The sequence below is a fragment of the Myxocyprinus asiaticus genome, chromosome 38 (assembly GCF_019703515.2).
Source record: "Myxocyprinus asiaticus isolate MX2 ecotype Aquarium Trade chromosome 38, UBuf_Myxa_2, whole genome shotgun sequence".
NCBI classification, from domain to species: Eukaryota; Metazoa; Chordata; class Actinopteri; order Cypriniformes; family Catostomidae; genus Myxocyprinus; species Myxocyprinus asiaticus.
The window spans coordinates 2,531,528-2,659,027 of NC_059381.1; the positions used below are offsets into that span (position 1 = coordinate 2,531,528).

At 37.4% G+C, this 127,500-nt stretch overlaps 4 protein-coding genes across 8 annotated transcripts in view; 1 reads left to right on the top strand and 3 right to left on the bottom strand.

Moving 5' to 3' along the window:
- The window catches only part of LOC127429270 (programmed cell death 1 ligand 2-like), a 16,580-nt gene extending 12,930 nt beyond the window's left edge, over positions 1–3,650 (bottom strand). The window contains exon 1 of the mRNA XM_051678217.1: positions 3,592–3,650. Coding sequence (XP_051534177.1) covers positions 3,592–3,612 — 21 coding nt within the window. The 5' untranslated portion in view covers positions 3,613–3,650. The remainder of the gene's footprint in view (positions 1–3,591) is intronic.
- A 13,785-nt stretch (positions 3,651–17,435) lies between these two features.
- LOC127429258 (GTPase IMAP family member 4-like) lies at positions 17,436–31,226 on the bottom strand. 3 transcript variants are annotated; one of them, XM_051678193.1, is made up of 6 exons: positions 30,035–31,226; positions 27,305–28,387; positions 27,071–27,189; positions 24,239–24,286; positions 21,444–21,474; positions 17,436–18,060 (listed from the first exon to the last, which is right to left on the bottom strand). In XM_051678193.1, exons 1-5 carry the CDS (start codon positions 30,057–30,059, stop codon positions 21,448–21,450), a joined length of 1,302 nt encoding a protein of 433 aa, XP_051534153.1. In that variant the 5' UTR covers positions 30,060–31,226; the 3' UTR covers positions 17,436–18,060; positions 21,444–21,447. The 3 variants fall into 3 exon arrangements, with proteins under 3 accessions (XP_051534153.1, XP_051534152.1, XP_051534154.1); XM_051678192.1 differs by lacking the exon at positions 17,436–18,060 and having other exon boundaries at positions 21,148–21,474; XM_051678194.1 differs by lacking the exon at positions 17,436–18,060 and having other exon boundaries at positions 21,148–21,474; positions 27,067–27,189.
- Positions 31,227–32,470: 1,244 nt separating this feature from the next.
- Positions 32,471–49,046, top strand: LOC127429240 (3-hydroxy-3-methylglutaryl-coenzyme A reductase-like). Its single transcript, XM_051678152.1, has 20 exons — positions 32,471–33,114; positions 34,124–34,311; positions 34,820–34,931; positions 36,707–36,794; positions 37,323–37,407; positions 37,600–37,705; positions 38,031–38,137; positions 38,244–38,363; positions 39,569–39,693; positions 39,780–40,027; positions 40,165–40,313; positions 40,515–40,709; positions 41,063–41,221; positions 42,451–42,608; positions 42,755–42,860; positions 43,073–43,243; positions 43,401–43,541; positions 43,661–43,819; positions 43,898–44,052; positions 48,009–49,046. Exons 2-20 carry the CDS (start codon positions 34,144–34,146, stop codon positions 48,058–48,060), a joined length of 2,604 nt encoding a protein of 867 aa, XP_051534112.1. The 5' UTR covers positions 32,471–33,114; positions 34,124–34,143; the 3' UTR covers positions 48,061–49,046.
- A 2,021-nt stretch (positions 49,047–51,067) lies between these two features.
- LOC127429247 (ceramide transfer protein-like) lies at positions 51,068–101,689 on the bottom strand. 3 transcript variants are annotated; one of them, XM_051678171.1, is made up of 18 exons: positions 101,081–101,689; positions 99,479–99,613; positions 81,746–81,862; positions 76,048–76,155; positions 75,811–75,949; positions 74,755–74,838; positions 72,061–72,218; positions 71,252–71,344; positions 71,065–71,151; positions 68,254–68,340; positions 68,000–68,080; positions 61,962–62,057; positions 61,344–61,476; positions 60,780–60,850; positions 57,251–57,379; positions 56,816–56,945; positions 55,567–55,701; positions 51,068–53,028 (listed from the first exon to the last, which is right to left on the bottom strand). In XM_051678171.1, the coding sequence occupies exons 1-17, from the start codon at positions 101,222–101,224 to the stop codon at positions 55,574–55,576; spliced, it is 1,920 nt and encodes a 639-aa protein (XP_051534131.1). In that variant the 5' UTR covers positions 101,225–101,689; the 3' UTR covers positions 51,068–53,028; positions 55,567–55,573. The 3 variants fall into 3 exon arrangements, with proteins under 3 accessions (XP_051534131.1, XP_051534133.1, XP_051534132.1); XM_051678173.1 differs by lacking the exon at positions 101,081–101,689 and adding an exon at positions 92,901–93,003 and having other exon boundaries at positions 99,479–99,591; XM_051678172.1 differs by lacking the exon at positions 68,000–68,080.
- Between the last annotated feature and the right edge of the window lie 25,811 nt (positions 101,690–127,500).

Below are 127,500 nucleotides of genomic sequence, written 5' to 3' on the forward strand. Positions count from 1 at the left end.
ATTTTTTAAATAAAAAATAAAAACTATCGGCAGGGGGCCTGGGTAGCTCAGCGAGTATTGACGCTGACTAACACCCCTGGATTCACGAGTTCCATCCAAGTTGGCCCAGTTGCTAGGGTGGGTAGAGTCACGTTGGGCATCCTCCTCGTGGTCTCTATAATGTGGTTCGCTTTTGGTGGGGCACGTGGTGAGTTGTGCGTGGATGCCGCAGAGAATAGCGTGAAGCCTCCACATGCGCTATGTCTCCGCGGAAACGCGCTCAACAAGCCACGTGATAAGATGCGCGGATTGACGGTCTCAGACGCGGAGGCAACTGAGATTCGTCCTCCACCACCCGGATTGAGGCGAGTCACTACGCTACCATGAGGACTTAGAGCGCATTGGGAATTGGGCATTCCAAATTGGGGAGAAAATAATTAAAAAAAATTTGTATAGACTTTTGATGATAACCAAGGGTGTAGATTTGGCTTGAACATTGGGTGGGTTGCAATGTGAAGCATTTACATGTTTCCATTGATCATGGTATAGATATTGGGGGTTGTACTTGCTTGTTTTGATTATTGGGGGGGTTACCTCCATTACATTTCCATATATAAGCATTATATCTGCAATCACCCATTCTGCTCTCTAGGTATTCAGATCATCTGCCATTGTGAAGTCAACCACAAACTGAGACAACTGCAGTCTTTATTTATGTTGGCTTAACAAAGTCAATATACTGGTATTCTGCAGATATGATTTAGGGTTTTTCCAAAATCTCTTAAACCATGACAAAAATGTCTGAATGTAGCTCCCACTAGAGCTGTCAAGTTACATTCACCAGACTTGGCACAGACCTTCGGGCTGTTTTGACTCAGGTTGCTATGAGTTTTTGCAGAGCGGACGTTCAAAAATCCCCAAAATCCCATAGACTTGCATTAAAGGTGCTGTAAGCGATTTTTTCATGGAAAAAAATGTTCCTACTCCCTGAAAGATATGAATGAAATAAGTGTTGTGAGATCTCACAGGTCTCTGTGATAGCACTGGACTCTGTAAACAGCAAATAAAAATTTGTCCGCGGTCTGTGGACAATGACGCTTTCGACCTGTCAATCATATTGCGCGTTCTCATAGTATTGTAGTTGCAGCAGATTATTGAGGCTTAATGCCAATTTTATGCCATGTTGTTCATAAAAGTTGTCTGTTGAGGGTGCTATTTTGCTGCTGTTGTTTTAAATGCATGATGTCAGCCTCAATAAAGCTCATTTGTTATCTTTGTACTGCGGGGATTTGGAAAGAGGGGGCGTGGCTAATCCAACGGCTCAGTCTCGTGGAAGTAGAATGGCTAAAATCGCTTACAGCACCTTTAATGGAATTTTCAATTGCGCCAAGACTATTCAAACTCCAAATATCAAAAACAAATTCAAAAATGTAAAAGTAAACAAGGCCTTTAATCTGCTTGAAATGTATCTTTCTCTCTCTATCCGTCTATCTATGTGTAACCTTCAAACGTATTATTTATAATTAGCGTTTAATGGCTTTGTTTAGACAACATCAAAGTTGTCAATCTAGTTTTGAGCTGTGTGCAAATACGTGCCTTCCCGACAGCACATGCAAACCATAACCCTATGACATATCACATCGTATAAACAGTCAAACTGAAAGGAATGATATCACAATCGCTTTGAAAGATTTTCTGGGCAAGTGTTAATCCTGCACGAGCAGGAAACTAGTGACTTTGAACTTGATTTTCCCCAATTTCTATAGTTCATATCACAAGGGAAAAATGAAAGATTGAGTGAGATTAAATAAAAAAAAATACCCTTGTGGTTTGAAGTGAGGTAACACCCACATGATTTCATAAACATACACACCCCACCCCACCACCCCCACCACCACACACACACACAGTCTAGTCTAGTATATCTACTTTACCGTTTTCTAACAACAGAGTTACATACAGTCAAACACACTTAATTAGAGGTATATCAGGATTTACCAGGATAAAATAATCCCAGTAACCCTTGGGCAAGGCAGGGTTTAGTGACTTGCACAAGGGCTGATTGAAAGTTGGCTTTCAACCAATAGCCTTTGGGATATCCACACAGATATTTTATCCACTATGCTACCACCGCCACTTTCTATGCAATTGCATTGTTCCAAACCCATATGATTTTCTTTCTTCTGTTGAACACAAAAGAAGAGGCAGAATCACTGCCTCAGTCACCATTCACTTTCATTGTATAAGGTTTTTGGGTGACTTATCCCTTTAAGAATACACATGTGGGATTATCAGTTCACAAGTTTAAATCTTAAAGAAATATTCTGGGTTTAATACAAGTTAAGCTCAAGCGATAGCCTTTGTGTCATAATGAGTACCCCAGAAATTAGTTTCAACTCTTTCCTCCTTTTCTTTAAAAAAAAAAAAAAAAAAAAAAAAAACACAAACCTGGGTTACAGTGAGGCGCTTACAATGGAAGTGAATGGGGCCAATCCGTAAATGTTTCAAAAAGTATAGCTACAAGACGTAAACCATATGCATGTTAATATGATTCTAGTGTGATAAAATCACTTACTAACCACATCTGTGTAAAGTTATAGCCAATTTTAGAACACTGTTGCCATGCTGACATAATGCCGTAGTGCCTAAAACCCTAAAATGATGATTTAAACAACTATACAGCTCAAATAATACACACATTTTAACAGAAGAATTAATGTTAGTGCTTTTATAAAATTATAAGCTTCACATTTCGGTCTTTAAACCCTCTGAAACTTGGCCCCATTCACTTCCATTAAATTTTGTGGTAATCAACATTATGCCAGATATACTGTCGATTGAGCTTAACTTGTATTCAACCTGGAATATACCTTTAACAATATTAATTACCTAACTAAGCCTGGTCTTAAATACTGTGAAATACTGTGCATGTTGAGTATTTTAAGTGTGTGCTGTGCTACATGGCCCAATTACATTAATGTGCTATATAATAAATTGTAGATTTAAAGAAATTGCAAATTAAAGTCAAAGTACAGTACCATGGTACAGTGATGATATCAGCTGGTAGTACCATGGTAACATTTTATGGCTTTTAGCTACTTGCCTATAAGATATGACAAGTTGAGTCCTGTGTCAACTGTAAAAATAGGGATACAAGATATTCTTCAAATAGTGCAAAATGAAGTCAGTCTGCTTTACAGTAAACAACCTTGTGTTGAATGTAGAACAAAAGGAAGGAACACTGTGCCCTCTATAACAGTGACATTTAAGTTGTAAATGTCAAAACCCATGTGATTTCATTATTAAAATAATCAACATGCATTTGAACATGTTACTTTAATGCCACTGTTCTGTACTACACTATCAATAATATATATATATATATATATATAAACTGCCTCTATTGAAGTGCAAAACCACCTTCACATAGGAAGTGTTTAAATATCTCATTATCACACAGTCTATGCACTAGGGTTGTGAATTATAATGAAAATGAAACAAAATAAACAAGTAAATAAATAATTCACAAATCATGATCATCATTAGAAGTGCAGCTAAATCATTAGTAAAGATCAGTTTAGTTTGTTTAGTAGTTGTAAAATGTTTACTTACAACATGTATTATGAACATCATGTATGAACAGCTGCTTATAGCCTCTGAGCTCTTCCACTTATTACTGCGGGACTTCTTGAGAGGAACAGCCATAAAAGCTTTTCAAGAACTCCTGTTCTTTCTGCTGATTGGTTGAGCCATGCTGACCTACAGCCAATCACGTCATGCCTACAATGAACTAAGGAATCAGGTATCTGGTATCACTATCACTTTCCCTGCTCCAGAATTCAGTTGTGCAAGGATCCTCCTTGGACTATAACAACTGAAAAGTGTTTCGATTTACTGTAGTTATGAGTTTAACCCTTCACAGACCAGATCTATGTAGTACTTTTGAAACATATTTGTTCCTGTCCTCCAATCTGATTGGTAATGCAGACTGCTTGACCACATTAAAATAGTTTTACTCCTAGAGGAATAGTGATAATTTTGAAACACATGTATAAAATCACATGACATAAGGTTCATCAGTCATATCAGAAATTTTATAAAAGCTGTTTTATTCTACATGGAGAGGGTCCTCTTATGGGGGCTGCCTTGTTCGGATCACATGACCAGCCGATTACTACTCACTTAGGCCCTGTCCCAATACCCCCACTTGTGGTTTTGGATTTGCCTACTTACCCACTTGTCTTACGTATTTCCGGTATTTGGCCACACGGTGTGCAAATAGACGTGAAGACTGTGAGTTTGTGTATGACTTTTGATTGCATGTTGGGTGTAGTGCATTACTAAGTAATTAATTATTGTCATTAAATTACTTTTTCATAGAGAAAAGTAAAGTAAGGGATTACTTCCAATTGCTGTTTTACTAAAGGCTGAAACAAATTCAATGCAAGTACCTGAACCTAGATGCTTCTAGTTATGCAAGCACGATTTTGCAAAAATGCATTGATTTGCAATGTTTATACCTCTTATTACTACTACAACACCGTATTCCTCCAACGAAAACTGAGCATTTTGAAAACGCTCTGCAATAGGCTACCGCTAGTCTCGCATAGCCAGACCTACGATAATAGCAAATGTCTGGGCTATAAACCAGCTTCAGTTGGCCAAGATCTTCCCATTTAGACAGGAAAAACCATCTAACTGACATATAAAGCGACCAATCACAGTTGCTTTTGTCATTACGGGGTGTTTAGGGGCGTGGTTATCAGAGATGTATCATACCATAATAAAACACCGTCATGGGGAAAGAAATTATTTATATAATGGCACGGAGTCTCCGTGGGCGATTGCACAGAAAACACATGGGAGAAAAGCAATAAATGTGTAGTTAGTCTAAGTGCAGCACAGAAAACAACATGATCACACGGGAAGTCGGCATGCTGTTTCCGAAAGTTCTGGTACCCTAGGATCGGCAACAGTATACCGACTCACTGACATGCCTTATGTCCCATCGGACATATTTGGAACGGCTCAACAACAATTACTTTCCCTTGTGGTGCAACGTGCTACCAGTTGTGCCACAAGGGAATGTAATGTTGCATGGGAGACCACAGTTCAATTTCCATTCAAACAAGGAAGTAATCATGTTTGTATAAACAAATGCATTTTAATTCCTAACATTGCATTTTGTCTCTACTAATGGTTATGGTTAGATTTGGGTTTAAATAGCATTTCTCTTCACTGTTTTACACCCTGTACAGCTGAAAACAATTCTTTTTACAAATGGCTTCTGGCGAACTCTCCTGGATATAAATGGATGTCACACTTGTTTATATGCTCTGAAACACTTACCGCTTTAGCCTCTGGGGGCAGTGTTTACAAATTCGATCGATGTATACCGATTTCGGCTAAAGAAAAATCGGCACACACTTGCCGATTTGTATGTGAGATCAGGCCGCGGAAAACCTCATTATATAGTAAAGTAAACAAAACAGAAAATGCAACTCTGCTCGTGGAAATCCGCTTCACTTTCTACTTTGTTCCCCCCCAAAAAAAATCTGAATATCTTTAAAAGATTTTATATCACTAAACTGGCAAACTTGGGCAAATTCTGCGATTATTTCATCCTCAAAAGAGCTCATTCTATCAACACAGAACCTTGTAAACACAACTCGGATTCCAGACTGACTGATAAAACATCCTGTGTGCGTCTACTCGCGGAAGTTCCATCGAACCAGCCAATCAGATTTGCGCTGAGTTGATCGAGAAAACGTTTTCAAGTTTTGTTTGCTATATGCATCAGACGTACAGCATGGACTGTGGGAGTGCCGTCTGAGGCTGAGACTAGGCTGCCACATACTTTGGAAAATTAAGACGTTAGGAAGCGAAAAGGGATTAGTGTGGATGTGGCCTTATAGTACTGTCATAAAAGCATCGTTCTCTTGTATTGATACTCAGTTCTACAGCATTCTTGCTTGATGTGATATTTCTTATATATTCAGTGACTTACTATAATGTTACTTATACTGTATTTGTAGCTTGAATTTATTCTTGTGACTGTAAACAACACCAGGGGATTTTGTTTATAATGCTTAAGGCAAGAACATAATAGGCTACACCACCTAATTTGAATAGTTCTGAAATGTTCTCATGTAATCAGCCTATAGGGCATTCCAGATCTTGTGTAGATGGAATATTTTGGGATGTGATCGTCTTCCTGCCCATCGTTGATTAATGGAATTCCATCACTTTTCTGGGTTTCCCGAGTTAATCCGTGATAGACCTGTAAACGTTATATTGATATGTTGGTGGAAATTTCCACAGGCCACATCAATTTGAATAGTGTTATTTTTTATGATTGTATCTGTTTTGTTGTGATGCGTTTCGTTGTGTTTTGTAGTTTTTTTCCTCTTTTTCTTGATAGGAAGACACCTGATGCAGTATGTGAACATTCTTGTGTTGTGTTTTTTCAGACATGTTTGGTGTGCTCATTTTACTTACCTGTGGATTACCGTTTGACATTGGAAAATACAGGGACTTCAACACACATGGTTACAGGAAAACAAAAAAACACATTATTTGTCAGGGTATGTTTATTTTTGAACGTCTCTTTCTGTATAGGCACAAACCTTAAAGTCTTGGCTTCCAAAAAGCCATTGGCCCAGTAACAGGGTATGCAGGCACACTTATTGGGGTAAGTTGTCACAACAGTAACCTGCCATTAAGCAGCCAATTAAAGCCAAGTATAACCTAAATTTAAACAGTAAAACAATTCATGAAACAGCAAAAATGTAAGTGGTAACAAATACAAATATCAAACCATTAGCCAAAAGAATAAATTGGGTAAAATTGCAACATATAAAACCTATGTGATAACTTGCCCTGACCGGACATTATTAAAAATACCCTGAAAATGTCCTGAGAACACAGTTTAACTTTTTGTTTACAGTCTACCTTCATTACTTAGTTGACCTTTGAATTAATGCAGTTAAGTGTGTTTTATTGTGTTCACTTGTTTACCCAAGAGCTATTACCAAAATATGATATTGGAAACCACTGCTAGAGAAAATGAGGCTTTGTGTACTTCTTGGACTTCTTAGACTTCTGACTCAAAACCTTATAGTCACTAAAATAATACTCTTGTGACAACTTCCCAATGTGGCAACTAGCCCTATATATTTCTGACCTGATTCCATGGAAGGAAATCATTTCAAAGGAAAACGCATGTTGCATTCTTTAGTTTCACCAACATCAAGCAAAGCCAAGCGGTTTGTGAAAACCATTATGTGAACGCAACATTGTGCAAACTAAGAACTGAACTTCTATTTATATTTTCATTCCCACTATAACTAATGCTTTCCTGTCACGAATGAAGAGCATTTCCCTCTTTAAAAATGACAGAATGTAAAACAATGTATCAAAGAACTTGAGGTTTTGTGGTCCTGCATTAGTTTAGTCATGGTAAAAGATGCTTGGTGTGAAGTTTGTGATGTTGTGTGTTTAGCTTGACTCTGTCATTTTATCCTGTTGATAAAGCAGTTTAGTTTACATGGTTACTGATACTCATCTCTGTATTTTCAGTTGACTCTGTGTTTATTTTAACCATTCAGTTATTAGTCAACGAAACAGATCACTTTAATTTGTCTAAATATTCATAAATGAAAAAATATGCATAATTTTGACCACTAGATTGAGAGTTATAAATGTATATTTCAAGGTGTCTGGTTTATGTGTGCATAAAGCGTCTATTTATTGATGTCAATAAAAAAAAAATGTTTTTAGCAACATATAATGCACAAATATTTTATTATATTATAGTAGGTGTTGTGGGGGTTCTCAAAGGCATGTAATGGACTTATTTTCCATGTCACGGCTCAGGATAAGATATTCAACATTGAGATAAATGGGAATGCTGACGGAATGTTCTCTTAGGATATTATAGACCTTCTTGGACTCATTTCAGGTTGCTCCAGTAGGCCTGAAATCGAACTGTGCAGAAACTAATTTTACTGGACCATGTTATTTTCATCTCTAATGTGCAGAACATTGGCTGGGTTAGCATGTTTTTTAGACAAATTTTGGGATATCGCATACAAATTCTGGATGGAAACAACAAAATGCAAATAAAATCTCCAAAATGTGCATAACAAACTCACACGATCGCTGGAGGTGGATGATTTTTTTCTATATTTTGATAAGAAGACGTGCAAGAACTAAGATGAAAACACATTTACAGAATATATTCCTATAGAACTTATATAGGAATATAGATGCAGATCAAAAAATCTGTCAATATCATATATCATGGCTTCTGAAATGTTGCTCTGGCTATTCTGAAATGCCAGGCACAAAGCCTGCCATCTACTACTGTTCCCTCCCAGAACTGTCTGACATGCATCTGCCGCTGAACGCTAGGAAACATGAAGTTTGTCAATGTGTTTTGTCTGCACGCTGTCTGAACCGCAAGTAATTCATTACAATCAATTCATAAAAGAGCCTCAGTTGCTTCAGCTTCCATTTTTATTTCTATTTTGAGCCAATTTACCCAGAAGTCATTTTGCTCTCTTAAACACATGGGTGGAAAACACTGCTTTATCCACATTTAATTGCTCATAAATTAAATTTGTGACTTGGATGGAAACATGACAGAACCACTAACCAAACAGTGCTTCTACATGGTACTCGTAATCAGGTTGATTTTTACATCTGAATCTGCTGCTGTCACTCAAGATGTGAGTGAGACTGAAGGCTTGAACAGGAAGTGATCTGATAAAGAGAGCAGGTGACTTTCTGCAGCAGTATCAGAGATGTAATGAGAGTGTTATGTGTGTGATCTTGAGTCAGTGATATTTCCTCAAAATTGCAATTACCTTAAAACATCACAGAATTATTTCGTCCATCATCGTAAATCTATTTTATATCAAATACATCTTTTTATGGGAGGTTTTATGGGATCTGATTCTAATGGGATTCATGGCATTATGGTAATTGTGATAGCTGTGTTGAGCAGGTGAGTTTCAGATGTGTTTTGGTGTCCCTGCTGTCATTTATAATGATGTGTTGTGATGGTCTCTAAATATTAGTGTTTCTGTGTAATACTGGATGCTTTTCACTAGATGGTGCTATAAGGCCTTGCAGGTGAACATTTGATTATATTATTTATATCAGTTGAAAATGCTGCATTTACAGTTTAATTACACAAATACACATGCAATAAACTATATACAATATCCTAAAATGAAAACAAAACTGAAATCATTACATCTAATTATTCATGTCGGTTAACTGATGCATTAACCCAAAGCAACACACTACTGAAGTTTAGGTTTAAGGACACAGTGGTTACTGGTTATAGTTCACATATTACCTTAAAAGGGTTTGAAGTTTGTACCTACAACCTTTCAGTTGCAATAAGATCTTTTACCAAAATTCTACACCCAGGGCCGGTCAACCCATTAGGTGACATAGGCGAGCGCCTAGGGCGGCATCACTTCGGGGGCGACCATCTACCGAGCCAATTTTAGCATGTGTCCAATCTCTGTTGAACAAAATGCACCCTGTTGCACCCTCCACGGAACATATAGACCGTGTACTGAATGCCTTACTACCTTACTACTCTTACTGTTTCTGTTACATCTGTGCATGGCACAAGTGAGAGAAGGAAAGTATGCCATTGTGAACACGGACATAGACTCACAAGCGTGGGACTCGTGAATTGGAGCGATGCCCGATGCATGAATTAATCACTCTTTTGAGTCGGTTCTTCTCAGTTAATTGAATGTGCTACTGGAGGGCCTAGGGTGCCAAATGGGGTAGGACTGGCACTGTCTACACCACCCCTACAAACACTGATAATGATATATCATATAAATGTTACAGTGTACAAAAATAAATAAAATACAAATTTAAATTAAAATGTAAAATTTACAGTAAAACTGGAAGCTGTGAGGTAGATTAAAAGGATAGGTAACCCAAAAAAGAAAATTCTGTCAATATTTACAACCATCATGATTCTCTTTTTTCTGTGGAGCACAAAAGATGATGTTACGCAGAATGTTAGCCTCAGTGATAGGGTTGGGTATTGATACAGATTTCCCGTTTCGATTCCGATTCACAAGCTCTCGATTCGATTTCGATTCAATTCAATATCGATTCAGATGGCTATATTTCAGTTATAATGTCCCTTTTGCTTACATATGAAAAAAATTATCTCCTAGGGGACCTATACTGGGGACCTTCTAACGATGTACATTACGAAAATGATAATGTTACCAATTATATTTTAATAGTTTTTCAGTCACATTTTAGCTTTTAAAAATGAACAAATCCAATAAATCAATAAATATGACAATATATTGCATATATTATTTTTTGTTGCATGTTTATTGTTTTATAACATAATTTGTACTATTTATAGGTATATACATTGATTTGTTGAACACGTGCTAAAACCGGTACTGTCTCTTTAAGAAAGACTGCAGCATATGTAGATGAGCGCATGTTAACGAGAGACTCAAATGGCTTTATCTCATCCGTGCTATGCCTGATTAGAATTAAATGTTTCTTTTTTTGTTGTTTTTAATCAACAACTGACTATAGTGAACAGAAAGGATATTAAAAGAGACATTATTCATTGACAAATGGGTTGCGTGGATCTCGTCTTTGGACACGTGGAACATCTTTTACTCTCAACACGCAGTGAAAGGATCTCGCTGCTGAACACTCCACCACTATACTTCACAATTACTAGTAAGGGAAATATAAACATTTTCCAGCCAGTTGCCAAATATATACATTTTAGTCGCATAGCGTGAAATTTGGTTGCTAATGCGAGTGATTTCCTCTCATTATAGTGGAGTGTTGCGCACAGAGTAAAAGATCGATCTTGGGATTTATGAATCGATATTGAGATCGTTCAAATGAAGATCGTGATGCATCAGAAAATTTATATTTTTCCCACCCCACTCAGTGACCATTCACTTTCATTGCATCTTTTTCCATCCAGTGAAAGTGAATGGTGACTGAGGCTGTAAGTCCATAACATTCTGTCTAACATCTCCTTAATATAGGTTTGGCATTCTTGTCAATTGTTTCGTTTTCTAGTCATGAAAAAAAAATCATTGATCAAATGGGATGGGAACCCTGTTCCTTTCAGCCAGTCAGATTTTAAGAATAGGGAAAAGGGTCAATTTTGGGTTGGGGTTTTGAGTGTGTCCTCTAGTCCATTTATCATTTCCTTCTGATTTTAGGCTTAGTTCATGGTTAGGGTTGGGGTTTGGAATGGGGTTAGGACTATTTCTCATACAGGAATGTTGTTCCCGGGACAAAAAAGTTGATCCTGGTCTTACTTGGCCAAATTACAGTGACCTCTACAATATATCCAGAATGGTGAGAAAAATTTCAGATTTCTAAGTTTGCATTAAATTATTCAATTAACCCTTGTGCGTCAATAAAAAAGAAAAGTTACTCAGCGGTCCTTCAAGGACAAAAAATGTCCGCATCAAAAAACTGCCATAAAAATATTATAAATTAATATTATTTTCCACTTTCACTGACTTAGATTATTTAAACAACATCAGTCCTATCATAACTACCAAATATTCATTAATTTTCAGGATTTTCACCCTTTAAATGCCAGTTTGTTTACATAATGCCACTGTTGTTTTTTACACACACAAATTTCTCAATACACACCCACACAATTTTATCTGCATCATTTATTCAACTGGCCTGCAGTGCTCTATAATACAGCAAACAGAGAATAGGAAAAAAGCATGTATTTGCTCCATAGGCTAAATATGAGAAAAATGGCGCCATCTGGTGGAAAATATAAAAAATGTAAATTTTGAAGCCAGGACTCTGGAATGAAAGCATAATATCATAGAATTCATGATTTTATACTTTAATGGCACTGGGATCAAATATTGCAGTTTTAATGGGTTTCAATGGGGATATTTTTATCCTGAAGGTCCTGAGTGTGAACTATTTTGTGTACACAGTGTATTATAGATGTATTATAGGAACTGAGGTTGAAATATCAAAATCCCCCCAAAATACACACCATTGGCAAAATGTATGCCATTGGCATTAACACGGCCAAAATGATCGAAAAAACAAAAATGAAAAAGACAAAAATGTCCCGAAGGTCGCACAAGAGTTACGTTTGAATTCTCACTCTAAGGTGGGTCAAAGTCTTAGAGATTTTCAGTCCCCAGTCTCACTTGATCCACTAGATTGTGAATGTTCATCTTTGCTCTTCATCTCTCCTTCTTCATCTAGAGGTCTGTCTTTCTCTTCAGACACTGCAAGAAAAACAAAGCATAGCATAACTTGTTCTTTAGCATTTGAGTTAATTCCTTAAATTATGAATACTTACTATTAGGCATCAGTAAATCAAGGCTGTTCCGTCACTCAGGTTTTGAATGTCCAGACTCGCTCAATCCACTGACCTGTGAATCTCCTCTTTCATCTGGAGATCTGGCTTCTTCAGACACTATGGATAAAGAAAAACAAAGCATAACTTAAATCTCCTAATTACTCTGTTGGCCATAGTGTATTTAGAAATATAAGATTAAGAATGGTGGAAATATACAAGTTAACTCCGAGCTGCTCATGTTTTGATCCACTCGGTACGTGCTGCTCTCTCTTGACAATCTCTTGTGTATCCAAATCTTGTTGTCTCTTTTCTAGTTAGATTTGTCTCTTTCAGTTTCTGCTTCAGCTCTTTCTCTTTAGCTTTGAGTTGCTCGACCACTTTTTTTAGCTTCTCAATTTCAGTATCACGACGAATACGTCCTGGAAAGACGTGATGCACAATCTAACATCTGATCCTTGATAGATTTGACTCTTGAGGAGAAGAAAAAAATGATGCCAAGTGATTCATCCAGCCGGAAGGTGTTTTCACCAAAGAGGTTTTTCTTCCAGAGACTTGACCCTTTCTGAGTATTTCAGAATCAGTTCTTCCCCCCTGTGCCTAAAAATGATGTCACATGCTCGATCCATAAGATCTTCATTGCCTCCAAGTATAAAAAAATCGAAGATCCTCATTGTTTTCTTTGAATGTGAACATTTCATATTTTAAAATGAGATGAAACAATGTCAGATTAGTAAAGATGACATGGAATGTGCATTAAATGTCAGTATTGTAATGAAAAATAAATATCATTAAAGAATTGTTAACCTACATTTTTTTGGCTAAAAGTGTTACACGACTTACATTCTGTATTTTGCTCTCCCTCTGTGAAGTTTAGATACAGAAAACATTAACAAAACACTATGTGGTGGAAAGATAGTTGTAATGTAAAATTAGTTCATGAGTTTGCATATTCATATACTGTAACCCTTGAATGTGATGAAGATAAACAGATTTTGTTGCAGTCCAAGATGGAGGACTCTAGCTGGTGATTTGAGCACTCTACAGCCCCCCTAATCCCCACCCTCACAAATATACTTAAAGGGATCATGACATGAGGAATACAATTTTTTGTAATCTTTTGACATATGAGAGGTCATTGTACCATAACAACATTCTGTAAGTTTCAGGACTGAAAACATCCTCTTTAATAGAAAAAGTGCATTTATTTAAACCAAGCTGCAAAAACATCTCGTTTGGAATTCGTGGAACTTGTGACATCACAAGGACCAAATACATCTGCACATGCAACACCTATTTTTCCGTCATTGCACCCTTGGCCCCGCCCACTGGTTGTCAGTCAATCAGTGGAGAGAGATGGGGCCTGTCATGGGAGATTCATCCTAAATGGACTTACACAGGACACCTTCATGTGCCTGTCTGGATTTAAATGTTTTCCTACATAAACATGCACAGACAGACGTCTTTGACCGCTTGATTCATATCTCGGGCCGCTTTTAAAAAACGCGGTGTCAAGTTACAACTCTGAAGAGGAGAAGCTCTCTGTCATGGATGCGTTCTTTCACCCATCAGCGCTATTTTTAGTTGTTGGTGTATGAAAACATGAAGGAATGATACTGGAAACTGGATGTGTCTTCAGTGTATTTCAGAGTGGATTGTATGTTTGGCTCATACCAATACGATTCAATCTTCGCAAAGGAACTGTTATTGAAGGTTGGGGCTAAAACTGTGAGTAAACAGTTTAATTCATGAATATTTCATGTGTCATGTGTGATAGTTTATAGTGCTTACATCCTGTTTACACCAGGCGTGTCTGTTGATGCGATGCAACGGCTTGAGGCTGTCTACACCGGGCGCTCAACACAAACTTTCTAAACTGTTTATTTGTGTTGTTGGCAATAGTAGCATCAGCACGTGCAGCGCAAAATGGAGCGGAACATCTGTTTACTGTCGGCTCAACGCAACGCGCCGCAACGGATGCTTCCATGGTAGACAGCATCATTGATTATAATAAGTTTGACATGACTCTCATGTCCAGTGTAGAAAGTGTGTGAGTGTTAACAGTTGAGCTTAAGATGAACAGTTGAATATTTTTGGATGCAATGTGTTGGATGTGCGTTGTGTGTAAACCCTGACATTTAGTTTTATAATGTTGTGGAGCTGGTTCATTCTCTTCAGACTGAGTTTCAAAAATGGCTGTATTTGAAGGGAGGCACGATGTTAACCAATCATAACAGTGGGCGTTTATGTTGAAGTTTTAAGGAGGTGCTTAGGCCAAAACTCAGCGTTCCAGACAGAGGGCCAAAAACAGGGTGGAAAATGATTATTCACAGCGAGCAGACTATTTATTTAGTTAAATCGCAGCTCTTTGCAGTTTAATAATCACACAAGGTCATATACTGTAGCAATTTGTTTTTTAATAATTGTGCAGCCCCAATGATGTACGCAGCTTCTGATATACTTTTGCGTACTGACTGACAGGATTAAATGAACATGCTCCACCCTCCCTTCACTTTGGTGTTTTACAAAATGTTTGGGGACTCATGTGGTAGAGCAGGTTGTCCACTAATCACAGGGTTAGAGGTTCAATTCCCAGCCCACATGACTCCACATGCTGAAGTGTCCTTGGGCAAGACACTGAACACCAAGTTGCTGCCAATAGCAGGCTAGCACCTTGCATGGCAGCTCTGCTGTCATTAGTGTGTGAGTGTGTGTGAATGGGTGAATGAGACACAGTGTAAAGCACTTTGTAGAACTGCTAAGGTTAAATAAGATGTTATATAAGTGCAGACCATTTACCATTACCATTTTCATAGAACTTGAACAATTTGATTGTGGCTGATATTTTGATCATTTGATTGGCTTTTTACATCTATATGAGAATTTTTGCCCTTAAACAGATCAATTAGAGTGTGTTTGAAGGATCTGGAAAGGCCTGTGTAGTAGATATATAACTGCTCACCATGACTGAGGAGTGGAACTGTATAGAAGGAAATAACACAAGGGAGAGAATGTTAGATTATGTCATTAATGTAATCACAGCACATCAACACAAAGATCCATGTTTTAATATGTATCTAACACATGTATTTCACCTTCATAGAGAACCATAGTACACTCACAAATACAGTATGAATGCTTGAAAATATCATACTTATGTCGTAAATCGTCTTCATCATTCTCTGTAAAATATGCATGAAATTAATGTGTATTAACAAAAATGCTATCTGTACATAATCATGCTCAGACATAAAACCAATAACCTTTCAAAACTGTGTGAAAAGATCCAATTTAAACTGTATCTGGACTGTAAAACCAAGCTCCTTTCTGAAATTAAGCTAAAATTGTAGTGTGCATACCATGTGCAGTTCCAAGTTTCATTTTATTTGAATATACTATAGTAACTATAGTGACAAGACTTTCTGTTTTGGGAAAAAAAAAAAAAATTATTCCATCTGGCAGTTTTGTTGCAGATCAAGCCTATGCTATCTGTAATGCCTGTAAAACTAACGATAAATTTAAGAAATTCTAAAAAGAGCATATGCTCCCATTCAAACTATAGACCTATCCCACACTATATACCCACAATATTTAAAGCAGTGGATTTTTACATGCCTAAACCTGCTCTGATCGACTAGATATCACAAACCCAGTCCTTTCAAGTCTCTTGTGTGGTGAAACACAAATTTGTTTGTACATCTTGCTTCTATACAGTAAATGTACAGTATACAAAATAAATGACATGAGCAGGGCACTACATTCTTGGTTCTTGGGGCAAATCTGGAAATGTAAGGGAGACCTTACATATATATATATTTTTTTTGTAATTGCATTAAGAAGATGTCATCATTAACTTTAGGGCATGGGCTGAATGTTTGGTCAATGTTAAGGTCATACTTTGCTTTATCACCATTTCAACAGATGGTTTATGGTAATGTTTTTTAAGGAATTATTTCTTAACATTAAGTAGATAAAGTTGAAAATAAAACTCCTACACCTCCATAGAAACCGAGACAAAACGCACTAATACTCACTAATGGGTTTTGAAAAATCCAGGCTGTTCACATGTTTTGGTCCCTTAAAATCATGTGATCAGCTGGTTTGTGAATCTTTCTCACTGCTCTCCAGCTCGTCCTTACTTTCTAATACAGGTGTGAATTTGTCTTCAGATACATTAAACACACACACAAACAATTAAACATATCACAAGTGTCTAGTGTTGTCTTGTAGGAAAATATAGAGTAATTGATCATACAGTGACTCCGAAGAAATATTTGGATACTAAAGCCACACTTGAAAATGCCGGGTGTCATTGCATTACAGTATATAGAAAAATGTCAAGCACTCTTTTCAAGAAAAACATTTCACAAAATAAATTTGCTCTCTGATTTGAAAGGATAATGCAACTTTCGATTAATTTCATAACAAAACTGATTGAATAAATGGAGTAATCTTAAAATATTTTAAGTTTCATGAATAATTGTTTTTAATTAGTTCAATTATTTGTATTTATTTATTTATTTATTTTTGAATTATCAGTTATATAGTTAACTATCATCTCTACTGTACTAAATATAAATGCAATGTAAATATTCTGTATTAGTGATGATTGAGAGTTTGTTTTGATGATGCTATAAAAAAATATATATTTTAAGTTTCATGAATTACATTTTTTTTTTTTAATTACTCAATTCAATTTGATAGGATTTTGTTATAATGCTGAAATGTCTAAATCTTAAAATAGGCTAAAATATTTTATTTTTTTGAGTGAATAGATATAGTGTTGAAATCAATCCGGTCTCATGATAAATTGTAATAGAATCGTTCAAAAATGTCCAACTTTTACTCCCATTTAAAAAAATTAAGAACGATGCAATTGCAATTTTTCCTAAGTTTAACCCTAAACATAACCTAACATATTATAATAGGAAAACAACTTTTGTGTACACACAAAAGAAAAGATTTGGAATATTTGGAATGAGACGAGTGAAGCATATTACAGGTTATTAACATACTGTACATCAATCAATTGTATTGCATTAATAAACCAAATTTATGCACAGCATCAAATTCCATCTGAAAATGATTTTTAGCTTTTCTGAAACATTCCAAATGTTTTGTGAAAAAGGTGCTTTCTTTGCTTCTTTCTTCTGTCATTGTCACAATTTTTTTAAACAATGTTTCAACACTGTTGTCGCTGTCCTGTAAAATGTGGTACCTCTTTCCACACATATTGACACAGTCATTCATTATTTGATCATTATGCTCGACTTCATGCACAAATAAGACCATGCAATACTGTAAGACCGCCTTCCCAAACACTTCACTGAGGGCTAGTAAAAGATACAGCTCTTCACCTGTGCCATTTACACCTCCAAGCACCAGCAGAAAGGCATGAGGCCCAGGAAAGACCAGAGATTCATAGGCCTCCAGGTCATTTTTAATAGATTTGACTGCACTGTTGAAAAACATATATGATTTCATGTGTTGCAGCCAATAGGACGGAGTTTTTAACACTGAGACCTGTCGGCCATACACATGAGTCTTCATAGGTTCCCATGTGCCAGGTTTAGAGGTGTCTTCTCTCTGTCTGATCCTGAGAATGGTGTCACATGCTTGATTCATAAGAACCTCATCACCTCCGAGGATCATTAATCTCAGCTTTAAATCAGGGTCTCTGGATCGTCTATCTTCATTTGTGAATGTACCATCTGTTGAAATGGTGATAAAGCAAAGTATGACCTTAACATTGACCAAACATTCAGCCCATGCCCTAAAGTTAATGATGACATCTTCTTAATGCAATTACAAAAAAATATATATATATGTTTTTCCCTGTTGGGAAAGTATGGAAGCCCTGAACCACAAGGCAAAAAAAAAAAATTCAGAAAGAGAAAAAAAACATTTTGGTGAGAGAAAGAAATTAATTTAGAGATTAAAAAAGAATTCAGAGAGACAACGCAAAATTCAGTTTTGTAGGACATAGGCTCAGGATGGCACTAAGACACCTTGTGGTTCAGGGCTTCCGTAGGAATGTTGGCCAATATTAGGCAAGTTAATAGACATCTAAGCGTTATGTAGAGACAACAATGAGAAAACAAAAATAACTAGATCGGTAAAGTTTTGCCAAGCAAACGCTGATGTTCGCTCGACAAAGCCTGCATAGCCTAAAAGTTTAAAAAAAAATTAAAAGCTTGGGGTTTGAAGGTACAGTCCTTACAATAAGACAGACAGACAAAGAGAGAGAGCAACTTAAAGCAGATCAAAGGCCTGGAGTTGGTTTGTTTACATTTGAATTTTTGACAATTGGAGTTTGAATTAACGAGCATTCCGTTGGTCTGTTTGAACATTCCGTTAAAGTAAGTCTTTGAAATGTTTCTGATTTTGATTGTCCATTGTGCAAAAACTAGTGCTGTCAGTCGATTAAAAGTTTAATCACAATTAATCGCATGATTTTTCATACTTAATCATGATTAATAGCAGATTTTGAAAGTGCTGTAATTTGACTCTAAATATACTGTAATTTTTACCTGTCAAAATGCATTTATTTCCATCTTAGGAAAGAAAACAAAAAAAATATGTAGCAATATAATGCTTGATTAACATTTTCCAAACAAAGCGTTCCACAGTATAAAGATAGAAATGCACTAAAATAGCATTTTTTGGGGGGGAGGGATTTTTCCCCTTTTTCTCCCAATTTGGAATGCCCAAATTGGGAGAACAAATCCCAGTTGCCTCCACATCTGAGACAGTCAACCCGCACATCTTATCACATGGCTTGTTGAGTGCGTTGCCATGGAGACATAGCGCGTGTGGAGGCTTCACACAATCCACCGCAGCAACCACGCTCAATTCGCCATGTGCCCCACCGAGAACAAACCACATTATAGCGACCACGAGGAGGTTACCCCATGTGACTCTACCCTCCCTAGCAACTGGGCCAATTTGGTTGCTTAGGAGACCTGGCTGGAGTCACTCAGCATGCCCTGGGATTCGAACTAGCGAACTAGCGAACTCCAGGGGTGGTAGCCAGCGTATTTTACCACTGAGCTACCCAGGCCCCCGCACTAAAATAGTGGGAGTTTGAGTAATTGAAAGAACTAGTCTCCACATAGGTTGCATATTCATTGCAATAGGTGTTAAATCCCTTAAACTCTCATCCTCCACAATATTAATCTGCAGGTAGACTGTGGCTATCCGCTTTCCTACAGCAATCGTGAAGCTGCGTTCATGATCCGCGTCAGGGCACCAGCACCACTTTGAACTCCACATGAAAAGCGCTTGCAGACAAAAACATCTCATTTTGCGTTTTGGTGATAGTTAAGATTTGGTGTGCTTCTCTGGTAATTAAAATGTGCCTTACATAAGCTGAAAAATATTTGATTCCTGTCACAAGTCCCATCTGGGCTTGTTTTGTACAACAAATAGTGTCAAGAGCTCTTTTCTCCATCAATTGATCGCTGACACAGGTGTTGTGTGTGTTTGTAGTGTGTGCACATTTTAACAGCTCTAGTAAAAACTGTATGTCTGATCAGTTAGAAAAGACAAAGCACACAATTCCAGAACGGTCTGAAGATCTGAGCCAAGTTTGGTGGATGTTGCTTTAAAGCCCTAGGAGGAGTTAGTGTTAGAAATTTTGGTCTTGGATTAGAGATTTTGAAAAAAAACCTAAACACAAATTGTAGAATAACTGTGTTTGTTTTGTCAAGCCAACATTATAATAATAAGAGGTTGAAATAGAATATCAGTATATTGGCTTTGTCAAGTCAACATAAAGAGAAAAATAAGATTCAAGTACCGTAAATGTGCCACAACTAGCATTTCTTCATATTTCAAGCACACGCAGTTACACCATCTATGAATGTGCAAACACATGAAAATCTCCAAAGCACATGGTGCTTAAAATCTTCTGGGCTTTAAATAGATCAACATCAAGCTAGATATGAGAGAACATTGTATATCCTATTTTAAATACCCTACTTATTTTATCCAGCTTAGCAGCAAACCATCTATCTTGTGCTGCTGGTATATTTTTTGCATGGTCAGCAACACAGAACAGGAACCAAAAAAAGTTCATTTCAAGTTCACTTGCATTGCTTATCTTTGTGACAGGAAAATTAGATAGGCTATCTATATATGTAACATTAGGGATTTCTACGTGCCAGAAGATTCCCTGATCAATTACACATTGACTTATCACAGACCTCTATAGCACAGAATACCATAGAATCACCATAGAATTAATGCAAAGAACTAGATCTTGTAGTCTGAACGAAAAGAAGAATATAAATGAGATATCAAGGAAAGCAGCTGCATTTGAAGATGGTATGAGTGTAATGCATGAAAATCAAACTACAGTTTGCTACCATTAAATAAAAGGCATGTCTTATCTGTAATTCTGTGTAAAGTCTTCTGTTATTGACCAACAAAAGCACACTAACAGTTCTTGGGCTTTAAGCTCAACACAAGAAAAAAGTTAAAAGTTGAGTTACTGACCCATGCTTCTCCGTGCCATGCTGTGAACAAAATCTAAACAAAATTCAACTTAAAAAAAAAGATAAAAGATTCCTTAAAAAAACTCAAGCATTTTGCGCCTGGAACTTCCCCAAACGCCTTCTTAAGAGAAAGAGAAAGAATGCTGTTCCTGTGTGATGTCAAACTGGTCTGGCCTCTATTCATTTAATATTTTCTTTGCTTTGCATCTTTAGTCATTTACTTTGGACCCCATTTATACGTCCAAAAAATAAAAAAAGCAGCAAGTAATATTAATACTACATACTTTATTGATGTGCATTAGATAAACTTTGATTTGACTTAAAAATGTCTTTTATACATTTGAATAAACATTTGATATCTTTATTTTTGGGTACAGTTTAGGAAACATTCAATGGTTGTAGCTCCAACATGATGTAATTATGCTAAACAGTTTTGCAGTTAGGCTATATAAAAAATGTAACACCAAAAAAAGTGGAATATGTTCAGTTTAGCTTATGGCTCAATACTGAATTATTTTAAATATGCAAGTGATATATTGATGACCCCTGTGTTCACCAGCAGTCAGATGTATAAACTCCTGAGACACAGAAGTGTTCACCTGTTCAGTAGTTCAGTTCTGAAGAGGTAACCTAAATGAGAAAGAAATTGTTACTTCAGTTTTTTAGTTTACATTTATAGTATTACAGGGATGCAAAATACTCACCTTCAGCTAAAGTTGCCTTAATTAAAGCTAATTTGGCCAAATTGTTTGGTAAAAATGTCTACATTTCCCTTATTAAAATCACTTTAACCTTAAACACTTTAAAAGCTTTAAATATAACAAACAAACAAATGAACTAAAAATATATATCTAGAACATCTGTTATGACTTTCTTGTCTTTTTTTTTTACCCCTCATGATTTTGCATCACTGGTATTAAGTTTAAGACACTTCATAGAATGAAATAGAAGACATTACGTTTTATATATTCAAATTCGAGTTTCTATAACCAGAAAGGAACAGAGCTGCAATTTTATCAAACTAAAATCATGTTAACACTCATATTGTTTACATCTTGTGACTATACTTTTAAAACAGTGAGTATTTTAACGTTTAAGGATTGGCCCCATTGAGTTCAATTGTAAGAGTCTCACTGGAACACAGATTTGTGCTTTTTTTAAAGAAAAGGAAGAACGAGTCTAAATTAATTTTGTGGTAATCAACATTATGCCACAAATGATATCGATTGAGCTTAACTTGTATTGAAGTTCAAGTTTATCCTCGATTACTTAAACTCAAAAGTTAAAAATACTGTTGATGGCATTGCTCCTGTAAACATCAGGAATATTTCTGGCAGGCGTAGAGCACAACAGCAGTACAAAACATGAAAAGAAAATGCAGGAAAGCAGAACAAATATGGCGGAAAACAAAACTTGAGGTCCATTATAACATCTATAAAGACAGCCTTCATGCTTTGAATATCAAACTAGGTACAGCTAGGCAGACTATCTTCTCAAATATTATAAACAGCATATCAACAACACCCGCACACTTTTTGCTACTGTAGAGAGACTAACTAACCACCCAACACAGGTTCTCTGTGAAATGCTCTCTGAAAGCAAATGCAACAAGTTTGCATCTTTTTTCATTAAGAAGATCAGTGATGCAATTGATGGCAAATCCCTGGAAGAAATAGTATAGCATCTTAAAATGTCGACCTGCTGTCTTTCCAAAAATGTGCTTAACTGTTTAGAAAAAGATCTGTTAGAAATATTAAATGTCTCACTCCTTTCAGACAAGTTTCTGAAGTCCCTGAAAACTGCAGTTGTCAAGCCCCTTCTTAAAAAAAAAAAAAAATAGCAATCTGGATAACTCTGTATTAAACAATTACAGACCAATCTCAAATCTTCCTTTCATTGGCAAGATCACTGAAAAGGTTGTTACAATTAGCTGAACAAATTCTTAAACTCGAATGGCTACTTAGACAATTTCCAGTCTGTTTTCCAACCGCATCACAGCACAGAGACGGCGCTCATAAAGACACTTAATGATATTTGGCTAAATACTGATTCAGGCAAAATATCAGTGCTGGTTTCATTAGATCACAGTGCTGCTTTTGACATTGTTGACCACAACATTCTCCTAGACAGATTGGAAAACTGTGTAGGGCTCTCTGGGACGGTCCTCAGCTGGTTCAGGTCATATCTAGAAGGGAGGGGTTACTATGTGAACATAGGCAACTATGAATCTGAGTGGACATCCATGACGTGTGAAGTCCCACAAGGCTCAATTCTTGAACCACTTCTGTTCAACCTGTATATGCTCCGACTAGGCCAAATTATGAAAAAGAACCAAATTGCATACCATAGCTATGCAGACGACACCCAGATCTATCTAGCCCTATCGCCAAATGACTACAGCCCTATAGACTCTCTGTGCCAGTGCATTGAGGAAATTAACAGTTGGATATGCCAAAACTTCCTTCAGTTAAACAACGACAACACAGAGGTCATTGTATTTGGCAACAAAGGCGAAATTCACAAGGTGAACACATACCTTGACTCCAGGGGTCTTAAGACAAAAAAGTTAGGAATCTTGGTGTCATTTTGGAGTCAGACCTTAGTTTCAGTAGTCACATCAAAGCAATAACAAAATCAGCCTATTACCATCTAAAAAATATAGTGAGAATTAGATGCCAGTCAACTTGTTCATGAACTTGTTCATGCAATCATCACCAGTAGGGTGGACTACTGCAATGGACTCCTAACTGGCCTTCTCAAAAAGACCATTAGACACCTGCAGCTCATTCAGAATGCTGCCAGGATTCTCACCTGAACCAAAAGATCTCAGCATTTTACTCCAGTCCTCAGGTCTTTACACTGGCTTCCAGTTACATTTAGAATTGATTTTAAAGTACTATTACTTGTTTATAAATCGCTCAGTAGCCTAGGACCTAAATACATTCAGATACTGTATGCTTGTTGAATATAAAGCTAACAGACCTCTCAGAGCATTAGGATCAAGTCAGTTAGAAATACCAAGGGTTCACTCAAAATAAGGTGAGACAGCGTTTAGCTATTATGCCACAAGCAGCTGGAACCAGCTTCCAGAAGAGGTCAGATGTGCTCCAAAATCAGCCACATTCAAATCCAGACTGAAAACACATATGTTCAGTACTGTGCTGCACTCACTGATTGCACTGCATCATTATTTCTGTATTCTTTTTCTTTTTTATTCATTTTAATAATTTTTTTATTTATCTTATTACTTTTTATTCTTATTTCTTGTTGTTAAATTAGTTTAAATATTTTTTTGTATCTTATATATATATATATATATATATATATATAGTTACCTGTTGAAGCCAAATCTACGCCCTTGCAATAGACCAAGATTGGAAATCCTCAAACTCACCTCTGTGCGTTCAGAGAGCATGTAGAGGTCTGTGCTCATTTCCAGACACTAATGGAGATGAACAGACAGATTATTTTATGTGCTGTATCACATTCAAATTAAAGCATTTAAATGTTATATTGATTAATATAAAACATAGCTTAATGACTACACAAAACCAATATATACAGTATGCTCAAAAATAATTTTAAGATTTTAAGCATTTCATTTTCATGACAAAAATTCCATAAAATGTAATTTTATTTAATATATATATATATATATATACATTTTATATTGTTGAAAATTACACAATTCAATTTTGTTATGAAATTAAAATGAGTAAATCTTAAAAATAGGCTCAAATATTTTTTAGTGTACCCAATTGGGAAATATCACAGTATAGTGGAAACAGGGTCTGTGTAACACTTTACAATTAATTTTTCAGACCATACTAATCCAATTGCAAAAATAGAAAATTGGTTTGAAATGTTAATTTTTCATTTTTTTACAGTTACTTCAAAAATGGATAACTGATCTTTTCGGTCCGTGTACGTTTTGACCATTTAAATTCCAATTTGGAAAGGAATAACGAGAAAGGAAAAGACGGCTTGTTTTCTCGTTTAGTTTAACAAATGGAAACTGAGAATTCGGCTCGATTTCTCCTTTTTTGTATACTGTTCAAAAATTGGTTATAAATAATAAATATATATAAAAATAATACGGCAAACTCCGTGTCAGCATATAGTCTGGGCTGGCGATCTCTCATACGTCGTACATTAGAGGCAACGCTTCGTAAATTGCAACAGCGCTTATTATGTGCCCAGCAACACATTTCTGCTTCAAATGACATGTGTAGCTAACAGTGAGTGGTGGTTCATGACATTCATTTATTAAAGTGTAAACACATTGGCAGAGCCGTACTGACTCTTATTCTGCCTGACAGAATTAAAGCCATATACAAGACGGGGCAGTTTGACCAATCAGATGAAAGAGGTGTTTCAGTGCCGCCCACATGTGCAAATAAAATATGCAAGCCATAAACCAATTTTAAGCAATATACAAAATAGGAGAAATCGAGCTGAATTCTCGTTTTCAGTTTGTTAATCTAAACTAAAAAAAAACGAGTCTTTTCCTTTCTCGTTATTCCTTTCCAAATGGTCAAAATGTACATGGATGCTTTTCTCTGTTTTTCTTCAACTTAACTTTTTCTAAATTGTAACTTAAGAAATAAGTTTTGGAATAATTGATTCATCACCAATTTTCAATTTTCCCATTTTTTGTGTCTTACGATTTGCACTGTGGGCTGTACCATTAGCACGGGGGTGTGGGTTCGGGAACAGACTGCTTATTACAGCATATACGTTGTAGAGTTTAAAAGTTTATTAATAATAATAATAATAATAATAATTTATTATGTATTAAGGTCTTTATACGGAGCATATACTTGCAATTTATCAGGTCCATTTCATCTTGTATGAGATTCACTGGAAGAAAACTGCCTCAAGGTAATTTCTGAAAATTATTCAAAAGTAAATTCCTTGTAAAGGCATTAATACCTTAGAATAGATCCATGCCAATACATTTATGTAGCCTAATTTTTTGGAATGATAGCGCAAAATACGGGGCTCTTTGCGGTAACACAATAGCAGTTAGCTGGACTGACCAACAGTTACGTGGCAGTTTTCTGCCAATTCGGTCATTTGACTGCTCTAATGGCAAGTAAATTCCATTAAAAGGCATTCATGTAGCCTATAGATCTATAAGAATAGAATAATGTAATTCCTTGGAATGAGAGTAAACAAGGAGGGCAACATTCGGAGCTGTTCAACAATAGTAGCTGGCACTCAGCCAGACACCAATGAGCATAAGTTTCCTTCCAGTTAGAAATGAATATCATGCAAGGATAAATGGACCTGATAAATTGCATGTAAACTCTGTACAGCCTTAAAGCATAAGAAAAGATGAATAACCCTAAATTTAAAAGGAAATGAAAAGTAATTAAAAAATATGTCACCATTGTTTATTGCTAGTATCCTCTGTAAATTACCTTTGAGAAAAAAGTGATACAATCAGTGCCAGCTTCTGCCTGCCAGTGAGAGATCAACTCCCATCATCCACTGCGTGGTGCGAACAATGCAAAGCAGAACACTTTATGCTTGCGTGACCCACTTAAAGTGTAGAGAGGTGCTTGGTGCCAAGTTAGCACTCAATGGGTTGCGCGAATGTTTTGTCCACTCGCTTGCTATTGCCTGCGTGCCAACCCCTCCACGTGGCAAGGGTGGCACGTGTGCCTTCAGTTGTCAACCCATGGGCAAGCCTTTTAAACTACTACTTAACATACATACTGTACAGTACGTTCCCTAACCCACAACCCCGTGCTAATGGTACAGCCCACAGCGCAAATTGCAAGACAAAAAAAAAAATTTGAAAAATCGAAAATTGATGATAAGTCAATTATTCAAAAAATCATTTCTGATGTCACATTTTAGAAAAAGTGAAAATGAAGAAAAGGAGAGAAAAGGTCAATTATCCATTCTTGAAATAAAAAAACATTTCAAACCGTTTTCTATTTTTGCATTTGGATTGATATGGTCTGAAAAATGAATTGTAAAGCAATACACGGACCAAACAGACACTTTTTAGTTTTTTGCTTGTTTTGAGAAATGAGAGAATTTTCTGCTTAAATTGTTGCGCTTGATTAGTTTTGGGGAACTATCCGTGACCAGTTCATTCACTTTTGAAGCACCTTGACGTTAGAACTATACAGTAATATCCAAAAATCTTAATGACTAACTTCATGGTTATCTGTAAATGAGAGAAAATTTAGTTAACGATAGAATTCTTACTAACGGGTTTATCTAATTGCATGCTGTCCCGTCTCACAGGTTTAGAGTCGTCGAACTGTTGTGATCCACTAGCTTGTAAGTCTTCCTCAGTTTCTCCCTCTCTTTCATCTTTGTGTTCAGATGCTATAAATAAAAATATGAAGCAAAGGAAATATAAAGCAATGAAAACATATCACATTTGTTTCTTTGGGGGTTTGATTACAGTGTAAGTACAAAACTAGATGGTAAAAATCCTTACATCCAGGGAGAACAAGATACATGCTGCTGTGATGCTCATGTTGTGATTGGGCATCTCTCTGGGTCAGCGCTCTCTCTCTGGCCTCCAATTCCATCTCTCTTTCTCTCTCATGCAATTGCTCCTCTTTGGCTTGTAGTTGCTCTTCTTTCTGTGCTAGCTTACTTTCTGACTGTATTTTTGCATGAGGAACAGTTTCTTGCACGTCCCTCAGATCCGTCTCAACCTTCTCCATCCTGGCTTTGAGTTGGTCCACTTCTCTTTGAAGCTTGTCATTGTTCAATTGAGTCTCCTTTAATTGACTCTCTCTCTCTAGGAAAAGATTCTGCTCGTTTGTAAGCTGGAGAGCATTCAACTCCTCCCGTAGGTGATTCTCCTTGAGATTTAATTCCTCCAATTCTTTGTGATGAGCTTCTTTCAGTTCTCTCATTTTCTCTGAATACTCAGTACGGAAATAATTTTCAACTTTTACAAAGTAGTCAGGATGATTTGTGAAAAAAGGTATTTTCCCATCTGTCCTCTTCATGGCTTTTTGGAATAATTCATCATTTGTATAATTTGAAGACTGGTCAGTTTTCTTTAAAATGTAGTACCCATTTGTACACTTTCTGACACAACGGTTCCTTGCTATATCACTCTCCTTATATTCATGTATAAATAACACCATACAATAGTCTAAAGCTTTCTTACCAAACACCTCACTGAGAGCTCGTAAAATATAATGCTCTTTACCAGAGTTACGGACATCTCCAAGCACCAGCAGAAAGACATGTGGCCCTGGAAAGACCAGTGAGTAACAGAACTTCATATCAGTTTTCATATCTTTGACTCTCTTGCTGAAAGGGAGGTATGATTGCAAGTGTTCTAACCAAAAGGATGGAGTTTTTAAAACAGACACATGCCATCCACAAACATTACCCTCCCTAACCTCACACGTCCCAGTTTTCCTGGTATCTCCTCTCTGTGTGACCCCAAGGATAGTGTCAATGGCTTCCTTCATCAAAACCTCATTACTTCCAAGCATCATAAATCGAATCTGTTTAATGGAGTCTTCTGATTGTCTTGCCTCATCTGTAAATATTCCACCTGTTCAAAAAAAGAGCATAAACCAAGTCAGATAACAGATGCACAAAAGCAAACGATTACTACATTTAACCTCATGCGACCCCGCGTCTACATGCGTGGACATTGTATTTTGGCTTCGCTATATGCAGTACATAATTTAAACTAATTTAAACTGACTGATCTCAGTTCAGGAGACTCTGTGCTGTCAGTAAAAGTTTACCTTTCGACGGACAGAGTCATGTAACCAAACAACATGGTTTCGATCACAGAGGAGTTTATCTTTGGGAGAAACGCCAACAAAAGTACATCTGGTAAGAAACCTCATTACGTTTTTATAACGAAACATGTTTGAGTCAAAAGATTAGAGTGTCTATTTTCATCCGATATGCCATTTTTAAAATTTGAGCGATTTATCGCGAAACGGCACGCTGATAAACACAATGACCACGTGCGTGGACTACAGGCATATTTTCCTTAAAATATTCACTGTGCATTATCATGTTGAGAATCAGCTGGAAGATTTTGCTTTCAGAAGGTTTATATGGAGTTAGGATGAAAATAAGGTCTATTTTGAACTGTTCTGAGACCAGTACAGACAGACAGCACACTGGTGGTTAAGTCATTCACTAAATAGGGAGCAAGGGAGCATCCTTTAGCTCTCTAAGCAGCTAAGTGCATTCACTCCTAAAATCTGATCAAAAGTTCAGTTTCAGGCTGCAGATGAGGTTTGGATCACTCAACATGTTTGACAGACATGAGACAATGATAATCAGTACATAGATTCAGAATTTATAATGTATCATTTTATTTTAACATGATTGACAATGATTGGATGATGCTGGACATTACTTTGAATCTGAATTAATTATGCTCATTTCTGATATAATGTCTGTAACATCTCAAAAACATGAATAACCAACACTCCTGGAAACATCATAAACAATTTGATTAAAAAAAAAAAATCTGGCTTTCTATTGGTATTATTTTAAATTTCATAACTTAGTCCCACTGTCCACATGTGTGGATATACATTTTCATGAAAACTATTTGGTCTATATATATATGTATATATATTGCATGTTTCTTAGGGGCATTAACTTTTGTTTAACGGTCAGTTTTTTAATGCATGTACTGTATATGGGACTGTGATTGGTCATCATTTTTTATAGTTTTCCTGCAGTCTGAAAAATGACTTTTAAAACATGCAAATAGTCCATGAAGTCTTTCAAATAATTTAAGCTTACAAAAGATGCATGCATAATAATTATAAATGAATGAGTAAAATGCTGTTTAAAACAGTTTTAGGAGGAGTATAGCATCTCACGCTACAGGACATGTCAACTTTCCAAAAGTATTTCAAAATAGTATGCCAATTTACACCTTTTTACTTTAAAAAATATCAGGTGTGAATTGATACTTGATGGCTTATTTAATTGCTTCACTTACTTTGGACCTCCATAGATATATTCAGAGTTAAAAGACTAAACAATCCAAACAAAACATAATGCTCTTTAAAAAGACACATTGTACATAGTCCTTAGACATAAATTACACAAACCTTTCAAAATTGCAAAGAAAGATATAAACTAATTAGCAAAAGAAAAAAGCCCTAAAAAATCATTTGTCAAATTTAAAAATATACATATTAAGTTAATAAGAGATTGTTACCTTCTCTCCGGGGTCTCAGCGCCATGTTGTACGATGTGAAAGATTAACAAGCTTGATTAAGATATCACAAAGGTAAATTTAAGCAACTTAAACTGAAAAAGTTTCAAACTTAATATACTCCTTTAAAAGAGTTCCCTCCAGCATTACTTCAGAAAGACAAGTAAATTAAATCAAACCATGCTCACATGGCAGGCAAAAGTAGCATAAGAAACTGTGCTGTTATAGGCAGGATGTGGGGAGAATGAGGTACAGACACCAAAAACAAAAGATGCAGGAAACGTCATACTGTACATCATTTTGTTAATGTGACATGCACAATATATTATAAACATATTACTGAGGCCCACTTGTGACCCTCCAGCCTTAAGAAGGTTCAGACAAATATCTCATCAGGACATGAATTTATTCTGTATGTTTTCTCAGTATTATCACAATATTGTCTTTAGGAATGTTGTTGTCTGGGGAGAGGCTGCCATCTTTGCTCATGGGTACTCAGCTCTGGGACAGTTATCATGTGGCTGATCACTCGTCCATTTCACATTTTTAGGAACCATTTAAAATATGTCACTGGAAAAAGATGTACTATAATGGACTTGAATAATTATGAGTTTTGTCACTAGAGAAACATGCTTTTTGCCATAATTTTTTTCAGTTCCAGCATCTACCAGCAGGGGCTCACAGGGACCTCCAGTGTTGCAATGTCCGCTTATTATAAGCAACTTTGGACTTGTTTTTTGATTAAGTCGCTTATAAATGCTGACGGTTGCGGGTTGTGTTCTCTTCCGGATCTGGCAACACTGCTGCTAACCAGCCAATTCCAGACCCACTGTTTTGGACCAAGGATGGATCACTCGTGGATGCATCTCATTCCTTACTGTTGCACAGGTTTCCAGCCTCTTTTTTGATCCATTGATCCTCCTCTCTGCTCCCTACATGACACTGCATGTAGAAAAAACCCAACACTCTTCTCATTCAGTTTTCCTGACTGAAATGAAAATCCCAAGTATTTAAAAAACTAAGATCAGATGTGACGGCAACACAAGGGTTAAAATGCATCTCCAGCCACAGAAATAGGCTTCTATACAAGATGGCAATGTGTTTTACAAACTGTAAGACTTGGCACTGACTTGTGCTTAACTAAACCACACCACAAAGTATTCATCTGTAAGCTAAGGCTGATGTTTGTGTCTGAATGAATTAGATTTATTCTGTGCTAATATGTTGTCATTTTATTGTGTGTATGTTCTTATTTTCTTTATTTTTCATTTATACAAAGAAGTTACAGTATATTTCTGTGAAATATATTGGAAAACATTTGTGCATTACATTCAAGTTTTTATTTATTTTTTTTAGAAATGTTCCTTTCTTATATGAAATAATTTGTGTTTTACACTATAACTGAGATTCAGTGCATGTTTTAGAATGGGACCATGGTGACTTACATTGCAGAATAATAAAACTTGTAAGCATGAACACATGTCTGCCTGTGTTTGTAACAGTGCTAGTAGACTCCATTATATAAAATATACAATTATATATAATTGTATATTTAGATACTATATGTAATGGAGTCTACTGCATAGTAGGAATGACCCATTTCCACATGGACTATTTCAACCTAACTATGTGATATACTTTACGTTTTATTTAATTATGTGTTTACACAACAAAATAAATAATATTTTTTTTTTTTAAAGATTTATGCATTTCAATTTCATTAAGTTTTAATAATTAATTTGATTTTGTTAAACATTACAGTTAAATTGTATTGAATTTTGTAATGAAATTGAAATGTGTACATCTTAAAAATGGACTAAAATATTTTTCTGACTGCATGTATTTATTTATTTGTATATTTATTGTCTTGGTCATAGTGTTGGAACACAAACCTAAACCTCTAGAGAAAGAAGATACACAAGCCAGTGAATCATTTGAGTATGAAGGGTTGATATCTGTGCACCAGGACAGCAAATATTTAATCCCTCATGATTGTGAGAATTCTATCTTCACTCCTATTTTTGTCTCAAATACAAAGAAATGTGTAACTTCATATAAATTTTTTTTAAATTAAAAAACATTATTTAAGAACTGGTAAGATCAGCTATATGCATTGTAAAGTCCAGATTCTAAGCTTTAAAATGACAAGAAAGTGGTTATTATTTTATTACATAAATATTATTATTTTTATTTTTTTCTGCAGGGAGTGCCCCCACTAGCAACGTTATAAGCTCAGTTCAATGAATCCTTCTATAAATATATTTTTTAAAGATAAAAAAACGGTCATAATTACTAAAAATAAGTTAACAAAAATATATAATGCAATATCTAGGGAAAATAAATGCAATATGAGAGATTTATTAACTAACTTAGTGGGCCGGTCATTTTTGACCGGGAAGACAAAAGGTGTTAGCACAAAATGAACACAACACAAGGGTTAAAAGTTGAATTTTCTAAGATGGTGTTAATAGCATCACAAAACATACATCACTGATCAGACTAAAATCAATAAATCATTCTATTAAATAAACGTCTTGCAATAAAAATCTTTCACATGAACAGTTACAATGTAAATAAACTACTTTTTCAAACATTATGGGGAAATCACAATATTTGTACATTTGAGCAGCCTCTTTTTCCTGTAAACGTTCAACTTGGAAGTACTTTTTGCACAATTTGTAAACTTTTTGTATTTTTTTGTAACTTGTACAAAGAGCAAGTTTTTAACATGGCATAAAATAAAGTGACACATTCTTTTTCAATTTTTTAAATGTTTGTGTGTGTAGTGTGTATGTACGTTTGTGTGTGTGTGTGTGTGTGTTGTTATTTTTTTTATAATACTGTGCGTGTGCTCCGTTTTTTAAGAATTGTGTTAATATGTACTGCCTTATTGTGACTGTTCTTGAATTGCAATAAAAAAATAAATAAAAAAACCCAGACAATTCCGCGAACCACTTGACCCCTCTGATGACGTCACAGCTCTGGGCGGTACGTGCTCGCGCCTGTTGAATCATGCGCGAGCCCGTTGAGGGCGGGTTACATCAGTCGCCTTGAAACACGGACACCGAGGTGAACAGATGAGGGTATGTGGAGAAAATTAACGACAATAATAGATAAATCTGTTATTTCAGTGAGAATAATGAGAGTTATTGTGTCATTTTATTTGCATTGTCTTGACTTTAGCGGAACATGAAGTTAAATTATGACAGCTGTGACTCCTGTAGCTCATGCTAAATTAGCTTAGCACTCTCTCGTCTCATTTTTATTTACACACATGTATTAATGACACACGATGTTAATACTGTTTCTCTTTATATTTTGATGTGTTTTAAAATTGCAATAATGACTTAACTGTCTCCTGTGGTAACTGTTATGACTCATGTAATTATAAATGTGATCATGCTAATGTCACCTTTAACAGACATGTTTATTATTAATAATTTACTGCTTAAATTTTGTAACAATTTTTTCATTAATATGCTTTATTTTGCGTGAATCAAAAAAAGCTTATCTTTTATAATGCTAGAGATAGATAATGCCTCTTTATTCATTTTAATTGGAGTAAAACCTTAATAGAGGTTCCTATTAAGAATAATAGGCCGATAATTTTTAAAATTGATTTATAAAATGTCAAAAACAAAATATTAACTATAGCGGGCAAAAAAAGGTGTCCAAAATAAGTAAAAAATAAAATCCAGATGCAGTTTGTTCAACTAAAATCCCAATAATACCCAGAAAAAAAATATCCCGTGGTGCATAACACGGGACTTTAAAGTATAAACAAGCCCGAAACACACCGGGGACTCTTATTTTGAAATGACGACATGATGAAAAACTATCCGCTTAGATTTTCGTCGATAACCGATAGTTCCAAAAAGCAACTATCTGCACTGATTAATCGGTAAAACCGATATATCGGTCTACCTCTATTGTTTACAAATATGTAGTGACAATTAGGTATTATTTAATTGCTGTAAATAAATAAATAATTTTTCTATTAGAATATTTATTATTCAACATCAGCAATATTGACATATTTGATGTTTTCAGCAACTAAAGAGAATGTTATCTGTTTGTGTGTTGTGTTGGCAGGTGACCCGCTGAAGCCCGTGATGATGCTGTCTTGTCTCTTCAGGCTGCATGGCCTGTTCGTCGCCTCCCATCCCTGGGAGGTGATCGTGGGAACAGTTGCTGTGACGATGTGTCTGATGTCTATGAACGCTTTTGCTACCAATGATCAGATGTGTGGCTGGAACCATCAGTGTCCTAAAGTACAGGAGGTACAGAGGTCTTCAGTTGCGTTTCACTGGACCAGAACCATTTAAACTGGCATTATGCAGAGTTGGTCCAGTATTCCTGTGGAATATCCATTTAGAAAGGATCTGAAGCTTTCTCTGTGTATTTACACTTGGGGTTTATAGCTTATTTCTTATTTGAACTGTTTTATTACCTATTGCAGTCCAGCTCAGTTTATACATTCCATTTTGCTGTAAGGAGTGGTGGCGGCATAGTGGGCGAAAGCACATAACTGGTAATCAGAAGGTTGCTGGTTCAATCCCCACAGCCACCACCATTGTGTCTTTGAGCAAGGCACTTAACTCCAGGTTGCTCCAGGGGGATTGTCCCTGTAATAAGTGCACTGAAAATCGCTTTGGATAAAAGCGTCTGCCAAATGCATAAATGTAAATGTGGTTGGGAATTATGATGTTTACAGGAGCATAATATATGCAAGTTATTATGTTAGAATCAGTTTTAATATGCTGATGCTTTTTGTTTCTCAATTTACAGAAAATTCTAAGTGGTGACATGATCCTTTTAACCATCACAAGATGTATAGCCATCATTTACATCTACATCCAGTTCAAAAACCTTAGACAGCTCGGTTCCAAGTACATACTAGGTAAGTTACTCCCTCATAAACATTACGGTTGAAGTCGACATGAAATCAAAACTGACACTGTATACTTTCTTAATACTAGGCTTGTAGTGATTATTAAATGATCATCTGATTATTGTGCACTTCAAAATCCAATCACATTTTAATAACCAAATAAGGGAATTTTAAGCAAATATATAAACGCCATCAATGGCGCGTTTGTATGTCATTCAGTTGAACTGGGAGCGTCACTGAGCCGCACCACAGATGTCAACCAGATCGGCTCCTGTCCGGAAGAGTGTGTGAAGTGTTTCTCAATCACTCTGTTGCGCGCACCGTCAGCAGAGGTTTGCGTCAAACTCCCACGAAAATATAAATGAACAAATATAAACTTTGATAGTGAACGCAAAGCTCTCTGGCTTCACTTCAAACGATCGTGTAATGGCAAATATTCCTGGTCACACAGTGTTAATGTCACTCAATGACACAGAGGTGGAGACGCACGCTTTATTTCTGTGATTGATAAAATTATGAAATAAAATCGGTTTTGCTTAATGAGAAATAAGGATTTGTGGGTTTAATCAAAGAGCATTAAAATAACGTATGACAGTGAAGAAATAAGGACAGAAATATTTTACCATTGCATAATATGATATAAAATAATATTATATTATATAAATATAAAATATATAGAAAATTATATATATATGTTTTTAATATATATATATATATATATACAATATAAAAATTAGTTCCAAAAACAACAGTGTAAATGTTATATTGACCATAACTAAAATTAACCAAAAAGACAGACATACTGTATTTTAAGTATTTAGAAATATTTTGATATTTAAAACATTAATACCTTTTTAGAGCTTTAAAAGGAACTCATATACCCCTATTTTATCATTTGGTTTATATATTTGAAGTTAAATATGTAAAAACGACTAAGAAATATGACAATTAATTGTAAAAGCCCTAAAAGACACAATTAATCATAATAATCGCTATTATTTGTTTGATAGTTAATCGTCAAATTTCATAATCGTGACAGCCCTACCTAATATGCGTTCCTGGTGTGGTGAATGGTTCATCAGTGCACGCTATTCTAAAGAAAAAATTACATATGGAAAAAAATCAAGTCCTGTCCTACATTTGATCTCATTTAATATCCTGTTTCACTATGTCACATTATGGAAGTAAAATGGGTTGCGAACACTGTTTTATGTTGACTTCGATATTAGCGGTAGACTGATATATTGGTTTTACCGATTAATTGGAGCTGGTAGTTGCTTTTTGGAGCTATCAGTTATCGGCAAAAATCTATGCCGATAGTTGCCGTTAGTTTTTTTGTCATTTCAAAATAAGAGTCCCCGGTGTGTTTTGTGCTTGTTTATACTTAAATGTCCCGCGTTATGCACCAAATCTTAACATTTTCTGGTTATTATTGGGATTTTGGTTGAACAAACTGCATCTGGAATTGTATTAATTTTGAACTCTTTCTCTTTGTAGAGAATTTTTTTTGACATTTTATAAATTGATTTAAAAAACTATCGCCCGATTACTCTGTTATCGGCCTTTCCCAACACCTTAGTTATTGGTATTGGCAAAATCCACTATCGACCTCTTTTATATATATATATATATATATATATATATATATATATACACATATATATAAATACACAACTTCTCTTCACATATGTTTTACTTTACATATTAAAAGCATGTATTCAATCACTTATATTATCTAAAAATCTTTGTATATTTTTCCATTTTGATTTGTATTTCTATTCCAGGTATCGCTGGACTGTTCACCATCTTCTCCAGTTTTGTGTTCAGCACTGTGGTCGTTCACTTCCTGGGCAAAGAGCTCACAGGACTGAAGTATGAATCGTCTCAGCTGTCCTGTCTTTTAAAAAAAAAAAAATTATCCTCTTTTCTCCCAATTTGGAATGCCCAAATTCCACTACATAGTAGGTCCTCGTGGTGGCGCGGTTACTCACCTCAATCCGGGTGGTGGAGGACGAGTCTCAGTTGCCTCCGCTTCTGAGACCGTCAATCCGCGCATCTTATCACGTGACTCGTTGTGCATGACACCGTGGAGGCTCATGCTACTCTCCGCGATCCACACACAAATTACCACACGCCCCATTGAGAGTGAGAACCACTAATCACGACCACGAGGAGGTTACCCCATGTGACTCTACCCTCCCTAGCATCCGGGCCAATTTGGTTGCTTAGGAGACCTGGCTTAAGTCACTCAGCACACCCTGGATTCGAACTCGCGACTTCCAGGGGTGTTAGTCAGCGCCAATACTTGCTGAGCTACCCAGGTCCCCCTCAGCTGTCCTGTCTTAAATTCTCCTGCATGCAGTAGCTCCTCTATTCTCAGTTTTGTTTTTCTTTCTCCAGTGAGGCTCTGCCTTTCTTCCTGTTGTTGATTGACCTGTCTAAAGCATGCACACTGGCCAAGTTCGCTCTCAGCTCAAACTCGCAGGTACAGTAACTCACTTCTCACATGCACTGATGGGTACACAAACCAAATTTTGACCTGACAAATGCATGATTTTTTTTTAATTACACATTCCTAATCAAAAGCCAACCTTTGAAGGGTTGTTATTAGGCACAGCATGAATTGTAACAATAATTTGACTGACGGAGTTGTGCTGATCAGTGCGTTGTCCCACAGGAAGAGGTCAGAGAGAACATCGCTCAGGGAATGGCTATCCTGGGGCCCACATTCACTCTGGACGCGCTCGTGGAGTGTCTGGTCATTGGAGTGGGCACCATGTCTGGTAATATACATCAGTGTCTCACTGTTCTTGCTCTCTCTCTCTCTCTTTATTTTTCTCTCCAAAGCAGCTGACAGGTAAAAATCAAGGTTAAGACAATCTTGGAAGAAAATAATTTTAAAATTGTTGTTTCCAGGTCTGGAAAAGTCATGGAAATTAATATAAATTCATTATAATACTGTATATTGAGAATATAGTATAAAATAAATAACCAATAATCATGACAAAACTATACAAGGTATTGCATATGTAGAAACCTCTTGTTAGACAGCTCTTCCTGTAAAAGTATTTCCTGTCCTAAGTGTGCATATCTTCCTGTGTGTTTCAGGTGTATGTCAGCTGGAGGTCATGTGTTGTTTTGGCTGTATGTCAGTTCTGGCCAATTACTTCGTCTTCATGACCTTCTTTCCTGCCTGTTTGTCACTGGTGTTAGAGGTGAGAGGTCACTTCTGTTAATAATTTATCATTTTCCTCATAGCAAATTAAAATACGCAGATACGAGTAGATATTGACCCCTGACCCTCTGCCCTCTTATCTCCAGTTGTCCCGGGAGAGTCGTGAGGGTCGACCCATCTGGCAGCTCAGTCATTTTGCTCGTGTTCTGGAGGAAGAGGAGGGTAACAAACCAAATCCCGTGACACAGAGAGTCAAAATGATCATGGTGAGCTCTGGACATATTGGTTTTACCCACGTAATAAACAGGATAATATACAGTCAGTCTGTCATTATCACAAAATATATGCTACTGATTATTTTGTGTTAATGATCGCCCGACTACATTTTCACACTTAACCCTTTAAGCACACAACGTATGACCTAGCGAGTAATAGCTAAGTTGTGTTACATGTGAACAGGTGTTGCTCATATGCCGCGTTTTCGCTTATAACTTCATGAAAGATATACAGAACATAAAATTTCACATATCATTACTTAGAGGAGGTGATGATTTTTAAAACGAGCCCTCACACAAGGTATTCGAATGCATAGATCATTAGATAATCCACACGAAGCACAATGTGCACACTGCATCTTGCAATCTGGCTACAAACATGTTAGCTTTCCTGGATCAGATGACGGCATCGGAAATCCTGTAGCGTCATGGAACGCTAAACCAATCGGATTGGGTTCAGATTGCTCCAACCAATGGTGAAAGTTCTCCATATTTGGGCATAGAGTCATGTGATCAACCACTCTAATTACATATGGCCACCAGGAGATGGCGCCAAGTACATGACACAGAATCAATGATGACTCAAATGGCACAGAATGAAACTCATTCTGTGAAATCTCATTACTAAGATCATGTCTGCATGTTATGCAAATCTTTAGTCATTGTTGTGTTTGTATGTGTAATTAGTTCAAATGTACAATTATTATGTTTAATTTGTTTGGTTATGTTTTTGGACACTAGTATAAATTATATTTGTAATGCTATAACTTTTGTTTGCTTTGTCGTATCAACACAAATTTTACTCTGTTACAGTTGATATGATTGGTAATAAAACAAAAGCAGTTTTTAAAAGCCACTTTTTCAGCAGTTTCTTAGGCTGAGAGTCTCAGAATCAATCATAATCTATAATCTTAAATTTAAAGTTTTCTTTAAAATTATGCCAAACACTTGACCCTTTTTTTTTGTCGAGTTATAATTCTTTACTTTTGGGTATGCCACTGAAGCAGGAAATCTTTTAAAACACCCTCAGAGCTTAAAGGGTTAATACACGGCTATTTCCAACATAAAGGAAAAATTAAACATTGTGTAATAGTATAATGTATTGTGTAAAGTATCAGGAACACAAAGTTTAAAAACAGATGTACTGTTTCATTTGAAAAGTGTTATGAAAGTGCTGGTTTGTGTGTTTGGTTCAGTCTTTGGGTTTGGCGCTAGTTCACGCTCACAGTCGACTGGTGGCTGAATCTCCGACTCACAACATGAGCAGCTCAGATGTGGATCTGCCTCCAGCCAGCATGGAGTCTGACAGAATCATGTCCAGGTACCAGCTTAGAAACACAGAGATTCATTCATTCATTCATTCTTAATTCATTGTTTAGTAATTTCGCTCCTTTTTTTTTTTCTCAGTGTGGATATGGAGCAGGTCATCACTCTCTCTCTCGCTCTGATATTGGCTGCTAAGTACGTATTTTTCGAGCAGGCCGAGACAGAATCTTCCCTGTCCATCAGAGCCCCTGTGGCCACACCCCCTGCCTCCCTGACCAATAGGAGAGGAGGAGAGGACTGCTGTCAGAGGGAGTCAGCCCCGCCCAAATCCCTGAAGGGAGTCCAGACAAATCCAAACACTTCAAACACCCCTCACAGAGAGCAGACAGGTTAATGAGTGCATGCATCTAATCTCCACATTTGTTCACAAACGTGAAACTAATTCTTTGGATTCAGTGAAGTGTATATAATGCAAACATTGTGTTTTAAGCTCCAAAAAAATTTTTTTTTTTGACATTTTCTACAGGTGATGTGACTAAGTTGACAGCAGGGCAGTTGTGTTCCCTGACCCCAAGAGATGGTGATGTTCACTATGAGGAGAGAGAGTGCCATGAACCTCAGACTCACCAGCGCCGCCCTGTAGACGAGTGTCTCACCATTCTCAAAGACCCCAAAGTAATTCATCACAACACTGTCACACCCACATATTGACTGACCAAAACCACATGCTCCATTAAAGGGGTAGTTCACTTAAAAATGAAAATTGTCATCATTTACTCACATTCATGTTGTTCTAAACCTGAAAGGCTTTCTTTCTTACAATGAACATAAAAGGAGATGCTTTACGTAATATCGCTTTCTCTTTCTCTTGTCCAGAGGGGAGCTCATTACCTGAGTAACGCTGAGGTCATAGCTCTGGTGGAGTGCAGAGGTATTCTGGGATATCGCTTGGAGGCGGTAATGGGGAGTCCAGAGAGGGGTGTGGCCATACGCAGAGAAATGCTCTCAGCTAAACTCCCGGACCCGTCCGCACTGGAGAACCTCCCTTACAGAAACTACGACTACTCTAAGGTACTGATCCACGGTCAGCTGGTGACTTGCAGTAGTATCAGGAACAAACTTTCATGTGTGGATTGTAGTAAAGTTGTTTTATAGTCTTTGGTTGATTGGATGGATGTTTAAAGTCGGCATAAAATGAAAATTCACCGTATCTATTTTCCAAATGCATGTTATTGATCTTATTGTGAACGATTCATCCATGCATGTTTTATTTTATTTAATAACCTTGTAATCTTTAATTAACCCTACATTTCTTTCTTGTTCGATAAGCTGTTTTACTTAGAAATACATCACAATACAGAAATAAAGCCGGTCGCAACTTCCATTTCATGCCGACATTAAACATTGTGTTTATTTGTTCTTAGGTGATTGGCACTAACTGTGAGAATGTGATTGGCTACGTGCCCGTGCCAGTGGGTGTGGCCGGACCATTGCTATTGGATGGGAAAGAATATCACGTCCCAATGGCAACTACAGAAGGCTGTTTAGTGGCCAGCACTAACCGAGGATGCCGAGCGGTCACAGTGAGTCGTTCGTTTTTATGTTTGCTTATTCTTTCATTTATTTGTTCTTTCGTTCATTGTTTTGTTCTTAGTTTCTCTTTCTGTCATTCTTTTCTTTTTGTTCTATTTATTCTGTTTCTTTTTCCTTTTTCTTCTTTTGTTTCATTCTTTGTTTTGTTGCTTCACGTTTGTTTGTTTCGTTTATTTGTTCTTTTGTTCATTATTTTTCTTTTGTTCTTTGCTTTCCTTATTTTTTCTTTTTTTGTTTGTTCTTTTGTTTCATTATTGTTGTCTTTTTGTCTTGTTTGTTCTGTTTCGTTTTTTTCTTTTTTCTTCACGTGTTCTTGTTTTATTCTTTGTTTCTCTTTCTGTCATTCATTCTTTCTTTTTTGCTCTTCTGTTTATTCTTTTCTTTATCCTTTTTCTGTCATTGTTGTTTGTTGTTTCATTCATTTGTTCTTTTGTTCATTGTTTATTTTTATTTTTTTGTTTTGTTCCTTCATGAACGTTCTTTTTTTTATTTCTGCTCTTTTCTTTTTTGTTTGTTCTATTCACTCTTATTTTTGTCTTGTTTATTGTTTTATTCTTTGTTTCTCTGTTTAGTTTCATTTGTTTGTCCTTTGTTTAATTCTTTTTCTTCAGTTTTTCTTTCATTTATTTTTTCTTTCACTCTTTTGTTTGTTTCATTCTGTTGCTTTTTTATTTCATTTTTTGTTCTGTTTACTTTTCTTTCATGTATTTTGTTTGTTTTGGTCCTGGGTTATATTACATTCTTTAAGAATATTTATTCTGTTTATTTTTTCAGTTCTTTGTCATTTTTTTTTGTTCTGTTTTTTTTTTCTTTTTTTAGTTCTTTTTTGTTTCATTTATTGTTTGTCCATTTCATTTTCTTTAATTTTTTTTTCACTCTATTTTGTTTTTCATTCTGTTGCTTTTTTCTCAGTTGTTTTTTCCTTTTCTTTCATAATTTTATTTGTCATGTTTTCTTGTTTGTTTGTCTTTATTTTGGCCCTTTTTCATTCTTTATGAATATTTGTTTATTTTTAATCCTTTTTTATTTTCAGTTCTTCGTCTCATTTGTTTTTGCTTGTTCTTTTTTTCTTTTATTTGCATGTTGTTTTTCGTGCATTATTTTGTTTGTATGTTTTTTCTTTCTATCTGTTTTTCTTTCTTTTTCAATTGTCTTTTAGTATCTTAAGTGAACTGTCTGTATATCCTCACTGATTAATCATATGATGTTCTCTCTGTAGTTATCAGGTGGTGTGCGCAGTCGTGTTCTGGCAGATGGTATGACTCGAGGTCCGGTGGTGCAGCTGCCATCAGCGTGCAGGGCTGCAGAGGTCAAAGGCTGGCTGGAGATTTCAGAGGGGTTCAGTGCTGTCAAACAGGCCTTTGATCACACCAGCAGGTCAGAAGACAAAGGTCACACTCAGAATAAAGTGCACAGTTATATAGCAACACTACGGGATAGCTTCCATTGCTCAGGTTAACTTTAGTCCTGCACTGATCAGGTGCTAAATGACACTACTGTAACTAATGTTGTGTGTGTTGTAGGTTTGCTCGTCTGGACAGACTGCAGGTCAGTCTCGCAGGGAGGAATCTGTACATACGCTTCCAATCTCAAACTGGAGATGCCATGGGAATGAACATGATGTCGAAGGTGTGTGTGAGAGAAAAACAGCTTTGTCTCTCAGTATTTCAGTCTTCAGTCATGCAGCTCTCTAATATTTCAGCAGATCTATGGTCATGTTTAAACCTTTCACTCCACTGCACATATTCAGTGTGATCATGCACAAACTTAAGGCTTTCTTTTTTGCTGATTTTATGTAAGCTAACTAAAACCACTCTATTTTTGTGTCTATCTCTCAATAGGGTACAGAACAGGCTCTATGTCGACTTCAGGAACAGTATCCTGACATGCGTGTTTTAGCTGTCAGTGGAAATTACTGCACAGATAAAAAACCATCTGCGGTCAACTGGATCAACGGCAGAGGAAAATCCACAGTGTGTGAAGCGTTTATACCGGCACGAGTGGTCAAAGAGGTGAGAGAGAGATGCAAAGACTGGTTTAGACTGGATCTGTGTCTTGCTTTGTAGTCTAAATAATTCAAGTTCCACTCCAGTCCTGTGGGAAGCAGAGTGACCTGCATTGTATAGCCGCTAATGTCATTCCTTTTACTTCCTGTGTGTGTGTTTGTAGGTTTTAAAGACGAGCACAGGCGCTCTGGTGGAGTTGAACATCAGTAAGAATCTGGTGGGTTCAGCGATGGCCGGGAGTGTCGGGGGTTTCAACGCTCATGCGGCAAACATCGTAGCAGCCATCTACATCGCCTGTGGACAGGTGCGTCATTCACAACCATAAAAAAACAGCACATCAAAACTGACTATTCACTCTTATTTTGTATGATTCATCAGTGCACGTTATTCTAAAAGAAACACATGTTTGTTTCCTGTCTGTAGGATCCAGCGCAGACGGTGGGCAGCAGTAACTGTATAACACTGATGGAGTGTGTTGGCACAGATGGAGAGGATCTGTACATCTCCTGTACTATGCCATCACTAGAGCTGGGCACAGTGGGCGGAGGAACCAGTCTGCCTGCACAACACGCCTGTTTACAGGTAACATGCACACACACCTGGTCATAAAAGAGTCCTCTATGTAAAAGCACAAATGATGATTTCATCTCTGTTAAACAGATGTTGGATGTTCACGGCGCGAGAGAACAGTGTCCAGGCGAGAACTCACGAACGCTGGCGCGGGTTGTGTGCGCAACGGTGTTGGCAGGAGAACTCTCGCTAATGGCTGCGCTCGCTGCTGGACACCTTGTCAAGAGTCACATGACGCACAACAGGTAAAGGTTTGCAGAATAATGGAGCAATATAGACATTGCACATAATCATAGAACGGGTAAAAACAATGCAAAACAACCCCATTAAAGAGAAGAAAAAAAAGCAGAGGGTTAAATGCATGGTATCAATTTTTAGAAAACCTTTCAAAATTTGAAGAAAATATATTTTGATCATGTGTAGAGACTCTCATGATACAACACTGCTGACAAACACACAAAGCATGAGCACTAAAAAAACCTTCAAGTTATTATTCATGTTTGACATTATACCTTTTAGTCAGTAAGTATGGACAGTCATTAAATTAACCCAAAAAAAAAAAAACAATCCAAATATGTAGCATTTGAAGCCATGGTTCCCAAAGTGGACTTTTACTTATGAAAGTGTCCCAAAACATCTCCAAGCAAGTTTTATTGAACACTAAAACAGAACAACTGAAAACTATGAATGCAAAAATCTAAAAAAAATACTTAAATATGTCAACTAAATCCATAATCATACATTTCAGATCACTTTGGCACCTTATTCAATCACTTCATAAAATGTGTGTTAAGCGCCCTCTTGTGTGCGATCTGGATCTATTTACCCCACGTGGGGCACCTGGATATTTCCAAGTATGGAATCGAACACTCTCTAGACAGCCAGTGAGAATGACCTGACACATCTATGACGTAAAGGAACGTGTTTCAGTGAATCAATCCCAGAGAAACCGTCACCATAGAGACGCCTTTAGCGATAGCAACCATAGCTTGTTATGACACTCTTTGACTATTATTTCAGGATCTACACATCCTATTACGTCGAGTGTGGGCTTATTTTATTTTGAGCCATCTGCTGTTAGTTGTGATATGCTGCTTTTGATGATTCTGTTTTCTCTGTTTATCATACATACACTATATTGCCAAAAGTATTCGCTCACCCATCCAAATAATTGAATTCAGGTGTTCCAATCACTTCCATGGTCACAGGTGTATAAAATGAAGCACCTAGGCATGCAGACTGCTTCTACAAACATTTGTGAAAGAATGGGCCGCTCTCAGGAGCTCAGTGAATTCCAGCGTGGTACTGTGATAGGATGCCACCTGTGCAACAAGTCCAGTCGTGAAATTTCCTCGCTACTAAATATTCCACAGTCAACTGTCAGTGGTATTATAACAAAGTGGAAGCGATTGGGAATGACAGCAACTCAGCCACGAAGTGGTAGGCCACGTAAAATGACAGAGCGGGGTCAGCGGATGCTGAGGCGCATAGTGCGCAGAGGTCGCCAACTTTCTGCAGAGTCAATCGCTACAGACCTCCAAAGTTCATGTGGCCTTCAGATTAGCTCAAGAACAGTGCGTAGAGAGCTTCATGGAATGGGTTTCCATGGCCGAGCAGCTGCAACCAAGCCATACATCACCAAGTGCAATGCAAAGCGTCGGATGCAGTGGTGTAAAGCACGCCGCCACTGGACTCTAGAGTAGTGGAGACGCGTTCTCTGGAGTGACGAATCACGCTTCTCCATCTGGCAATCTGATGGACGAGTCTGGGTTTGGCGGTTGCCAGGAGAACGGTACTTGTCTGACTGTATTGTGCCAACTGTGAAATTTGGTGGAGGGGGGATTATGGTGTGGGGTTGTTTTTCAGGAACTGGGCTTGGCCCCTTAGTTCCAGTGAAAGGAACTCTGAATGCTTCAGCATACCAAGAGATTTTGGACAATTCCATGCTTCCAACTTTGTGGGAACAGTTTGGGGATGGCCCCTTCCTGTTCCAACATGACTGCGCACCAGTGCACAAAGCAAGGTCCATAAAGACATGGATGAGCGAGTTTGGTGTGGAAGAACTTGACTGGCCTGCACAGAGTCCTGACCTCAACCCAATAGAGCACCTTTGGGATGAATTGGAGCGAAGACTGCGAGCCAGGCCTTCTCGTCCAACATCAGTGTCTGACCTCACAAATGCGCATCTGGAAGAATGGTCAAAAATTCCCATAAACACACTCCTAAACCTTGTGGAAAGCCTTCCCAGAAGAGTTGAAGCTGTTATAGTTGCAAAGGGTGGGCCGACGTCATATTAAACCCTATGGATTAAGAATGGGATGTCACTTAAGTTCATATGCGTCTAAAGGCAGATGAGCGAATACTTTTGGCAATATAGTGTATGCATTTCACACACAAATACTCACTGTAGTTTGATCTCTGAGTGAAATCAATTTGCTCAAATTCTACTAATCAAGACCTTTCAAAAGATATATGTCACATGGCTGTGTGATCTTTTGATCTTTTTACTGATTCTAAAAATGATTGTTGCAATAGCAAATGGAACAGTTCTACTTTAGCAGTATTTGAAAAGCTTAGGCATCTAAACTTTAAAACGACACCTATTTTGTGCAGATCAAGCACGTGTGTTATTGTGTAATACCATAATATTCTGTATATATAGTTTCGTGATCAGCACCCCCCTCTCAGCCGGTACTGGGCTGCTCCGAGTGTAAGAGGTTAATATGTAAGGTTAATCTCTATAGCTCTGCAGACCCACCAGCGGGTCCAATGGGGGGCGCTATGTCATGAAAAAATTGTACATTTAAAATTTTCAAGTCTCCGAATATGTAAGTCAGGCATATGGGGTATCGTTTGAAAGCTTAGAACCTAAATGTTTCATAGATAATGATCACTTATACATTTATGTTACATAAAGTAACAAAATAAGGCCTGAAAGCATCCACGTCACAAATCAGCGCCACCTAGAGGTCATGTGGTAGAATATTAAAATTATTATAAAAGTCTTAAATAGACAAGTCATATATCAAATGAAAGCTCTTACTTGCAGGAATAATTTTGTTGCACCAATACCACAGTTTAAAAGATTTTCAAAAGAATCACAAAGTGAAATATGATTTCTGTAAGACATCAGATACAAACTTCTCTTTTATGCTCTGATCACTGCTGCTGTAAGCCCCAAATAGTTAAAAACTTATAACTGCTTTTACCTTAGGCAGTTTTATAAAAATTAGCCATTATTTAATTGTCTGTGAGCTTGCTTGTGTGAATAATCCAATGTTATATCTTAGATGTCCAGAACAAAATTTGCAGTCCAGCAGGAAAAGCATGCTAAACACATCAACGGAAATATATTATCCACGATTGATGATGTTATATATAGGGGAGGATCTCAGCTTTCTAATGACACTTAGATTGAGATTCTAGTCCACTCGGTGGCCGAAATATTCGATGAAATGAGGGTGGTGCATGAACTGAAAATTAGACTGAATGTCTATAGACGAGCACATCTGTGAGGACTAAAATGTGTTAGAGCACCACCTACATTTCAGTTCGTCATTTTTTGACGGAAGATGATAGAGGAAAACTAATTCTCCCTAGTACTTGCTGCCATCTAGTGGAATAAAATAAGACTATTTGGAGGGAGATAGAGCAAACAGAACCAGAATGACATGCTTACAAAGTTAGGACAAAAAAAAATCCATTTATCATAAGATTGTAAACATATACAATATTATTTATGAATAATTGGAGTCTTTTTAATTGGGGAGGGTTCTGAAATAATGTGACCAATTTTTGGCAATTAGTCCACAGTATGTGTGAATAGTGAGTTTGAAGAGGTTAAACAATTTGAGAAAACTGTCCTGAAAACCTGAGCTCCTAAAATAATTGCATATAATGAAAATACTGAAGTATTAGCTACATTTTAGAAGTTACTCACGTTTAGCGTTTTCGTTTCGGTAATTTCGTTGACGATATTTAACACTGTAACATTGCATTGTTTCACATACTATTTTTAAGGAATAGCAATTTGTACAGTGTGAACTGCACAGCATCCAGCAAGTAGAAAGCTAGTATCCCATTCTGAACTTCCTTTCGATAAATATTCTACACGCAATTTAAGTTGTTTTGATTTCATTTTATTGCTTCTGAAAACCTGTTTCAAATGCAGTCTTACAGGTCTTTTATTCTCTCTAAACAGGTCAAAAGTTAATATCGCAGAGACTGAACTACAGACGAAGGAAAATTCATGAGAACTACAACTCCCAGAGAGAGAGAGAGAGAGAGAGAGAGAAGGGGCCCCACTGCACTCTGGGAACTGGAGTCTTGAGCTGTCACATCTGTGTGGTTGCTCATGTTTATTATCAGGGCGTCTGAAGATATCTAGAAAGAAATATTTAGAGACTTGATACAGACAGCAAATAAACTAACTAGAATTTTTTTTTCTGTGAAGACACTAATGCTTTACATTTGCTTTGTGCCGAATTTTTCTGAGGCCGTTACACAAGGGAGTAAAATGCAGTGATCGGCTGCAGCATTTATGAAAGACCACTCATTTTACTGGAACTACATACCTGTATAGCTGTAGTACTAAAGACCACAGTGAACTTTACATAAACTGTTACTTGTTCAAGATTTGACAACATCTTGGCATCTATGGCAAAGAGGTACAGTTTGAGCTAATTTGATATAAAAACCCATTATGAGGTTTGTTGCAATCAGACAAAATTAGAATGTGCTTGGGATCTTAAAAGTATTTTGCACTTTGGCAAATAGTTTTAGATTAATCAGATTGTTTGATTTTGCAGTTTGGACCTGAAAACTGAATGTATTTAATTCATGTGCCAAACTCACTGTGATGAACTGATGGAAGATATTGTAAACAAGGTGCTGCTTTAATTTACTAAAGTGTGAATGTGGATGTCTGAACTGTGGATTTTGTTTTTGTGAATTATGATGTCTGATTGCTGTGACGTTTGCGTCTCTACACAGCGCTTTAATGATGGTAAAGTGCTTTTTGTTACAAAAATATTTACTTTCTTATCTTAGAAAGTACTGATAAAGCCATACCTGTGACAAAATGTCTTTTACGTTTGTTTAACTTGTTTGTGCTTCCTGCTAAACAGGCCATAAATTAATGTACAACTGAGATTTTTAAATTGTCCACAGTATTTTTCTTAAAGAATTGTTTAAAAACAACAAAAAAGCTGCAAATCTGAAAATAAACTATTACAAAGTGTCTGTATTCTGTGTGCAATAATATGAACAGTGCTTTCTGGAGAATCCAAATCGTTAAAAAGATTTAATTGAAAATGAATGGAAGTTTTTTTTTATTGCATGCCATTTAAAAGAAATAGTATGCGAAACAATATGCCATGTTATGCCAACATTCGAAAGAGTTCATGCTACATTGTCACATCACAACATTGCATGTTAAATTCCACGAGTGGCATCTGGTTATCTCGGATATGATTATTTTGCATCGTTATTTGATTTGGTCTAAAAATGTCAACTTTTGGTCCATTTAGAAGAGTCATGGATTTTGAATCTGGTTCAAATGTAGTAGATCATCTGGGTATTAGGAGATCTACGTTATTGGATTAGAAGGTGTTAGAAGAAAACTAATGGCCGATAGTTTCCATATTGCGGGACTTTTATGCAGGGACTAAAAACGGTTCAAGGAACACATTGTTTTGCAGAACGTAACCGAAAATGGGAACGAAGTCCCTTTCAATTGTTCCAAAGTGAAAATGTTATTTTTAAATGCTGGTAACCAGTTAAATTTTGTTCAGACTATTTTTTTTATGAAAACCAAAGGGCACAATACATTTTCGGTAGTACACCACTTTCCACAGTGTGTGCATGCATGCAGGAGAGAGATGTTTAGGCTATTAATTGATTTTAGATGGCCAGATGTATATTTGAAATATTTTTGGGGATATATTTAATGTTTACAATACATTTAATGAGTTATTTGATATAGGCTACTGTATACTATGCTTGCTACTATTTTTATGCTGATAATTCCCCCACATGGGGGAAAAAAATAAAAATTGCTTATAATTTTCATTTATTTCTAGTGTGAGATCTGGCAACACTACAACTGGTATATCACCCACCCATAGCACAGAGTGCTGTCATATTAAAAAGAACGTTATTAACCGTTGATTTAACATGTTAATTCAGTGCGATTATTTCTATAAAAAAAATAACGTGTTAAAAAAATTAACACAATCAGCCCTGGACCGTAATTCAAGCTTGAAGTACCACCTGTTTTCTCCAGGGGGCAGTAATCGAAACTCCAGTTGTATCGGCAATGTGCAGCTTATACAGAGAACAAACCAGACCAACAGCAGGGCTGTCCAGAAGGTAACCCCCCAGCAGCCTAAGTCTCACGAGAGTCTCATTCTCTGTTAGCAAGGTTTGTTTTAGTGTTAGATTTAGTGGTATGGTTAAGGTTAGGTTTAGGGGTAGGTGTAGGATTTCTGAAGGACTTTAAATAAACACAGTGTGAGAACATTCAATGCAGCTCTCACAAGATTTTAGGTAACTGGGGGGTTACCTTCTAGACACGACCCGACAGCACAACATAAAGACGGACACGTTCTTGTGTTCAAAAAAACAGTCTGATGTAGCGCAATTCTGTTTATAAAAATAACAGTATGTTAATGACGCAACAGAAACGCTCCAAAAGAATCCGTCTGATGCAGATGTACATTGACACTTCCTTAAAAAAATCCATTATAATAAATCTATTTCAGACCGATCAATGTTGATTTGACAATGTATTTGTTGTGCAATTTGGTTGTAATGTTGCAGAATATACAACATGATCCCGTGTTTCTTTCAAGCTAATAAAATTAGCAAGTAATCTAAGTATCATCTTATTTTAAGTACTGCAAATCCTTACAGTAAAGCTAAGGATTTACTGTATATCTACTGTAAACATGTAGTACCACAACTGACATACAGGTGGCGCATTCCAGTTAAAATGCTACTATATAAGCCCATGTTCAGTGTAAAAACATGTAGGTAACCTATGCCAATTTCAATATTCATTATTAATAGATGAGTGTGCTGTAAATCTACTGCAACTCTATTGTAGTCTACACAGGTCATTTTTGACCTGAACATCACAGTTGTCATTATTATTAAACATAACAGAAGGGTTAAATCGAATATGAATGGAAACAAACAATAACTGTATAAACAAATGAACTAAATTAAGGTTTAAAAAAAAAAAAGCACGACAACCAGAAATGCAGAAAGATGTCAATCATTTTATTTCTCTCAAAACAGGACTGTGGATGTGCCCTCTATTCACAGTAAATTTTCATCCTGACACCTTTATAGTGTGACACTTAATGTACACAAAACATTTGAACCCCAATGACATTACATTCAGTGCAAACGCAACTAATAACACACACTAGACGGTATGAGAGCGACACACACAAGCTCACTCACTCCAGCAGTTCAGAGGTGCAAAACTCCTTTCCTGATTGGCCGTTTCCGTCAAAAAACTACCCCGGTGGGGGAAATCAGGGGGCGTGTACATTCGGATTAGTTTTACGGTTTCACTTCGGTGAATTCGTACATTCTGTTGTAGTGAGAGTGTTTGGAATGTTTACAGTTGTACGAGCACGCTGCTTTGACGGACAATCGCAACTGATCGAAATGCCACCGTATATTATCAGATCTTGCAGTTGTGCACCTCAGCTACGCTTGGCTACCATGAAGCTGTCGCCTGCTATATAGTCTTTAACAGTCTTTCAAGGGGCGAAATCTCTCAGGCCTTTTTTAAATTCGAACAGTGAAAAAGTTTAGCAAAAAAAAAAGAAGTTAAAAGCTCTTGTCATTTTTGTTGTACAACGATACAATCGTTTGAAGTTTAGTTTATGTCTTGTAAGAGTGTTTGTGAACATCAATGATTCTTTAAATTTGGACGAATAAATTCGATCAAGAAAATAAATAAACGCAACTACTTTTGCCCCATCTACAACTACCTATGCTCTATGCCCCTGACTTTAAACATTGTCTCTCTATTGGATAAAAATTAGATTGGCATCAGGCTTCTCCAATGAGATGATGCTTCTCTGATGACACAATCTGCCCTTTGCTGATTGCAAACCCACGTTATTATTATTAATAATAATAATAATACTAATAATAAGAGATAAGAAATCAAAATGAAATGATCTTTGTATAAACATTAAATGACTGCAGATGTGTTTCAGTCTGTAGATTAGAAATGGACGTGGATCAAGTTTTTAGATGTACCCGATCAATGAGGCACTTCTCTAGACATTTTTACAATTAGAATAAACACCTCTTTTAGTTTGTCCGACACAAACACACACTCAATCTCGCACGAATACACACACCAATCTTACCCTTTCTAAGGCATATGTAGTTAGAATTAGTTAGATAAAAGCGTCGACTGACGATCTGACATACATGAAGCAATAGCAATGAAACTATTTACAAATAATCTGCACGTGACATTCGCCTGACGCATTTTAAAATTCGATCAATCTTGAATTGTGCTGCAGTATGTCAGTTGATGAGACACGGATACAACTAAAAACCAAAATGTAGAGATAAAGTGTGAAATTATAAGCAAAAATCTGACTTCTCTTCATCAGCGCCAGACGCTGGGCTTCATTAAAGAGACAAATTGAGACAAAAAAGGCAAATTTATACTTCACAGGCCAATGAAAGCCCTTAAATTAATTTATAAACCATGCCTTTGGTTTTCTAAAACTAAAAAAACATGACTGAAAGGATCTGAAATTATTAGCAGAGGGTGACACTGAATGTAAACGGATAATCATAAGAAAAACAAAAAGCAAAGCTGAAAAGTTTGTTCGAAAAGACAATTAAATGCTAACCAGGACTAATAGAGCCTTGTTTTATCAGCTTAATAACTCTGTTATATAAACTTCCTCTCTCACTTACATACATACTTACATATAGATCTCTGACAGAAAATATGGAACACACATTGATGTTTGGTATCTCTAATCCTCTGCCGGTGTGAGCTAGTGTTGTGCTACAGAACTGCATCAAGCATCTTAAGATGTGAGCCGCTACGAGCTGCATTCAGAACAGCCTGGAAAAGGGGACACAATGAGTCTTCCTTGTCACTAGAGGACGCTGTAGCTAGAGGAGTGTGCAGGAACTGTAGGGCGCTCGGGCACACTGATGGCAGAACTTGGGAACTGGAAAGAATAAAAAAACGAAAATAAATAAATAACAGTTCATTTAACTTCTTCAACTCTAGCGCATTTTTGGGCTGCCGCCTACAATTTTTTACACTCAAATTTAAACGCTCACCATTCACACATACTGTGGGCTAATTGCAAACATTTGGTCTCATTTGTTCAGAAATCACTATGTAACAAAGTTTTTTTGAAGAAGTAAAAAAAAAAAAAAAACTTTTTGTTGTCCTAACTTTCTAAGCATGTAATTCTTGTTCTGTTTATGCCATCTCCCTCCAAAAGTCTTTGTGACTATGCATGCCCAGCCCCCAATCGGGCTAATTAGCCGAGGAGAGGGATAAGTGCAGCGAATGCGGCAGTTCGGGAGAGAGAGAGAGCCACTTGCAGCTGCCATGTGTGTGTTTGTGTTGGGTCTTTTTTGTTTAAGTATATATTATTTTGACTGTTCAGCCAGTTCCTGCCTCCTCCTTTCCCAACCTTAACCATGTTACGGTCTTATTTTATTCCACTAGATGGCAGGAAATACTAGTAAAAATAATTTTTCTTCTATCACAGATCTGAAAGGTAAATGACGCATTTTAGCCTTCACATTTGTGCTCGTCCATAGACATTCACTCTAATGTTCAGTTCATGCACCAGCCCCATTGTTTCATCGAATATCTTGGCCTCCGAGTGGACTAGAAGCTCAATCTATATATCATATATAACATGATATATAACATTATCAATTATCAATAGTCAAAAACATATTTTTCCGATGATTTGTTTAGCATGTTTTTCCTGCTGTATGGCAAATTTTGTTCTGGATATCTAAGATCTAACATTAGATTATTCAGCCAAACAAGCTCACAGACAAGTAAAAAATGGCAAATTGTTTAGTAAACTGACTAAGGTAAAAGCAGATATAAAGTTTTTAGCTATACGGGGCTTACAGCAGCAGTGATCGGCGCATAAATGAAACTCTTGTATTTGATGACTTACAGAAATCATATTTCACTTTGCGATTCTTTTGAAAATATTTTGAACTGTGGTATTAGTGCAACAAAACTAACTGTACAGTCACATTTCTGAGAAGGAAAGCTTTCATTTGATATATGACTTGTCCATTTAGGTGCTATGTGAAGGACTTTTATTTTCATATAAATATTTCTACCCCATTACCTCTAGGGGGCGCTAATTTTCAACACGAATGTTTTGAGGCCTTATTTTGTTATTTTAAGTAACATAAATGCAGAAGTGATGTTATCTCTTAAAAGTTCAGATTCTAAGCTTTCAACTGATACCTCATATGCCTGAGTTATGTATACGGAGACTTTAATGTTTTAAGCGTACATTTTTTTTCGTGATATAGCGCCCCCCTTTGGTGCAGGTGGGTCCAATAGAGTTTAAGGGGTGTAATGACAATAATATGAACTAGATATTTGAAGTTTGTCAAGACAAACTCTGATGTTGGCTTGACAAAGACTTGTCTGATAGTTTAAAATAGTTGTAAAAGTTTTACGTTTGGTGGTTATATAGACATAACAATAAGACAAAAAGCTAGCTAGCTTGCTAGATAGACAGAAGCTGTGTCCGAAATCATTCACTCATTCACTATTTCTTATATAGTGAATGGCAGTGAGTGCACTATATCTCAGCAGTGAGTGAACGAAATGAGTGAGTGAATTCGGACGCTGACGTATACACCAAGCATTGGAGCTCTGGGGCTGTCGCAGAAACAACCTATGAACTTTTAAAATACTTGGGCCTTACTTGTTATTCTTATTAAAAATATATTAATACAATAAATCTTCATTCTGTTTGTCATTTTTAATATATATGTTAATATAAAGAGTAAACACATTTTATCAAATGTACATTACTGTATTTATTTGTTATACTTTAATATCTTTAAACTCCAATACAAGTGTTTCTGGGCGCATAGCGCCCTCATCCGACCATAAACAGCACCAAAGTTATCATAACCTATATGTTATAACCGAATATTTAAATCATTCACAGAATTATCATTTCCACTGTGTGCAGTCTCCCGAGTTAAAATAAACTCACCTCAGTGAATTATTTAGTAAATAAAGAATTCTTCGATTTATTTTTTTTAGAACAACAAACAGTATGTTGGCTTTGTCAAAAATTTGTTTTCATAATTTTTCATCATAATGTAACAAAAAACCGCAACTCTAAAATGACTTTACGATGCACAGGCAGGGAAAGAATTGCACAACAGACAGTTCTGACTCTACAATCTGATCTGGATGACCCACACTCAAAGCTGTAATAAAATGTGTAAAAAAATGTCCACATATTCTATATTATTTGTATGGCAACTGCAAACAGCTGAAAGTTAAGCTAATGAGCTATATTACTTGGAAGAATTGTTTATTCCGAAATAATATTTGTTAGACATTGGTTGTTGCTGCCATTTTATAAGAGCAAAGTCCTTTAGTAACCAATGATACCATAATTTCACATGTAATTTGTCTTGTTAATTTCTTTATTCACTTTGTTCAACAGTGCTGAAGATCATCAGATTTAGTGTACCTGCTGCTCAGAAGAGGATGGGCTTTCCGGCAGTTTTCTCCTGGACGTAGCAAGTGAAGCGCTTGAGGAATTTGGGATATTCTCTCTTAGCGACAGCTCTCAGGACAGATGCAGGAGCCCAGCCACCAGGATTCACTGCAACCCACAACAAACATCCAGTCAACGTACATTCAACATCCACAAAAGTGACCTAAGCTACGGCCCTACTCAAGCTGCAGGGTTGCTTAATTTAAAACTAGTGCTGTCAGTCATAAATCACATTTGTAATCATAATTTATCACATCATTTTTTGTAATTGCGATTAATCGCAGATTTTAAAAGTGCTGAAACTTGACACTTTATATACTTCTTTGTCAAAATTAATTTATTTCCATTTTAGGATGAAATAAAAAAAATATGTAGCAATATAATGCTTTATTAACGTTTTCCAAACAAAGCATTCCACAATATAGATAGAAATGCACTAAAATATCACCAATTCAAGTAACATTAAATGTTTCCCAAAGTCTAAATGGGAGTCTGTCTAACTGAAAGAACTAGTCTCCCCATAGGTTGCATATTCACTGCAATGGGCATTAAATCTCTAAAACTCTTATCATCCACAATATGAATCTGCCAGTAGACTGTGGCTATCCTCTTTGTTACAGCAATCGTGAAGCTGCATTCATGATTCGAGTCAGGGCGGCAACGCCAGCATCAACCAGCACTTTGAACTCACCATGAAAAGCGCTTGCAAACAAACACACTTACCAAGGCTGAAAAATACATGATTTCTATCACTAGTCCTACATCAAATAGCGCTAAGAGCTCCTTTCTTCATCATTTTATCACTGACAGGGAAGCGCTGTCAGAGATAATTTTATTTATCGAGATAATAACCTCTATGGCTCTATCATAGTAGAGAGCGTAACGGTCAACTAACATGCTATGACAGTACCGCCCATAGAATGTCTATGGGGCCGCCGCGTTATGCTATTTTATGCTAAGCTTGTAGGCTCACCTTGGTAGAAGGGCTCTGGCACTGTGGCAAGTGTGTCAGTGTAATGACTCGAGGTGGACACATTACAAAGGTTTCGCCCTTCACACCAGTGTTTATGCTGTATTAACGGTCTAATGCATTAATCGCGATTAAGAAAAATTAATGCATTAATTCTGACAGCTCTATTTAAAACAAAAATTTTTAAAACAAATATTATTCTATTATTCTATTTATCTTTTAACATATTTTTATATAATGAGTGGTTCTAACCGTTGGCAACGTATGTGATTTTGCACAAGATGTTGTCTCTGCTGATGTCTTTGTCTCCCTCTGGTGGACTGACCAGTGTCTGACAGATCATCGCAATGTTGATTTTAGCACGAACACACCTGTTGTTTGGCTACATAAAGACAAAAATAATCAACAATCAATAATAAACAATGGAACTGTAATGACTCAAACATTTTTCATATTTATAGGGGGAAAAATATAAAGTCCTATGACCTTTAAAAATACTAAAATGATATGAAAATTAAGTTGAGATTTTATAATTTATTTATTAATATTTTTTTCATTACTCATGGAATGAAGCCATTGAATATAAAAAAAATATATAAATAAAAAGAATATCACCACCAAGATCTTTAACAGACCCTTAAATAACATTAAACTTGACTCTGTGGTTTCTATGGAGATCAGACTCACCTGGGCATTTTCATGGTCGACAGAAAAGTTGCAGACAATCCATGTGTCAGGATCATTTTCGTTATAGGCTATAATCTTACGAATGGCAGACAAATATAAGACATCTCTCTGAGACGCTGGCCACACCCTCTGCAAGACAGAAAAAACAGAACAAAATCTTTCACATAAAGGTGTTCAAGAGGAGTTCAGTAAACAAAAATCAACACCACATAGATACATACAAAACTGCATCTGCTAAGGGTGCAGTCTATGGGATGCAAATCAGAGGATGTTTCAACCTTTTCAAATGTTACCACAAAGTAATCGGAACACAATAAAAGTTACATTACATTAATCCTTTAAACTCTGAAGGTGCTTTTAAAGATGTCCAGTTTCAGTGGCATACCCAAAATTAAAGGCTTATGACTCAACAAAAAACCCCCAAAAAACAAGGAGGGTCAAGTGTTTGGTGTCACTGTAAATAAAACTTAAAAAATATATATATTTTATTACATAGATTATGATAAATTCTGAGACTCTCAGCCTAAGAAACTGCTGAAAAATAAAAAAGAAAAAAGAAAAAAAAACTTGAGCCACAAATGTACTTTTTTTATTTGACATTATGTATCTCAGGTTGTAAATAAGGTGGCTCTGAAAAACTGCTTGTGTTCTGTTCCCAATCATGTCAATTATAACAAAGGGCGTAGATTTGGCTTGAACATGGGGTGGGGTGCAGCTTGAAGCATTTACATGTTTCCATTGATCATGGTATAAATAATGGGGGGGGTGGGTTGTACTTGCTTGTTTTGATTATTACACCCCTGACTATAACTGAGAAAAAATTTGTGTTTATACAGCAACTCAATCAAATATTATAGCATTTCAAAAATAATTTATCATAGTGTCCAAAAATGTCTCCAAACAAATAAAACATTATAATTGTACATAAGAACTAATTACACATGCAAACACAATAATGACTTAAGGTTTGCATAGCATGCAGACATGATTTTAGTAATGAGATTTCACAGAATGAGTTTCATTCTGTGCCATTTGGGTCATCATTGAGTCTGTGCCATATACTTGGCGCCATCTCCTGGTGGCCATATGTAACATTGTGCTTCATGTGGATTATCTAATGATCTATGCATATGATTACCGTGTGTGTGGGCTCATTTGAAAGATAATCGCCTCCTCTAAGTAATGGTATGTGACATTTTATGTTCTGTTTATTTTTTTAAAAGTTATAAGTGAAAACGTGGCATATAAGCGACAACTGTTCAAATGAAACATAAAATGTCAGTGACATGTACTTAGCTATTACTTGCTATATTATTGTCAGATAGGCTGGTTGTATTCTACCCTTTGAGAGCTTTCCAACAACAAATGACACATGGCTATTTGATGAGTTTGTTGTTTTTACTGATTACAATAATATGTACAGTGCACATTTTTTTTTCTTTATAAATTATCAAAACAGAACACTTCTGATTTGTCTGCAAATTTCAAAGCAGTTGTTCAGTTTTGGTCATAATGCCTACATGCATTGGAAAGCAGAGCTTTTAAGCCTACTGTGTTGGTCATGACTGTAGTTATTAATATTTTGACAATTCTTTTTTTTTTTCTTGAGGGCCCACCCAAGCTTAAAGGGTTAAGATATACAGTTGTGCTCAAAAGTTTACATACCCTTGGAGAATTGGTAATATATGTACCATTTTTAAAGAAAACATGAGTGAGCAGGCAAAATACATTTCTTTTATTTCTTATGGGATTCATATTCAGCTGTAGGTTATAACAGAATGGCACAACCATAAAAAAAAATGAAATGACCCCTGTTCAAAAGTCTGCATACCCTTAGTTCTTAATACTGTGTATTGCCCCCTTTAGCATCAATGACAGCGTGCAGTCTTTTGTAATAGTTGTCTATGAGGCCCCAAATTCTTGCAGGTGGTATAGCTGCCCATTCGTCTTGGCAAAATGCCTCCAGGTCATGCAAAGTCTTTGGTTATCTTGCATGAACCGCACGTTTGAGATCTCCCCAGAGTGACTCGATGATATTAAGGTCAGGAGACTGTGATGGCCACTCCAGAACCTTCACCTTTTTCTGGTGTAACCACTGGAGGGTCAACTTGGCCTTGTGCTTAGGGTCATTGTCGTGCTGGAAAGTCCAAGAGCGTCCCTTGCGCAGCTTTCGTGCAGAAGAATGCAAATTGTCTGCCAGTATTTTCTGATAACATGCTGCATTCATCTTGCCATCAGTTTTCACAAGATTCCCTGTGCCTTTAGAGCTCAAACACCCCCAAAACATCAGTGAGCCACCACCATGCTTCACAGTGGGGATGGTATTCTTTTCACTATAGGCCTTGTTGACCCCCCTCCAAACATAGCGCTTATGGTTATGACCATAAAGCTCTATTTTGGTCTCGTCACTCCAAATTACAGCGTGCCAGAAGCTGTGAGGTGTGTCAAGGTGTTGTCGGGCATATTGTAACCGGGCTTTTTTGTGGCATTGGCGCAGTAAAGGCTTCTTTCTGGCAACCTGACCATGCAGCTCATTTTTGTTCAAGTATCGTCGTATTGTGCTCCTTGAAACAACTACACCATCTTTTTCCAGAGCAGCCTGTATTTCTCCTGAGGTTACCTGTGGGTTTTTCTTTGTATGCTGAACAATTCTTCTGGCAGTTGTGGCTGAAATCTTTCTTGGTCTACCTGACCTTGGCTTGGTATCAAGAGATCCCCGAATTTTCCACTTCTTAATAAGTGATTGAACAGTACTGACTGGCATTTTCAAGGCTTTGGATATCTTTTTATATCCTTTTCCATCTTTATAAAGTTCCATTACCTTGTTATGCAGGTCTTTTGACAGTTCTTTTCTGCTCCCCATGGCTCAGTATCTAGCCTGCTCAGTGCATCCACGTGAGAGCTAACAAACTCATTGACTATTTATACACAGACATTAATTGCAATTAGAAAGCCACAGGTGTGGGAAATTAACCTTCAATTGCCATTTAAACCTGTGTGTGTCACCTTGCATGTCTGTAACAAGGCCAAACATTCAAGGGTATGTAAACTTTTGATCAGGGCCATTTGGGTGATTTCTGTTATCATTATGATTTAAAAAGGAGCCAAACAACTATGTGATGATAAATGGCTTCATTTAATCACTATCCTTAAATAAAAGACAGTTTTTTTTGCATGATCAGTCATATTTTCAAAATCAATGCCAAAATGTCACAATTTCTGCCAGGGTATGCAAACTTTTGAGCACAACTGTATACCATACACTGTCATTTTTATTTACAGATTCTTTGATATAGACTCTTTATTATAGATATATGCATCTCAAGTGTATCACAACTTTAGTGTTTTAAAGATAGTTTGGCTAGTCTTTGAGACGTCTGGCAACATGTGTTGGGGCGCCAAAAGACGATTTGTTTGCGCGAGACAAACCTCAACAGATTCCATCACAAAAATTACCTATAGAAATACCTTAAATGAAAAAAGATATGCCCTACTAAAAGTCACTGTATAATTTTCACACTGTTCTCACCTTGTGAGTCTGGTAGATGATGATGGCGTTATCGGACAAAGTTTCCACAGTGTTGAAGTTTTCAACAGTAGCTGGAGACAGACAAAAATTAGACCTGTTTAAATTGACATCAGGGAAAGAACGCTAAAGCACAGACGCAAGTCAAAAAAGCCCTTTAGACTAGAAGCAACACAATTACATCTATTAAACATCACTATTGGCTGAGATTGTGACCATTAGGAGGTGCAGCTAAATTTTTGATTAGCCATTAAAGTGAATTACTTGGCCAGAGAACATCAGAGTAAAAGGATATTACTGTTCGTACATTACATGTCCTGATGCGTCATAGTATTTAAGTATGTGAGAGCATGGTAAGAGTATATGGTGCTTACACAGCCCAAATTGTGCACAGTCATCAAATTGCACCAATATTACAAAAAAGATAATATGTAGTCTCAGGGCCTTATTGAATTATATGAAGGTGTGTGCTATCATCGGATCAGCCCAGAGCACCACTTAAGGGTAATGTCTGCAATACCGGGAACTCTGGGAGAGACGTGTGTGAGCGTGAGCGTGTGTACTCACTCTCCCAGTCATTACGGACATCCGTGTCCCAGAAGTAGTGACAGACTTCATGACCCGTGACCCCTTTGACTGAGTGTGTGGCCTTCAGAGGGTCCAGCACGATTCCGTTCTCCTCCACCTCTCTCCTGTACACCTGAGACACCCAGAACAATAAACACACATGAGGTCTGTGCCATTTAATGTACTATAAAATGGTTTAGTGTAGAAGTACAAGTAGCACGAATATCGTTTACAGATTCTTTTTAGATAAACCATCAAACAGATAGATGGAGAGAAACTTAATGCAGATCAAAAGCCTTTTGTGGGTTTGTTTACATTAGAATTTTTGACAGTTGGAGTTTCAAATAATGAGCATTCTGTTGGCCCATTTGAACATTCCATCAATGTAAGTCTATGGGATTTTTCTGATTTTTGATCATGTGCTGTGCAAAAACTGCACTGAAATATGCAACAGGACATCGTGTACTACAAGAACCCAGATGATGAACTTGTTCAATGAACAACATGCAGAACGTGCAGACTTCTCAACACTAAAATGTTTAGTCAAGAGGTTTAGAACTCAGTAACAGACTGATCAGCTTTGATGGTAGAGTTCTATCATTTCAGCAGTGAACTCACCTTCATCTCTCCCTCTTCCACCACAAGCTGCCAGTTAGCATCTCCACCGACATCCTGCAAGGAGTAGGTCATGTGACTCTTAACCATCTCCTCCACCTGTCCACAACAAAACAAAAGGTCAAAGGTCATATCCTCTCATTTAAAATGACGCAATCCTCATACACTGATCAGCCACAACATTAAAACCACCTGCCTAATATTGTGTAGGTCCCCCTCGTGCTGCCAAAACAGCTCTGACCTGCATCTCAGAATAGCATTCTGAGATTATATTCTTCTCACCACAATTGTACAGAGTGGTTATCTGAGGTAGCGTAGACTTTGTCAGTTCGAACCAGTTCTGGTCATTCTCTGTTGACCTCTCTGATCAACAAGGCGTTTCCATCCACAGAACTGCCACTCACTGGATGTTTTTTGTTTTTGGCAGCATTCTGAGTAAATTCTAGAGACTGTTGTGCGTGAAAATCCCAGGAGATCATCAGTTACAGAAATACTCAAACCAGGCTGTCTAGGACAAACAATCATGCCACGGTCCAAATCACTGAGTTCACATTTTTTCCCCATTCTGATGGTTTAAGTGAACATTAACTGAAGCTCCTGACCAGTATCTCCATGATGTTATGCAATGCACTGATGCCACATGATTGGATGATTAGATAATCACATGGATGATAGTTGGTGCCTGACTGCGGATGGAAACGCCTTGTTGATCAGAGAGTTCAACAGAGAATGACCAGACTGGTTCGAACTGACAAAGTCTACGGTAACTCAGATAACCACTCTGTACAATTGTGGTGAGAAGAATATAATCTCAGAATGCTGTTCTGAGATGTGGGTTGGAGCTGTTTTGGCAGCTCAAGGGGGACCTACACAATATTAGGCAGGTGGTTTTAATGTTGTGGGTGATCGGTATATATACACATAAATAATGCTGCTCTGAACTCCACGAAGACACTGAACATGCAAACGATTGTTGTGAGATGAAAACTGTACTAATAAGCATTCATTATATCTCTTCAAACTACAGCTAAAGGCAAACTATGTAATGTTGACATGCTGTTAATATGGTCTACATTAGTCCAGTATAAAACATCGTGCAGACTTGCCAATAATTTGACTAAACTATTAAACATTGTCTTTCAGACTGTTATGCGTCTGTTTTAAAATCATAGTTCAAAAGATACCCAAACATGCTGTCTAAGTAGGTCTCTCACTAAGTTTTTAGAATTAAAAGGTATAGTTCACCCCAAAAGGAAATATGATAATTTACTCGCTCTCATGTAATCTCAGGTCCCAAACCTGTATGTGGTTGTTCATTTTTTCCAATGGAACACAAAAAAACAACTTTTTAAAAGATTTGATGACAACTCGTAGTGACCAGTCCGCCAAGCTCCAAAACGATACGTTTTAGTCTGTTCCTCACACAAAGCTATATTAGGGCTTCAGGGTAGGGTTGCACCAGCTGTGCATAAGGTCTCAATTTAGTTTTGGTGTAAAGTTCAAACTAAGGGCTAAGTAACTACTAGTTAGTTTGTAACTAAGTCAGTGCTTAATTTGGTTGCACCACCTGTTCTTAATGCAAAACTTAGCTTAGCTCTCCGTAAAGCAATGTGTAGTTGCATAATATGACGATTACCTTTGCTGATCCAACAAGCAGCATTTCAATTTGTAAACAGAACTGTTGAAAAGCCTTGCATTTTTTTGTCTAACGTAACTGTCAGCGGTAATAAATGTAATTTAATTAGGGATACACCGATGTATCGGCTACCAATATTTATCAGCCAATTTAAAACCATCGGCATATTGGTAATATGCATAATGGCATGAAAACGCCGATATGAAAAACCATTGGTTGGTTTATAATTTATTAATAACACACTTTGTAAAACAAATCTGTGAATTCAAATGCACAATCCATATACAGGTGCTGGTCATATAATTAGAATATCATCAAAAAGTTGATTTATTTCACAAATTCCATTCAAAAAGTGAAACTTGTATATTATATTCATTCATTACACACAGACTGATATATTTCAAATGTTTATTTCTTTTAATTTTGATGATTATAACTGACAACTAAGGAAAATCCCAAATTCAGTATCTCAGAAAATTAGAATATTACTTAAGACCAATACAAAGAAAGGATTTTTAGAAATCTTGGCCAACTGAAAAGTATGAACATGAAAAGTATGAGCATGTACAGCACTCAATACATAGTTGGGGCTCCTTTTGCCTGAATTACTGCAGCAATGCGGCGTGGCATGGAGTCAATCAGTCTGTGGCACTGCTCAGGTGTTATGAGAGCCCAGGTTGCTCTGATAGTGGCCTTCAGCTCTTCTGCATTGTTGGGTCTGGCATATCGCATCTTCCTCTTCACAATACCCCATAGATTTTCTATGGGGTTAAGGTCAGGCGAGTTTGCTGGCCAATTAAGAACAGGGATACCATGGTCCTTAAACCAGATACTGATTGCTTTGGCACTGTGTGCAGGTGCCAAGTCCTGTTGGAAAATGAAATCTGCATCTCCATAAAGTTGGTCAGCAGCAGGAAGCATGAAGTGCTCTAAAACTTCCTGGTATATGGCTGCGTTGACCTTGGACCTCAGAAAACACAGTGGACCAACACCAGCAGATGACATGGCACCCCAAACCATCACTGACTGTGGAAACTTTACACTGGACCTCAAGCAACGTGGATTGTGTGCCTCTCCTCTCTTCCTCCAGACTCTGGGACCCTGATTTCCAAAGGAAATGCAAAATTTACTTTCATCAGAGAACATAACTTTGGACCACTCAGCAGCGGTCCAGTCCTTTTTGTCTTTAGCCCAGGCGAGACGCTTCAGACGCTGTCTGTTGTTCAAGAGTGGCTTGACACAAGGAATGCGACAGCTGAAACCCATGTCTTGCATACGTCTGTGCGTAGTGGTTCTCCCCCACATTTTTGAATGGGTTTTGTTTCACAATCCTCTCCAGGGTGCGGTTATCCCTATTGCTTGTACACTTTTTTTCTACCACATCTTTTCCTTCCCTTCGCCTCTCTATTAATGTGCTTGGACACAGAGCTCTGTGAACAGCCAGCCTCTTTTGCAATGACCTTTTGTGTCTTGCCCTCCTTGTGCAATGTGTCAATGGTCATCTTTTGGACAACTGTCAAGTCAGCAGTCTTCCCCATGATTGTGTAGCGTACAGAACTAGACTGAGAGACCATTTAAAGGCCTTTGCAGGTGTTTTGAGTTAATTAGCTGATTAGAGTGTGGCACCAGGTGTCTTCAATATTGAACCTTTTCACAATATTCTAATTTTCTGAGATACTGAATTTGGGATTTTCCTTAGTTGTCAGTTATAATCATCAAAATTAAAAGAAATAAACATTTGAAATATATCAGTCTGTGTGTAATGAATGAATATAATATACAAGTTTCACTTTTTGAATGGAATTAGTGAAATAAATCAACTTTTTGATGATATTCTAATTATATGACCAGCACCTGTATAATAGACACGATATGCAGAAGTGTTGGCACTCCTGAGAACATGTCAAATTTCATTGTCACATTAATAAGGAAAAACCACCATAAATGGATGTGACAGTTGTGAAAGCGGCACATACCCGTAGGCTACAATAGAAGTACACCGATACCAATTTTTGAAGGCTGATACAAGGAGAGGACAGTGCAGCTTTAGTATTGATTGATTGTTCTCGGTTTGTTGCGTTGAGCCTGACTGAGTTCGACGTCTGTTCGATTGCTTTATACTGTGTTATTGGGCTGAAGTAAAGTGACACCCATCACTTTTTCCAGCTTCGTCTTTACACGTAAACATATGATTTTTGGAGTTGCGGTGTTTATGGCAACAATGAACGTCTGGCACGACCAGAGCCCTTCTTAAAGGTAAGCCTTCAAGGTTAGCATAGAATAGCGTAACGTGGCGGTCCCATAGACATTCTATGGGTGGTACACTGGCGAGGAGATAGATCGATGGAGAAGATTGCTTCATGACGTTGAATGAACTGCTTTTTGTGAGGAAACAGTTCATCACTTAATGAATTGACCACCTGTCCGCTAATCTTAAACATGATTTATAATAAATAATCTGTTTGGTGTAAACTATGAGTTTCATATGATAAAATTGCAATTTATTAAAAGAAGTCACGGAAGATTCTATGACATGTAGGTGTCAGATTACAGCTCACCCCATGACTTACTGTCGTAACCTGCTAGATGAACAGTACTAGCTGTTACACTCTCTTCTATGATAGAACTGCGATGGTTGTTATCTCTACAATAGAAGATCTCAGGCAGGAGTCTGATCATAGCACTCTTTTTTTCCTCCCTCAAACACAAATGTGCAGAGAGAGAGAGAAGGCGGATGCAATGAAAACTCAAGCATTAGTTTCAAACGTTTTCTTTCTTAACTTTCTTAACGCAAGATCCGTTTTTTTACATAATGTTCTCCCTTGTTGATGTAAACTAGTGTAAATGTCCACATCAGCAGCCTACAGAGAGGAGGTGCACACTCTGACACACTGGTGTCAGGAGCACATCCTCTCCCTCAACGTCAGTAAGACAAAGGAGCTTGTGGTGGACTTCAGGAGAAAAGACAGAGAACACAGTCCCATCACCATCAATGGAGCACCAGTGGAGAGAGTCAGCAGCTTCAAGTTCCTGGGTGTCCACATCACTGAGGAACTCACATGGTCCAACCACACTGAAGTCGTTGTGAAGAAGGCTCATCAGCGCCTCTTCTTCCTGAGACGGCTGAGGAAGTTTGGAATGAACCGCCACATCCTCACACGGTTCTACACCTGCACTGTAGAGAGCATCCTGACTGGCTGCATCTCCGCCTGGTATGGCAATAGCACCGCCCACAACCGCAGAGCGCTGCAAAGGGTGGTGCGAACTGCCAGACACATCATCGGAGGTGAGCTTCCCTCCCTCCAGGAAATATATACAAGGCGGTGTGTGAAAAAAGCTCGGAGGATCATCAGAGACTCCAGTCACCCGAGCCATGGGCTGTTCTCACTGCTACCATCAGGTAGGCGGTATCGCAGCATCAGGACCCGCACCAGCCGACTTCATGATAGCTTCTTCCCCCAAGCAATCAGACTTCTGAACTCTTGATCTCCCACGATCAAAATACATCAGCACTGCACTTTATTACCCTTACTCTTATATCTCACACCGGACTGTCATAAATTATATTATTATTATATTATATTCTCTCTTAACAACTGACTATCAACCGACAGCCTGAATGTCAATACAGTACAATACTGTACATTCTATATATACTATACATACTTTTTATATATTTTTATTTTTTATTGAATAATGTGTATCTATATAGTGCGTATTGTATACTGTACAGTGTATGTTATTATTTGTATATTGTTGAGTGTAATTATGTGTATATCAGATGTTTAAATTGTGTTGTGTTAATTTGATGTTATTGTAAATTGGTATATGTCTCATCACTGTCACTGACTGCTATGTTGATCGGAACTGCACCCAAGAATTTCACACACCATTGCACTTGTGTATATGGCTGTGTGACAATAAAGTGATTTGATTGATTTGATCATTATATATGTCTAAAGGATTGAAGTCTGTCATCTAAAACACGACCTCATGATGACATTTAATCAGTTTGCATTTTTATTCCAACTGTTACTCCTGGTCGGAGGCTTCCGTAAATATTTAGTTTACATATAGGTTACGTTTCACTGAAGTTTAATGGTGCAATGCTCAAATATTGAAGCTTAGTGCCCATTTACATCACAATTAGGCTAAGTTGTAACTTAAGCATGGGTGGTGCAACCAGCCCCATAAGACTTGGAATATAGCATACAAGTCACATCGAATACTTTTTAATTAAAAAAAAAACTTTTTTGTAAATGTTGACAGATTTTCATTTTTGGTGAACTATCCCTTTAATCTTATATTCAAAATAACACTGATACCTCTATTTTGCATACGAGTAATGCTTATGACCATGCCATAATAAGCTTGTAACGGATGAGTGTGCTGGGGACGCTGTTACCTCAGCACTGAATCTGTGCTCATGGAGGAAGGGAGTGAAGACAACAGCAGAAGATGAGGGAGAGCAGGGAGGAGAGGGGGGCTACAGAGATGAGGAAGAGAGAGAGAAATGCTGCTTCATCAGGGGTTCAGATTTTGAGAAATGTCACAAGTGAAAGAAGACACAGAAGGACAGAGAGCATGATGGGGACACAGGAAAAGATCAGTTGAGGATCATAATGAGCTACTAAAAACATCAGGGAGAAATGTACTCACTTTCTCTGCAAATCGGTGAGAGCCCACCGTGGAGTAGGCGTCTCCTGAAGGCACGGAGTTGCTCCTCTGTAGCCTGCTCTTATCACACTAAGACCACACACAGACACACGCAGTTGTGTGAGATTTAACATTCTTTCAATACCAGATTTGCTCATTATGCAATAAGGTACAAGAGGTTGCGCTAAATTGTAAATCCACCCAGTTAGGCACAAGTGACAAAAGAGTGACTTGCGCAATATAGTGTACTCTAAGGGAAACCGAATATTTTGAAATAAAGTAGAGCCAGATTTTATTTTATCCATCAAGATTAAACCCCTAGAGAGTCAAGCATTGACATTTTTCTTCATTTAAACTGTTTTTTAGGAAGCCACCCATTATAAAAATCTAGATTTCTAAGCATATATGTTTTGGGGTTCACTTTGTGTGACTTTAGCAAACAATGACAGTCAATGGGGGGAAAACAATTTACCCACCAAAACTATTGTTGAGATACAGTTCAGTGTCAGCAACTGTCATGTGTAGTTTATATATTTATTTATTTTATTACCATTTTAATAAAACAGGTATTATTTAATTGCTTTAAAGGAATATTCTGAGGGTCAATACAAGTTAAGCTCAATCAACAGCATTTGTGGCATAATGTTGATTAAGACAAAAAATAAATAAATAATGGACTCATCCCTCTTTTTTCTTTAAAAAAAAAAAAAGAAAAAAATCGAGGTTACAGTGAGGCACTTACATTTTTGGAGAGTTTAAAGGTAGAAATGTGAAGATTATAATTTTATATAAGCACTTACATTAATTCTCTTAAAACTTGTGTATTATTTGAGCCGTAAAGTTGTTTAAATCATTGTTTTATGGTCGTTTTAGGGTTTATGCCGTTACGTTGTCATGAAAATGAAGTTGTAAAATTGGATATAACTTTACACAGAAAAGGTAAGTGATTTTATCACACTAATATCAGTTTAAAGTGACATCATTTTCATTCATCACATCATTTTTTAAACACGTTTATAAAAATTAAGACAAAAGAAAATACGAATTGTTGCACGTTTCAATCAACTGCGTCATGCGCATTATCGTGATGGACCTGCTGAATGACCTCCTTGCTTCGGGGAGAGTTTTATTTGCAGGATTGGAGCAACCTGAACCTTGTTTTATTAAAAGCTGCCAGGAGACAGCGTAGAATAAGAGTAATATCTGATACAATGAGGGCTAAAACTGCGATGCCCATAGGCCACCAGCCTCCGTATACTTGAGCACCCGCACTCAAAACCGTGGCGGATTGTGAGAACCCACTTTTACGACCAGCTGTGTTAAACAATTCTGAATGTCAAGGGCTACAGAGCGCAACAGTCTGGTTCCGGAAGTAAAAATCCCATTTATTTATCCCATAGGAATTGATTTTCAACTATAACTTGTAAACCTTCTAGGACAGACCTACCGTGAGCTATGAGGTTGTTCATCGATGGTATATGCTTCCGTTGAAACCATTCATCTGCGTTCTCAACTTCATTGTTTAAAAATCATGTTTGATAGCATAATTCATGGTAAACAACTACATTACCCATGGTACATCAGAGAAAGATCCACCAATCAGAGAACTGCGGGCAACGAAAACCACAAAACGTGCCTCAGAGCGACCGCGCGCTCCCATGCGCACTGTGAATGAAGTAATCGAGTCGGTGTCTCTTCATCCTTAATCTACTTATATATTTGTACATATCGGCTATTTAGCAATAAAAGTAAAATATATTGTCTCTATACTTATAATCAACAACCTAAAATCAATAGTTTTATATATGCCCATAGTTTTCTATTCGATGACATCATTCGCAACGCTTCATGGGATTGTAGTCTGTGCCCTCATGAAAGACGGTAAGTACACAGCCTTGTACCTTTATCTTTATGTCAAATACTTTTTCGCCTCAAAACAATGTTTGTGATGTTGTGATTCACCTCGGAGCTGGTTGGTTTGGTTCATGGTGCACAACTCTTTTATGAAGGATTTTATTACAAATATATGGATGAAATGAAATGGGGAAAATACTTCCGGAACCCAGACGGCTGAAAAAGTGTGCGGGCACTGTTGCGCTCTATGTTCAAGAATTGGGTGCCAAGGTTCGTAATTTAATTGGGCCAGTCACATCTAGCTATCGCATACTCATAACACGTGCACGAATGGTCAAAACACGCCATTGTTTTGTGGATAAACTGTTTCCATCTCCTAAACGCGCATTTTAAATGTGAAACTCTCCACATCCGCATTAAAAAAGTGAATTTTGAGAGTTATTCACATCAAGCGTTTCCATTCAGGATTTCTTATGCGCAATTTCAAAATGTGCATAAAAATAGTTGGATGGAAACCCAGTGAGTATTTTGACGTTTATGGGTCAGCCACATTCACTTCCATTGTAAGTACCTCACTGTAATCCAGATTTCTGCTTTTTTGGTTTTACAGAAAAGAAGAGGCAGGTTGAAATTTATTCTGTGGTCATTAAGCCACAAATGTTGTCGATTAAGCTTAACTTGTATTGAACCCGGAATATACCTTTAAAGCACTTACATAATACCTAATACATGAGTCACTGAAATTTTATTGGATCATGACTGTTAGGCTGAACTTTTTGGCTCACACAGCTTTAACTAGAGGCAGATAAAGCTGTTACACTTTGTTGTTCTTCTTTAGAATAATGTGCACTGATGAATCGTTCCCAATGAGACCAGGATCATTTATTAAGAAAGTGTCAATGCTGATTTCATATTGTCTTTCAACACCAAATTTACTTTAGATTGTCTGCAGTAACACACCTGTTCTTCTATTTTGTCTTGTCTGTCCAGAGCGGCCTCCACTGCATCAAAGAACTCATCCTCATTGATCAGACTGTTTGGACCCTCCTGATTGACACAACGAGGAAGATATGAAAATGACAAAAAATGAAGTAAAATTACTAGTTACTAAACTTCTGCAGGCATCAGCATTTTAAACAGAACCCACCTCATAATCAGGTCCTCCAAAATGTGACTTCTTCGTGAGCTCAGACAGGGCTGATTTATACGCTTCCTCCACCCTCCTCCTCTTCTCAATCTCCTGTAGAAAGAAAGAGAGAGAGAGAGAGAGAGAGAGAGAGAGAGAATTGAGCTGACTCAACACTCTGCTGTTGTAATGTTTAATGTCTTGGCATGAGCAGATATCTTCTCAGTGTGATGTGGGCAGAGCGAGAGAGAGTATCAGTGCAGAATTGTCCTGAAGTGCTTCATTGTTCGGACAGAAGAGGCAGCGACTGTTCTAATTCTCATTCTGTCTGTATCTGTTGGTATTGTGTTGAATGCTGCTGACTGCAACACATTAGCAGATAGATTCAGCTCCACCTCTGTAACGCACACTAGACACTTTCACACAGGAAACCCATTAAGTCACTGGATTAAATTTTCTGTTTAAGGTATCACACCAATATTTGCACGTTTTGTCCATATTGCTACTCTTCATATATAAAAACTAAAATGACATTACTACTGAAATAAAGTACTACAGAAATGTGCAAACTGTTATGTCAGAGCATGCTAACTTTGTACTAGTCGATTAGTTCTCACATCATTTTAAAGATATATTTCTCCTAAAGTCTGTGTGTTGTTTTGCTCGGCACTATGAGAAATACATCTTATTTTCACAGTCGGCACTGAGAACATTGTTTTGCTCTGTCAGAGACACAAACACAAGAGCAATCTGCCTCTGGTAAAATAACACACCATTCCTCTCTGAATTCAGCAGCTCTAATATGATGTCTAGAGGCCCGTGTGTCATACCTTATCCAGTCTCTTCTGCCAGCTGTCTTCTCTCTTCATCATCAGGTCGATGCAGTGAGAGAGAGTGGCCAAGATCCCTGCAGTGGTCGCCTTGAACGTGATGGCCTCTCCTTTAAAATCGATCCCATTAATACCTTTATGACTGAGACACTGGAACACTGGAAGAGAAAGAGATCCAAACTCTTTAAAGAGATGTAACTGGCAAGGCCATTGTTTGGTCAGTCTGTATTACACCATGTAATAATTCAGCAACACAAGAAATCTTGTTGGTTGCTTAGGTTATATTTCTGTTGTGTTGTGCATGGAAGCACTACCCATAGCAGAGTTTAACTCTAAGTTTTGCCCAGAAGGGTCAGTGCTCTGTTGTTACCTCAACTTACAGTCAGTTATCATGAACAAGTGTTTTTATGCCTTGCAAACTGAGACATTTGGTTGCATTTGGTTTTTGTTCTTGCAAATTCTACTAATTCAAACTTGTCAAGATAAAGCCATCTAGCTAGATAACAGAGGTTTTATTGAAATTGCAAGAGTGACTTGTGTGTTTACGAATATAACATAGGGTTAACATTATAGCTGTATAATTTTCAGCTACTTTTGCAACTTTTGTTGCTTGTAAAGAAATAATAATGAACAAGGGCAGTGTTAAGCTGGCGCTACACTAGCATTTTCTTCATGGTTCGGTTGGCTTTCACAAGGTTACATTTTAAAATGCACCAAAACTCCATCAAAGTTATTTTTATCTGTCATTAGTTGCTTTTGCAATATTTCCTCAGAATGACAGAATCACTTTGGATTTTAATCAGTGTTTGTTATGATATGCAGCTGAGTGTGATAAAACATAAAAGTTGGGGCTTGGGTAGCTCAGTGGTAAAATACGCTGGCTACCACACCTGGAGTTCGCTAGTTCGAATCCCAGGGCGTGCTGAGTGACTCCAGCCAGGTCTCCTAAGCAACCAAATTGGCCCGGTTGCTAGGGAGGGTAGAGTCACATGGGGTAACCTCCTCGTGGTCGCTATAATGTGGTTTGTTCTCGGTGGGGCGCATGGTGAATTGAGCGTGGTTGCCGCGGTGGATGGCGTGAAGCCTCCACACGTGCTATGTCTCCGTGACAACGCGCTCAACAAGCCACGTGATAAGATGCGCGGGTTGACTGTCTCAGACGCGGAGGCAACTGGGATTCGTCCTCCGCCACCCGGACTGAGGCGAATCACTACGCGACCACGAGGACTTGGAGCGCATTGGGAATTGGGCATTCCAAATTGGGAGAAAAAGGGGAAAAATCCCCCCCAAAAAAAAGATAAATAAAAGTTCAGATCAGCTTGTTATCTTGTCAGTGACAGAATGATTTTTTCAAACAAAACGGAAGTGATTTTCCAGTGCTTGAAGCCATTAACTCAGCAGGGAGTCCCGATGGTCAAGTGATTAACACCTCCCGCTGAGAGGTGCTAAAGGGTGCTCTGTATCCCTCTATCTGGCCGGTGATTATGTTAATTAAGCTAACACCTGAAGATCATTGGAAAAAATCAGCTACTGTAGAACCAGCTTTAATCTCGTCAATGGAATCACTGATGAAAACATTCGTTGACAAAAGGCTTTCTCGATTTAGTCAACGATAATAAAGATGAAACAAAAAAGGCGCATCACGATAATTAAACGATTTTTTTAAAGCATACTATTTTTGAAACCATGATGATCTAACAATATTTATTGTGAAAATAGTTTCTAAAGATTTTTCAAAAATTACGACTTGTCCCATAGCTGTGGCTTTATTTCCACCACTTAATTATTAATTATTTTTAAGTTATACTTGTTAACCAAGTCGACAATATTAAAGAACTATAGATAAGCTACAAGTGATGTTTATACAAAACAAAGAAAATTCAAGGTTAAAATTACGTGTGAGCAGAGTTATGTAAAAGGTGAAAGAATTATGCAAAAAAAGTGTAATAATATTTTTTTATTGTGTGTATTTAGGATACATAACATGTTAGCTCTGAAATTAGCCTTAGTCAGCATGCAAATGTCATTTTTTGTGACATGCATCTATCAACATATGTTATTCTTTGTTATTTTATTATATTTGAAAACATACTTTAAGTGTACCATTATTGTAGATTTCTTTTATTTTTTTGGCAAAACAACACCAAAGCATTAAACTCTGGTGTTTTTGAGAGAAGCATTTTTTATTATTATTATCTTCTTGAGTATGTATAGCATTTATGTAATAATTGGCTACAGCACTTCTAAAAGAGGCTATTTAGACTAGTGTCAGAAATTAACTTTTCTATTAACATTTACATTTTACATTTATGCATTTGGCAGACGCTTTTATCCAAAGTGTCTTACAGTGTACTTATTACAGGGACAATCCCCCTGGAGCAACCTGGAGTTAAGTGCCTTGCTCAAGGACACAATGGTGGTGGCTGTGGGGATCGAACCGGCAACCTTCTGATTGCAAGTTATGTGCTTTAGTCCACTACGCCGCCACCACCACTCCTATTAAGGGGCAACATTTGCCCCCTGGAGTTGTTTTAAGGGGCATGTTTCACCATTATGAGGGAATTGTTCGGGCATATTTTTTCTAACTACAAAAATATGACAATCTGACGTCATTGTGATAAATCAAATATTTCAAATTAATTGAGCAAGAAACCTGCTTAATTTTTCCACACACAGAAATATGATGAGACTCACATTTCTCTTTGCTGCCGTTGTTGTTATGTAGGAATTCTCCATTGGCACGAGTGGTAGGGAAATCATCTTCATCATCTTCCACAACTGAGCAGAGAAAACACACACATACACACGTCAGTATGAACTCATGGCCCTGCGGTAGGTGGTGCTGAGATCCACCCAATCACATGCTGCGATTGACCCACTGTAGCACTGAACTGTTCACAGGCTCGGAGACAGAGAGATGGAGGGGAAGGACTAAGACGAACAAAAGAAGCAGTTGATCATTTGTGTGAATCAACATGCCCATGTGCTGCAACATTAGATGGAAAGAAAGAGAGATACTGATAAAGAAAAAGGTTCAATTTAAAGTTAGACAGATAGACAAACAAAACAGACAGACAGACAGCACTGGAGAGGAATGTGCAGAGATGTGAACACATGTATGGTGAAAAAAAGAGAGAGATCCCCAAAGACAAAAAAACAAAAAAAAAAACAACATGCAACAGCATAATATCATATAACCATGTGACGAACGCCTGTGCTTTATGCTTAAATAAATAGGAAATTCAATTTAATATAGTCAGATCAATAAGAGACAGACAGATATTTTAAGAACTACAAAATAACATAAGCAAAAATGTCAAACACTTGCTGGCTTTAGATGCTGCAATGTAAAGATTTGCTGAGTTTTACACTGATGCACAGACCAAACAAGAAAAAATAAAGACTTTTGAAAAATTCCTAAGGCCTTTACTTGATGAAACTGAATTCAGCACTTTTTAAGACCTGCAGAAGCTCTGTGATGGAAACATGTTAACACCAACATACAGGCCTGTTTGGGAACCAAAATGACAAATGGAAAGAAATTTAAGGTGTAAGGAGAGCTACATCCCATAGACTGAATAATGTGCTGTTGTAATGTCAGCTACAGGTAGATACTGCTGTTCTCTTTGACAGCTGAGTAGAATTTTTTTGTTCAATGCAGTTCACTCATAGGAGTGTGACAGAAATACATGGTAGGAATAGTTAAGGAGACTCGGATGTGTGTGTGTGTGTGTGTGTATATGTACTCACTTTTGTCTCTCTGAAGCTCATCTTTAGTCACTGCATCAGCGCAGCCGTCAAAGTATTTCTGCAGCGTGTCCACTTGTCTGCACAGGATGTCGCGAAATGTCTCCATCTCTGCTAGCTTCTCGCGCAGACTGTGACCCTTCTGTGGACCACACACACACAGTTATTTGAGTTCAGAACCATACAAAAATAACAATAGTAGACGCTTCATACCCGGCGTGTGTGCACACATGTTCTTACCTTAAAGGAGGAAGTAGAGGTGGCAGAGTATCCGCTGGTGGCAGATGTGAGGGAGAGCATGGAGCCATGTCTCCTCAAACTGGACTCGGAACCATAGCCAGACTCAGCCTAAAGAAAAAGAGAGAGGTTTATGAGGTTTATGTCTAGCCTAAGGGCATGATGTAAAACAAAGTTGTGCAAAAGTCCAATGGCTATTCACCAGCATAAGAAACAGTTATAGCGGGTAAAAGATGGGGTCAAGACCAAGGATACGTTCTGCTCCATTCTGTTGCACTCTGTCTGGTGTCATTTTAACAGCCTCTCTTGCAGCACTGGGCTCAGATACATGCTGTTACCACAGTAAGGTAGAGTCGCAAATGCCACTTCACAACCGAATAGCCCTACTATTTATATTACTATCATTCATACAACTGTAATTAACAAAAAACACTGGACCATCATGGTACAACCATGCAACACTGAGTTCAGTACAAGTTAAGCACTATTGACAGCATTTGTAGCACAGTGTTGATTACCACAGAAGTATTTTTGACTCGTCTTTTATTTAAAAAAATAATAATAATAATAATAAATAAAAATCACAGTTACAATAAGGCACTTCAAATGGAAGTGAATAGGGCCATAAATATTAAAATACACCCTTTAAAAAGTATAGCCACAGGACGTAAACATGATGCACGTTAACATGATTTTAGTGTGATAAAATCACTTAGAGGGTTTACACGTTGTCGTCATGGCAAAGGAGTTGTAATATTGGATATAACTTTACACAGATAAGGTTACCAAGCGATTTTATTACACTAAAATAAACATGTATAATGTTTATAATGGCTATACTTTTGAAATGGTGTGTACTTGTAACTGTACTGTAATTGCATTGTTTTTTTGTTTTTTTAATAAACCAGTCAAAAATATTTTGTAGTAAATCAACACTGTCACAAATGCTGTTGATTGAGCTTAACTTGCATGTGAACCGGAACATTCCTTTAACATAAAACTGTCAATTGAAAAATTCTCGTTTTACTGTACATTTTTTACTTAAGATGAGAATATAAACTGGCTAAATCTTTTGATTTTGCAATTTTATGCACTTTAATTTAAAACGGTATGCACTTAAATTAATAGCCAGTTATGTATTGTAAATAGGGCTGGGTATTGATCCAGATTTCCCAATTCGATTATGATTCAGAAGCTCTCGATTTGATTAGATTTTGACTTCGATACATTTCTGCTACAATGTCCATTTTGCTTACGTATAAAATTCTCTCTCAGCTAATGCTCTTAATTATAAAGGAACCTTCAAGGTACAATTCGAAAATATTAATTTTACTAATTTTATTTCATCATTAGTTTTTCATCAAATTGGTTTCAAATTTTAGCTTATGAAAAATGTTCAAAATCAGTTTATTCCATCAATTAATGTCTTGAAATTGCATATTTTATGCTTCATATATATTTTCGTAAAATGTTTGTTTACTTGCATAATTTGTACTATTTACACGTATTTACATTGATATGTAGGACACATGCTAAATAAATACGGTCTCTTTAAGACTAGCGGCATTAGCCAGTGAGCGCTTATAAGGAGAGAAGACGCGCATAATTTCTTTAGCGCATCCATGCGTGATTGGAATGATATGTTTCCTTTTTTATTGTTTTTAATCAACCATAGAGAACAGAAAGGGTATGAAAGGAGACATTATTCAATGACAGATGGATCTCGTCTTTGGACGTACAGAACGAGTTAAACTCAACTTTTACTCTCAACACGCAGTGAAATAACAACTAATAACTGTGCTAATAACTTCTTCTCCGCTATACAACTCAATCACTGAACATTTACCAGCCAGTGGCTAATCATAGACATTTTTAGTCACATAGCGTGAGATCTGGTCGCATGTGCGAGTGATTTACTTGCATTATAGAGGGTAGCCACATAGAGTAAAACATTGATCTTGGGATTTAAGAATCGATGTTGAGATAAGAAAATCGAGCTGATATTTGAACCCAGCCCTAATTGTAAACTTAGGAGACAAAATAGATTAGAATCTTGGTCATTTTTATTTTGATATTATTTATTTTCTCAGCCCTGTTGACAGCTTTAGTTCAGCCCTCCTTACAGGATTCGATGACACACAAATGCAACAAAAACAAAAAGCTCACAACCAGTGATTATCAAAGCCAAGCTTAAATATGGCAGCACTTGAACATGCAGTTGACCTGTAAAATTTCCACTTTAAATCTTCAGGGTACACACACACACACACACACACAGACAGTCAAGAGTCACTTTCCAAGAACCCATGATTCTCCTGTGGTTCATTACATGAGTAACAGTCTCTGAAAATAGTATCTGAGTTTATTTAGAAGCATAAACACACACACAGTAACAAAGAGTATATCCCCATGACAATCTAGAGCAGAACATGATAACACAGGCCCAGATACTGTATCTTTCTTTGGTCATCATCTCACACAAACACATTGAGAAATAGAGAAGTTTAATCTCCAATCCAGTCAATCTGAGAGATGTTCAACATGCTGAAACTGATGTAAACAAATGAATGAGCTAAAAAAAAAAAAAAAGAAACATGTATTTATAAACACACACTGAACACAAACCCAGAGAGAAAGATGAACTCGCACACTGTCGATAAGAGCTCCCTGTAAACATCACCCACCTCTTTCCAGTCACAACAGTCTATTTTTACAAGATGTCTTTGCAGATAAGAGTCAAAACACATCCTACCGTGAAAGCTGCTCTCCTGGCCGGAAAATAAATCAATATATCAGCACATCTGTCTCATTCCACTGGCTATGTGGAATATGGCCAATTATTTTTTTCATATGTAAACCCATATGCTGCAATAAACATTTCAAACAGTAGTATGCTACATGATTTCATCATCTCAGAAATAATTACACTTATTTTAATTTTTAGTGAGAAATTGGCATTTTCCACTACAAGGTGGCAACAGTGAGCTCTGTGTACGGTTGAGCGGGCATAATCTGAGGTTACTATCGGGTGAACCATAGAATAACCCTTCAGTGTCTCTGCCAAGGATGAGTCAAGCACTGCATTCATTCCAGCCAATCAAACACAGAGTTACTGTGACTGACAACCACAACGCCAACCAATCAGAGGTCAGGAATACCTGAATGTGTCAGAGATATAAAAATCAATAGGCTTAGCGGCAGGTGCATAGATGATAAACTACAGAACAATAACATCCAATTATGCCATATCACAGAGCAAACCAATAAACCTAATGAGCGTGTTACAAAACAGTGGGAGAAAGAGAGCGAGGGAGGGAGGGGGGATGAATTATAATCAGTGTAATGTTTATTACTGCAGAAACAGAAGACAGACGCATTCATTAGCAGTATTTATAAAAATATAATGTGTGTATTTATGTGAGTCAGAGAGCATGTGTGTGTGTTACCACACAGATGATATAAGATTAAATAAAACATGTCTTGTAGATACACAACCACATTTCTCATTTCCAGTAGGTTTATTGAGAGTGTGCGGTGTCGTCTGATTGATTTGACACAGTGAATGACTTACCACAATACAGCACTGATTAGATTTACAGACTGAGTTTAGTTTAGAAATTAGCAACTGCAACAACAGGCAGAAACTCACAGCACTACCCATACAGGCCCATTTTATATATCCTCCACGTAACTCACGTTAATAGGAAGGAGGAAATAACAGTACACACCAGCAACCATGGATGGCACGTGCACATTAGTAATCGCATTTTCTCACAAAAGACCAAATCAAACCAATTGCACATACAGTTCATAGTAAATATGACATTTACTCATAGCGCACATGAAGTGCTTTTACTTTGAAGTTGCACCTACACGCTCGTGCGGATCCAGCGCATGCAGCAATCTCCTGACAGTTTTTAACAGCCTGGATCGTCTGCTTGGATTGTCACGGAGTGACTGTCATGATTTGTGAATCGGAGGAACTTTTGATCCTGAAGTTTTGGCCCATTGTACAAAGGGGGCTCAGTTTGTTCCTGGGAGGCAGCAGATGGCCTATCCCCACCATATTATTGGCATTTTGGTTGAACAAACTGCATCTGGGATTTTACTCATTTTGGACTCTCTCATTGTTCGCCATAGTAAAGATATAATTGTTTATTTATTTTTTTTGACATTTTATAAATAGATTGTAAAAAACTATTGGCCAATTAATCTGTTATAGGCCTTTCCCAACACCTTAGTTATCGGTTTCGGTAAAATCCACTATCGGTCAACCACTAGTAGTTATATGTTTTTCTCTTCTTCACTTTGCTTTACAACCGATACAACAGCATTAGACTCACTGCTGCCCCATCAGTCTTCATCTCATGTGAGTGTACATCATTTTAAACAGATTTGCCACAATTATTATTCATATGTTTAGGGGTTTGAGGGGCAAAAGTGTTATTAGGTGGAAAAACTAAGTGCACCTTCGACCTTTTACTGCAGCTGAAGTTTCTCTATGATTCTGGACTATTCCCTTTGAACCCTGATGAGAGAGAATGTGATAAAGAAAGTGACAGAGAGACCGAAACCCTGGGAAGAAGAGTTTCAGACCTTGAGTCCCGTTTTCTGAGAAGAGCCATGTGTGAATGAGTCATCATAGAGGGGTCATTTCTACAGGCAAGACAGTGATGAGTGGAGAGGGGAAGTGTGTGCGTGTGTTTGTGTGTGGGAGGGAGATTCCTCTTCCAAAGTGGCAAATATACGCAGCACGTGTGAATCAGGGTGTGGCCTAACAACAAGAGCACCTGTGCAAACTCAGCAGACACAAAAAGAGGTGAAATTACAGCTTGACTGGAAATGATGGCCAATAAACAAGTGATATTAACCTTAAATTGTATTTTTTCTTCTTATTTCATTCTAATTTTTCATCTCAAGCATGCTCTTCACCAACACTTTTGTCGACTTGGTTAACAAGTACACTAACTTTTGAAAAAACTGTATTAGGAGGCTAAATTGATTGGTGTGGTAGAAATTATGCCACAACTGTGTGAAGTAAAAGAAATCACTTTTACAATAAATAATACATTTCTTAAAGTCTTTCTCTGTGTTCCTCTCATAGGTCTTTTATTCTTTTCTCTCAGTTCTAGAGTTTGATTTTCACCACAGTGGTTTCTGTCCTCACCCCCACCCTCTGTGCTGTCTATACCTGCCCACATCATCTCTCTCTCAAAAATATTTTTACTATTGCTATGTGGTTGGTATGTACACTATTTCTGTCTGTTAGTACTGAGGTGCTGTATGTGTGTGTTTGTACATGTTATAACATGTTAAATGTACTGTGTGACAGTGATACATTATAGTGTGCATGATTAACCTTGCATTACTCCAGTTGTGCTTATGTGAGCTAAACGGACTTCTTCCTCATGCCTCTGTGTGTGTGTGTGTGTGTCACTTCAAGGCCCTGTCACCCAAATAATGTAAACACAATGAATCACATTCATAATCTGACAGTCAAGTCTTTTTCTGTGATTCTTCACGTCTCTCAAACATTATATATTCAAATTTGTGACTCAGCAAGAAGCCTATAGATTGGTATCTAACCCACTTCAAGCCTATTCTGATAGTAACAGTTTAGAACAAGCTAGAAAATAGTATTATATGGAGATGGGTTTGGCTAGACTAGCTGGGTAGAGACAGGTGTTTTAGGAGAACTCACCCTGTGCAGCTCAATGGAATCGATCCATTGGTTCCGATGTTCTGGGTCCTGAGCCCGGAGATACCACACACTGTCATTGACACTGATGTCCAGCCGACACTCGTCAAACTCATGAGGCTAGAAAGATAAAGAGAGAATGGGTGAGAATGCTTTTTAAATTGCTGTGAACAAATCATCAAAAATCATTATGTTAAATAAATATGACAAACAGTTGTGATGTTTATTTGTAAGGGCTTTTGGTTGAGAAACGAGTCCAAGAATTTTAATCTGTTTCAAACGTATTAAATAAACACAGTCAAGACCAGAAAGAACCACCAAAGAGAACAGATAAAGAGAGAGAGAGAAAGGGGGGGGGAGAGAGACCTTGACCCATACAACCAGCTGGGAAATGCTAGATATTTCCCTTTGAAAGAGCACAGACAGCATTCAAGTCTGCTGTATAAGTGGGAGTGAGTGTGTATTTGGCCAGATGTTCATGACTGTAGACCTCACTGCTCTATGAAATCCAGATGAGGAGTCAAAGCCTCCTCGTCTTCAGTCTGATATACTGTGCTCCTCTAGCCCTGTTTCTCCTCTCCCATCTCCCCTCTTTTCACTTCGATCCTTTCTTCTGCTTCACTCTTTCCCTCTCTCGAACCCATCACACACTAGTGTTTCCTACAACATACTGTTTTTGCACCAGGACAACAACCCCACATTTAACACGTACATTTTTAGTGAAATCTTTTCAATGAGGTTATATAAACTAGGGTGTTTTCTAGGGGTGTAACAGTTCACTCATCTCATGATTGGGTTTGGTTCACTGATACTGAACTCGCGTTTCGTTTCACGATTCTTTTGTTTAAACTAAGCCTGAATCAAGAAAAGTTCCGATTTTAAGTTTTGTTTTATTTCTATTATTACTTAACAGACATCTGCAACACAGTTAGTTTCCTTAAAAAATTTAGCTAAAAGTCCTGTGCTAAATGGGGGGGGCCTGGGTAGCACAGCAAGTAAAGACGCTGACTACCACACCTGGAGTCGCAAGTTCGAATTCAGGGTGTGCTGAGTGAGTCCAGTCAGGCTTCCTAAGCAACCAATTGGCCCGGTTGCTAGGGTGGGAAGAGTCACATTAGGTTAACCTCCTCGTGGTCGCTATAATGTGGTTCTTGCTCTCTATGGGGCACGTGGTGAGTTGTGAGTGGACAGTCAATCCACGCATCTTATCACATGGCTTGTTGAGCGTGTTACCACGGAGACCTAGCATGTGTGGAGGCCCACGCTATTCTCCGCAGTAATGCGCTCAACAAGCCACGTGATAAGTTGCGCGGACTGACGGTCTCAGACGCGGTGGCAACTGAGATTCGTCCTCCGCCACCCAGATTGAGGCGAGTCACTACACCACCACGAGGACTTAGAGCGCATTGGGAATTGGACATTCCAAATTGGGGAGAAAATTCAAAAAAATTATATATATATATATATATATATATATATATATATAAAAGTGCTAAATGATCCATCAAAGATGTACTGGAACTAAAACAGACTAAATCAGAGCAATGGTGACACCAAATGGAAATATTAGTTCATAATTCTGCTTACTGAAAATACAGAATTATATTAAATATATGCTGCTTACACACTGCCACTGATTACAAACATTTCAAGTATTTTGGAATTGTACTAATGGAAGTGCATGCTTATCCAGTTAAATAATAATAATAATTTACTGATAAAATCAAATTAGACATGACATTTGACATTAGGATTATATTCCCCCATAGCATTATTATACATAATATTTTGCATTATATATATAGTATAACTCTCATTAAAAACCTCTATAAACTTACATTTTCTCTCACGCTATCAGAGCATATATCAGTCTCGTGCTTCAAACGGACATTCGATCCCTCGCGCTGAAAAGGCGCATCTCACTACCGCTCCTGGTTTCACTTTCAGTAATTGCAGTTTCGGCCGAACTCATCGTACAACACCTGTGGCTGCGAGTGTGCAATCATATTTTAGAGCTCCTTGTGCCAATGAAGTGATTTCCATTTGTATGCCTGTGTTATGTAGGCATAGTACGTCGCATGTATTTGATAGAACAGACGCTAAACTAATTTGTACAAAAATGCTCAAAAACCGTCCCATCTCCATGATGCGCACTGTCACATTTTTTAATGCATTGTGCCACGATAAACCGTTATACCCCTAGTGTTTTCTAGTTATTTCCAACATTCTGACATTACGAATTTGAGTTGCGAATTTATGGAGCCCCTTAGAGGACAAGGCGGGATTTTTTTTTCCACACGTTTACTTTTCACACATGTTATTTACAGGAGTTTCTGCAGATGAAATTGGACAATATCCATCAAACATTGAGACACGGAGCTGTTGCTCCATTCAGTAAAAAGGAGGAGGAGGTTTAACAGTGATCAATATATTAATCTCTAACAGCTGAAGGGTGTGAACAGGAGACTGGTATAACAACCGCACCGCAACAGCGCCGCCTACTGCACTGGAGAGAAATAGTTTTTAGATTAATTCTTGTATGGACTTGGTGTGAATAGACCTTCCGTCAGATGTTAACTTCGCAAAATCGTCACGGATTTGGTGAGAACAGGCCTTAAATCAAAAGACAGGCAGAGCAATTGTGAAGGGCACCTGGGCAAAGCGGGAGAGCTCATTCAAAGCTAGACACTAATCACAATATGAAGAGGGATAACAGAAGGGAACATGAGGACGAGGAGAGACTAATCTGAGCTGTGCTTTAATGAGACTGTGAGAAAAGACTGCATGCATTTAAAGGTGGGAGAATATTCGCTCACATCTGAGGGAGGATGAGCAGTTACACCACAATACAAAAACCACTAACAGCACACACAGATGTCCTCAAAGCCATAGGCCAAGACATGATAAACACTGAGACACATTCACCAGAACACAGTGTTCTCCCACTACAAATACCAGCAGGAATCAAAGGAATTCTGCTTAATAACTGAGGGAAAGACAAAGAGACACAGAGAGAGGCTCTGTTTGGAAACCTGGTGTGCTGCCTACCTTGAAAGCATTTTATGGCATCATAGGCATTATGGAACATTCTATACTAAAATACGTGTATACTAAATACCAAAATGACGCTAGCCTCTGTACAGTGGAGTCAGACCATTTTTTAATAATCGCGACCGGCCTACACGTCAGTATTAAGACAGCAAGGCAAGTCACAAGGGTTTGGATGTGAGCCAGAGAGAGAGGGTGGAGATTTTTTGACATGAGAACCCCTCAAACTCTGGAAGATGCAGATCTGAGATGTTCTCAGCTGTTGAAACTGTTGTGCATTTAAAATGACAATGTAACTTTGAAAAACGGCTGTTTTGACGTTGAAAATGACAGCTGAGATTTAAGCATGGAACCCTGCAGCAACTGTTTGTTGCTGGAACACTCTGATGCGTGTATGGGAAAAAGGATGAGGGGGTACTGGGAATGGAAAATCAAGACAGGGTTGCAGTGGGCAATCCAATCATGGACCTCAGGGGGGGTCACAGCGGGTACTACTGGGAAAGATGCTAAAATAAACGTAAGGGTTGCCTCTGTGGAACAGGTTTAAACACGGAGACACCAGTGACAGCATCAATCCACCGGTAATGTACACAACCACAAACACACATATCACAACATGTCACACAGATGGTACGCATCTCACAGATGTTAAACAGGACTGGCATTGGGTGATTATTATTGGTGTTTGCAAAGGCAAGCATTATCACTATTATTACTGCTCATGTTTAGGGATCTGAACAAACCCCTAACAATAAGAATAAATCACTGGGATGCAACTCGTCCACATTGTTTGTGCAAATCGTGTGTTATCAGACTTACGTTTTTCATCTGGCAGTTACAGTTGGTTGTTGGTTATTGTTTCCAACTTAGATAGCACTGCATTATACGTAGTACAAGAGCAGTCCTTGGGTACAGCTGTAAACCATAATGTGATAAGTTTTTTAAATGATGTGCTGTCCTAACATAAAGGAGTAAAAACATTATATAAGGGGCAATAAAACTTAATGTCAGTCATGCAGCACACATAAAAATAAAACTTATCATTATGGACGAGAGAGAGTGCAAAATATAAAGCTCTTTCCTTCTTAGTGTATTATCGGAAATGTTCCGTCTTACACGTGAAGTGAACTTCAAACACTCTGGGTGGACACATTCATTCTCTTTAAAGACCAGCTTCCCAGCACACACACAGGCCTACGTGTGTAAAGTCACAACGCTGCAAGGAGAGAGACCAAGCGAGAGAGGGAGCCTGTGAAATTTACAAAATTGTGTGAATAACTAAATGAAATGTTGCATTTACAGAATCCCAGTAATAGGACAATAATCCACGTGTCTTGTGGGACAACCAACAAATGATTCATTATGAACGATGTCCAGAAAGTAAATCACTACACAACACACACATATACACAGTTTTTGTATAGCTACAGACATGCTCTACTGTACAGAGGGAGCTAAACTACAAGCTCTATCTTAACCCTTATGTTGTGTTCGGGTCATTTTGACTTTTTTCCTCTTACGATTTATTTATTTATTTTTTACTTAATCCAATTTTAATAAAATTCCTTGACTTTGTTCACAAATGGTATCTGAAAACACACAAAAAATGTGGACCATTTACTTGAAAAAAATGTTGGTTTTATTTCACTTTGTTACACTTCGTGTTCCCGGTCAAAAATGACCGACCATTGGAAACTAATGTATTAGACAACAAAATCAGAAATATTAAGTGTTCAGGAGCATCTCAATACTTTAGATGAGCACATATGTGGATGTGTGTTTGCACACACAAAGTCCTCAGACATGTGCACACACACACACGTGTGTGTTGAGCACCCTTTTGTGCATCGTCTTTCCATGTACACTCTTTGAGGAATATTTCAAGATCTACTCATCATACTATGTTGTGTTTGGGCTCATTTGAATTGGGATGGTCTGCTGTGAGTTACAATATGTCATTGTCTATGTTACAGATGAAATATAGCTCTGTAGCTAATTCTGGGGCAGTCATCGACTGTCCATTGTCCCTGTCAAATAAACTACTAAATAAATATAAAATAAAAAAATAATAGAAATAAGGAAAAATATTACAAAATGTACTATATTTATGTGTCTGTGGGAATTTCATACAATAAAACTCACTGCAGTTTGGTCTCTGAATGAAACAAATTTGCTCATTGCATTCTACAAATTGATTTTAACTCTGATTTTAATTGTTGTGAAAACAAATTTGCAAATGATGAGAACGAAGTAGTTCTTATTTATTAGCAAATTAAAAAGCATTATTTAAGAATTGGTAGGATACGCTATATATAAATTGCATAAACCAGGTGCATAAATTTAAACACGTTCATGTCCAATAGCGCACAAATTGCATTTTATTCAGCTTATGTGGTAGTTTTTGAGTCACAAATACTAAGAAATGTTAGTTACTTTAATCTACATAAAAACACTAAACAACAATATTCCCTCTAATGTTATCCCAACTACCAAACAGAGATGTCTGAACAAACAATTTCATGTTAAAGAATTTAGCTGATTTGCGAGTTCCCAGCATGCATTGCAACATGAATAAATCAAGCGGTTAGTGTTATAAGCTTATTTTTAGCTGTTTATTGACTTTATTTATGCTGTTGTTGCTTTTTGTTGCCACTGTTAGTCAATTCTTGTGTGGAAATGTTAGGAGCTCATCTTGCCACTGTTAGTCAATTCTTGTGTGGAAATGTTAGGAGCTCATCTTTTAACTTAATGAGGTTTGTTGATTGTCAGCATTATAAAGTGCAACAGTGCCCGCCCACTTTTCGAACCGCGTTGGTTCCAAAGTGTTTTTCCCATTCATTTTCCCCATTGACTTTTCAAAAAATCCTTCATAAATTGTTCTAAGCTATGAACCAAACCAACCAGCTCCGAGGTGAATCACAACATTACAAACTTTAATTTGAAGCTAAAAAGTATTTTAAAATCGGATAAGACAAAGGTACAACACTGTATACTTACCATCTTTCACGAGGACATGAACTACAATCCCATGAAGCACTGCAAATGATGTAATTGCATAAAAACTGATGGAAATATATAAAACTATTGATTTTAGGTTGTTGATTACAAGTATAGAAACAATATATTTTACATTTATTGCAAAATATTCTGATATATACTAATATATAAGTAGTTTGAGGGTGAAGGAAGACCGACTCTAATCATGAAAGTGGGCGGTCTTTTTCCGGGCTTGCTTGGCCACAGTTCTCTGATTGGTAGAGCTTTCACTGCTGTACCATAGGTAGTGTAGTTGTTCACCAGGAATTCCGCTATTAAACGTGATTTTTAAAAATGAACTTGAAATAATGTTGACTGGTGGCTTCAACGGATGCATATACCATCAATACAACCTCGTAGCTCACGGTAGGTCTGTCTTTAAAGGTTAATAAGTTGTCATTGAAAATCAATTTGTCTATGGAAGAAATGAAAAGGGATTTATACTTCCGGAACCAGACTGTTGCGCTCTATTGAGGTTTGTATGTTAAGGGTTGAGGTCTATTGTGTGTATGTCAAAATGTACATACTGCCTTGCCTTGCAAGACATATCTCTCTTCAGAGGCAAAGATTGCAGTTAACTTAATGTAAAAATTATTGAAATAGTGACAAAATTAAAGTTCTCATATTGCGAATTGGTAGTTGGCTGAACAAGAAATTTGTAGTTCTCTCAACAAGAATTTTTGCAATTAGTGAACAAACAAATTCACAGTGAGTTATGTAACGGAGGACAATTATTACAAGGACAGTTGTTGAGAGAACTCAAAAATCTTACTGCATCATGTTATGGAGTGCTGATAATGCTTCTAGGGTGTGAAATGCATGTTTTGCTGAAGTATTCAAGTCCTCGTAAGACAACATATCAATAGTGCGGCTGTGATTAACCAGAAATATACAATATTAGGAGCCGGTAAAAAATAGATATTATGGCTCAAACTCTCTCACCAGAAAGGAAAAATGCAAAAATAATGCATTAATTAAATTTACTGTGGCATTCTGTCTAGAACAGGACTTGATTTGTGTTTTGGGAAATGGAAAACACAGGAAGGTGGGACTTCAGCTTGACACTAAGAGGAAAAGACACAAGAAACACAGACAAAACTGACCCACACGGCTCACAGGATGCAAAGGAGGAGCACACATCATATGACTATCTAATGGGGAAAAAAATTATTACAAGTGCATCCGTAAACTATCCGATCGAGCTGACGGGTTAAAGCGTGACTTTGCTGATTAAAAGATGCAGAAAAAGCCCTTCTTGGTGTGACTGTAGGAGGGAAGAGCAGTAGAAGATAGGGCAAATGGGCAAAGGGATTTTTCTGATTTGCCCTGGGGTCACCAAACAGGAATTAAACAGCAGGAGAGAGCAAGAGATCAAACTTCCTGTTTTAGACAACACCTCTCTTGTAATCTCTTTTCCTTTTATTTCATATCTGGACAGACGGTTATCTTTTAAAAAATACCACAGAAAGTTTTCCTATCATTCTTTTCACTATCTCTCATCATCTTAATATCTTCATGTCACTCACCTCTTGCTCTCTCCTCAATTCAGCACCTTGCTAGCGCAGATTTCTTTAATGGAGCCCGTTTGACATCTTCACATACAGATTCACTCAAACTCATCTTAACAAAAGTCCACTGAAAGCCTGAGGCACTAAACGACTCCATCAGAACTGCGCTAATTGAACTTCAGATCTGTGAGAGCAAAATAGCATGTGATTTTCACCAGACTGTTCTTGTTTACTCCAGTCATAATTATAAATATAAATACGACTGTTCTCCACCAACCAGACTAGTCTGTTTACTGCGTCATTTATTAACGAGTGACATAATCAACCCAAAAAAAGTCTTATCTATGACCAAAAGTCAGGTCCTCATCTACGCTCAGTATGTTTAGCCTACATGTACTTTAATAGTTTGATTTTAGTCAGACTAAAGCAATATTACGCCTTTTTAAAAAAAAAATCATTTCAACGCGATTTAAGTCAAACCAGACCAAGATAATGCAATTGTAGTTTGGCTTCAACCAGCGTGTATACACCATAACCCTTTAAAATCTATGGATGTTTTTAAATATTTCATGTTTTAGTGGGATACCCAAAATTAAAGGCTTATAACTTGAAGAAAGAAAAAAAAAATGAGGGCATTTTTAATGATATAGATTATGAAAAATCACAAATTTTTCTGATTTGACATATTCCACAGGTTGTAAATAAGGTGGCTCCGCTTTTGTTTTGTTCCCAATCTGCTTTTGTTCTGTTCCCAATCATGTCAACTGTAACAGAGAAAATCTTTGTGTTGATACGACAAAGCAATCAAAAGTTATAGCATTGCCAATATAATTTATCATAGTGTCCAAAAATGTCTCCATGTGTCAAAAAGCCACTCCAAACAAATAAAACATTATAATTGTACATAAAAACTAATTACACATGCAAACACAACAATGTCTAAAGGTTTGCATAGCATGCACACATGATTTTAGTAATGAGATTTCATAGAATGAGTTTCATTCTGTGCCATTTGAGTCATCATTGAGTCTGTGTCATGTATTTGGCGCCACCTCCTGGTGGCCATATGTAACATTGTGCTTCATGTGGATTATCTAATGATCTATGTATCTAATTACCTTGTGTGTGGGCTCGTTTGAAAGATAATCACCTCCTATAAGTAATGGTATGATATTTTGTGTTCTGTTTATTTTTCATCAAGTTATAAGCTTGGCTTACAACTCGGCATATGAGCAACACCTGTTCATAAAAACAGAACACTTCTGATTTATCTGCAAAATTTCAAAGCACTTGTTCAGTTTTGGTCATAATGCCTACATGCATTGTAAAAAAGAGCTTCTAAGCTTTAAAACGATACCTATTTTGTGTTGGTCAAGACTGTCATTAATATTTTGACAAAAAAAATAAATTCTCATGGGCCCGCCGGCCCATCTGAGCTTAAAGGGTTAATCGGACCACAACTGGCCTCGACATTGTGCTCATAAATGGTCCAAAAGCATAATATGTGCATAAATGCCAACCATAGACACTATTATTCCTACTACATTTGACAGTGGCAGGGTAAAGATCAAGGAAGTTCAATGAGATTTTCTTTGTCTTCACAGCATTGTCTATCAAAAACAGGAGAATTAAAACTGCAGTGTTTTGGCTAAAACAAAAATCGAGTGCATGATAACTGTTTCCCACCATTGTGATTCTTGTGCAAGTATATTTACGTCACAATAAAACATTACATTGCATATGACAGTGCTTATTCTGGAAGAGAGAGAGAGAGACCGCCAAATGATGGTAAGAAAAACTGCGGCAACCCTACACGTGACCTGTATTTAACCTGGCACATTTGTCATCCTTCCTTCAAATATTCGATAATGCCCTGTGTCATGTATACACACAGATGAAGACTGTAACTATGCAAAAAACCACTGTTGCTCATAGAGATGGGTACTGATACAGATGTTCCAATTCGATTCCGATTCACAAGCTCTTGATTCGATTCCAATTCGATATCGATTCATATGGGTATTTTTCAGCTATAATGCCCTTTTTGCATACATATGAAATAAATTCTCTCTCAGTTAATGCTGTTAATTATACAGGGAACCTTCTAACTAGGTACACAAAGAACATATACATTTTTCTAATTACATTTTATTCGTTTTTCATCATTTGTCACATTTTAGCTTTTAAAAATAAACAAATCCATGTTCATATAATTTTTTATATATATTGCATATATCATTTTTTTCCATGTTTATTGTTTAATAACATAATTTGTACTATTTACAGGTATTTACATCGATTTGTTAAACACATGTTAAAAACTGGTACTGTCTCTTTAAGAAAGGCAGAATTTCTGTAAACAGCATCTGTTTACATCATGTTAACGAGAGAGAGACTCGAACGGCTGTCCTAAACCTGATTAGAATTAGTTTTGTTTTTTGTTTTTTTATCAACAACTGACTGTAGAGAACAGGAGGGTATTAAAAGTGATATTATTCAATGAAAAATGGGTCACATGGATCTCATCTTTGCAGAATCATTTCAGAAAACCTTGTAATGTATCTTTGAATCCATGGATTTTTTTCCCCAGCTGTATTTTGTGGAATCTTGGCCCGAACAGATCGAGACAAGGAAGAAAGGTCCAACCATCTGTTCCAGACATAAAAAGCAGCTTGTGTTGTCGGTGCTAATGCAAGCAAACACACTTTGTGTAACTACATAGCTCTGTGTCCGAACACAGGTCACAACCACAGTTTCAGATGGTGACTCGAGCCTTGAGTTTACCATGTGACAGAAGGTGAGGACATGCACTCAATGGCTCCAGCAATAAGAACGAGCCATTTGATATCACTCCTCTGGGGGTTTAGCAGAGCACGTTTATCAAAAATTAAAATGCAAACACACACACAATGTCATTGACATTTTAAAATACACTCGACTCCCTTGCTCCATGTTTAGCTGCTGTAACTACAAACGGCTTTGCCTTTATCAAATAATCAGCTGGCCATTATAAGTGTGTTTGTGTGTGTTTGTGATGGTAAAACAGTTGGGCGTGGTGTGACATTGATATTTATAGGCTTTGTTTAAGAAAATATTCGAAAAGAGGCAGATGCATGTTAGACAACCGCAAATATCACTTAAGTGAAGATTTAGCACAAGTTCTTGGAAATGATGTGTGCACAAACAGTTTCAGAAGGATGACAAATAGAGTAGAGTAGATTCACTTAAAAAAACACTACAATGTGGTTCCTCGGTCTCATTCCTGATTTCTGTTTGCATTTAAGGTTTTGACCTACCAATGTGTATAGTTTTACTCTAGCAAAAGCTTCCTTTAATGTTCAACAGACATTTACAGATGATTTATTGAACACTAGTGAACACTGCAGATTTAGGCTAAGTGATGATAAAAGATTCGCCTCCATTACAACAAACTCTCTCTCTCCTTCATTTCCATCAATCTCTCTCTCTCAGTGCTACTGTAAACAGTTGTAGATTGGTGAACACTGACTCCTCTCCTGTTACTGTGTAAACATTTGGTTGCGGTTTTACTCTGATACGGGACAAACCTTCATTGTCAAGCAGATTCTGTTAAAGCCATCATGGATCCAGCAGCATATCCACTTAATTCATTTACATAATGGGAACGAGTACTCGAGTACTCGGAAGTGACTGTAAAAAAACAGAAAAGGTATTTAAGGAGACATTATTCAATGACATGTGGATCTATGGATCTCGTCTTTGGACATACAGAACGAGTTAAACTCAACTTTTACTCTCAACACGCAGTGAAATAACAACTAATAACTGTGTCATAGACATTTTTAGTCACATAGCGTGAGATTCGAGTGATTTACTTGCATTATAGAGGGTAGCCACATAGAGTAAAACATTGATCTTGGGATTTAAGAATCGATAAACGAAGAAATCTAAATCTTTACCCAGCCCTAGAAAATGAGAAGCAGTTCTACTATGACGTATAAATACTTTACAATTTAAATATTTTTTTTCTTTTCACATTGCCGTAATAAGAATTGTGGGCTAAAATGTGCGTAACTGTCATGAAAATAAAGTCACAATGTAAAAAATATTAATGGCCCTAAAAACAGGCCAAATGTGATTTCTTATTTGTTTTTGATTTTTGGGTAAAAAAGGACATTATTGACAGGTTTTCTGAGAATCATCCAATTATCAATTCTATTTTCATGAGTCGCTCCATTTCTGACTGATTTACAAACCGAAGGTGCCGTGAAAATGTTGTGGAGTTCATAGAATCATTTAGAGTCAATCAGTGGTGTACGACTACATGCGGATCACGAGTGTTGGAGGGACAGTTAGTCATCTGGTAACAGTTTTAATCAGGTTCTCTTGTAGTTTAGACTTGGATAGTTGAAACTGATTCTGGATCATAATGAATGAAAGGGAAATCTGAGCCCAAACCCACATAAACGATCTTAAAAACCCAGAGAATACACTGAGGGTCCCCAGAGTTTGAACACCAAAGAAAACACATGGGTGAACAGGAAGCACAAAGTTTGATCCATTTTATCTTCAATAAAACCAGAGAGAAGAAACAGGAACCAGCAGGTCAAAACAGGGTTGTGTATGCATAGAGTAACTTGATACACATTGTTTCCAAGTTTCAATCGCCTTTGCGGTTTCTGCCTTTCCTTTATTTCCACATCTACAATCGGTTCTCTCTTTTACTTCTCACCCTACCAATCCTTCTTTCTCTACACTTATCTGTTCACCCTTCCCCCTCCTTTCTTCTGGTTAAAGTAAACTCAGCCCCATTAAGAACTTTGCCTGTCCTGACATGTCCATGACCTACGGCGGCGTTTGCAATGACCTGCCCTGCACCAGAATAACCTGTACCTGTGTTTAACTGTCTCTCCCCATTTCACTGACACGCCTGACTCCTGTCAGATCATGACTTCGTCCAGGTCCAGCATAACTCCAGCAGTGCTTTAGGAGACCTTAGCGAGAGAGGTGGGGGAGAGAGGGAACATCCTGCTCACGTGAGGCCAAAACTTGGCAGGCAGAGACGCATAGTTCAGGTTCAATGCATTGCAAGAGCTGAAAGCCATGTGGTGTGGTTGGTTTATTGATGTTGTGCTGAATGCGGCACTTGATACCAGCTCAAACCCCAAACACAACGGACAAACATGCTGGAAACAATCACTAAAATCCACCTAATGTAGCTTAGTCATTCAGTAGGGATGGGAATCATAAGGAATTCAACGATTCTGGTTTATTTAATATTTTAACAGAACAGTTCTTCTTAATAAACAATTTATTATTATTATTTAATAAAATACCATTAATGACAAAAAAATTCATAATGTGTATCTTTAACTATACATTGTCATATCAAAAACCATACTCTGAATTCTTGGTTCAATTCCAGTCGGACATGACTTAATGAATCACTTTTTTTGCAGTTCAGTAGGTTTTTGATTCACTTAAAAGAACAGGCTAATTCATTCAGTCATTTATTTGGTAGGAAGCGTTAAGATAAATTAAAAAAACATTCATTTGTTATTCATTCAGGAATTGGACTACACTGGTTGCGCTGTATGTTTTGAAGAGTAGATTCAAAAGAACTGGCTCATAGGAATCATTCATTTGGGAATCAGGCTACACTGGTCATGCTGTAGATTCAAAAGAACCGACTCACATAAGTCATTTGTTCAGGAATCGGACTACAATGGTCGCGCTGTATGTTTCGTGCAGTAGATTCAAAAGAACCGACTCATAGGAATCATTCATACGGGAATCAGACTACAACTGGTCATGCTGTAGATTCAAAAGAACCGACTCATAGGAATCATTCATTCGGGAATCAGGCTACAACTGGTCATGCTGTAGATTCAAAAGAACCGACTCATAGGAGTCATTCATTCGGGAATCAGGCTACAACTGATCATGCTGTAGATTCAAAAGAACCGACTCATAGGAGTCATTCATTCGGGAATCAGGCTACAACTGATCATGCTGTAGATTCAAAAGGACCGATTCATAGGAATCATTCATTCGGGAATCAGGCTACAACTGGTCATGCTGTAGATTCAAAAGAACCGACTCATAGCAATCATTCATTCAGGAATCAGGCTACAACTGATCATGCTGTAGATTCAAAAGAACCGACTCATAGCAATCATTCATTCGGGAATCAGGCTACAACTGATCATGCTGTAGATTCAAAAGAACTGATTCATAGGAATCATTCATTCGGGAATCAGGCTACAACTGGTCATGCTGTAGATTCAAAAGAACCGACTCATAGCAATCATTCATTCAGGAATCAGGCTACAACTGGTCATGCTGTAGATTCAAAAGAACCGACTCATAGGAGTCATTCATTCGGGAATCAGGCTACAACTGATCATGCTATAGATTCAAAAGGACTGATTCATAGGAATCATTCATTCGGGAATCAGGCTACAACTGGTCATGCTGTAGATTCAAAAGAACCGACTCATTGCAATCATTCATTCAGGAATCAGGCTACAACTGATCATGCTGTCGATTCAAAAGAACCGACTCATAGGAATCATTCATTCAGGAATCAGGCTACAACTGGTCATGCTGCAGATTCAAAAGAACCGACTCATAGCAATCATTCATTCGGGAATCAGGCTACAACTGATCATGCTGTAGATTCAAAAGAACTGATTCATAGGAATCATTCATTCGGGAATCAGGCTACACTGGTCATGCTGTAGATTCAAAAGAACCGACTCGCATAAGTAATTTGTTCGGGAATTGGACTACACTGGTCACGCTATATGTTTCGCGCAGTAGATTCAAAAGAACTGGCTCGCAGGAATCATTCATCCCGGAATCAGGCTTCAACTGGTCATGCCGTAGATTCAAAAGAACCCACTCATAGGTGTTCAGGAATCAAGCTACACTGGGCATGCTGTTGATTCAAAAGAACTGACTCATAAAAGTAATTCTTTCCATAATCGGACTACACTGGTCACGCTGTATGTTTCGCATAGTAGATTCAAAAGAACTGGCTCAATTCACTTGCCGTTGGCAGGTGTGGCAAAAAGTTAATTTTGGACCCTGTCTGTAATATGTTCACCTCTAAGTGTGCATGCATGTGTTTAATGCCAGCATTAATATTTAAGAATAACCAGAATGGTTCGAGTTCAACATATTCACGGCTAAAAAAAGTCACTCTTGAGTCATTCTGAGACTTGAAACAAAGGAGCCATTTTTCACTCTCTCAAAGCCAAAATGCAAAACATCACATTAGAATGTTGAACACACAGCAACAACCTTGGCTTAAAATATACACAACCTGAGCGTTGGTTTTAAAAGCAAATACAAGCATTCAATCCCCATTTCAGACCATTTCAGACATCGCTTTTTGTATTCGGGGTGTTTAATGTGTCTTGACAACTATTTCATGACAAAAACATTTCGTTTTCCTCAGACCATATGTGAATGTTCCTTTTACTGTATATTCAGTAACAGTTTAATCATTGATGGACAGGAGGTAACAGGTTCACAACAAGGAATTCTCCCTTTCAATCTGTCTCCATAAAAACACAACCTTTGCCCTATTTCCTCATTTTAAGCAGTGACGCAAGATAATACAGGCAGACTGCTGCAGCACATGTCGAAATCTGCTTGTGGTCATGAGTTACATTTTAACGCAATGTAGGGAATTCACTTTGTGTTCTGTTTGCCTGACAATTGGGCATAAATCATATCATTAAGCAAGCAACCCCAATTCCAAAATTTCGCTTACAACTAAACTTTATATGCCCTCAACAGTTATCGGGGCATATTTATTCAAGCAATATTTCCACTAATGATAAGAAGACTATGGAGGCAAATATAACAAATACACAGCGACTCTCTGCTTCAGCAGGTGCATGTGTGCGAGTGTGATTTTAACACGAATAGGCGAAAGAAGGCCACAGTCTGTCTATGTCTGGCTGGTTGCCTGTAGCAAAGGATCGTGTCTGTCCTCTTTCAATCTCTATGCTCATCTCATCTCATCCCCGAGCCTCATAAAAACTCTGAGCATGCTCAGTACCTCAATGACAATCATTTGAGCTGAAGCACAAGCATCACACCAAATGTAATTTCTAGAGATGCACCAGTAAACATTTTGGCCAGTACTGATAGCCGCCGATAAGTAACACAATGGCCGATATAAACCTGCGCTGTTTTACTTGTTTTTAAACAAACTAAATTCACACTAGGGCTGGGTTTTAAGTGAACAAATACTCAACTGAGATGAAGTACCTTTCATTTGCAATGTATTTAATTCACTGGATTATCATTTGATCGTTTGTTATCGTCAGACAGTTTGTTTAGCCAATCAGAAGACTTTCTACCTATCAATTATTGTGTGCTTTCACAGGGCAGCCCATGGTCGTTTAAGTGCCGGTACAGTGTCCTTTTCCCACTCAAGGTCAGATGGCAAAATGCTCAGGGGGACCCCCAGCCCTCTATCTGCTCCAATGCAATGGTCTCCAAGTGTGTCTAATGTTATCTCTTAGATGTCCAGAACAAAATATGTGGTCCAGCAGCAAAAGCTTGCCAAACAAATAATCAGAAATATATGTGATCAACTATTGATGATAACATGTTATACAACATCGCAACAGGAAGTATCGTGGCTTTCCAATGAAACCTAGACTAAGTTTATAGTCCACTCAGAGGCCGAGATATTCAATGAAACAATGGGGGTGGTGCATGAACTGAAAATTAGACTGATTGTCTATGGACGAGCACATCTGAGAACTAAAATGCGTAGGAGCGCCACCTACATTCCAAATCTGCATTTTGTGATGGAAGGTGATAGAGGAAAAATTAGTTTTACTAGTTTTTCCTGCCATCTAGTGGAATTAAATAAGACTTTTTGGAGGAATATGGCGTGAACAGAACCAGAAATACATGCTTTCAAAATTAGGACAAACAACAAACAAAAAAAGACAATCCTTTATTCTGTTAGTAGACAAAATATTAGGTTTACGTTTCTCATAAGACAACTTTCTTAACCAAACAGATGTCATATTTTGTAGTAGATGACAGACTTAAATATGCGCAACTTTCCAGCGCAATTTTTTTTCTCCGTAGACTAGTAGTTACTACCTGTTAATTATTTTGAACAATGTCCTGACCATTATAATATGTTGGGTAAATTATACTTGTTTAATTCTGTTTAAAACACAAGGCTTTAGGTTCATTCAATTGTTTTCAATAAATATGCCTATATTGCTAACGCTGATTCAGTGAATGCCAGTTAGCGTTTATGTTAAATGTAAAATTATCATAATTCAAGGCATGCACGTCACATATATATGACATACCTTTCCGCTGCATTTAGTACTGAAATTGGCTGTTGGAAAAATAGATTAAAGAGCACCTATTATGGTTTTTCAAATATTACCTTTCATGTAGTGTGTTATATAGCTGTTTGTGAATGTAAAAAAGTCTGCAAAGTTTCAAAAATCAAAGTGCACGACAAATGGAGTTATTGACTCCCAAAAGAAAGAACCGATTCTGAACACCTGAAATGAGTCGTTAGTAATTCTAAACTTAATTCCTGTACTAACCTACATAATTTGGTAACAAAAAACCCGCCTCTGGTCTTCATTGGCTGCTCGCGAACAGCTTTGACCCGCCCTCAAACACTACACTAAGCGGTAGACCAATCACAACAGACTGGGACATCTGACCAATCAGAGCAGAGTAGGCTCTCTGAAAGGAGGAGTTTAGAATGAATCCTTTAGAACGGATCATTGAACGAGTCGTTTTTGACACTGGAAAAAAAAGGTAATGCTGCAATTTAAATTATGAGCAAAATAAAGTGTTTTTTGACCTTGGATGCATGTAAATCTATTGTATGAGACCTTTAAAACAAAATTAGGCACGTTTAAAAACCATAATAGGTGCTCTTTAAGTATTTCAAATGGGTCACATATACACAGTTTTTTTATTTTTTTTTTTTACTGTTTTCTGATGGTTTCTTTTTATTTAGAATATTCGACTCCTAGTGAAATTAGACATTGCGCACATCCCTACTATATTGTTTTTAAAGAAATCACACCATCATTCTAATTTTGGCCAGGCTCTGAAATTCCCACGGCTGTCTGGAGAGATCTTTCCCCAGGATACTCACTGTGATGACAGCCTTGCTGAGGCAGAGGGAACCGCGGCAGCCATATTCCCGCTCATCCTGGGATTTGTAGTAACTCAAGGTGTTGTTCTTCAGGACGACCCAGCGGTCCTGCCAGCCGTGAATGTAGTTTGTCCACTGCAGAGGGAACATGAACGATTAAACACGACTGTTGCAAGAAAACAAAGGCTGTTACTCACAATGAACAAACACAAACATAGCCATGTTGTTTATTTATGACTAGAATGCACAGTGTATGTAATTAAAGACTTCTTTGATGCATACATGATGCATACAGTGGAAAATATTGACTAATTACCAATCGACTCTCTCTTTAACACAAATATTTTCCATATGGACGAGAGGTTTGGGTCATCGCAGGTCGATTTATTCAGTAAGCTCTAATGGAATATGCCCCTCTCATCACAATAACAGATGATCAGTTGACTGAGTCATGAAGGGAGTTTTTCTCTTGTAATCCCATCAGGCTGAACAGACGTGCAGATGAACTCTAATAACCCCGAGTAACTCTAACCCAGTCAGACCCTCACCTGATGTATGCTTTCTAAACAATTATGTAGAGGTCGACCGATACTGGATTTTGGCCATACTAACAATTAAGGTGGTGGAAAAGGCCGATAACCGATTAATTGGCTGATATTTTTTTAATTACATTTAAAGAATGCTAATAAATGAAGATTTGGTTCAAAATGCAGAACTTTTAACTATAAACAAGCCCGAAACACACAGGGGACTCTTATTTTGAAATGACAGAGATTTGGCCCTGTTAAAATGTTCTATATTTAAGTATTAATCAAATAAAACTTTTTATAGCCTACACTGTATATTCACCAAATGAAGAGTTTCTTTATATAGATACTTTACCAGATGAGGTTTAATGAGGAACAAGGTTTATTATTATTCACAAGATATGAAGTTGGAGACATGATTTATGTAAATGTTTCCATATAATCACATTTTTCGGTGGATGTCCTCGCTTCAATTTAGATACTTAGCTAATTAAAATAACAAAATATGCTTTGAAGAGGGGATGCAAATATGGATGAATACTTTCAATGATGAAAGATTGAGGAACATGGAGGAATAAAAAAAAAAATATATATATATATCGGCATAGATTTTTTGCAGATAACCGATAGTTTCTAAAAGCATCTATCGGCACCGATTAATCGGTAAAACCGATATATCGTCTACCTCTACAATTATGCATGCATAGAGAACAACATATATGCATAAAGATATTGAGCATTAATCACAAATGCTAATTAAACAGTCTTGGGTAGCATAATCTTGGGGCCTAATATAATGATATATTATCCTAATCGTAACATATTTTACATTACGGTGCTCTGTATTGTATTGGCTTGATTTTAAGCTAATTTAAATAAAATAATTTTCTAATGATAATAATAAGGAACATCAGGCACTTTAAGGTTATGAAAAATGGGAGAAATGTCTTTAAATGTCGTTCAAACTCGGAAGGACTCGGATGGACTCGGGTTTGTTTACATCGGATCAGGCGAAAACACACACATAAACACGAGCTTTCTCGGTTCGGGAGGGCTTTCCTTGCACTTAACCCACCTTACTGAGCACCCCGCTGAATTCCGCCACCCCTCCGTGCGGTCCGGGTCCCGGTTCGGCGTCCAGGTCCTCATCGGAACCGGATGAGTTCCAGCTCTGGCTGTCCGGCAGGAGTCTGCCGTTCGGAAGCGGACTGGAATTCATATCGAATCCGACGAACGAACGCTAGACTGAGGGGAGCAAAAAAAAAAAAAACGCGACTAAAACCGAAAATACCCGAGCGTGTTATAAACGATAAATATCCGTTAGAGGGCCTCGCATCGATTCCACCGTGTTTTATCCAGAAGATCCTGAAAATAAGCGATAAAATGTAGAAGTAAATCGTACGTGTGTTCGTTTCATGAGAGCCTGTGAGGCTGCGCAAGGCGAGCGCGAGACACCCGCCCCCTTGCACTCTCGCTCAGAAAAAAACTGTCCAATAACGTTCACCAACCGCCTTCTACATCAACATTTACACAATAACAGCGCGATTAGCTCGAAGAAAAACCGTGGTAAATAACATAAAATCGTCCTTCTGTTTTCCCTCAGCAGCTCGCGTTACACAAACGTCATCTTCATCTTCACTCTCTCGCGCTTGCCGCCGCTTACCTCCAGCTCAAGGGGCGCTGGCGAGCGGGTGACGTCACCAAAGCCACGTTTTCCTTATTTGGACACTTTTGCCCCGCCCTCCTTAATAGACCTTTTTCCACGGGCTGTGATGACGCGTTTCCGCCTTATTTAGCAGCGTAAATATAGCAAACTTTTTTTTATTAGCAATTTTTTTTAATAGTGAGTGTAAATTTATAAAATCATGCACTGTGTTATATTACCCTGGAATTAGTTTTTAAAAAAAATTAGTTGCGAGGGGGCTGCTGAGAGAATTACAGAAAATTTAGCATTTTCTCTCATCTGACAGTCGTAATCCACCGCTCTCTATTTTTTTCCTCTTCTGAAAAGTCATTGAAAAGTAATAGAGGATTTTTTTCCGTTCGCTGTTGGAGCAAATGGTTAAGGGAAAATAATATTTGCCGTGGTTTCCCATTCACTCTCATTCACCGCTGTCGAAGTTTATCCTGCAATCTTTTACTTCCGCGTTCCAAAACCCTGAGTGCGAAAAGGGAGTCCTTAAGGGAAGACTGCCAGATTGAGAGAGTTGAGATGCACTTAAATTTTTAGAGCATTTGGTTGAGGCAACTTTTCAGTAATTGATGTAGAAAATATTTGTGTGTGTGAGTTACACCAGTGTGAAATATTGTAATGGCACCCACATTTTCTGTATACAATTTCCAATATTGGTGAATGTAACCTGTCACTTGTGTCCCTTTTATTGTCCACCCAGCAAAAATGGTTTAAAACTTAGGTTTAGGAGTTTGTTTAACCCTTGAATGCATGAGAATTTCACTAAACACTCTTATATAGTCCAGTCTTTAGAGACCCGGCACATATATGTATCAAAAATGGATGTACAAAATGCCCAGATGGTGTAAAATTGTCAAATTATTTTCAATGCAATTAGAAAAAGATAAAATATATTTTTATGTTTTATTTTTCATATATAAAAGAGATAATGCAACAAATCAGGACAAATAAAGAACAGAATTAATTATTTTCACACTGAAATTTCATGAGACGTAACTGGCTGTCAAAACAATATTGAGCTACACAACACTTAAGCTACACATATTTTATTGAGTCTAATATAAGCACTCAGTGCCAGGACATCCAGGCACAAGAACAGTTTTTACCCTCAGGCCATTTTCCACATGAACAATTAAACTGCCTCAGGACTACACCACAGTGCAATAATGTAAATTAATATCTTATATACATACGTAAATTCACTAATATTTAATTCAATAACTGTACATACCTCTACCTTGCACATACATAACCACTTGCACATGTACATACGCCATTCTGTTATATGTCCTATTATTTGTATGTCTATTTATACTCTTACCTTGTTTTATATTCTGTCTCACTGTAATGTTCTGTGTGCACTTGCTTGTTTCTCCTATCACCAACGTACGTGAGAACACAGCAATAAAGCTCATTCTGATTCTGAAATGACAATAGTCATATCATACTGTTCATGTGTTAAACTTGCTATAGTTTACTTCCACATTGTTTCTTCATCAAATAGCAATGTCAAATGTAAATCAAGTCAATCACTGAAACAACAGCGCCACCTTGAGTAAGAAATAACATGTATAATACGCACGTGTACACGCATAAGGAGTACGGATAATTCACCATTGTTCACAAAAAATCAATGTGATATAGTATTTATTTGTATGAATATAATACTCATTTCTCTTGTAATAAACAACGATTTATTTATGGAAGTGCAAAAAATAAAATAAAAAAACAACAACACTTACATATACCTATGGGTCTTAATGACACTATACACTTTTGGTACTAAACCATTATAAACCTTTATTTATTTAGCAATTTTGGCTTTTATTTATTCATTTAATTTTATACTATATATAAAAGATAGACTGAGGAATACTATTGAGGCATGGGCACACCTCCAAAAAATGGATGAGATACAGGGGGTGAAATGAGGTCCCAGGTCTATAAAGTCCTGAGGTATGCCTTTAAGGGTTAAATCATTAACCCTAAGTATATGAGCAACAAAAATAGTTTTACCGCTAATCCACCACTAATAAAGAAATCCTAAATGGCGGTGTGTTACATTACTGTAGTTAAGATCTTTTAAATAACACAAAAGCAGAGTTTTACCATTTTTCAGGTTGATTTCTTTGTTTTCCTGTCTCCTTATGTTGTTGAGTTTCATATATACTAATATGAATACATGTCTATTGACAATTTTGTTACACAGATTGGGAAAAAAAAGAGCAAACATTACTTAAGTGTGAGAATCTTTGTGGATTTAGATTTAGAGTGCTAAACAAACACAAATGTGTGACTTACATCCTCTTCCTGTTGACCCCTCGTGATGTTTTGGACGGGTGTGTGCCAGTGAGTCAACATCACACATGACCAATCAGCTCTAAATCTGGGGCATAAATACTTTTTTAATCAGCAGTGTTTGCAAAGGTTATCATCACTATGACTATTGCTCATACTTGAGTTTGGGCTCCTTCAAAACCCCTAATCTAAGTAACTCGTCCCACAGTGTTTGTGCTGCAGACTTAAATGATACCTCAAATCACATGTGCTGTTGAGAAGAAGTGTGCTATTGCTTTTCTAACCAATCAGACTTACCATTTTTATCTTGAACGAGTGAAAAAATCCCATTGATTTCTATTGAAGTAGGGACCCAAAACATATCTAAAGACCATTCTTTATACAAATGGCTAATAAATCTCTTAAGTCAATCATTGTGATCTGTATTAGGAGGTGTTATTCTTCATTCACAGCAGTTGTGCCCATTAGCTATGCTTAATTCCCATGTGACTGTGAGCGAGATGTTCAGGTCACTTTACTCCATTTAGCTCTGCTAACAGCACAGAGAGAACACTATCTGTGATATTATACTATATAACCACAATACCACATCATTCGTTTTGCCATGAAGGTTACATTTGCATATCGAAAACAATGCATTAGTGCCACACCACAAACTGTTCCTGAAAACACTCGATATTTGCGTATGGCCATTGCACACATTCGATTTGACAAGTACAGATGAAGAATAAAAAACAGGGAATAGATGGATCTTGTGGACAATGCTGGGTAAATTACTTAAAATAGTAATCCACTACAAATTACTAATTATTTCTCTAAAACTGTAATCAGATTACTTTACTAATTACTAAACTGAAAAAATAATTCCTTTTAAGTTACTTTCGAAAACACATTTCCTCACAACATATTCAAAATAATGTTTATATTTCTTTCTCAGAAGAAACGCCTCAAATTTCTCCTTCACAGTGACTCTTTATGGGCCATAATTCATGTATTTTACAAAAAATAATGTATTAGAAATAAGCATAACCCTATAACTTAAAAGTAATTAAATTAATTGAAAGTCAGTAACTAAGGGGGGCCTGGGTAGCTCAGTGGTAAAAGACGCTGGCTACCACACCTGGAGCTCGCTAGTTCGAATGCCTGGGCATGCTGAGTGACTCCAGCCAGGTCTCCTAAGCAACCAAATTGGCCCGGTTGCTAGGAAGGGTAGAGTCACATGAGGTAACCTCCTCGTGGTCACTATAATGTGGATTGTTCTCGGTGGGGCGTGTGTTGAGTTGAGCGCAGATGCCGCGGTGGATGGCATGAAGCCTCCACACACGCTATGTCTCCATGGCAACGCGCTCAACAAGCCACATGATAAGATGCACGGATTGATGGTCTCAGACACAGAGGCAACTGGGATTCATCCTCTGCCTCCCGAATTGAGGCAAATCACTATGCGACCACGAGGACTTAAAAAGCACACTGGGAATTGGGCATTCCAAATTGGGTGAAAAAAAAAATGGCTCCTGACCCATATCTGCATGATCTTATGCACTGCTGCCACACGATTGGCTGATTAGATAATCGCATGGATGATTGTTGGTTCCTGGGATTTTCACACACAACAGAATTCTCTAGAATTTACTCCGAATGGTGCCAAAAACAAAAAACATCCAGTGAGGAAACGCCTTATTGATGAGAGAGGTCAACAGAGAATGGCCAGACTGGTTCGAACTGACAAAGTCTACGATAACTCAGATAACCACTCTGTACAATTGTGTTGAGAAGAATATAATCTCAGAATGCTATTCTGAGATGCGGGTTGGTGCTGTTTTGGCAGCACAAGGGGGACCTACACAATATTTAGATTACTAATACAGATCTCTTTTTCTGTTTCCCTCACTTTCTTTTTCGTAAAAATGTGGCATCCTTCTTGAAGTACTATTTGCTGCCTTTACAATGTGACAAACAGACGAGTTGACCGATTTAATATTTCTTTCTCACCTTTTTACAAACACAGGATGCTTTTTAGTGCTAGTCCAACAAAATGAAGAACAAAGAATGTGCATTAGTTTCAAAAATGCTTTCAAACATTTAGCTTTAGCAACAGTTCTTGAATTGAGTTTCCATACTGGTAAATCCAACACCGCAGTGGTGTTCATGTGCACTCAATCATAAATGCAATCATTCCAACATGACTTTAGAGCAGCTTTAGACAGATTTGTGTAGTATAAATCAAATTTGCCTGATGTTAGAATTCTTGGCCTGAACTAAAACTGAACTGATTCCAACCCTTTCTTCTCATTACCCAAGGGAAATTTCAGGAAAATACACTTAAAACGCTGTAAAATGCGTTTTAGATCAGTTTACACTCTTCGGTATGTCTGTATGGACCTCATAGCTGTTACATGAGTTTCTGGCTCAGTCAAAAGACCTATAAAGGAGACCACAAGACTTCCATCAAGACCTCTATTAGTCCAGCAGAACTCCTCCTCCTCTTCCCCCACCACACGCCCCAGATTAGCAGCGTTCCTTGGAAAGCCAGGCACGACTGGGAATTACACACATGTGGAACTGAATGAGTAGTTTGGCACTGCATCAGGATTTGATTAGTTGAATTTTGTTTAGCATGGATTTCTGCATAACAACATCGGCTCTGTTCTAAAACCTTGTGAGCTGCCTTGCTGTCTGCTGCCTACATAGGAAGTTGCCTTCGAAGGCAGTATACTAACTGAAATTAAACCTCATAAGTGAATGATTTGGAGTGCTCTACATAGGCAGCAACTCTATTGCATTATACAAAAAGCGCTCTTTATGTGAAGCACGCAGGCTGAAGGAGCTGTATACATTATTTGTATTCGATAATTATTTGTTCAGTGAAATTATATTATCACACAAATGCAAAATGAGTTTATTATGCTGAATATTTTATTATGCGCAGGGTTAGGGAGTAGAGGAATGCATGTAACGGGATTACGTATTTAAAATACAAAATATAAGTAACTGTATTCCACTATATTTACAATTTAAATAGTTGGTAATCAGAATACAGTTACAGTACATTCAAAAGGTATTTTGACTACTGAAGAGATTACTTTGCACTTTTGAACAGCGGTGAAACACTTTCATATGATTTGCTTCATTCATACGAGCGCTTTCACACTGTTGTGAGTGAAAAGGTGGATATGACATCATTGAGGAACTTTCACTTGGGAGCTTAATAGAGTAGTTACATCGTGTTTATGAAGCTTAACAAAAAAACTGTTCGAAACACTTTGACGGATGAAACATAAATACAATAAATATGTGATTACTTGCCTTGTCATTGTTTTTTTATGTGGTTAGGGTGTTGTTACAAGAAATGCTAACCACCCTTACGAAAACTGAGAGTTCATGGCAAACTTGCCACAAATTCGCCACTGAAAATGTCCACATGCAATGAGCTTTGCGGCAAACTTTCAGCAAATTGTTTGTTGCCAAAGGGTTGCCGCTACCGGCGAAGAGCTGCAAACTTCTGGCAAACATTTACGGCGAATCAAAAGCTTCTTTGCATGTGAAAATAACGAGCGGCAAGTTTGCGGCTAGTTTAGATTTTTTTGTAAGGGCAATCTAGCCTTAAAACTTCATATAAAAATCTACAAATAATATATTTTCTGCCTCATTCAATGATCTGCGATCAGAAAATGATGTCGTTGTGTACACTCTGTGGGGGTTTGTAGTTTGGAGCATCAAAAATACGTATAAATTGTCATGTAAACATTTAGCTTTATGCTAAATGTTTCTTGCCATTACATGCATCTGTTACCAGACCATATTTATATTTATATTTTATAATGAATTCTATGAAGAAAATTCACATTAGAGCATAACTTATTTCTCTAGTAAGACCTTTGATATCAGGGCAAAGATGTACAGCAAAAATCTTATGCTTAATGAGAATTTACATATTTTTTTCTTGTACAAATATATATATATATATATATATATATAAAACTTAAAACAGGAGATATATTTGAGTAGCAAAACTGCATAAGATATTTAGCCTTTTTTCCAGAGAATGTATTTTTACAGTGAAGTGTATTTTCTTACTTTATTTACTTGTATATAGTCAAAACAAGTGAAAAAATGTGCCAGTGCTGAAGAAGTAATCCAAAGTATTTAGATTACATTACTGACCTTGAGTAATCTAACAGAATATTACAAATTAAATTTTACTGTATTCTGTAATCTGTAGAGGAATACTTTTTAAACGTAACCTTCCCAACCCTGATTATGCACACAACTATTAAGTAAAATAGTCCATTTTAAATTAGACTGAACTATTTTTTTACTTTGTGGTGTAAAACTAATTATAAGTACAGTATATTTATAATTGTCATTTCTCTCAATTCATACGCAACTTTTCACTGTGCTCGTAACATTGCATTCTGGGTCCCTCCTTCAGTGTAAGTCTATGGGATCTTTTTTCTCTTGTTTTATAGTTTGCCAGTTTGAAAATCACAAATATGAGTAATATCAGTAATATTGTCTTAGCAAACACCACTGAATAAATAGCTTTTCCATAAGACTTCAATGGTCCTTCAGTGAGAGTTTTTAGACAGGAGAGGGTGGGTATGAGTCATCTTTTCTCAAATTGCAGGTCTGGAATGTCATTGCCAGAGTTCTGGAATATTCTTACACATACCGCCCAGCCAATCACAAGGTCATCCAGAGTTCTAGAATGCCGGTGATACCTCTTACTGGACATTCTGCGGTTTTGTTGGGTAATTAGTGTATTTAGAGCGAGTGACTCACTCATGTTTTGCGGATTAGCACCAGGGCTCATGCTAATCTGAGAGATTGTGTTGACGGACAGCAGAGGGACTTTACTGGTTGGTGGGAACTCAGCGAAACCACATCAAACCAAGTGATGATTTAAATTAGATTTTGATTCCCAGATTTTTAATGTAGTCTCAGACTTTTCGACCACTGTACTTGAAAAAATACAGTATCAAACAATCAGATGTGACATTGCCTTTTCCTCTTCTTGGCACAACATGGACTTAACTATTGAAGTTCAGCACAATCTAAAACAAAGACACTTTACTGTTAATGGGAAAGCCCAGAGCTTGGAGGTTTTAGCTTTTATTTATTTATTTATTTTTAAAGGGAAATGGCTGCTTTGACTCAACAGAGCTTAATGTTTTTATTTAGCTAATGCTAAATGGCATAAATTATACATGGTGACTCAAAGGACCCTAAGTCATTCCATCGACTACAGTGTGATTTGCGACTGAGACATGGAGATACAGTGTAATCTGCAGTACAGAGGGACATATTAAATGTATGAAAGTCAGGGTAGAGTTGACATTTAATTAAACGGGTGTTTGGCTATTAAGGTTTTATCTACTGTAACTTTACAGTCTGCAGTAAAGGGGCGTCTTGTTCCAAGAGCTGCACAGGGCAATTTGCTAGTGTTAGTGATGAGTGTGAGTGAAAGGCTGAGCAGCTGTGTAAAGAGGAAAGGACTATGCAATTTAATTGAATTAAACTGAAATTACTAAAATGTTAAATATTAATAAAATAATACAAATTAAATAAAAATTAAATAATTTATTGAATTGTATAAAAATTCATTCATAAAATAAAAAAATATATATTTTATTTTATATTATTGTCAGTTCCTCACAAACACACACATACATGCCACACTAAAAACTGTCAATAAAATAAGAAGAACATTAATAATCTAAAATTAATCTGCAATTACTGAAATGTTCCATAAAAACTTTCAACTTTATATTGAAAAAGAATAAATATAAAATAAAATAATAAAAATATAATAAACATACATAATAATAAAGTATAAATACATAAAATAATAATAAATATAAAAAGGTCATTTTATATAATAAAGATTTAAAATAATAAAAATTAAACATTTAAAATGAAATAAAAATAAAGCAATTTATTGAATTTAATAAAATACAGTTATTTATTTATTTATTTTTTCCGTTTTATTTGTTTTCCTTTATTTTTATATCTTATTTCATACTTGATTATTGTACAGAACATTGGTCAACAGTCTGTCATTTTTAATCATGCTTTATAAATAAATTGACACAAATAAATTGAAAAAAGAAAAAAGAAAAGAATATGATATTTTCTGTTTTCATTTAATTGGCAATGTTATTAATTATTCTTTTTTTTTCATGAACTTAATTAACATTTTTTATTAAATCTTATAATAACAAGAAACATATATATACACACAACATTTAAACCCCCCAACCCCGCCTCCCCAAAAAATAATCCTGTGGTCACACATAAGTAAATATATACATACACATAAACATAAATATATATATATATATATATATATATATATATATATATATATATATATATATATACACACACATAATAATCATACTCACTTAAAAACTATACTACAATACTCTCTCCACACCCCACCCGAGAGCCCCCCAAAAATTCCAAATACCTGCCCCATTTCTGGACAAACAAATCTAAATCACCCCGTCTCCCAATGACACCTCCTCATAAGCCGCTACCCTCCCCATCTCCGCGCACCACTCCGGATATGGGGGCGCACCAGCTGACCTCCAAACCCTCAAAATAACCTGCCTGGCGATCATCACACAGGTCAGAACCCAGTTCTCAATATGGCCATCCCTCACAACAATGACCACCCCATCGCCCAGAACACAAATTCTGGGGCAAAACGAAACCCGAGTGCCCACCACGTCGCACACAAAATTCTGAACCTTCGATCAAAATTTCTGGATCACGACACACCACCAAAGAACATGGGCCATGTCTCCATCCTCCAAATGGCATCTCCAGCAGGTGGGTGTGTCTTTAAGACCAAGCCTATACAGTCTAGAGGGTGGTCCAATAAAATCTATGCAAAATTTTGAATTGTATAAGACGCACCCTTGTATCCCTAGATGCAGACTTAACGCTTTTAAGAATCTTAGCCCACACTCCTTCCTCCCATGCCAAGTTGAAATCTTTCTCTCATACTCTCTTGAGAGAAGTTAAGGCTCCGTCCCCCATACTCTGAATTAACATGGAGTAGTACACTGATGCCTCATGACCTTTTCCAAAAGCCACAATCACTTCTGCCAAAGCATCTGCCTCCTTAGGGGGTGTGTGCTACTCCCAAAAATAGTACAAACAGGTGGTGCAGTTGTAAATACCTATAAAACTGAGGTCTGGGGATCCCAAAAATGTTGGACCAAATTTTCAAATGATCTCAACATTCCACTTTCATATAGGTCACCGAGTGTAGCAACCCCCCTCACAATCCACTCTGGCCAGCAGAAAGGGGACTTGCCAATACACAATCTTGGGTTCTGCCATATGCTCGAGGCAACATTTAAATAAGTGTCCAGTTTAAGCAATCTGGACACTATAGTCCATACCAAGTGTAAATGCAAAATAATGGGGTGTAACTTAACTTTCCGATTAGTTTGATAGAGATGCTTTGTAATGGTGAAATAGGGGCAAGAACTGCCTGTTCAATAACAAACCAGGGAGGGGCTCTCTCAGGTGGAAGTGACCAATGAGCCAAATGTCTGAGACTGAACGCATAGTAATAAAACAAAATCTTGGGTAGGCCTAGCCCACCTTTGTCTATCGGCCTATGTAACTTATTAAATTGCAATCTGGGACATTTACCATTCCAAATGAAGGACTTCGCTATGCTATCAAATTGCTTGAAATAAGAGAGGGGGACATCTACAGGGAGAGACTGTAGCAGGTAGTTGAATTTTGGAATACAATTCATTTTAATAACATTAACCTTCCCAATCATCGATAAATGTAATGAAGCCCAACTGCCCACCTCACTCGAAAACCTTTTTATTAAAGGGTCAAAATTAACACTAACTAAATCAGACAAATTTGCTGGGAATAAAATCCCCAAATACTTAATGCCCTGTTTGGGCCACTGGAAGGCACCCGGCTGGAAAGCCGTTACTGGACAGTACGCTGTCAGAGCCAAAGCTTCAGATTTAGACCAATTGACTTTGTATCCTGAGAACTTGGAAAAGGAATTAATAATTCTGTGGAGGCAAGGCATAGATCTAGTATGTTCGGAGACAAATAATAAAATATCATCTGCGTAAAGTAGAAGCTTATGCGCCACACCTGCCGCAACCACCCCTAGAAAATCATCCTCCTTTCTTATCACGGCTGCTAATGGTTCCAGGGCAAGACAGAACAATAATGGGGAAAGAGGGCAACCCTGCCGGGTGCCCCTATTCAGAGTAAAATAATCTGAAATTAATCCATTTGTTGTACCGCTGCTACAGGGTGTCTATAAAGTAACTTAATCCAACCAATAAATGTACTCCTGAACCCATACATTTCCAAAATCTTAAAAAGATAATCCCATTCTACCATATCAAACGTCTTTTCGGCATCAAGTGAGATGGCAGCGATTGGAGATTGTTCATTCGTCACTGACCACATGATATTGATGAGACGCCTGATGTTATCAGAAGAGCTGCAGCCCCGAATAAACCCCACCTGATCTATATGTATAAGAGATGTCATAACTTTACTTAATCGATTGGCCAAAATTTTTGACAAAATCTTTACATCTAGTTGGATTAGGGAGATTGGACGGTAACTTTTACACTCGCTTGGATCTTTGTCCTTTTTAAGAATCAGACTGATCCGGGCTTGCGTCATGGTTGGGGGAAGCTTTTCATTCTTTAATGATTCAGTATAAACTTCTAGCAAAAATGGAGCCAGTTCTGTAGCATAGGATCTAAAAAATTCTGCGGCAAAACCATCTGGCCCCGGAGTCTTGCCAGTAGGTAGGGACTTAATTACCTCGTCAAGCTCCTCCAAGGTTATCTTAGAATCAAGAGAGTTTTTTTGCACATTCGTCAGTGTAGGGAGTTCTAATGGTTCCACAAAATTTCTAATATCTTCATCAGTAGACGAAGATGTGGAACTATAAAGATCAAGATAGAACTCTTTAAAGGCATTATTAATATCAATGGCTGAGGTAAAAAGTTTACCACTAGCAGATTTCACTGAGGGAATGATAGAAAGAGACTCTCTCTGCTTTATATATCTAGCCAAAAGCTTCCCTGCTTTGTCCCCTGACTCAAAATATGACTGTCTTGCCCTGAATAACCAAATCTCCACTTTCTGCGACAAAATAGTATTATATCTGTATTTCAATCAGGTCAATTCTCTGAGGCCTGCAGATGACATATGGCGCTTCAGCTCTGCCTTGGCACTTTTAATATTTCCTTCCAACTCCACGAGTTCTCGTGCTTTGGATTTTTTGGTGAATGAGGCATACTGTATGATCCGACCCCTAATAACTGCCTTAAGTGCCTCCCAAGCCACGCCCACAGAAGATACTGAGGACCAGTTGCTCTCCATATAAACATTGATTTCAGTCTTTAACATTTGTTGGAAATCAGGATTTTGCAAAAGGGATACATTAAAGCACCAACTATATGATTTTTTTTTCTCTATATGTGGCAACACCTCTAAACTCACCAGGGCATGATCTGAGACTAAAATGTTTCCAATTGAGCAATGAACAACAGATGAAATGAGGGACTTAGATATATATATATATATATAAAAAAAATCTATTCTAGAATAAATCTTATGGACTGATGAAAAAAATGTATAGTGTCTACCAGATGGGTTCAAAAGTCTCCAAATATCCGTAAGACCAAGATTTTTACACATCCTGTGAAGTGTCAATGTTGCTCTAGGGGGCTTACACACTTTTGCTTCACTGTGATCAAGGACTGAGTCCATCAAACGATTAAAGTCTCCTCCCAAAATTATAACATGAGGGGTGCCAGCGGCTTGCAACATCCCTTCAAGATCTATAAAAAAGCCCTGATCATCAGCATTAGGTGTGTAAATATTAGCCAAAAATCTGACTTTGTCCTTGAATTTCAGCTAAAACAATAATTACTGTTCCTAATTTATCATTAAACTGTTTGAGACATTTGAGTTGTAAATGTTTATTTATCAGTATAATGACTCCTCTGCTCTTACTTGAGCCAACACTAAAGAAAACATGTCCACCCCATATCTTCCCAAATTTTTCAGCTTCCTGCGGGGAAAGATGCGTTTCTTGAAGAAACACAATATCATATTTCTTACGTTTAAGAAAATATATAACCTTCCTTCTTTTTATGGGGTGCCACAACCCATTGTGGAGAGAGACAATCCACTCATATTAACATTTGACATTTTGATATAGTAGAAAAAATAAATTGTGTCAAGAACAAAATTATACAGACCACATTTCAACATCAATGCAACAATTTAACCCTGAACTTCCCCCCGAACAAAACAAACAGAAAAAAGAAAAACGTATGCATTAACCCCACGCACGAAAGCGCCAACCGGCGTCCACCCCTTTAAACTCAAAGAGTCCATGTACACCTCCAAGAGCCCCCGCGACAACTTTGCCATTGGATTGCTCAATTTTGCCTCACAAATTTGTAAGGCAAAATTACATAACATCAAATATTTTGTAAAACAAACCCCAGCCAATAGGCAGAATAAACACAAAGAACGTGTAGACTCATTCACAGAACTGTCTCGAAGGTGTGTTCCTTCACAAAACAAATTCCAGCCGATATAAAGCTGTTCATTTTCCTCGGACAGACAAACAAATCTTCAGTGAGCCAGCTGATGAGTGCAGCAGATGATGTAATAATTCCAATGTCCCACGAAAATACTCCACAAATCATACTCCAGCCAACAGGAGGCATAAGCACAAGGAGCTGACAGATTCATCCATAACTGTCCCGAAGTAGTGTTATTTAACAAAACAAGCTCAAACTGCCAGGCAGAACCAGCACAAAAGGAAACGAAACACGCATCCCAGTTCCTTGGATGGTCAAGAGTCATAAAAGTACATCCCATGATTTACACAGTCCGCCAACTTTACAAAAGACATCCTTTGTGTGGGCATGTAGATATTTTGCGGTCATCCGTAGTGTCTATTCCCAGTCTGCCTGGGAACTTCATTGTAAAAGTGATCTTCCGTCAATGCAAAAGTTTCTTTAAGGATAAGTGTTAATCCACAAAAGCAAAAAAACTCCAGCCGCTCGGCGGAGCCAATAAAATACATTTATAAAATAAATACATTTTAATTTATTTTATATTATTGTCAGTTCCTCACAAAAATACACACACACATACCACACCAAAAAACTGTCAGTAAAATAATAAGAACAGTAATAATCTAAAATTAAACTGCAATTACTGAAATGTTCCATACAATTTGAATTAAAACATTACATTGAAAAATATTAAGAGTAAATCAAATTAAAATAATAGTAATAATAATACAATAATAACAAATATAATAAACATGACAAATAATAAAGTATAAATATATAAAATAATAATAAAAATAAACATTTTATTTTATATAATAAAATATAAAATAATAAAATATTAAAAAAAATATAAAATAATAATAAAAATGGTCAGTGCTTCACATGTGTGCACCAAAAATCTGTCGATACTCCCTACTCCCTAAACAGGGTTGTGAGGGTTACTTTTAAAATGTATTCCACTACAGATTACACAATACATGCTGTAAAATGTAATTTGTAACGTATTCTGTTAGATTACTCAATGTCAGTAATGTAATCTAATTACTTTGGATTACTTCTTCAGCACTGGCAGATTTTTTCTCTTGTTTTGACTATAAAAAATCTGCCAGTACAAAAAAAAAATATGATCTAACATGGATTTTATTGATCACAAAAACTATGATTGTACCTGGTAACAGGAGCATATAAAATGGCTAGAAATAGCATTTTAGCTTAGCGTAAAGCTAAATGTTTACATGACATTTTACACAAGTTTTATTTCTATTTTTGCTGCTCCAAACTTACTTCAAACTTACTTCTCTGTCTGCTCGTATGAATGTAACACATCATAAGAAAGTGTTTCACTGCTGTTCAAAGGCACTTTGGATTAAATGTTTTCCAACTGAATAGACTAAATATTAAATTAAATTAAATACAATAACATGCAAAGTAATCTTTTCAGTAATCAAAATACTTTTTGAATGTAACTGTATTCTAATTACCAATGATTTAAATTGTAACTGTAGTGGAATACAGTTAATTATATTTTGTATTTTAAATACGTAATCACGTTACATGTATTCCGTTACTCCCCAACACTGTCCTTAAACATGCAGGATATAAACATATAACTAACTTCAACACCAGCTGGTTACACTCCTGTATCTGACACACACACACACACACACACACACACACACACACACACACTCACACACACTTATTCAGGGTTACCGCAGAAACCCTAAGGGTGGATGGAGTTGGCCTGTGTGGTGAAACTCTCTCAATCATTCAAAATGACTTCACTTTGTTATTCCCGTATGTGTGCGTGTGTGTGTTTGTTTTCCCACTGTAATTTTCTCAGCTCTGTGAGTCACCAGAACAGGAGGAATTCCATCCCCACCCTAAATGGTGGGGGGGTGGGGGGTATGGGTGCAGGGGGTGCAGGGGACTAGCTTTTCTACTGGGAATGAAGAGTAATAACACTAATAAAAAATAATAATAATAATAATAAACCCTGCCTGCTATCTGTGTATTTCCCATGAATCTTAAATTAAAGGGGCAGCAGAATATATTGGTTTGGATTCTCATATTCCCACCCTTGCTAGCTCTTAGTTGTTTACTCGAAAAAGAAAAGTTAATAACTGCATATTATTACTACATATTAGTATGTGATTGCTGGGCCTCTGCTTGTGATAATAAAGACACTCTGTTCCTTATAAAAAACTAACAGGAACAACCTCTTTGATTGGTCAAACATTCATTCTGTTTCGTTCAAACAGCTCACTCGCGGACTGATTCGTTTGGTGCTGTTTTTCACTTTGTGCAGCTTTTGAACGACTCAAGGTAACGATATTTTCTAACCTATATAATATCAAAACACTATCATCACACAAAAGCACTTAAAGTATCAAAAAGTACAATTGCAATACATGTTTTTTGGGATATGTACATTGGCGTACCATGTAAATACCAAGGTACATGAATACGGTTATCATTTTATACCATAATACACCAAAGTACCATGCATTGCCATCTGAATGATACACTGCCACGGCAGGCTACATTTTAAAATGTAATTCTGAAAAACTTCATGTGCTGTCATGTAAAGTCTGATAGAGATGCTTTGTAGCTTAGATGCATGCTACATAAATAATATACTTCCAGTGATTGCAGGAGTTTTCAATTTGTGAGGCTACACAGGAATTTCATACGCTGATTTGAGTCTTTGGAATCCGTTCACCAAAGAGATTTGTTCACTGATTCGTTCTGTCTCCATTTCTGCAAATTACGCCAGTAGGTGGCAACATGGTGCTTTTCACTGATTCAACTGATTCGTTAAAACATGTTTGATTAACTTTATAGATTTGTTCATAAGATGGAAGTAGCAATACATCAAAAACTGATTCACTTGCATAATGCAATGAACCATGTCAACAATGTGTTGTATGTTATAGGGTTGCCACCCGTCCCGTAAAGTACCGGATCATCCCGTATTTCAGGAGCGGACTGGCCATCGGGAGTACCGGGCCGAATGGGCTGCGATAAGCTGAAATGGGCCGCCGCGTTATGCAGAATGGGCCACAAAATGCCGCCATATCGTTGCCCCCTTCGGCCCCCCCCCCACTCAACAACTTTTGGGCCAGTTTCTATGTGAAATCCCGGCCCGATTTCTCTTCCCAGTCCGCCCCTGGCGTATTTAAAGATTAAATGATTTGTCCCGTTTTTTAAGCTTGTCAGATTGCGTCAAGGCGCAATTGTTCAAGAGGGACCACCTCAGCAGGGTAAATTTATTTAACTTCGATATTCGTTGGAGGTTTTGTCTCCGGGTGGGTAAGGGGCCGTCTAAAAAATTCACAAATTTTGTGCTAAAACGTGCTAAAACTCTGCAGACAGTGTGGGAAGGGACAGTCTGAAAAGCTGATTGTCATTAGTTTTGTTTAGTATTCCTTGTTCAAAGAGCTTTATTATCCTTTCTTTTAATTACCATTGTGTATGAAGTGTGCTATTTAAATACACTTGCTTAGTAGACATACTGGATATGTCTTTACCTATTAGACACAGGGATAGGGACATGATCAGTGTGTTTAATGGTAAAACCTCATTTGTATTACATGTCCAGAACCCCATCAAAAGACTGGCTTCAGGTAGCCCTGAGGGGGATGATGGCAAATTTTCATGTAATGAGTTGAAATCTGTACTGTGAAGAGGCTGCAAGTCTTTGATAGAAACAAAAGCAGCTGCTGATTTGACAGGGTTGAGTTAACAGAGGTCTGTTTCCCCAGGGTTTCCATTTCCTCTTTGATAATGGTTGGGTGGAGAGAGAGAGAGAGAGAGCTGGTATACTCTTTCTAAGGAATAAAGTCATGCAACACTGGCACAGACACACATATTCAGTGTTTTATTAGTAACCTGCAGCTGTGCTGTGGACTGTTACAGTGAGCTAGAGTTTGGGAGAGTAATAATAATATTTCTGTCTGTTCTGAAAATTTGGTCTCACTTACAGACTGCAATGCAGTAACTGGAATGGGATTTTACCATTAAACCATCACATGTCCCGTGCAACACTCTAATCTAATTACAGCTATTTTCAATGGATGTGTGTTTGAGCGAACATTCTTAAAGGAATATTCTGGGTTCAATACAAGTTATGCTTAATTGACAGAATCTGTGGCATAATGTTGATTACCACAAAATTCAACTCGTCCCTCCTTTTGGGGGTCACAGTGAGGCACTTACTGGAATTAATGGAAGTCAATGGGGCCAATTTTTGGAGGGTTTAAAGGCAGAAATGTGACACTTATAATTTCATAAAAGCACTTACATTAATTCTTCTGTTAAAACTGGTGTATTATTTGAGCTGTAAAGTTGTTTCAATTGTTTTTACGGTCATTTTGGGTTTTAGAGTTGCGCGGTCATGGCAACGAAGTTGTAAAATTGGATATAACTTTCCACAGATGTGGTTAGTAAGTGATTTTATCACAGCAAAATCACGTTAACACACATAATGTTTATATCTTGTGACTGTACTTTTGAAACAGTGAGTATTTTAATGTTTACAGATTGACCCCATTGACTTCCATTGTAAGTGTCTCACTGTAACACACATTTTTACTTTTTTTAAAGAAGAGGAGGAATTATTATTATTATTATTATTATTTTGTGGTGATCAACATTATGCCACAAATGCTGTCGATTGTGCTTAACGTGTATTGAACCCGGAATATCCTTTCAAAGGAATGGTCATCATTTATTAACCCCAAATCCTGTCATTCATATGATTTTCTTTCTTCTGCAGAACACAAAAGGAAATAATTTAATGAATGTCCCATTTGCTGGATTCAGTTCAATAGCAATCCACCCAGTTACTCACTTTAAAGCTTACTGTAATAAAGCACCTAAAAGTAGTCCATGCAAGTCTCCTGAAGGCATACAATCACTTTATATCATAAACAAACCGATATTTAAGTTAGATTTCAGTCTGTTCATCTTACAAAGTGATCGTATGCCTTTCCTAAAGACTTGGAATATGACACACAAGTTGCATGGACTACTTTTATGACACTTTTGGGTGCTTTATTAAATGTTATAAGTGAGTCTCTATGTACTACCAAGAAAGAAAGTCATAAAGGTTTGGAACGACAAAAGGGTGAGTAAATGATGACAGAATTTTCAGTTTCGGGTGAAATGTTTCTTTAAATCTGAACACCTCATTTTGACGTTTAAATAGGAATGGTCAGAATTTTGCGGGCGTTTGAAACGTGATTTCTACTCATGCATTTTCCTGTTATAAAAGTATGATAATCGTCCTTCATAGCTGAACATTTTAACAAATGGGTTCCGTGCCGCTTTATTGGTATGCCTATTGAAATGCAATGATTTGATAAATTATGAATGTACCGACAGACAAATAATACTAATAACCAGTATCAGAAATGATCTTTTACATTAAGGGGCAATATTTGCCCCCTGGATTTGATTGTCAGGGGCATTTATTTTTACCTTCATGAGTCTCATCCATTTGTCAAATACATCAATTTAATCAGTTAATTAATACAAAACTCTTAACCTTAAAATTCAATCACTACAATTACTAGGACGATACTAGAATAATAAGAACTTTATCAGATGTTACAATGAAATTACAGGTGAATTTTTACCCCAAGCCCTCCTTAATTTCTGACCCTGCTAATAGCTAGACTTAGTGAATTGAACAAAAACACAAACCCTAATATACAGGTGCATCTCAATAAATTAGAATGTCGTGGAAAAGTTCATTTATTTCAGTAATTCAACTCAAATTGTGAAACTCGTGTATTAAATAAATTCAGTGCACACAGACTGAAGTAGTTTAAGTCTTTGGTTCTTTTAATTGTGATGATTTTGGCTCACATTTAACAAAAACCCACCAATTCACTATCTCAAAAAATTAGAATACATCATAAAGACCAATAAAAAAACATTTTTAGTGAATTGTTGGCCTTCTGGAAAGTATATTAATTTACTGTATATGTACTCAATACTTGGTAGGGGCTCCTTTTGCTTTAATTACTGCCTCAATTCGGCGTGGCATGGAGGTGATCAGTTTGTGGCACTGCTGAGGTGGTATGGAAGCCCAGGTTTCTTTGACAGTGGCCTTCGGCTCATCTGCATTTTTTGGTCTCTTGTTTCTCATTTTCCTCTTGACAATACCCCATAGATTCTCTATGGGGTTCAGGTCTGGTGAGTTTGCTGGCCAGTCAAGCACACCAACACCATGGTCATTTAACCAACTTTTGGTGCTTTTGGCAGTGTGGGCAGGTGCCAAATCCTGCTGGAAAATGAAATCAGCATCTTTAAAAAGCTGGTCAGCAGAAGGAAGCATGAAGTGCTCCAAAATGTCTTGGTAAACGGGTGCAGTGACTTTGGTTTTCAAAAAACACAATAGACCAACACCAGCAGATGACATTGCACCCCAAATCATCACAGACTGTAGAAACTTAACACTGGACTTCAAGCAACTTGGGCTATGAGCTTCTCCACCCTTCCTCCAGACTCTAGGACCTTGGTTTCCAAATGAAATACAAAACTTGCTCTCATCTGAAAAGAGGACTTTAGACCACTGGGCAACAGTCCAGTTCTTCTTCTCCTTAGCCCAGGTAAGACGCCTCTGACGTTGTCAGTGGTTCAGGAGTGGCTTAACAAGAGGAATACGACAACTGTAGCCAAATTCCTTGACACATCTGTGTGTGGTGGCTCTTGATGCCTTGACCCCAGCCTCAGTCCATTCCTTGTGAAGTTCACCCAAATTCTCGAATCGATTTTGCTTGACAATCATAAGGCTGCGGTTCTCTCGGTTGGTTGTGCATCTTTTTCTTCCACACTTTTTCCTTCCACTCAACTTTCTGTTAACATGCTTGGATACAGCACTCTGTGAACAGCCAGCTTCTTTGGCAATGAATGTTTGTGGCTTACCCTCCTTGTGAAGGGTGTCAATGATTGTCTTCTGGACAACTGTCAGATCAGCAGTCTTCCCCATGATTGTGTAGCCTAGTGAATCAAACTGAGAGACCATTTTAAAGGCTCAGGAAACCTTTGCAGGTGTTTTGAGTTGATTAGCTGATTGGCATGTCAAAATATTCTAATTTTTTGAGATAGTGAATTGGTGGGTTTTTGTTAAATGTGAGCCAAAATCATCACAATTAAAAGAACCAAAGACTTAAACTACTTCAGTCTGTGTGCATTGAATTTATTTAATACACGAGTTTCACAATTTGAGTTGAATTACTGAAATAAATGAACTTTTCCACGACATTCTAATTTATTGAGATGCACCTGTAATAATATAGGATATATAATAATTTAAAATTTGTGCTAAAGATGTGAATGATACCTCAAATCATGCAGCTTGTTGAGGAGAGGTGTGCTGTTACTTTTCCAAGTAATCTGGTGTACCATTTTTGCCTGGCAGCCAAAAATATGGGCATAGACTTACATGGAAGGAGTGACCTGAGCCATATTTAGAGACTAGAATATCATAGAGACTTGAGGGTAGAGTCTTTCGACTTGGGCCTCAAAGTAACCATAAAGCAACCACAAAGCAACGCTCAAGCATCTCTGGCAAATCTCTTATAATAAGCAATAGTAATAGTGATGCTTTGGCTTAGTAAGCTGTGGCAGAAACTATTGCACCAAGTTTGTAAGGACTGTGGGTATCTTTCACAAACACAAAGACACACTCTATGATTTATAAGTATCAATAATTAGTCTGTACACCCAGTTAAGCCACAAACATACAGTTCTCTGATCTAGGGTTAGTTTACATTCACCCTGTCAATGCTGGAACCTGCTGGTTGGAAAACTAAACCGACAACAAATCAGCCTGTTAAAGCAAACTGTATTTCTGGGTCAGTGTTCCTCTGATAAATGAGACCACCCAAAAGCTGCTGTTCCACAATCCACTTTCATGAACACACTTCCTCTGTAGTTCGCCAGTTTGCGTGCGTTTCTGTCTGGAAGTTGTTTTTACGCTAACGTTAGTTCTCTGAACATTGCCAGATGAAAGAGTGTTCACTTACAGAGACGTTATGATCTACTTTATCTTATGTAAGTGTTTGGGAAGGGAATGCTGCTAACGGGCTGTGTTTTTGTGTATAGAGGCTTCTAAAATTCTGTCATCTTTTAATCACCCTCATGTTGTCCAAACTCTGTTTTGGTGTGTCTTTTACATGTCCATGAAACGCCAAAGGACATAAAGAGAATGTCCTGTTTTCTCTAAGAAGAAAGTGGATGGTGACTAGGGCAGTCAAGCTCAAAAAGGACACATGAGTATCATAAAAGTGGTCCATACGACTCATGCACAATATTCCAAGTCTTCTGAAGCTGCTCGGAATCATTGTAGTTCTCAAATATACAGTATTTTAATCTTTCTCCTCTTGATGTGAACACCTGAGAGCAGCGGCAGAGGGGAAGATTTTCAGTTAATAACAACGTAAATTTTAGTCTTTTGCTCACATAAAGATTTCATATGGCTTCAGAAGATTTTGAATATAGAACAAAAGTTTTATACGGTAAAAAATGTCTGTAATTTTAATGGTAAAAGGACAATTTGGTTAACCGGTAGTTACCGTAACATACACGGTACAAAAGATGATATATTTAACAAGACAATACATTAAATTTTACAGTAAAATATTGTTTTTTTAGATGTAAAAAGTATGATTTTACTGTATAATTAACAGTAAAAATTTATATCATGTTTAACAAGAGAATACATGTACTTTTGTTTCTCCCCAATTTGGAATGCCCAATTCCCAAAGTCCTCGTGGTGGCGTAGTGACTCGCCTCAATCCGGGTGGTGGAGGACGAATCTCAGTTGTCTCCACGTCTGAGACCGTCAATCCGCACATCTTATCACGTGGCTTGTTGAGCGCATTACCATGGAGACGTAGCGCGTGTGGAGGCTTCACGCTATTCTCCGCGGCATCCACGCACAACTCACCGCGCGCCCCACTGAGAGCGAGAACCACATTATAGCGACCACAAGGAGGTTACCCCATGTGACTCTACCCTCCCTAGCAACCGGGCCAATTTGGTTGCTTAGGAGACCTGGCTGGAGTCACTCAGCACGCCCTGGATTCGAACTTGCGACTCCAGCGGTGGTAGTCAGCGTCAATATTCGCTGAGCTCCCCAGGCCCCGAATACATGTACTTTATATGGTAAACTATTATTAAAATAACAGTAAAAAAAAAAAAACAATAATCTGGCTTTCACAGATATCCCAGCATGACTCATTTTATTATATTGTATAGGAATAGTTATGTTTCCTCTTATTTTTAAATATAATTTATGTACCTTGGGATGTTGTGTGTTTTATTTTATGTAGTTTAGATTACTTTTATTGCATTATTTTAGTGTCACATGTTTTACCCTTATAATGTTTTGTGTTTGTGTGAGTAACACTGTGCACTGTCTCTACATGTGTATTAATTATTGCTCTTTGATGAAATTAAATGTTTTTTTGTTTTTGTTTTTTACAGTTTTTTACACTTTTATGATGCTTTTATCACTTTTTTTTTTTTTAAAGTGCCAGTCACTATTCACTTTCAATATCACCTTTTGCGTTCCACCAAAGAAAGAAAGTCACACAGGTTTGGAACAACATCAGGGTGATTAAATAATGACAGAATTTGTATTTTCAGATGTTTTCGTTCACTAAGGCCCTCTGAAGTTAAAATTGTTCACAGATACAACGTGTGACCATTTGCAGCAGTTAACAACAATTATAATTTTCTCGGTCTTTCGTGACGGTTATCTCAGATTGCAGTTCTGCTGTGAGAAATCGTTCATCACACGTTTTCTTCTTGCCTGAAGACACGTTTGTCAGAGTAATGCTGACTGCAAATATCGACCTGTTCTGTTCTGCAGGCTCAAGCACAGAGTGAAACTAACTGAAATGGATTCTCAATTCTAGACACACACACACACACACGCACACACACACACGCACAAACAAATACAATTCTGCCACTGTGACTGTTTCACTGTCCTGACAATTTTTGTCAGGTGGAACCTAATAGATTTACTGTCCTAAGAGATGCAATTAAGCTTGTGACCTGTGTAAACTGCCGTTCTTAATATCTGTTGAAATGTGAGAGCAGTATCTGTGCTTTTGAAAGAAAGGATGAATAACCAGATAACATGCATACACTGTGCTTAGCAAGTAAATACTTTGCTTGTGATGGGAAAGAACATACTGTTGCATATGTAGTGAGACTGAAATAATGACTGGTAAGATTTACTTAAGTTTTTGCACACAGTTTTCTAAGTAAATCTTAATGGTACCAAATTTTGTAAAAAAACTTGATGACATAATATTGACTGAAGTGAGTGAGTAAACTTAACTTATACATTTTAGTAAATGCAGTAACTTTTACTTACATATATAATATACATGGTACTTAAACTTTAAATGTTAAATAATTAGAAACATAATATTAGAACATGTCATGTTTTAAACTTTCTTTGCAAACACATTTCTTTATGTGACTCTCTTGTTTTACCTGCTCCGTACAGAACTTGAACCGGCGTCTCCGGCATGGGAGGTGGGTGCGCTAACAAGGAGGCTAAAGGCTACAGCCTCTAGTGTCAGTCGCTAGTGCACCTCTTAAGGTCAGGAGAGTAAGGTTTATACACACTGCACAGCTATCTATCAGCGGGCCACTGTTACACTCACCCCCCTAAACCTCACTCCCATCCGGGTCACGGCACCATTGTGACACTCCTGTTCTACCCGCTCCGTACGGGACTCGAACTGGCATCTCCAGCATGGGAGGTGGGTGCACTAACAAGGAGGCTAAAGGCTATAGCCCCTAACATCAGTCGCTAGTGCACCTCTTGAGGTCAGGAGAGTGAGGTTTATACACACTGCACAGCTATCTATCAGCTGGCCACTGTTACACTCACCCCCCTAAACCTCACTCCCATCCGAGTCATGGCACCATTGTGACACTCCTGTTCTACCTGCTCCGTACAGGACTCGAACCAGCATCTCCGACATGGGAGGCGGGTGTGCTAACAAGGAGGCTGAAGGCTACAGCCCCTAGCATCAGTCGCTAGTGCACCTCTTGAGGTCAGGAGAGTGAGGTTTATACACATTGCACAGCTATCTATCAGCTGACCACCGTTACACTCACCCTCCTAAACCTCACAGCACCATTGTGACGCTCCTGTTCTACCTGCTCCGTACAGGACTCGAACCAGCATCTCCGGCATGGGAGGCGGGTGCGCTAACAAGGAGGCCCTAGCATCAGTCACTAGTGCACCTCTTGAGGTCAGGAGAGTGAGGTTTATACACACTGCACAGCTATCTATCAGCTGGCCACTGTTACACTTACAAACCACTTTTATTAATCATGAATGTGTAATTTTGAGTAGAAAATGAACAAAACAAGAAGTTACCAAACATAACAACCAAATTAACAATAGAAAAATTTTAATAAACTGTCAAACAGTGAAACCATGCAAGCTCATTAATTATTCATGCCCAGTGCATGCTGGGAACACCAGCTTCAAAAGGTTAAGTCAAATTTACTTATTTTATTTACCAGTTTAATTGACTAAAATTAGCAAGTAAATATGACAAGGTTTTCTACTTTACGACTGATACGTGATGACAAATTGTAAAGATGACAAACAATCATAAAAAAATATTTAAAAAGTCTTAAAATATCTTGAATTCTGTTTTTATAATTTAAGGCCATAACAAATCTTAAATATCTTAAATGATTTAACAAAAGTCTTCATTATCATTTAACGAGGTCTTACATTTAGGGACAGAAAAACAGGAATCTCGATATGACCAAATGTAATCATTAAACTGTAAAACGCTGTGATTTAATTAAATAACTCTTTAGTCTGTATGTGCTGCACACTTCAGAGTGAAGACGCGGCACTGTTGCACATTGAGCTCGTGATACATTGTTTCCTGCGATTTCAGAACGGTTCAAAATCAGTTTTTTACTGCTTATTCTTGTTTTATGACAATGTTCATTTTACAGTATGTATATAGTAATAAGTTGTAGATGATTTTAAGAGTGCATATTTTATTTCCCTTATCTATATGTGTGAGCAACTGGGAGTACACACATTTTCAAAATAAGAGTCCCTGGTGTATTTCCGCCTTGTTTATAGTTAAAACTCCTGCGTTATGCACCAAATCTTCATTTGATTATCCTGGTTATTATTGGAAATTTGGGTTCTTGTTGCCTCTATGTATGTGCCCATCACAGGAAGAAAATGCTAAGGACATTTTTATCACATTTAATATATACATTTTAAAAAAGATCTGCCGATTTATCAGTTATCGCCTTTCTTCACAACACATTATTGTATCAGCAAAATCCAATATCGGTCGACCTCTAATTCATATGTGATGATATACTGGTAGATAAAACAATTTAAATATGATCTGGTATGGACATATTGTACTCATTTTATGTTAAAATCTGTGCAGCATCCCTGTTACATAATCTAGGGCATTCATTTTTTACATGTTTGAATGTAGAATTTACTTAATATTTTCAAGTTTAACTACCACCCCTGGAGTCGCAAGTTCGAACCCAGGGCATGCTGAGTGACTCCAGCCAGGTCTCCTAAGCAACCAAATTGGCCCGGTTGCTAGGGAGGGTAGAGTCACATGGGGTAACCTCCTCGTGGTCGTAATTAGTGGTTCTCGCTCTCAATGGGGCGTGTGGTAAGTTGAGCGTGGATCGCGGAGAGTAGCATGAGCCTCCACATGCTGTGAGTCTCTGCGGTGTCATGCACAACGAGTCACGTGATAAGATGCACGGATTGATGGTCTCAGAAGCTGTATATATATATATATATAAATTACGCTTTAACTTATTCAGTGTAAAAGTACTTAATATTTTCTGCTA

Bases quoted from the DNA above. Each gene is read 5' to 3' on its own strand.
- LOC127429258 (XM_051678193.1), bottom strand. From the start codon at position 30,059: ATGGCGCTGAGACCCCGGAGAGAAG. The intron at 28,388-30,034 runs GTAACAATCTCT...TTTTTTGAACAG, and splicing joins GCTGAGACCCCGGAGAGAAG to GTGGAATATTTACAGATGAG. The intron at 27,190-27,304 runs GTAAGGATTTTT...TTTTATTTATAG, and splicing joins GTATCTTGTTCTCCCTGGAT to CATCTGAACACAAAGATGAA.
- LOC127429240 (XM_051678152.1), top strand. From the start codon at position 34,144: ATGATGCTGTCTTGTCTCTTCAGGCTGCATGGCCTGTTCGTCGCCTCC. The intron at 42,609-42,754 runs GTCAGAAGACAA...TGTGTGTTGTAG, and splicing joins GCCTTTGATCACACCAGCAG to GTTTGCTCGTCTGGACAGAC. The intron at 42,861-43,072 runs GTGTGTGTGAGA...ATCTCTCAATAG, and splicing joins GAATGAACATGATGTCGAAG to GGTACAGAACAGGCTCTATG.
- LOC127429247 (XM_051678171.1), bottom strand. From the start codon at position 101,224: ATGAATTCCAGTCCGCTTCCGAACGGCAGACTCCTGCCGGACAGCCAG. The intron at 99,614-101,080 runs GTGGGTTAAGTG...TTCCCTCTGCAG, and splicing joins TCAGCGGGGTGCTCAGTAAG to TGGACAAACTACATTCACGG. The intron at 74,839-75,810 runs GTGAGTACATAT...TTCTCTGCTCAG, and splicing joins TGAGCTTCAGAGAGACAAAA to TTGTGGAAGATGATGAAGAT.